The sequence below is a fragment of the Salmo salar genome, chromosome 10 (genome assembly GCF_965601325.2).
Source record: "Salmo salar chromosome 10, fSalSal1, whole genome shotgun sequence".
Taxonomy (NCBI): Eukaryota; Metazoa; Chordata; class Actinopteri; order Salmoniformes; family Salmonidae; genus Salmo; species Salmo salar.
In genome coordinates, this window is record NC_138300.1 from 21,067,501 (window position 1) to 21,178,639 (window position 111,139).

The 111,139-nt window shown below is 43.5% G+C and overlaps 3 protein-coding genes and 1 long non-coding RNA gene across 12 annotated transcripts in view; 3 read left to right on the forward strand and 1 right to left on the reverse strand.

The window, feature by feature from the left end:
- LOC106613731 (uncharacterized) overlaps nucleotides 1-20,483 on the forward strand; it is a 51,815-nt gene extending 31,332 nt beyond the window's left edge. For all 4 annotated transcript variants that reach the window (XR_014378996.1, XR_014378995.1, XR_001330548.3 and 1 more), the window contains 2 exons: nucleotides 2,603-3,965; nucleotides 19,935-20,483. This is a non-coding gene — a long non-coding RNA (uncharacterized LOC106613731). The remainder of the gene's footprint in view (nucleotides 1-2,602; nucleotides 3,966-19,934) is intronic.
- A 16,003-nt stretch (nucleotides 20,484-36,486) lies between these two features.
- LOC106613733 (mitochondrial coenzyme A transporter SLC25A42) lies at nucleotides 36,487-54,081 on the reverse strand. Of its 2 annotated transcripts, none has more exons than XM_014216288.3 (8): nucleotides 53,802-54,081; nucleotides 53,312-53,448; nucleotides 50,995-51,094; nucleotides 50,842-50,867; nucleotides 47,836-48,002; nucleotides 44,509-44,625; nucleotides 39,568-39,719; nucleotides 36,487-39,460 (listed from the first exon to the last, which is right to left on the reverse strand). In XM_014216288.3, the coding sequence occupies exons 2-8, from the start codon at nucleotides 53,390-53,392 to the stop codon at nucleotides 39,135-39,137; spliced, it is 969 nt and encodes a 322-aa protein (XP_014071763.1). In that variant the 5' UTR covers nucleotides 53,393-53,448; nucleotides 53,802-54,081; the 3' UTR covers nucleotides 36,487-39,134. The 2 variants fall into 2 exon arrangements, with proteins under 2 accessions (XP_014071763.1, XP_014071765.1); XM_014216290.3 differs by having other exon boundaries at nucleotides 53,312-53,417; nucleotides 53,802-54,059.
- LOC106613732 (MAU2 chromatid cohesion factor homolog) lies at nucleotides 53,876-62,194 on the forward strand. Of its 2 annotated transcripts, none has more exons than XM_014216286.3 (19): nucleotides 53,876-54,599; nucleotides 54,904-54,921; nucleotides 55,103-55,174; nucleotides 55,293-55,388; nucleotides 55,499-55,593; nucleotides 55,753-55,780; nucleotides 55,950-56,105; nucleotides 56,288-56,434; nucleotides 56,570-56,660; nucleotides 56,781-56,884; nucleotides 57,065-57,142; nucleotides 57,275-57,349; nucleotides 57,460-57,543; nucleotides 57,623-57,672; nucleotides 59,316-59,393; nucleotides 59,508-59,619; nucleotides 60,356-60,446; nucleotides 60,567-60,694; nucleotides 60,852-62,194. In XM_014216286.3, the coding sequence occupies exons 1-19, from the start codon at nucleotides 54,285-54,287 to the stop codon at nucleotides 60,924-60,926; spliced, it is 1,893 nt and encodes a 630-aa protein (XP_014071761.3). In that variant the 5' UTR covers nucleotides 53,876-54,284; the 3' UTR covers nucleotides 60,927-62,194. The 2 variants fall into 2 exon arrangements, with proteins under 2 accessions (XP_014071761.3, XP_014071762.3); XM_014216287.3 differs by having other exon boundaries at nucleotides 53,922-54,599; nucleotides 57,275-57,340.
- A 16,216-nt stretch (nucleotides 62,195-78,410) lies between these two features.
- Nucleotides 78,411-110,292, forward strand: gatad2ab (GATA zinc finger domain containing 2Ab). Of its 4 annotated transcripts, none has more exons than XM_014216292.3 (11): nucleotides 78,411-78,673; nucleotides 103,016-103,328; nucleotides 106,051-106,180; nucleotides 106,310-106,441; nucleotides 106,537-106,611; nucleotides 107,119-107,253; nucleotides 107,854-108,054; nucleotides 108,200-108,467; nucleotides 108,640-109,046; nucleotides 109,201-109,426; nucleotides 109,880-110,292. In XM_014216292.3, the coding sequence occupies exons 2-11, from the start codon at nucleotides 103,024-103,026 to the stop codon at nucleotides 110,017-110,019; spliced, it is 2,019 nt and encodes a 672-aa protein (XP_014071767.1). In that variant the 5' UTR covers nucleotides 78,411-78,673; nucleotides 103,016-103,023; the 3' UTR covers nucleotides 110,020-110,292. The 4 variants fall into 4 exon arrangements, with proteins under 4 accessions (XP_014071767.1, XP_014071771.1, XP_014071769.1 ...); XM_014216296.3 differs by having other exon boundaries at nucleotides 107,878-108,054; XM_014216294.3 differs by having other exon boundaries at nucleotides 107,119-107,238.
- Nucleotides 110,293-111,139: the final 847 nt, after the last annotated feature.

A 111,139-nucleotide genomic window follows, 5' to 3' on the forward strand; every position in this document is an offset into this window, starting at 1 on the left:
AGTCACAGCGCTCTCTCTGCCATGCCCACTGTGCTGCTATCACACTCTCACACACACACACTCTCACACACTCCTGTCACTATCACACCTGTCACTGTCCCTCCTGTCACTATCACCTGTCACTATCACTCCTGTCCACTCCCTTGGTATTGTCTCCGTTCTGGGTTCGTATAGTGGCCGTGGATCGGGGAGGAAACACTGGGTATCTATCGAGCTGGAGGAAAGTAGGTCTCGCGGCAGTTGGCCGTTGGACATCGTCGCCTCAGCCCAGCGTCAAACCACGCGGCAACCGCTGCAGCTACATCTCACGTCTCTCTCTCTCTATCCCCTTCTTTCTCTCACTCCCTCTCTCTCTCTACCCCCTTCTTAGTCTCACTCCCTCTCTCTCGTTCGGTCTCCCTCTACCAAGGCAAGGCGGTGCCAAAATGTGTCTTAACACTATAGCGATATGCAAACCACATGTCAAAGCCCCCTTTCTTAGGAAAAAGCGTCATGCCTTCATCGCTATGTTCCTTCCGTTTCCCCACCCCCTTCTTTCCACGGGTCTTTAGTTCTGCACTTGGCTGCTTCAATAATATTTATAGCATGATTTCTAAACACAAGTCCAATGCCATGGGGCGAAAGCTCCCCTCCGTACCACCCCAATATCCCTGTACCCTTCCCCTTTGCCTCTGCCCTCTCCTTCAGAGCTGACAGATAGACAAACGCCCTGTTCTTTCTTTCTTTGCCTCTCAAGCCTCCCTCCATCCATCCTGCCGGCCCGGCACAATGCGTCCGCTTCATCCCGCGGCCGGGGGAATGCAGCCCTGAACTAACAATATCACCAAGGCTGTCTGAATGCCGGGGAGCCCCATTGTGTCCTGGCAGAGGGGAGTTAACACCCATGTCTGAGCCCAATGAATAGTATTATTGTGTCTGAGACATGCACCTCTCCCCCGGTCTCCCCCTATTCGTACCCCTAACACACCCCCTCTTCTAGTCCCAACAGCCCAGTCCCCTCTAGGTCCCCCTTTCTCTCCCCTCAACGGCCAACTACCAACTTCCAAACGCCCAGCGAGTCTCCAAAAGTGTATTTCTTTATTTTCTCAGTGTGGAATTAAGCCTGTGGACTTTTTGTAAAATATATTTTTTGTGACAGTAGAGGTGGGGTGAGGAGGAGAGAGGAGGCCTGTAGGTTGTGTCGTGGTAGTGGTGTGATGGCGGTATGGGATGGAAGGGGTTCAGTTTGACCATGGTCTTTCACAGTTGAAGGACACAATGGAGCCGAGAGTCCATAAAGAAATGTCCCCTACTGCCATTAACATAATAAGAGGGCGCTGAAACCATTTGAATAATTTTAGACAATACAACAAGCACAAGTGTTTTTTAACAACGTTTAGAATGACACTGGCAAACACCCTCACATTCTTCCACATTCACTATGTGCCAAATAGCTAAGCCCGTGAAGCAGAGTTTTCCTGTCTCTATTGCACAGTCTTTGTTATTTGGGGGGGCAATAGCAAAATACCCCAAACTTGGTGGACCTTTGTGGTTGGGGATATACTGTAGGTTGTTATTGGTAAAGACTGTATTTTGTTGAGGATCATTTTTATGAATTCCACCAGTGCTATGGTGATTTTTATAATAGGCCCAAATGCTATCACTGTCTGCTGTGTGGAGGGGCATCATCAGCCAAATGCTATCACTGGCTGCTGTGTGGAGGGGCATCATCAGCCAAATGCTATCACTGGCTGCTGTGTGGAGGGCATCATCAGCCAAATGCTATCACTGGCTGCTGTGTGGATGGCATCATCAGCCAAATGCTGTCACTGGCTGCTGTGTGGAGGGGCATCATCAGCCAAATGCTGTCACTGGCTGCTGTGTGGAGGGGCATCATCAGCCAAATGCTATCGCTGGCTGCTGTGTGGAGAGGGCATCATCAGCCAAATGCTATCACTGGCTGCTGTGTGGAGGGGCATCATCAGCCAAATGCTGTCACTGACTGCTGTGTGGAGGGGCATCATCAGCCAAATGCTGTCACTGGCTGCTGTGTGGAGGGCATCATCAGCCAAATGCTGTCACTGGCTGCTGTGTGGAGGGGCATCATCAGCCAAATGCTATCACTGGCTGCTGTGTGGAGGGGCATCATCAGCCAAATGCTGTCACTGACTGCTGTGTGGAGGGGCATCATCAGCCAAATGCTGTCACTGGCTGCTGTGTGGAGGGCATCATCAGCCAAATGCTGTCACTGGCTGCTGTGTGGAGGGGCATCATCAGCCAAATCCTGTCACTGGCTGCTGTGTGGAGGGCATCATCAGCCAAATCCTGTCACTGACTGCTGTGTGGAGGGAAATGGGAAATCGTCAGAGTAATAGCTCAGAGTACACTTGGCAGGCAGTTTCTTCCTGCCTGACACACTTAACTCAACATTCTCCCATTTCAGCTTTTCTTTACTCAGGGGGTGATGAAGTTCACATCACAAACTGAGAGGATGCCAAAACACCCCACCCCACCCCCCCACCTCCCTGATCAAAGCACAGGATTGACATCTGTATACTGTGGGCAAAATGCTGCAAGTTAAGCTCAACTCTTTTTCTTTCTCCCTGTCTCTTGTTGTTTGCAGGAGGAGGAGGAGAAACAGAGAGAAAAATAGGAAGAGAAGGAGAGGATAGGAATGATGCCTGTTTGGAAGCAGTGAATGATGAACCAGGGAGCAGGTGAACCCAGCTGTCGATGGCCATGGGCTCTCTGGCTCCTCTCTTCCCGTGGCCCTCTGCGCCGTGCCGGGTTCTCAGGGAGCCGGCTGGGGCCAGCCAGGCAGCGGCAGAGTGGGCAGGCGAGCCGAGGCAAGGGGAGGCGAGGCAGGCTCTCATCCCCGCTAGCAAGATGCTCCTCAGCAAAGCGGAGCAGCAAATCAATATGGAGGAGAGAGGCTAGCAGGGTTCGCCCATCACTGCCCCCGGCCCTAGAGCCCAGGGACCCAGCGCTGCCAGCTCTCGCTCTCCTCCTCCTCTAGTAGCAGGACCAGAACCAGCCACTGTATGGAGCACATCAGTCAGATCCTAACCCTCAACCACCTGCTTTCTCTCTATCTGTGTGTGTGTAAGCATGTCTGTATGTGTGGTTCTGCCGTAGGGGCTTTCGTGGTCCAAGACCACTTGCTAAAGCTTTGCCAGCGAGAAAGAGAGAGAATAAAAAACGGACGTCAAAGGTCTTTTTCTTTTTTTTTCTCTGATTACTCATTCTTACTCATTCCACCTGACTGTTTGAGCGAGAGTTCTTATATTGAATTGAACAGGGCTCTCTCGTCAGTCCCCCTCCAAGCATGTACTGTACAGTCACCATGCTCTCCACATGTGATGAACCAGGATAAAAGGACAATTTGAACTTTTTTCTCTCGTCTGCAGATTCAGAGAAAATCTTTTTCGCCTCCAGTTTTCTTCCTCACCACTCAGGTTACTATCAGAGGAGGTGGCAGAGGTTATTGATCTGTATGGAGAAGGAAGAGGTGCTGGTTTTAATACAGTACCGTTCACTGTCTGATGGTTATATAGTAGTGGCTGATAACCCATTCACTGTACAGCTGAACTATATTCAGGAGTGAACGAGTCCTGAGTGAGAGATGAAAAGGACGGTGAGCAGATAATGCCTGAACAGTGGCCTGAACAGTATCCACTATTTCATGTGACTTTTCTCCTCCATATTTGAATCAATCTCTCCACATAAGAAGCTTTGAAAAGACCTTCTACGCAAGAAACCCTATCTTTAGATACATAGAAATAGAAAACATTTGATTAAATAAGAATGACTGTAAGTGCTGTATGGACACACAAAAAGCTGAATTACATTTATTTCATTGGAGAAGAAAAGGATTGAAAACTGCTGGGCTGGAGAGGACAAAAGGGACAGAGCTTGTTTGGACCTGAAACAGTAACAACTTCACAGAGTGAGATCTACAAACAACACAATGTTGCAGACTTCACTTGGTAAGCAGGCCTCCAGCTTCACTGTTCTATTGTTTGAGCCTTTTACACAGATGTGACATGTCATGTGACAATTGCTGGGTGTATATTCAAATGCTGTGTGAAATGTGTGAGGAATATTCATAATCTTAAACAAATAAAACCGTCATAGACAGGTTACAGTTAAGCAATAATACATGAGAGGCCCACCCCGGACAATTGTGCGCCACCCTATGGGACTCCCAATCACAGCTGGTTGTGGTTCAGCCTGGAATCCAACCAGGGTGTCTGTAGTGATGCCTCTAGCACTGAGATGCAGTGTCTTAGACCGCTGCGCCACTCGGGAGCCCTGTAAAGTATTGACTGCCCTGTACCCAAGTGCTGGTTGAACATTGTAGCATACAAAAGTGGTTGCTATGGAGGGTCTGTCTTCCACCCTTGCTAGCTAGCCAACCACACAGCTAACACAATCACTTCAGAATGAAGCTGGAAAGACAGAAAACTAGCTGCATTTCATTTCGTTTAACCTGTTTTTCTATTGACATTTCTTTGTTTTTATCCATAAAATGATGCTGATTCATGATTTCAACTGGCTGAGAAAAGATGTGGAATACGTTCATTACTATGGGACAGAGTAGATATCTAATTTTAAATATTGCAACAATGTTGCAAATCCTGAGATAATGTCTAGATGCTTTTTACAGTGGAGATCAAGTTTTATAAATTGCATGGCTGGGCAGATGAGACAGTGGATCTGTAAAAGTAGTAGTAGTAGTAGTAGTAGTGTGTTGCTAGGTAACAACGTAAATGATGGCACTTTTTATGAATGCACTGGCCATGTGTATGTTGTTTAGTATATCATGGGCAGGATAGGCTCTAGCAATGGGAATTCCAAACCACCCGTTGTATAATCGGTTTGAGTAATATACAGTATACACAGCAATGTAGCACAGACAATTGTCTTTTATTTTTGCTGCTTACCTTCATCAAACATAATGCCCTAGGGTGTGATAATGCTGTAATTGAATTGTGGAGTAGTTGCGTGGCTTACAGATTAGTATTAAGAGTCCCGTGTCAATCTGCTGGCACAGAGAGACAGGCGCCACGCTGTGTCTCAGCCTGGCAACGCCGTGCCGCGCGCCTACAAAATGGCTGCCGTTGTCTGCCAGCTGTCTGCTCAGCCAAGATGGCGACTGCGGACTGCTTTTAACGCCCGCCATCTGCTTAACGGGTATGCAAATGGCCCTAATTACATTTGCATACGCTTGAGTCTTAACCCCCTCTGACTTGTTCTCCTAAATAACTAACACAGAGTGTTCAGAGAAACAACGCAAGCTGCTGCGTTAATGAAGGCGCTCAGGAGAATTACAAAACAAATGTCGCTGGTTGGTTGAGCCTCCTCTCTTTGTTTCTCTGTCACCCCATCTTCCTTTATGCAAGGCCTTGATAACGTTACTGTTTCTGGTTTTGGTGTGAGTGAAATATGGGGCGGCAGTCGGCATCTGCTCTGTCTGCTTGGTCTGTCTGCTTGGTCTGTCTGCTTGGTCTGTCTGCTTGGTCGGTCTGTCTGCTTGGTCTGTCTGTCTGCTTGGTCTGTCTGTCATGCATGTCTGTCTGTCTGTCTGTCCTGTCTGTCTGTCTGTCTGTCTGTCTGTCTGTCTGTCTGTCTGTCTGTCTGTCTGTCTGTCTGTCTGTCTGCTCATTGTGCCATATGTGACATTGGTGACTGGCTGCCGTTAGGTAGCCTCCTAACATACTGTTAAATCCCCACTGTAAAGGCAATCGAGGAGGGGAGTCCACGCCCGGCCGGCCCATCTCCACCACATGTCTGTCTGTCTGTCTGTCTGTCTGTCTGTCTGTCTGTCTGTCTGTCTGTCTGTCTGTCTGTCTGTCTGTCTGCTTGGTCTGTCTGCTTGGTCTGTCTGTCATGCAGCTGTCTGTCTGTCTGTCTGTCTGTCTGTCTGTCTGTCTGTCTGTCTGTCTGTCTGTCTGTCTGTCTGTCTGTCTGTCTGCTTGGTCTGTCTGCTTGGTCTGTCTGCTTTGTCTGTCTGCTTGGTCGGTCTGTCTGCTTGGTCTGTCTGTCTGCTTGGTCTGTCTGTCATGCATGTCTGTCTGTCTGTCTGTCTGTCTGTCTGTCTGTCTGTCTGTCTGTCTGTCTGTCTGTCTGTCTGTCTGTCTGTCTGTCTGTCTGTCTGTCTGTCTGTCTGCTTGGTCTGTCTGCTTTGTCTGTCTGCTTGGTCGGTCTGTCTGCTTGGTCTGTCTGTCTGCTTGCTCTGTCTGTCATGCTCTGTCTGTCTGTCTGTCTGTCTGTCTGTCTGTCTGTCTGTCTGTCTGTCTGTCTGTCTGTCTGTCTGTCTGTCTGTCTGTCTGTCTGTCTGTCTGTCTGTCTGTCTGTCTGTCTGTCTGCTCATTGTGCCATATGTGACATTGGTGACTGGCTGCCGTTAGGTAGCCTCCTAACATACTGTTAAATCCCCACTGTAAAGGCAATCGAGGAGGGGAGTCCACGCCCGGCCGGCCCATCTCCACCACATAATGGCCTCATTAGCATGCACAGCACTCCCCGCTATAGGGCCTGGTGCGCTGCTGCACCGTGGGACCCAGCAGTGTACGCCCTTCACACAGCGCTCAGCATGCAACACTGTGTTCCCCCGCACAATGCTGCCGCTTCATACTCCTTTTATTATGCCTTGTCAAAGCACTGGGGATCAGGGGTATCAGGAGGGAAACAGCGGGCGGCACGCTAAACGTGGATGAGGCAATATATTTGTGCTTTTTGGTCTTAATGTAGTGTTAGTGGGGATGGATGTACTGTTGCCCTGGTGTTTTACGCTGGACGTTACAATCTCAGCCTTTCACAGACATTTTCACCTGTCAATGCTAATTACTGCACTGAGCCCTCTGTGAATTATCTGTGTCCTGGAAATATGCTATCATCTGCTCTAAAGCCCTTTGAGTGTGTGTGTGTGTGTGTGTGTGTGTGTGTGTGTGTGTGTGTGTGTGTGTGTGTGTGTGTGTGTGTGTGTGTGTGTGTGTGTGTGCGCGCTGAGCAGAGGCGGGAACATAGTACACACCAGCAGCCCCACCATGCATACACACACGCACAGACACAGTGTAGTGTACACACACACACACACACACACCTACCACACACAGGCTCGTCTCCATGGGGGAACCATGACACGGAACTGAAGCCAAAGTAATCAAATCATTTTAACTCTCGCTCTCATAACTCACAGCAATTGAATCACTCCAGAAAACACTGGTTAGCATTCGGCCATTTCACGACCATTTCACGATCAGACCACAATGCAGTGTATGAGAGTGAAATATGTTTGACAATCCAGAGTGAGGGCAGAGAGGATCCATTGTTGTACATAATCATATAGAATAACACTAGATACGGTACACTACTATACTGTATAACTAAGGCAAGCAAGATGGATGATGCAATTCATTGTGTGAAATTCCAGAAAATTCATGTTCATTAATATTTCCTATGTCATTGTGGCGGCACCTTGAAAATGTATAGTGTTGTTTTCCTCTGACGGGTTTTGATGGTTTGTCGCCTAGTTGTCATATTACAGTTAATAAAGGACATAGTACCCATCAAGGGAGAGTGACTTGAGCACTGGCAGTGGATTAAATATAGGCGACACCAGAGGGATAAGAAGCTAGCCTCGCTAGGCTATATGCACGTTTACATATTCAAAGCAGTCTCGTCCCTCTATCTCCCTCTTTATAAGGTCGGTTTAATCAAGCTGCCTGTCTAATCAGCTCAGACTCTGTGAGGAGGAGAGCGCTTCGTGGTTAACTTAGCTTTGCCCAGGCTAGCCTGTTAGCAAGCTGAAACGCTAGCCCGACACCCAGGCTACTGTATCCCATCTCCTTTGTGGGTAAAATGGCAGCCAGGTTAATGGTGTTCTGTGCAGCTGAGACGGCAGGCTATGGGGGTGGGGGTCTAACAGGAGGGGGTAGGATTTGTTTGGGGTGGGTGGTGTCAGGATGGGGGGACAGTAGGTCCTTAAAGAGGGGAGGAAGAGAGAGAATAGTCTGTCTGGGTCAGTGGGTGTGTGCTGGTCCCTCATTTGCATATTGAGAACAGCTGGGGAGCCCATATGTTTTCAGCAGCGCCAGACAAAAATGACATTCAGACATACACGCAAGCCCACCAAACCCCAAGGCATAGACCCCCTCTCAACACACACAGACACACACACACACAAATCAACTGCCATTTGGGATTGCATCTGGACATTCACGCTCTTACTTAAAAACACAAAAACACCCGTACCCCCTACCTCTGCCCCCCAAAAGAGAAAGCTTTTATGGTAATGATGCCCATAGCCATGTGTGTAAGTACACCACTGCAATTATGCATAATTCAGCACAAAGAGAGGAGGGACGGAGGCTGGGTACAGTACATCTTGCTGGAGCTGGTGCAGGCAGTACAAGGAGGAAGGGAGGCTGGGTATAGTACATCTTGCTGGAGCTGGTGCAGACAGTACAAGGAGGAAGGGAGGCTGGGTACAGTACATCTTGCTGGAGCTGGTGCAGGCAGTACAAGGAGGAAGGGAGGCTGGGTACAGTACATCTTGCCAGAGCTGGAGCTGTTACATAGAGGAGGGAGGGAGGATGCAGTTTGTGTGGGTGGGTCGGGGTCGGGGGGGGGGGGGGGGTTCAAGATTTATTAGTCGTATGTACGGGATACACATGGTATACACCGTCCAACAAAATGCTTACTTGCAGGTTCCTTCTCAACAATGCAGTGTGTGTGTGTGTGTGTGTGTGTGTGGTGTGTGTGTGTGTGTGTGTGTGTGTGTGTGTGTGTGTGTGTGTGTGTGTGTGTGTGTGTGTGTGTGTGTGTGTGTGTGCAGACCGTTAGTTTGCAAAGTTGAAGCAGCACACACCTCTATCATTACACATACAGACATATATCCTCACCATCCTTACAGATAGGAGGGCAGACCACACACACACACACACACACACACACACACACACACACACACACACACACACACACACACACACACACACACACACACACACACACACACACACACTCTCTCTCTCTTTCACTTCTTATTTGGCTTTGTCCTCTTCCATGCCCAAGACATGACATGGTAATTCAAACCAAGCTGTAGATGTTTTATTTAATCAAGGTATGAATTGAGTGAGGTGGAATAACACTAGTTTTGTATCTTGGTGCTGTTAATTCCCAGAATAAGCATACATTAAATACAGAATTGTCTACCCATACATTTGATTTCTTTTTTAATAGCTCGAAATAGCGGTGATTGGATGTATTAATTTAAATCAGCATATCAGGCAGAAGAAGTATGAAGACATTTGGATGATTTAAAGCATACTGTCACTTCAAACATAAAACATATACAATATCTATAGGACAAACCGTTCTAGCCACAGAACAAGAGTCATTCTCTTTCTATGCTTCTTGTATGGCTGTTTATAGATTCCTAGTTTTAGTTATTGTGTAGGATATGAACTGTACACCACTTCACTGGTAGGGCTGGTGGTGGTGGTGTTAGTGGGCACATGCTTCATTTGTGTCAATGCAGCCTCGTCTCATGAAGCTTCCCTCACTGTGAGTACCCGCTGCTTTTATATGGTTAGATATTGATTGAATGTGTTCCACCCACAGAAGTAATAGTTGCTGAAAGCATTTATAGCCGTTGTTCAATTCTCCTAGACCTGCTTAGCATTTTTGAAAAAAATTTTTTTACATTGCCCTACTTTCTAATTCAAATGAAAAATAATTCATTTGCATACATTCTGTGTTTAGTTCTTTTCAAACATCAATGACAAAATGCGATAAACAGGATGTTTTTTTTTTCATGCTTTCATCCCAGGCATTTGGAAAGACACATATGTGCTGATTTGCGATAGGTTTTTATTTATTTTATAAAAGCAGAAATAAAAGCATACATTCAATAGGTTGTTACTTGTAGGTTATCAAGGTTATTTTCATTTATTTTATTATCATTATTATTATATTATTAAGAAGCTGCTATGAAATGTAGGATTTACTTCCCTTTTGAGACCTACTGAATATGTTAATTTTTATTACTATATAATTGCCAAATCTAGTTCCGGTGTATGTTTATTCTAAGCCTGTATCCTCATGATAATAATCTGATATTTTGGAGTGTTTTGTGATCATGTACTTGAGGGAGCTATCGTATCATTGAGCTGGCACATTTATTAACCTCAAACAAAATGGCCTGCATTTGTATATGTAGAGACCAGTCCTCAGCCATTAGTGAAGGACTAGGAGCACTTCCGTGAGAACAGTCTCTTAATCAGTATCATTGTAGACATCACTCCTCAGGCATCAGAGAAACTAGTGAACAACTTCCATGAGTTGCTTTAGTAACACAGCACTGCTTCAACGCTCCAGTACGGAGAGCTGGCTGGCTTCTGATTACAGGCAGCAGAGGGAAAACAGGCAGGCATTTATCCAAGTCACTGATTATGTCATTTCAAAGGGCCCAAACACTCAGCCACACAGACAGCTCTGAGGGCAGAATTATGAAGCAGTAGGGAGTGGAATGGGGGGTGGGGGGGTTATGAAAGGGAAATTAAAATGGAGTGCTCTATGTGTGATTAAACTGGTGGCTTGGCTGGCAGAGGCCAAGCTCAAGTACAGGCCTGTGATTTGGACCATAATGAAAATGTGAGGGGCTGAGGCGGTGCTCTGAACCCCGCAACACAACACACACTGATCAGCACCAAACATACACACACCACAATTTAACACACACTGATCAGCACCAAACATACACACACACACAGTTTAACACACACTGATCAGCACCAAACATACACACACCACAATTTAACACACACTGATCAGCACCAAACATACACACACCACAGTTTAACACACACTGATCAGCACCAAACATACACACACACACACACGCACGCACGCACGCACGCACGCACGCACGCACGCACGCACGCACGCACGCACGCACGCACACACACACACACACACACACACACACACACACACACACACACACACACACACACACACACACACACACTGATCAGCACCAAACATACACACACACACTGATCAGCACCAAACATACACACACCACAGCTTAACACACACTGATCAGCACCAAACATACACACACCACAGCTTAACACACACTGATCAGCACCAAACATACAGACACACACTGATCAGCACCAAACATACACACACCACAGCTTAACACACACAGATCAGTACCAAACATACACACACCACAGCTTAACACACACAGATCAGCACAGATACCTTACAGCCCAACACTTTGCTTAACATTTTACTGCAGTGGGCTAAATCAGGGTCACACAGAGTGTTTCTTGGTAGTCTTAAACAAATCTACTTTGAAACTAAAGTATACACCTCACACACATGGTTATGGGCTTAAAAGACAGAAGACACCTGTACCATGTCAGATATAGAGTTGAAATGTGTTCAATGTTGAGTTTTCATCCCAATATTACACTTTCTATACATTACAGAAGACTGAAATATAACAAAACCATTTGACATAGAAACAATGGATTTTTGGCAGGTTTTTTGAAACAATGTTTATTAATGATTCAATTATGAAAAATATGAAGAACATTCCACCCATGAGGCCACTAGGTCATTTCACTGCAGGAAAGGGCTACCTCGAAACACTAGCCAGCATCCGTAGAACACACAAAGCTCAACTCAACAAACAGTATCCACAAACTCTCCTCTCTATACTCGTTGGAAGAAAGGAGGAAGTTGAGAGGAGTGCGTTGTGGAGAAAGAGAATGGGCTGAAACAACTGGTACTTCTGAAAACGTACCGATGGTGGTGTGATGGGAGGGTGGAACGTAAAGCCAAGGGGAAGAATAGTGTGAAAGAAAGGAGACATTTTTTTGCGGGTAAATAGAAAGAACCTGTTTGATGATTTCGCTGAACATATAGAGCCCCTCCACCTCCAAACCATCGGAGGCAGCAGAGATGGCGGTCACCAAGACACTCAGCCTGCTGACGGCCAGTCACAATGCGCCACATCAATATTATATTTGACCATTTAGTCTCGGCGCAACCCCAAACAGGGGGATGGTAACCAAGCGTGGGAACGGGGTGAAAATGGGGATGGTAATCCAGTCAGGCAAATGGCTAGACTGCCCAGCTGCACTGACTTCCATTCAGGAGCAGGTGAAGAAAGACCATAAGGGTCAAGGTCAGAGGAGGGATGTCGTCCGCTGTGCAGACTGGCCTGTTTGGGTGCTGCATCAAATGTGTTTGCTTATTTTATAAGCTGCTACTTATTGCCTCCCGGGGACCCCTCCCCCCAGACCTCCACCTCCCCCAGTCTGGTAGAGACAGAGCATGTCCCTTTTGGCTTGCCGTCTCGGTGTACGTGGCTGGTCCACAATCAAACTAGGGTTGTCTACAGATTAGGATGCGGCTGTTTTAGTCGGTATTACTGCATTAGCACACCCACACTGACGTCGGTTAACATATGAGAATTGAATCTGAAAATAGGAGGTATTGTGAAAATTATTTTCATTCAGTTGACTGGATCTATTTTGGGGACCATTTTTTTGTAATGATCCTTAATGATCACATACTTACTGTATTATGCCATGTTGATAAGACAATCTGCATTTAATATCACTTTGAAATTTGAGAAATTACATTTGAAGCAGTATATCACTCAGAAAGGGTTAAATAATAATTAGCATTTATTAGAAATGTTCAGATACCCTATCATTGCATGATGGTGCATAAGTTGTGCAGCACCGTGCGTCCAGTATCACTACCCTGCAGCAGTATAAACAATTATATCCCTTTAAGAGGAGGGACTTTATCTCATGAGATGTTTGTCAGAGAAAGTGGTTGACGGGGAACTGAAGACACGAGCGCCTAGCCACCCTGTGGTAGATACCATTATTCACACAGGCTTCTGCTTTATTCGCCGGACTGAAAGAGAGCCACTTCTCACCCATCACTTCATCAATAGACCTGTCCCCCTGTCCTTTCCTCTGGAGGAACCGTACCCCCTCCTCTCCTCTCCTCCCCTATCCTTTCCTCCTCTCCCCGGCCCTAATCGTCTCAACTCACGCTGAAATCAAGCTTAGTAACGGCACGTTTGTCAGCCCCTCTCTCTCGTCCCCCCCACCATGCAAAGCTCCCTTTCTCCCGTCATTCTCTCACCTTGGTCTGCCACCCACCCTCCCACTGCTTAAATCCCTATCAGCATGTCAACAAAATGTCTGCTCAGCTGGGGTTGACACACACACAATCTCACACATTGAGCTTCGTCCCTGCTGAACCCTTTCTCTCCCCACTCTCTCGTTCCCCCTCTCTCTCTCAAGTCCTTCTTATCCAGCATGGCAAGTTGTGCTGTATACCAAAACAGAAGATGCAGCCCGTTTGTTGTTTGCATGTTTTCTTGTACGATAAATGCTTAGCAGAACTATTAGTGAATAATATTGCTTTACGTTGATGTTCTGAGGTGAGTTGCTTAAAGTTCAGTGTCCAACTTTCTGATTCTAATAGAGACATATTATCCTTGCCAAGTATATTTCATCCATTCTACAAACATACTTACCCTTTTAATTGCAGGGGAGAAGATGTATAACTTGGAATGAAGTAGATTTGAACATAAAATTATTATATCACAAGAAATGGTTGTTTGACGTCACGATACGTTAGTATTATACTACGAGTCTTTTCCATTTACTCCAGTGGAGGCTGGTGGGAGGAGCTATTGGAGGACGGGCTCATTGTAATAGCTGGAATAGACTCTGTGGAATGGCATGGAAACCACGTTTGACTCCGTTCCTTTTATTCCATTCCAGCCATTACAATGAGCCTGTCCTCCCACCAGCCTCCACTGATTTACTCCTATAGGCCCCTCTTGTATTGGCATTGGTTCAGATCACAAAGATGTATATTCAGTCATATCAGCTAACATGAAGTTGATGCTGCTGCTTCTTGTTGTTATTCTTGAGGTAGCAGCCATTTTTGGCTTGCAAAGCTAGATGGCTGCCTATATTTGCTTATCAATGATGCGAGAGATATAGCAGTTGTGTCTCGTCAGATGTGTGTGCATGTGTGTGTGTATATATATATATATATATATATATATATATATATATATATATATATATATATATACAGTTAGGTGATGGAGAGTGTGTGAATTCTTCAGGGCTTATGCTGTATGCTGATGAAGGTCCGATTGTGTCTGTGGGTACATGTGTGTTCATATTGATGAGTGTTCCTTGTCCAATGTTGTCCCTCAGTATATCTTGCTGCAGAGTGCCCAGCTGGTGTCAGCCTCGCAGGCAGTAAAAGTGTCTTTGTTCAGTCTGTGTCTCTGTGCTATCGTGTGTCTGAGCTGTGCTTGCCTGTGCCCGTCTCCCCCATCTGCCACTGATGTCATTAGCGAAGAGGGAACATGGGCACATTGGGAGCCCGGCTTATTTGACAATCCTCAGCAACTGCCTCCTCTTCCTCACTGCAATATAAAGCCTGCATCCTCAACTCACCTCACCTCACCTTTTTTTCTATTTCAATCATTGTGCTTTTTTGCACGAGGACTTGGATGGTGCGTTCTCAGCAGTGGCCAGCTTCTGCCAACATAGCACAATCTCTATGTAAATGTATTCAGATGAATGTGTTGCCCAAAGACCATCAGCTCGGCTGGCTGCATGGACCAGGCTGAGGCTGGGAGGAAGGTGTTTCCACACTAGGCTAAAGCTGGCTGGGCTTGTGTTAGATTGCTGTTAATGCTAGCAGCTATGAGGTGGACCCCTGCCAAAAAGACATAGAAACCCCTGTTAAACACTATGTTTATATTGGACTGTGATTTGCAAATGGGCCTTTGGTGTAGCAACCCTGTGTCACTCTGCTTTTCCATCAGGCACACAGCAGACTGCTACAGATAAAATCAAGGGGTCCTCACTCGGCGAGCGTAGGGAGACGGGGAGAGGGAGAGGAGGGAGGCGTGAGCATTTACATGTTTGTGGGGGCTCCTCTCTAGAGTGCAGTTTGGTATTCATATTGAGATATTCCTGAGTGCATCAACACATCTCACATACAGTACACATACACTTTCCCTCTCTGCTATGCTTGCTGTTCTCCCCATCATCTCTACCGTTGTGAACTTCACTGTGAGCCAGTTCATTGTTATTCATTTCACTGTTTTCCTGGCTGCCCTGTGAGACTGACTAAGACTCCGTTCAGCAGCCGTATTGTATAGGAGACAGGTCTGTTGTTTCCACTGAAGGATGACACATACTGCAGGTTGATGCTGGTGTTCCTATTATGTCTGCTGTACTGTAGGAGTTCCACAGTCCTGAGAGGACATGAGCCAGTGCTGACTGTATCACAGACAGCCACTGTGACTGCCGCTTGGCAAATGACTTGGGTTTGATAACACAGATACTGTAAACCTCATCCCCATGGTAATCAGAGGATCATTGTTGTATATATTTTTGTTACCTTTATTTTAACAGGGAGTCCCATTGAGACCAAGGTCTCTATCAAAGGAGCCCTGCATACATATAATTGACAAAATACAATATATTCAAAATGAAAATTACAAATATATTCAAGAAAAACAATCACGTGACGTAAGAACCAGTACTATACGACGTGGCTGCTGGGGGATGTGCAATAGGTAGATGCGGGAGAAATGGAAATCCTAAAGTTGTACTATAAGGAAGTCCACTGAGAGTAGTTTGTTTTTGATCGTGGTTAAGAGAATAATCTTAACATATTTTTATACTTTCTTTCTAACTTTCTCGCTTACAACTTTACTTTCTTTTTTCACACTCCTCTTTTGCCTCTTTCCTCTGTCCCCCTCACCCTCCTTCTGACACGTTCTCCCTATGGCTGTGGGGACATGGGCTGAAGTTTGCTTTGCTGAGTCCATAAAGAGGCATTTTAAAAAGCTGTGTTAAGAGAGGAACAATGGTTAAATGAGCCCCCCTCGGTGAGGGGCTGGTTCCCATGGGGACTCAGCATGGTGCTCTATTGGCCCAGCTCTCCCTGGCCCCCATTCACCACTCAGTCATGGTCCCTTATGGCGGAGGGAAAATCACACGATTCATGCGAAGTGTGATCCAATGACATGTATTTTTAATGAGGGCTTACGTCTTTGTTGGGATGGACTGGACGGACACACTACTCCAGGTTTCACCAGGTTTCTGTCAGTCAGGCCAGCCCAAACTCTCTCTCTACCCGTCTCGCTTCACTCTCTTGTTCACTCTCTCTATGTTTCCTCTCTCCTCTCAGGCCCTCTGTGGCCTACCCGGACCAGAGACAAAGCTCCCACAGCCCAGGAGCAGCCTCAGAATAGCCTCAGTGAAAGGCTTTATGCTGCTCCTCTAAACCCACTGCTGGTAGTTACCATGATGATGTCATCAGACAACAGCACTTTCTGCTGCTACAACAGTTTTAACAATGAAAATATTGATATGCATAAAACAAAAATGGTAAGATTTGATCTAAATTGAATTTTGATACTTGAGGGATTGAATACATTTACCGATCAACATTTTGAAATGAGACAACTTACACTACATGATTAAAAGTATGTGGACACCTTCTCGTCGAACATCTCATTCCAAAATCATGGTCATTAATATGGAGTTGGTCCCTCCTTTGCTACTATAACAGCCTCCACTCTTCTGGGAAGGCTTTCCACTAGATGTTGGAACATTTCTGCTGGAACTTGCTTCCATTCAGCCACAAGAGCATTAGTGAGATTGGCACTGATGTTGGGGGATTAGGCCTGGCTCGCAGTCGGTGTTTCAATTCATCCCAAAGGTGTTCGATAGGGTTGCGGTCAGGGTTCTGTGCAGGCCAGTCAAGTTCTTCCACACCGATCTCGACAAATATTTCTGTATGGACCTCGCTTTGTGAATGGGGGCATTGTCATGCTGAAACAGGAAAGGGCCTTACCCAAACTGTTGCCACAAAGTTGGAAGCATAGAATCGTCTAGAACGTCATTGTTTGCTGTAGCGTTAAGATTTCCCTTCACTGGAACTAACCCGAACCATGAAAAACAGCCCCAGGCCATTATTTCTCCTCCACCAAACTCTACAGTTGGCACTATGCATTCGGGCAGGTAGCGTTCTCCTGGCATCTGCCAAACCCAGATTAGTCTGTCGGACTGCCAGGTGCTGAAGCGTGATTCATCACTCCAGAGAACGCATTTCCACTGCTCCAGAGTCCAATGGCGGCGAACTTCACATCACTCCAGCCGATGCTTGGCATTGCACATGGTGTCTAAGGCTTGTGTGCGGCTGCTCGACCATGGAAACCCATTTCATGATGCTCCCGATGAACAGTTATTGTGCTGACGTTGCTTCCATAGGCAGTTTGGAACTTGGTAGTGACTATTGCAGCCGAGGACAGAGGATTTTTACACGTTACACGCTTCAGCACTCGGCCGTCCCGTTCTGTGAGCTTGTGTGACCTACCACTTCGCGGCTGAGCCGTTGTTGCTCCTAGATGTTTCCACTTCACAATAACAGCACTTACATTTGGCTCGGGACAGCTCTAGCAGGGCAGAAATTTGACCAACTGACTCGTTGGAAATGTGGCATCCTATGACGGTGCCACGTTGAAAATATCTGAGCAATTCAGTACAGGCCATTCTACTTACATGTTTGTCTATGGAGATTGCATGGCTGTGTGCTTGATTTTATACACCTGTCAGCAATGGGTATGTCTGAAATATCAGAATTTACTCATTTGAAGGGGTGTCCACATACTTTTGTATTTATAGTGTATACAGTATTGGTGTATTGTAGAGTATATCAGAGTATTTTCCAGTCTCATTTTCAGTTTTGGGGTTTTTTGTTGTAGGGCCGTACATTCTCTTTCAGAGGCATCCCACCATGTATCCCACTTATGTGGACATTTCACATGTCATATGCTGTGTGTACATCTGGAGCAATATGTCATCCCTATCTGTGTGGCATGTCCATGGCTGAGAACAGTCGTTAAACTGTCTGACCACATCACCACACTCAACCATCATCTAGCCCTCGTCCACATTCAACAACCAGGCTCCCACCACAGGCCCAAGGCCAACAGCCCAGCTGCACTCACACACATCCAGCATATGCCACTCTCTCCATCTGCAGAGCCTTTTTTCACTGAGCCGGCTGCCTTTTTCTCAATGCACCCTTCTTCTCACGCGAGCCTCGCAACTAGCTTGTATTCATGGCTGTGGTGGGGATGCAGAATTAGTATGCAACAGAGCAGACAGGCCTTCTGTTCTAATGGGGCAGAGCAGAGCAGCAGTCTACCGGGGGGGGTGAACAATACCTTCCCCCCTCCAGCCCCTCAACCCCGGCCTGTCCCAAACCTTTAATGGGACATCAGACAGACAGGCTGCACTGAGCATGGAGCCCAGCAAGCCCCCCCATCCAGCTCTTCAGCCCTGGCCTGTCCCAAACCTTAATGGAACAACAGATAGACAGGCTGCATTGAGCATGGAGCCGAGCAAGCCCCCCCCCCCCACCCAGAAAATACACCCCCACCCCAACCCCAATAGCTCCATAGACGCACCCTCAGCCTCAGCCACCACCCAGGGCTATTGAGGGGGTCCTAGACACCCTCCACCCCTCAGCCAAACTATGCATAAATTAGGCTGGTGTCTCCGTGCAGTCAGCAGGTTGGGGTGCGCCACACCGGCTGTCTCCCAAGCTGGTCCCTCCAACACCCCCACACTGCCTCTCCTCCCCTGCCCCCCTGTCTCTTCGTTCTCCCTCTCTCCCCTACCCCCACACCCCTGCCTCCCCTGCCACATATTTCCTCCCATGTCACCCCTGCCCCCTATCTCCCCTTTCTCCCCAACCCCAGTGTCTCCTCTATAGCCTCCCCTGTATAATACCCTGATAAATCAGCCAGGCCTTCTGCTCCACCAGACCAGACCAGCTAGGTTATTGTTGATGTCTGTCTGGGATCTAGGATCTCCTGGTTGGGCTTTAATCACCGGCAGAGCCTCTTCTCCTCTCCAGACCCCCACAGATGTTCTGCTAATAAAATGAGGTTTTGTGGTATTAACACCATAGGACTATTTTGGGTTGAGCTCAGCTCAGTTCCCTGTTAGTGCCTTGACCTTTTACTCGTTACGGGGAACTTATTGGCTATTTGGTTATTTTATAAAGATACTCCGACAGGGTCTGGTGAGTTTGTGATATGATGTACTGTATCTGTTTGGTCCTCTGGTCTCTTGTTGTCATTATACAGAAAAATTATTTTTATACTGAAACTAGATATCTGGCAGTATGTTTCAATGGTGTTACATCAGCGTTACATCAGATCATTTATACCAAAGGTTAAGAGCCCATAGAGAACCCCCACATGCAGTCTCATCATAGAGCAGAATGATAATTAGATGACTGTCCCAGACTCAGCATCCTCCCTCCCTCCCTCCTCTGCGTTATGCAGCGTAAGCTATCGTGACATCAGTTTATGACCATGCAGGGACCAATGTCTAAGACGAGTGTGTGTGTGTTTGGGAGCAGGGATTTGGGTCATTGTGTTTGTGTCTGGATCCTATTCCCAGAGGTAATATTGGTCTGGGGGGGTTGGGGTGGCCGTCCCCCTATAGGCTGCAGGCGCTGGGGGTCAGCCGGTGTGCCCAGACAGGCCATACTCTGACCCCTGACTGTCTGCAAGCTCAGGGGTCACCCTCAACGCTGATCCAAACGGCAAATAGACACACAGACACACATCCCCCCCCCAACCGGTAGTAAACAACAACAACACAGCGTGGTTGGGGAGGGGAGGAGACAGAGATACATCACACAAGGCAGCGTTATCTAGGACTAGGCTGACACTGCACGTGTGTACATGATCTAAGGGCAGATGGTTCTTCCTCATCTTTAACCTGTCAGACCTTGTAGATCCTTTCATTGTCCTAATCAGCTTCTTTTGTTGTCTTGTGTCTTCTCAGATGCTGAGGTTCCAATGGAGATGCAGTGGAAGCATCAAGCATCATGTCCCGTGCAGACCAAACCAGACACACAGAGATGTAAAGCCGTCCACTGTTCTTGTAATAAAGGTCAATAGAAATACCCCACCACAGTCAAGAGGATTCAGTTCTCCAATCTACTGATTATCACCAAATGTTTGTGTGGTCAGGTAAGTGGGAGTCTTAACAAGGGAAAGGCACATTTATAAGTGTAAAAAAAGTAATATATTTTTTGGAATAGTTTCATTAGGTCTTAATGAAAGATTTTGAAACCAATTTTAGGGGGATATTGGTTGAGATCCCAAGGGATCCTTTGCCCGTTTCTATTTCAGAGTAAAGCTTTTAAATGTAAAATCTTGATTTGCTCTAGTCTTTGTATGCGTTTGCACTTCAGCTTCATTCCCTAACCTATAATTTTCATATCATTGATCGTAATAACTATTTTTTATGTAAAAAATTAAAGACTGCTACATGTTTCAGTGTCTTGTGGTACAAAATTAAAATAAAGTGAACTTAATTGAAAAAAGAAAAGCTGCCTCAGTAGTTTTATTTTTGTTTTTCCATTTAAATTAATCAAATGAAAGTTTATCAATGACCATACACTGCATATTGTAGGTACCAATGTACGATTCTAATTTGAGCCAGTTTGCTACAGCAAGAAAATAATGCTGCAGCAACAGGAAATTATTATGTGGATTATAATTGAACACAACATTTTTGTAGGGGTTGATACATGTAATGTTAGGTCAAATCAAAGTGGAAACTACAAACTTTAGAAGCAGTGCAGGAAAATACGCATCAACAAAAGAGTGATCAAATTAAGATCCTACATCTGTATACAATATGAACGTGGGTAATTTCACACAGGAGGTCCAACATTTGAAACAGCTATTCAGATCATCTCAGAGTTATCCTGAAGGACCAGAAAGGAGACAGTTAAACCAAGTGGCCTACGTCTTTGGTGCCAATTAGGTCCCTGTGTATGAGAGCAAAGGGGGTGTGGAAGGAAGCTGCTGGAGCTGAAGAAGGAGCTACACACAGGCCTTGTTTTTTAGTGATCACGCCTCCTATTGTTTTCCCACAACAGCCGGTTCATGCGATGCCCCAAAACCCCCAGTGCGCTTCAGTGCTCTGGCTGAAATGGGCTCTCTGTTCCCTGCACTGGGCTGCCCGCCTAGCTCCTGCCTCGCCCTGACTGGTAATGACCTGAAATTAGGGCCAAGCCAGGAGGGGAGGCCCTGGGCCCTGGTCTGAAAGAAAGGAGGAGATTATCCCATTCTGCCCGGCCAGTCAGCAGTGGTGGTATTGACCAGGGCCCACCCAGGGAGGGTCCAGTGAGCCGTGAGATGGCCTGATATACATGCTTATTGAGCTGGACAGATTCCCTCACTCTCACCAGGGATAAACCAAACCGTACAAGACACTTTCTTAAACACTGCTCTGGAGATTATAGGAGTGACCCCCCCCCCCCCCCCCCCCTCTCCCTGGGTGGAAACACACAAACTGGGCAGACCTCACCCTATCCTCTGTCCAGACTGCCACTGGGAGTTTGGCCAGGCTTCTCAATGTCGCTGTCCTGAGAGCCGAAAAGGGGTCATCAGACCAAACATCCTACAGTGGCCTAATGAAAAACACTCGGAAAGTATTCAGACCCCTTGCCTTTTTCCACATTTTTTTACGTTACAGCCTTATTCTAAAATTGATTAAATTCATGTTGTTCCTCGTCAATCTACACACAATACCCCATAATAACAAAGCGAAAACAGGTTTTTAGAATGTTTTGCAAATGTATAAAAAAGAAAAAACAGAAATACCTTATTTACACAAGAATTCAGACCCTTTGCAATGAGACTCGAAATTGAGCTCAGGTCCATCCTGTTTCCATTGATCATCCTGGTTTCTACAACTTGGTAAATTCAATTGATTGGACATGATTTGGAAAGGCACACACCTGTCTATATAAAAGGTCCCACAGTTGACAGTGCATGTCAGAGCAAAAACCAAGCCGTGAGGTAAAAGGAATTGTCCATAGAGCTCTGAGACAGGATTGTGCCGAGGCACAGATCTGGGGAACGGTACCAAAAAATTTCTGAAGGTCCCCAAGAACACAGGGGCCTCCATAATTCTTAAATGGAAGAAGTTTGTAACCATGAAGACTCTTCCTAGAGCTGGCTGCCCGGCCAAACTGAGCAATCGGGGGAGAAGGGCCTTGGTCAGGAAGGTGACCAAGAACCGATGGTCACTCTGACAGAGCTCCAGAGTTCCTCTGTGGAGATGGGAGAACATTCCAGAAGGACATCCATTTCTGCAGCACTCCACAATCAAGCCTTTATGGTAGGGTGGCCAGACGGAAGCCACTCCTCAGTAAAAGGCACATGACAGCCCGCTTGGAGTTTGCCGAAAGGCACCTAAAGGACTCTCAGACCATGAGAAACAAGATTCTCTGGTCTGATGAATCCAAGATTGAACTATTTGTCCTGAATGCCAAGCGTCACGTCTGGCGGAAACCTTTTTTATTTTTTATTTCACCTTTATTTAACAAGGTAGACCAGCTGAGAAAGAGTTCTCATTTACAACTCTGACCTGGCCAAGATAAAGCAAAGCAGTGCGACAAAAACAACACAGTTACACATGGGATAAATAAACGTAGAAAAATCTGTATACAGTGTGTGCAAATGAAGTAAGGAGATAGGGCAATAAATAGGCCAATAGTGGTGAAGTAATTACAATTTAGCAATTAACACTGGAGTGATATGTGTGCAGATGAGGATGTGCAAGTAGAAATAATGTTGTGCAAAAGAGCAGAAAAATAAAACAAATATGGGGATGAGGTAGGTAGTTGGTTGGATGGGCTATTTACAGATGGGCTGTGTACAGCTGCAGCTATCGGTAAGCTGCTCTGACAGCTGACACTTAAAGTTAGTGAGGGAGATATAAGTGTCCAACTTCAGTGATTTTTGCAATTCGTTCCAGTCATTGGCAGCAGAGAATTGGAATGAAAGGAGGCCAAAGTAGGTGTTGGCTTTGGGGATGACCAGTGAAATATACCTGTTGGAGCGCATGCTATGGGTGGGTGTTGCTATGGTGACCAGTGAGCTGAGATAAGGCGGAGCTTTACCTAGCAAAGACTAATAGATGACCTGGAGCCAGTGGGTTTGGCGACGAATATGTAGCGAGGACCAGCCAACGAGAGCATACAGGTTACAGGGGTGGGTAGTATATGAGGCTTTGGTGACAAAATGGATGGCACTGTGATAGACTGCATCCAATTTGCTGAGTAGAGTGTTGGAGGCTACTTTGTAAATGACATCGCCCAAGTCAAGGATCGGTAGGATAGTCAGTTTTACGAGGGTATGTTTGGCAGCATGAGTGAAGGCGGCTTTGTTGCATAATAGGAAGCCGATTCTAGATTTAACTTTGGATTGGAGATGCTTAATGTGAGTCTGTAAGGAGAGTTTACAGTCTAGCCAGACACCTAGGTATTTATAGTTGTCCACATATTCTAAGTCAGAACCGTCCAGAGTAGTGATGCTAGTCGGGCAGACGGATGCGGAAGCGATTGGTTGAAGAGCATGCATTTAGTTTTACTTGCATTTAAGAGGAGTTGGAGGCCACGGAAGGAGTGTTGTATGGCGTTGAAGCTCGTTTGGAGGATTGTTAAAACAGTGTCCAGAGAAGAGCCAGATGTATACAGAATAGTGTCGTCTGCGTAGAGGTGGATCAAAGAATCACCCGCAGCAAGAGCGACATCACTGATATATACAGAGAAAAGAGTCGGCCCAAGAATTGAATCCTATGGCACCCCCATAGAGACTGCCAGAGGTCCGGACAACAGCCCTCTGATTTGACACTCTGAACTATATCTGAGTAGTAGTTAGTGAACCAGGCAAGGCAGTCATTAGAGAAACCAAGGCTCTTCAGTCTGCCAGTAAGAATACGGTGATTGACAGAGTCGAAAGCCTTGGCCAGATCGATGAAGACTGCTGCACAGTACTGTCTTTTATTGATGGCAGTTATGATATCGTTTAGGCACAACCTGGCACAATCCTTACGGTGAAGCATGGTGGTGGCAGCATCAGGGACTGGGAGACTAGTCATGATTGAGGGAAAAATGAATGGAGCAAAGTAGAGAGAGATCCTTGATGAAAACCTGCTCCAGAGCGTTCAGGACCTCAGACTGGGGCGAATGTTCACCTTCCAACAGGACATCAACCCTAAGCACACAGCCAAGACAACACAGGATTGCCTTTGGGACAAGTCTTTGAATGTCTTTGAGTGGCTCAGCCAGAGCCTGGACTTGAACCTGATCTAACATCTCTGGAGAGACCTGGAAATTTCTGTTCAGCGACGATCCTTATCCAACCTGACAGAGCTTGAGAGGATCTGCAGAGAAGAATGGGAGAAACTCCCCAAATACAGGTGTGCCAATTTTGTAGTGTCATACCCAAGAAGCCTCAAGGCTGTAATCGCTGCCAAAGGTGCGTCAACAAAGTACTGAGGAAAGGGTCTGAATACTTATGTAAATGTGATATTTCCGTTTTATAAATTTGTATTCAATTTGCAAACTTTTCTAAAAACCTGTTTTTGCTTTGTCATTATGGGGTATTGTGTGTAGGGGCTCTGCACACAATACTATTAAATCAATTTTAGAATAACGCTGTAACATAACAAAATGTGGAAATAGTCAAGGGGTCTGAATACTTTCCGAATGCACTGTATTGGCATTTACTGTATCACGTCACATGGTGAGGGAATTAAAACTCAACCCTGGGTTAACACTATCCACTGCAGTTCTGAGGTCTCCTGTCAACAGGTTTTATGTCCCATCTAGTGATAAAGTCGATGTTGGCAAACTTTAAGGGGAATCGGTTATTTTAAAATTAAATTCAAGTAAATTCAAGATATTTTGACTATGGTTGTAGAAAACCTATAGGCCTATTTGTTTATTGTAAGAGATGGCAGGTTGCCTACCAGTTAAGAGCATTGGACCAGTAAATGGCTTAAATGTATTTCATATGTTCAGTTATATTCAGATGAATGGTACCTTTCAGTGAAGCCACAGTTACACTAAACACTCCAGAAGTTTTTGCCATGCAAAGTCTGCAAATGACTTATACCACAAAGACCCAATGTTGATGTTTGTCCCTGGATTACAATTGCTGTATGTTTGAGTTAGTTTTTACATTTATTGTGAGTCATATCTCCCTAATGTGGAAAAATCTAAATTCCATAATTCTTTATTTTTTCTATTAATTTCACCTATCTAACACCTGGACCACAAAATGTGCGAACAGACAACCCCTGTGAATGAAATCTCCTCAACCAAATGCTGTTGTATGCTGTTTGAATTAATTTCCCCATTATTTTCCCATTTACTATGGTGTATCATATGTACTGATCCTATAGCCACTCTGCTGACACAAGAATGACTTTCTATGACAACAACCAGTTCCTCCCTGCAGGAAAGTAAAAGTAGAGTCCTATAGACTCTAATCAAAGGGATAGAGGTCGGCCATTGTCCTTTAATTGAGGCACTGTTGGTCAGTTAGTGGTGGTAGTTTATTTGGAGGCAAAGTGTGGTGCCTAACAACCCCAAACATTACTGACACAAAGGACCTTTACAATGACAGAGCAGTAGACAATGCATGCCTATGTCATTCATTACCAGTTAAAGCAAATAAAAGAGTCAAAAGAATAACACAGGGAATTTTATTTAACAATTTCCTTCACATAATTATTTGTAGAAAATTCTATCAATGATTAGATTAAATATTATTGAACATGAATGGCCATTTCTATTTGTTATTGGAATCATGTATGCTATATTCATAGTTTTAAAATGAATCATGTATGCTATATTCAGACAATTGAAGGAATCATGTATGCTACATTCAGAGTATTACATTTTAGTCATTTAGCAGACGCTCTAATCCAGAGCGATGCATACATTTCATACATTTTTTTCCCCATACTGGTCCCCCGTGGGAATCAAACCCACAACCCTGGCATAGCAAACACCATGCTCTACCAACTTTGCCACATGGGACCAGTACGGTATTAAAAGGAATCATGTATGCTATATTCAGAGTATTAAAAGGAATCATGTATGCTATATTCAGACTATTGAAGGAAGGAAAAGGAGGCTAAATGCTCAGGTACAGAAAATTCCTTTAATTTTGACTGACTGAAAAATATACTATTAAATCTTTTCTAAATGTATATTCATGAACTATATGAGTAGGAAATGCATCACATCTAAATGTATGTCATTTAACCTGAACAAATAACACTCCTCAAATACAAATGTTTATATCTCAGAAAAGCAAATTAACAGTTTCCAATGCCACGTTGTTGCTTTAGATATGGGTCATGTCATGTTTCCTGTGTATTTCTGTTTGGATAATAAATGCACATTTTGAGCCTCCATTTTCTTTGTACACCTGCCTCTGATTGGTTGTATTAGCTCACATATGCTCACATGACTGATCCCTGTACATGTAGAATAAAACATGGTTTTTGCAGGATCCCTTTAAAACTGTATGAATATAAATATGGAATAATGAATTAGCCAGAGGAATGAAAGAATAATCAAATTACAAAATTACATTGTGAGGAAACAGATAATTCTCAACTCTCTACTGTAACAATCAATGATTGGCATAATAGCCACAGTGTATTGTGGTTTCACAGATAAAATAACACTGTCATGTTTCTAATTACAGAATAGAGGAGAGGCCCTGGCCTTAAAGAACTAGGGACATTATCCCATTCTGCCTAGCCAGGGCAGTTTTATTTGTTTAGTTTTTAGTGCACTGATAAAATCAAAAGGATTTTTTGGCCATCCCAATAGGAGACCCCTTTTTGGTTCCATGTAAAACCGCCTGTAGAAAGGGTTCTACACAGAACCCAGAAGTGTTTTTCAAATGGTTCTCCTATGGGGACAGCCGAGGAACCCTTTTAGGTTCTAGATAGCAACTTTCTTTCTGGGTGTAGGAAAAGGCACACACTGCTCCTCATGTGAATACGTGCTTACAGAAAAGTGATTTCCTTCTCTGCAAAATGTCCCATGTTTACGACATGGTCAAACGGACTGGCATCTGTACAAACCTTTGTAGTCTTTATCAAAACTGCTATTTAAAAAAAACATATGCCACACAATGGACTCATTATGGATCAAAATGAAGTGCCTCGCACAGTAATTGTATATATATTTATTAACCTCAAGTCTACTAAACATGTTGAGTACACCTTCCTAATATTTAGTTGCACCCCCTATTTTGCCCTCAGAGCAGCCTCAATTCGTCAGGGCACGGACTCTACAAGTTGTCCAAAGCCTTCCACAGGGATGCTGGCCCATTTTGACTCTAATGCTTCCCACAGTTGTGTCAAGTTGGCTGGTGGACCATTCTTGATACACACAGGAAACTGTTGAGCATGAAAATCCCAGCAGGGTTGTAGTTCTTGACACAAACCGGTGCGCCTGGCATCTACTACCATACCCCGTTCAAAGGCACTTACATTTTTGTGTCTTGCTGTTACGTACGCCTCTTGACGGAGGGAACCCAACACCCTGCTACAACTCAACTTCCCGTGGAGTGAAAAAGGTATGTGATCGTAGGTGCGGAGGATAGGACAACAGAGGCAGAGAAAAATACAGTTTACAGGGAATTTATTCTTCCTGAACACGGTAAGGTGGGGAAAAGGGGCTGGACGGAACCAAAGCAAAGAAAGTAAAAGATAGAGTCCCCTCTCCTACCTTACCTGCATACCAACTAATTGCCTAATCTTTTAGCACCTCCTAGCACACTAACCAAAATACAGGGGGTGGTCCACCCAGGTCTTACCTAGTGTGCATAGACAGGGTGGTCCGCCCAGGTCTTACCTAGTGTGCATAGACAGTAAATACTACGGGTTATGTATGCCCGCAGGTCTCTTGCCTAAACACTCCCAAGGTGATTCCCCCTCCCCCGGAAAAAAATAAAACAGAATAATTATTAAATTAAAGTGAACAATTTCAATAATCAAAAACACTAAGTCCTATTGGCATACACATACCTCAGAAATAGCAGCTACAAAATACTTTCAACAAAACTTTCACTGACCAATAACTAACACAGAACATCAAAGAAGCTCTCTCCTCCTGACAAAGGAACACTGGCTTTTATCCAGCTGTAGAAAGTGTTGGTAATTGAAGACAGCTCTTTCCCCTGACGAGAGGGAGGGTTCAGAGCTCCAATCATCGATGGGGACGACCAATCAGCTGCTTGAGGAATCCAGAATTCCATTTCCTGAAATAGACACACACATACAAACCCACAACAACACAGGAACAGGGGAACGTAACACTTGCCAATTCACCCTCTGAATGGCACACATACACAATCCATGTCTCAATTGTCTCAAGGTGTAAAAATCCATCTTTAACCTCCCCTTTATTTACACTGTTTGAAGTGAATTTAACAAGTGATATCAAAAAGGGATAATAGCTTTCACCTGGATTCACCTAGTCAGTCTGTAATGGAAAGTGCCGGGGTTCATAATGTTTTGTAGGGTCAGTAATGTTCATAGTGCTACTGTACAGGCCATAGAGGTAAGGTGTGCAACTCAATGTCAGCTTCAGGGTAAATTGCACTGATGTCAATTGGTGGTCATATGCAAGAAAATCTGTCTATAATATGTCCAGACCAGGACATAGCTTTCCATCGAAATAAGGTCCATGGAAAAAATCCTGTTCCTTCCTATATGTTTTTATAGTCCAAGTTAATTTACCTAATACATTTTATTGCTCATGATTTTGAAAATTCTTACAATCCCAAATCTGATATTGTAAAGTTGTACTGAATACATTTCATTTCCTGTGCTGTTATTTCTATTTTCATGGGGGGTAATTATGTGTACTAGCTACTGTATCTATGGGACTGCTCTGAGTTCAGGGGTCACCTCCCTAACTCTATGGACTTGTTGGCCCAGGCAACTAATGAAAAGAACAAGCTCAGCCCAGAGGCTGCAAGGATGTGCAAGGAGGTGCAAGTGGGGTGCAGGGGAGAGACAAGAGGGGCTCGAGGAGTGTGAAGTGGGGGATGAGGGTGTGTTCAGGAAAGTATGAGAACTTGGAGGCGCAGTTTGTCATGCTAACCATGGTGGAGCTATTGAATGTGGACGCAGGAGCAGAAGGTTCACAGGACCCTGGCTTTTCTCATGCAAAGTCTGTCCGACGCACCGACCATCCCCCTTGGAAAATACATGGCTGTTTAAAATGGGCCCCATCTTAATGCAGTAGGCAGGGCAGAGCCCCACACATTGCTGAGGAGTCCGCCTCTGTCTATACTCTGTGTCCACGGCATGTCAACAGAGACACAGGGATATGTGGGGAAACAATGGTGCACCAACATTTCATAGTAGAGTAGAGTCTGGAGGGGAGAGTGACTGAAAGGAGAGAGGGAGAGAGACTGGAAGGGAAGGGACAGAGACCAGCAGGGAAAGGAGAGCGACTGGGAGGGAAGGGAGAGAGACGGTGAGGGAAGAGACAGAGACTGGCAGGGAAAGGAGAGAGACTGGGAGGGAAGGGAGAGAGACTGGGAGGGAAGGGAGAGAGACTGGGAGGGAAGGGAGAGAGACTGGGAGGGAAGGTAGAGAGACTGGGAGGGAAGGGAGAGAGACTGTGAGGGAAGGGAGAGAGACTGGGAGGGAAGGGAGAGAGACTGGGAGGGAAGGGAGAGAGACTGGGAGGGAAGGGAGAGAGACTGTGAGGGAAGGGAGAGAGACTGGGAGGGAAGGGAGAGGAGGGAAGTGAGGTCAGATGCAAAGCTACTCCATCAACAGCAAATGTACGAGTGGGAATGAATGCATTTCAACTCATTCTGTGTTGAACTTTTCATTCCCTAGCCATGCACCCCAACATCTTTTCTTACCGTTTTCTTCTTCCCCTCCTTTTTGAAAAGGCAGTGGCATAAAGTTAACCTCAACTCCTGCAGTAGCCTAAATGATCTGAACGTCATTCAATTGTTGCATTTTATTGTGATATGATAAAAGCGTTATTTTCTTTCCCAACATTGATTTATTTATCTCATGCACAATACTGAATTAAAAACGGGACGCAATCAGAAATATGGAGGGGAAAAACACTGGTGTTTTCCTCATTACACTGAGTGTTCAAAACCTTCAAAACCTCAATCCTAATATTGATTTGCACCCCTTTTGCCATCAGAACAGCCTCAATTCATCGGCCATAGACTCTACAAGTTGTTGAAAGCGTTCCATAGAGATGCCGGCCCGTTTTGACTCCAATGCTTCCCACAGTTGTGTCAGGTTGACCGGATGTTCTTTGGGTGGTGGACCATTGTTGATACACACCCAGCAGCGTTACAGATCTTGACACACTCAAACCAGTGCGCCTGGCACCTACTATCATACCCCGTTCAAAGGCACTTAAATATTTTGTCTTGCCAATTCACCCTCTGAATGGCACACATACACAATCCATGTCTCAATTGTCTCCAGGCTTAAAAATCCTTTAACCTGTCTCCTCCCCTTCATCTACACTGACTGGAGTGGATTTAACAAGTGACATCAATAAGGGATCACAGCTTTCATCTGGATTCACCTGGTCAGTCTATGTCATGGAAAGAACAGGTGTTCCTAATGTTTTGTACACTCAGTGTAGGTTTTCCATTGATGGAGTGTCATTGAAGTATACGGAGCAGCTACAGTCTCCTCTCTGTTTTCTGTTTTCTCTTCTCATTCGTAAGGCTCTGTGGAGCTGCAACTCATTTGCTCTTAGTCCAGTGGATGTCAGCATTAAACATATATAGTTACATGTTAAATGTCTTCAATGGGGAAAATGTCATTTATATTAAACATTCAAATTCAAAAACGACATTTATTTTCATTAGTATTCACACTCTTACTATGAAAATAGACATACTTCCACTAAGGGCTTCAAGTTTAAGTTGGAATTTGGAATAGGAGCCCTATTGAAGTGTGTGTGTGTGTGTGTGTGTGTGTGTGTGTGTGTGTGTGTGTGTGTGTGTGTGTGTGTGTGTGTGTGTGTGTGTGTGTGTGTGTGTGTGTGTGTGTGTGTGTGTGTGTGTGTGTGTGTGTGTGTGTGTGTGTGTGTTTGTGTTTGCGTATGTGTGCATGTGTGCACGTGTGCGTGACAGAGAGAGATGAGAGAAAAAGGGAGAGAAAGGGAGAGAGAGAGAAATAAAAATGTAGAGAGTGAGTGGGGGTATATAACTAGATTTATGTGTGCTTAGTTCTAGACCACTGAGGGAGTTTCCATTTGTGAGCGTGACCCCTCCCCTGCACTTGGAACAGCAGTATGGAGGCTGTATTTGATTGAGTGAAGCCCGGTGCAGCCTGAACACTCCCTCTAATGGAAGTATTGAGCCCAGCAGCTCCGTAATGCAGTGACCTCAGTGCTTTTACAACGCTGCCAGCCGATAAGTGGCAATATGCTGTATCTTATAGAATTAACAAGACTGAGGTAGGGAGAGTGGGCTGGGGCTGAGGTGGGGGAGGCGACATCTTATAGCACTTGAGAATATCGCCTGTATGAATGAAGGGATTTATCCCACATTCTTGACTGAGACTTTATTGTCTTGTGCATTTTGATGTGATATTTTTTCTCACTGTCCTTCTTGTTGTCTTAGAGGTTTTTCCTGGCTACTTTTACAAGGCTATTTATGTGCCCCATAATGTTTTTCGAGGCGTTTTTAATGCGGTGGAATGTATGAAAGCTACTGTAGTAGTGGCCGTTGCTTTTGAACCTGACAGTGGCTGGCTATCAAAGTGACTGCACAGGATTTTACCGAGCATGCCTTTGCAGTGCCACAGGGTTGTCTGTCTCCACTGATGGGCAGTTATATTCTACCCCTCTACTGAGCCTCTACGCTCTGGGTATAGGCTCAAAGTTAACAATACGCCGTTTCACATTGCTCCGTTTTGCATTGTATCCCTACACGTCTATACCTGGTAATGTAGCATGTGTCAAAATCCGACTGCATTTTCAAGGGAGCGCAGTGGACCCAATGCACCCTCATCCGGAAAGGCACCCACAGCCGTTGTATTACTCTGTGGGAAACTATATTAACCAGACATGTTTCCTCTGTCTTGACACATTCAAATCAGATGCATTTCCAAGCAGCTTTTATTCCTGCATACCTCCCAGTATAACCTTCTCACCTCTCCACACAGCCATGGGATATGAGGGGAGAGAGAACCGGGGTGCGGATGTGTGAACCGTCATTGTTTGCTGCCTGCGTTCCAGGGCTGGATAGCAAATTATTCATGCATGATTTGAATAAATGCAAATTCGTCGGTCTCCTTTCTGGCACAGTTACAGGTACCTATGGCAACCGCGCCTCCACCAAGCATCCCTGTCCCCGCCCCACTCTCACAATCCCAGGCCCCCTCCGTCCATTTTATTGCCTGGTTCTATTGTTTAGATTGTGGCGATACCAGGGTGGCTGCTCACTGTTGGGTGGCAAGGTATCCCAGAATTCAAGGTCAAGGGCAGAAGGAGGGAGGCAGGGAGGCAGAGAGGTAGGAATGCAGAGAGGCAGGGAGGGATAGAGACAGGGTCTTCTCTCCAGCCAAGCGGTCGGTCAGTCAGTCTGTCAGGCGGCAGCAGACACCCAGGCTTACACCCACGGGTGTATATCATTAACTGGAGGGGGGTGAGGTGGCGCCATCACTCCACATTGGCCACAGTATCATCTCAACCATACTTTGAGGATCACAGCACATGCGCAGTCCATTTAGTGGACAGACTGAGGCGATACCACTCCTCTCATCTTTTGAGACCCGTGGCCAAAGCATACTGAAGCAAATGCATTTGCTGAATAAAAGATTCCGAGATAACGCAGAAGGTGAAGGTATACTTTTTTTGGCTGGAATTTGCCTGGTAATTTAAGGGACTACTACAATTGTTGTTTTAAATGTAGTTTTTTGAATCTCTTTCTAAAATGAATTGAGATATCTGCAATGGTTATCTGTGCTTGTGAGGCAGGTATGCCCTTAAGTGCAGCGTCAGTTCAGTTCAGCTCTGACATTGTGACATCTCACAGGTTGACTTATAATTGCTAAGCTTTGGTAAAAAGCTAGAGGGAATAAAAACATTCATATCAAAGAAAGAACTCAAGGTTGAAAGTCTCTATGAAATGATGCATGACTCGGCTGAACTGCAGTTTTTCTGTGTAACTACAAAGACTGGAATGGGTTTGAGCCCAATTACGATGTTCTAAAAAAAAAAATACAATGTATCTTTTGAAGATGTTTAAGATATTTTCAGGATATTTATTCATCAACTGTGGTCCATTGCCATAGTGATATCAAGAGCTTAGGACTAGAAGGTTCTATCTGCAAAAAGATGATTCTCAGACAATTGGCTTTAAAGTACAGAACCCTCATCGTTTTGAAAGGTGTCAGCAATTTTCTTTGTCTTGTGTTCTTTTGAACTTATCAACATGAATTGGGGGTATTTAGAGTACTATAAAGGTAGAGAACATTGAACAGAAAAAGGCTGTGTCAATAACTAAATGTTGCCAAAAATGCTTTATAGAACCTTATAGTCCCAATCTCTCAATATGTAGAATAACTAAACAGTATATATGTTTTTACTGCACTGCAGTTTTGCATTGTAAGTTTACTTTTAATCCATCTATTTGCATAGTTCAAGACGTGGCATATGAGGGTGGGTGAGACACCCAATGGACTGGACCATACTTTTCTCATCAATCATTTTGAAATAAACTTTGACGTAAAAACTGGAAATCAAATGATCCTTCATCGTTAAGACAGTGGATGAATCAAATGCATTATTATTTAAATATAGAAAAAATGTGGGCTACAGAGAGAAACATAATAGCGTAATTTCAGGTCATATGGCATTGTGTTACAAGCACTGGAAAGTTCCAGGAGATGAAGGATGAGTGGGAGTGTGGTTGCGAGACATACGTGATGTGTATTGTTGGGGTAGGAACAGGTGGGTCTGAGCAGGTGTCATGTCACTGATGTTTGCTGAAATGTGTGCGAGTCTGTTTATTGTCTTTTGTTTATGTATGTTTTATTTTGTTAGAAAATGAAATTTTACAACAACAAAAAAGAAAAAAGATTTGCACTGCACACTGGTGGGTGTAGAAACGTGTATAAAGGTCTAATTTCAGTAATAACAATGATCCTACTCAAACCCTACAGTGAGCAATGTGAAGGTCAAATTCAGGGCAGGCAGGCAGGTTGTGATCAGAGGCTGAACTAACTAACTACTGCCATCTAGTGATACTTTACATCAACCTACTGCCTATGGCTCCAATGCCACAATCAAAGGTCAAGTCAACATACAAAGAACAATGGTACTTTCTAATGATTTTTTAATGAAAAACTATAATTACTTTAAGATTATTTTCCATTTGGACAGTCTTATTTCAGGTCAACGAATTATGACTTGACTTCCAGTCTACCAGATAATAACATTTCTCGGTGTTCTGCACATATGGTGAAACCGTTTCAGCCACAGCTTTCAGTTTGCTGAACACTTGGCTCTACCTTGTGGACAAATAGAGATATTGTTTCATGTTACGAAAATACGTTTATTTCATGTACAGTAGTGATTAAATCAAATCAAGTTTTATTAGTCAAATGTGCCGAAAACAACACCTTACAGTGAAATGCTTGCTTACAAGCCCCTAACCAACAATGCAAGATGAATAAGAATAAGAAATAAAAGGAACAAGTAACTAAAAAGCAGCAGTAAAATAACAATAGCGAGATTATATACAGGGGGGTACCGGTACAGAGTCAATGTGCGGGGGCACCGGTTAGTTGTAATTGAGGTAATATGTATATGTAGGTAGATGCATAGATAATAACAGAGAGTAGCAGTGGCGTAAAAGGGGGGGGGGGGGGGAAATGCAAATAGTCTGGGTATCCATTTGATTAGATGTTCAGGAGTCTTATGGCTTGGGGGTAGAAGCTAAGCCTCTTGGACCTAGACTTGGCACTCCGGTACCGCTTGCCGTGCGGTAGCAGAGAGAATATGACTAGGGTGGCTGGAGTCTTTGACCATTTTTAGGGCCTTCCTCTGACACCGCCTGGAATAGAGGTCCTGGATGGCAGGAAGCTTGGCCCCAGGGATGTACTGGGCCGTACGCACTACCCTCTGTAGTGCCTTGCGGTCGGAGTCCGAGCAGTTGCCATACCAGGCAGTGATGCAACCAGTCAGGATGCTCTCGAAGGTGCAGCTGTAGAACCTTTTGAGGATCTGAGGACCCATGCCAAATCTTTTTAGTTTCCTGAGGGGGAATAGGTTTTGTTGTGCCCTCTTCACAACCGTCTTGGTGTGCTTGGACCATGTTAGTTTGTTGGTGATGTGGACACCAAGGAACTTGAAGCTCTCAACCTGCTCCACTACAGCCCCGTCGATGAGAATGGGGGTGTGCTCTGTCCTCCTTTTCCGGTAGTCCACAATCATCTCCTTTGTCTTGATCATGTTGAGGGAAAGGTTGTTGTCCTGGCACCACACGGCCAAGTCTCTGACCTCCTCCCTATAGGCTGTCTCGTTGTTGTCGGTGATCAGGCCTACCACTGTTGTATCATCGGCAAACTTAATGATGGTGTTGGAATCGTGCCTGGCAGTGCAGTCATGAATGAACAGGGAGTACAGGAGGGGACTGAGCACGCACCCCTGAGGGACCCCTGTGTTGAGGATCAGTGTGCCGGATGTGTTGTTACCTACCCTTTCCACCTGGGGGGCGGCCCGTCAGGAAGTCCAGGATCCAGTTGCAGTGTTTAGTCCCAGGGTCCTTAGCTTATTGATTAGCTTTGAGGGCACTATGGTGTTGAACGCTGAGCTGTAGTCAATGAATAGCATTCTCACATAGGTGTTCCTTTTGTCCAGGTGGGAAAGGGCAGTGTGGAATGCAATAGAGATTGCATCATCTGTGGATCTGTTAGGGCAGTATGCAAATTGGAGTGGGTCTAGGGTTTCTGGGATAATGGTGTTGATGTGACACATGACCAGCCTTTCAAAGCACTTCATGGCTACAGACGTGAGCGCTACGGGTTGGTAGTAATTTAGGCAGGTTACCTTAGTGTTCTTGGGCACAGGGACTATGGTGGTCTGCTTGAAACATGTTGGTATTACAGAATCGGACAGGGAGAGGTTGAAAATGTCAGTGAAGACACTTGCCAGTTGGTCAGCGCATGCTCTCAGTACATGTCCTGATAATCTTCCCTTCGTAGTCTGTCCCTTTGTAGTCTGTAATGGTTTGCAAGCCCTGCCACATCCAACGAGTGTCGGAGCCAGTGTTGTCAAGGGCTACAACGAAACTGTACACTGTTGGGGGTACTCGTGGACCAGGGTTGGGAAACACTGCTATAAATGAATCATTCATAAAAAATATTGCAATTAGACGTCAAGTTCAGTAATTAATACAGGATGTGTTTTTAGCATAATTTGTGTTGATCAATTAATTGTTATTTCACATATACACTGATCTCAAGAAGTACGTTTTTTAGTATATTCAAGACATCAATATCAAATCAAACAAATCAAATTTTATTGGTCACATACACATATTTAGCAGATGTTATTGGTCACATACACATATTTAGCAGATTTTATTGGTCACATACACATATTTAGCAGATGTTATTGCGGGTGTAGCAACATTCTTGTGTAAAGTTTCAATAAACATAGAAACAGATTTATGACAAACTGGATTTCCTTCACAATAAGACTACAGATAATAGAAAGACTACCTTAATATTAGAAATATACTGATTATATATTTATTCCTTAGGCTACATGTAGCGGGCAAATATGGATGATGTCCATTAGATTCCAGTTAGACACTACAACTCTATATTTCTAGACACCGGATAGTGAAACTGTGCAGTCCTGCTGAAATGATTACTGACTGTGAAGGAGTAGCCTTCACTGTAAAATGAATGAATGTATTTATGGTGTGTTTATATATCTAGGATCCTAGCTAAATTGTCAATCCATTATCACATGCAAATCCAGTTAATTCATCTTTATTCATCAGCACAACCTTTAACTGTTTGTTTGAACGTTAGAATGAGTGACATGTCCCTTTATTGTCAGCTGACTGCTTGCGAGCCTTGCTAATATGCTGATTGCACACACCTGTGGCCTCCTGCCTGAAACGCTTCAGTTTGTTTAAATGGAGGATGGCATTCAGTGTGTGAGGGACTGCAGGCATGTTGTTAATAAAAATAAACTATTTATGATATCACCATCTCTTTCTCATCAACGTGAGAGGGCATTTGCCAGTTATCACACACTGACGGTCAGGTCCAATGGAGAGAAGAAAAAAAATATATACTAATGCAAATGCTCAGAAACAAAATTTAACAATTAAAAAAAACTTTTTTTAAAAAGAGGGGTAAAAATGATCACTAGTTTTCAAAACTCGCCTTGCGAGGAGAACGTCACAGGGCCTTTTTCTAAAATGTTTTATGAGTTGGAGAACACATTGGGAGGGATCTCAGACTATTCCTCCATACAGAATCCTTCCAGATCCTTGATATCCTTCGTCTGCCCTCTTCAATTTAAACCAGTCCGGAGACTGAGATGGCCATTGCAAAATGTTGATTTTTGTGGTCAATTACTTTGTGGATTTTGATGTGTGCTTGGTGTTATCGTCTTACTGGAAGATCCAGCAAGATCAGCATTCTTGAAGAGGCAAGCAGGTTTTTGGCTAAAATGTCCTTGTACTGGGTAAAGTTCATGCTGCCGTTGACCTTAACAAGAGCCCCAGAACCAGTGGAACCAAATTAGTCCAATAACATCAAAGATCCACCACCATATGGAACAGTGTTTTTTCCCTCTTCATATGCATCATTCTGTGGAAGCCTAGAGCTTTATTTTCGTGTCATCTGACCATAGCAAAGATTCCAAACCAACTGCCAATGCCGTTTAGCAATCTCCATTTGTTAGATGACATGACAATTGAGCTCTTTGGCCACGCACACCAGTTAATTGACCACAAAAATCCACATTTTCCAATGGCCATCAGTCTCCGGACTTGAACCACATGAAAAGCCTGTGGTTTTAATTGAATAGGGTAGCCCATAAGCGCAGATGAAGGATATCAAGGATCTGTAAAGATTCTGGAAATATTCTCCAAGATCCCTCCCAATGTGTTCTCCAATCTCATAAAACATTTTAGAAAAAGGCTCAGTGTCGTTATCCTCGCAAGGAGAGGTATTGAAAACAAGTGTGGCAATAATTTTGACCTATATTTTTTGGAGAACAAATATTTACTTGATAAACAAAATCTCTTTCTCTGAGCAATTGTATTAGTATAAAATATAATTTTATAATTTTTGAGCATATAATATAGCTCAGTACTTGTATTTATTTTATACAGTATTTTTTGCTCATCTTTATCAAGGGTGCCAATAATTTTCCTGACAGTACATTCCATCTTACATTTTAACTGTAAAAAAACAGCAACAAGCTCTTTGGAACAAATCTACATTCCCAACTACCAGCAATCAAGAAACTATCAACAATCAGATTATATTTTCTGGCAGCAAGGCCCACTAGGTGACTCTTCCATGAAACGTTGATGCTAAATGCAAAAGTGAGCAGAGCAGCGGATTACAGCTGCAACAAGCCCTGAAATAATCAAGAAAAAAAGCAGCAATGCATGGTTGAAAATATAAGTCAATCTAAAGTTTAAATCAACGGAAAACGTTGTGAGCATAGTTGATAAAATTCCATACTAAAATGAACCGATCGTAAAGTTCTTCGCCTCTGAATATCTCCAGCCCCATTAAGTGCCCTTACCAGAGATAATACCACAATCTCAAACAAATATCAGGACTGGAAATGTAAAATCATTCACATTCTCATACCTCTCATATTGCAAACTCATGCACACATCTACCCTGTTTGAGGACACTTATTTTAGCCTTAGTACAGACACCCCATCCATCAACAGCAAGAGTGGGGGGGTCTGGCTGTGCGTGCTTAATGTGTGTCAGAGGATGTGCGCTTAAATAAACTGACAGCTTCTGCCTCCACCTGTCTGTCCAGTATCCACCCTCCCCTTTCAATCCCTATCTGACTTGTAGAGGACCCATCTTGTGTCTGTGACCGACGGACGACAACTCTAGTCCCAACAGTGAACCTTTCCTCTGGCTCCCTCTGTTGGCTCAGTGTGTGAAGTATCCCAACTGGTGCATCTTGTGCAGGAAGTTGTGCATGAGGTCAAAGGTGGTGAAGCTGACCCCCACAGCGATAGGCCCTTTGATCCAGTTCATACTGAGGCCCTTGTAGAGTCCACGCACCACACCCTCCTGCACCACGATTGCTTTCATGGTGTTCAGGACGCTGCCGTACTGTTGACCCGTCACCCCTGCCGTCTGCATGCGTCGGCGAACCACGTCCAGCGGGTAAGAGGCCGACTGGCCGATCAGGCCAGCACACGCGCCAAATGCCAGACGCTCGTAGGAGTACGGCTGGGACCGCCTGGTCCTCTCTGGAGAAAGGAATGGGATAAGGAGAGAAAGAGAGATCAAATTAAGCCCTTAATCAAAAAGCTAATCATTAAATTAAGACAATCCAAAAAGAAAAAGGAGGCTGTACCTGCATGCAGTTTCTTGAGGGTCTCATATGTGAAGAAGGTGATTCCTGAGTATGGGATCACTCCCAGGATGGTCGGGCAGAAGCCTCTGTACAGGGTCTTAATGCCCTCCTCCTGTGTAATGCGCACAAACACGTGCATAATGTTGCTGTACCTGTAGGGAAGAAAGATTAGAGTAGGATATTAACCTATATGGATATTAGATAAGGATAAAAACATTACCTATATTACCCTATATACCTGTTAAACTTTGAATAAGTGGGCAAAGGGGGAACCACGTGCAGGCAGTGCTCGAAATTAAAAAAATTCATTGGTAGCACTGGTGCACCCAACTTAAAGTTAGGAGCACCACATAAAATTTTTTGATTGAGATACAGCCTATATTGGGCCTATATGAATTCTAGTTACCTTTTTTGTTTTTACTTTTACACAGGGGAGCCCAATTGAGACCAGGGTCTCATTCACAATAGTGCCCTGAGTACAAACATTTTCACAATCAAGAAAATGAACATTACAAATAAAACAAAAAGGGTACAAAAAAAAACTACAAGGTACAATACTACACTGTCAACAAATAAACCATTACAATCAATCGAAACAACTGCAATCCTCAATGAATTCCTTTAACACCAGAGTCCTAAACTGCCCTAGCGGCAAAAGGGACTGAAGATACAAGGAATTTTGCAGGTTATTCGAACAATGAAGGGCACTAAAACTAAAGGAGGATTGACTTAAATTGGTCAAGTGGGTTTGGTAGCTCATTCTTTAGCAATGAAGTTAGGTAAGTTGGAAGCTTGTGTAGTAGGGCTTTGGAAACAGAAAGGGAGTAATGAATTGATCTGCAGCACTTTAATGGGGACGAGCCAACCTTTTGTTACAGGCTGCAGTGGTGAGTATCAAAACTGTCACCAGTGATAAAACTAATGGTGCTATGGTAGACAGCATCCAAAGGTTTAAGAGTAGTGGCTGTTGCAATCTGGTAAACGGTGTCACCATAATCAGGAACTGACTGTACAATCTGCTTCCTGCTATTTAGGGAGAGGCAAGATCTATTTAAAAAAAAATAAGCCCCCTTTAAATCTTAGCTTTTTAACTAGCTCATCTGTATGTTTTAAAACATTGTGACCTGTCCTCCACAACCACCCGACCTCAACGCAATTGAGATGGTGTGGGATGAGTTGGACCGCAAAGTGAAGGAAAAGCAGCCAACAAGTGCTCAGCATTTGTGGGAACTCCTTCAAGACTGTTGGAAAAGCATTCCAGGTGAAGTTGGTTGAGAGAATGCCAAGAGTGTGCAAAGCTGTCAAAGGCAAAGGGTGGCTACTTCGAAGAATCTAAAATATATTTTGATTTGTTTAACACTTTTTTTGGTTACTACATGTTATATCAATGTTTATGTCTTCACTATTATTCTACAATGTAAAGAAAACCCCTTCAATGATTAGGTGTGTCCAAACTTTTGAAAGGTACTGTATATACACACACAGTATTTATACTCCGGACTCTGACAATGCGCGTCCTAATATTGCTATATTTCTTATTCTTTTACTTTTCAGATGTGTGTATGGTTGTGTATTGTTAGATATTACTGCACTGCTGGAGCTAGGAACACAAGCATTTCAGCCACAATAACATCTGCTAAATATGTGTATGTGAACAATAAAATTAGATTTGAAGTGAATCAGGCCCTATGTTTTATTTTTATTAGTACATCATGGATGTACATCATCATTAGTACATCATAGATGTACAGTTGATGTCGGAAGTTTACATAGGTTGGAGTCATTAAAACTAGTTTTTCAACCACTCCACAAATTTCATGTTAACAAACTATAGTTTTGGCAAGTCAGTTAGGACATGTACTTTGTACATGACAACTCATTTTTCCAACAACTGTTTACAGACAGATTATTTCACTTATAATTCACTGTATCACAATTCCAGTGGGTCAGAAGTTTACATACACTAGGTTGACTGTGCCTTTAAACAGCTTGGAACATTCCAGAAAATTATGTCATGGCTTTAGAAGCTTCTGATAGGCTAATTGACATCATGTGAGTCAATTGGAGGTGTACCTGTGGATGTATTTCAAGGCTTACCTTCAAACTCAGTGCCTCTTTGCTTGACATCATGGGGGAAAAAAATAATCAGCCAAGACCTCAGAAAATAATTGTAGACCTCCACAAGTCTGGTTCATCCAATTTCCAAAAGCCTGAAGGTACCACATTCATCTGTACAAACAATAGTACGCAAGTATAAACACCATGGGACCACGCAGCCATCATACCGCTCAGGAAGGAGATGCGTTCTGTCTCCTAGAGATGAATGTACTTTTGTGCGAAAACTGCAAATCAATCCCAGAACAACAGCAAAGGACCTTGTGAAGATGCTGGAGGAAACAGGTACAAAAGTATCTATATCCACAGTAAAACGAGTCCTATATCGATACCTGAAAGGCCGCTCAGCAACGAAGAAGCCACTGCTCCAAAACCGCCATAAAAAAGCCAGACTACGGTATGCAACTGCACATGGGGACAAAGCTCGTACTTTTTGGAGAAATGTCCTCTGGTCTGATGAAACAAAAATAGAACTGTTTGGCCATAATGACCATTGCTATGTTTAGAGGAAAAAGGGGGAGGCTTGCAAGCCGAAGAACACCAACCCCCTACCGTGAAGCACGGGGGTGGGCAGCATCATGTTGTGGGGGTGCTTTGCTGCAGGAGGGACTGGTGCACTTCACAAAATAGATGGCTCCATGAGGAAGGATATGTGGATATATTGAAGCAAAATCTCAAGACATCAGTCAGGAAGTTAAACCTTGGTCGCAAATGGGTCTTCCAAATGGACAATGACCCCAAGCATACTTCCAAAATTGTGGCAAAATAGCTTAAAAACAACAAAGTCAAGGTATCGGAGTGGCCATCACAAAGCCCTGAGCTCAATCCTATAGAACATTTGTGGGCACAACTGAAAAAGTGTGTGCGAGCAAAGTCTACAAACCTGACTCAGTTACACCAGCTCTGTCAGGAGGAATGGGCCAAAATTCACCCAACTTGTGGGGAGCTTGTGGAAGGCTACCCGAAATGTTTGACCCAAGTTAAACAATTTAAAGGCAATGCTACCAAATACTAATTGAGTGTATGTAAACTTCTGACCCACTGGGAATGTGATGAAAGAAATAAAAGCTGAAATAAATATTTCTCTCTACTATTACTGACATTTCACATTCTTGAAATAAAGTGGTGATCCTAACTGACCTAAAACAGGACATTTTTTGCTAGGATTAAATGTCAGAAATTGTGAAAGTGAGTTTAAAATGTATTTGGCTAAGGAGTAATGTAAACTTCTGAATTCAACTGTACATCATTAGTACATCATAGACATCAAAGGGTTGAAATAAAAATAAAGTATATGAGTCTGTTAATGCATCATTCTCTACAATCTGTTTTGAGGTTATTGGATTTTCAGAGATTATCCTTTCAAACAGGTGGCCAGTTGAGGCAAAATGCTTATTAAAAGCATCACACATTTCTATTTAGTCTAGATTGGGTGCAGAGGCTGTCAAAACCTGCTGGGGAAAGGAGGGGGTGGAGTTTTGTTTCAAAGATTTGACCACTTTCCAGAAATTGGCTAGATTACCACCACTCTCAGATACACAATTCAAGAAGCATGTTGATTTTTTTTTTAAACAGGGATAGACATCTATTTCTCAAATGTCTGAAGGACTGCCAATCAGAAGCAGAATCAGTTCATCTGGCCTTAACCCAAGCTAAATTTTTTTCCTGTAAACCATGGATTGCATCGGTCTTTAAACCTTCGTTTTTGTAAGGCACATGTTAATCTGCAAGAGAGTTAAACAGGGAAATAAAACAATTGTTGTGCCTTTAACTAATATGGAACACCGTTAAACACATTCGTTTATTATAAAAGCTAAAATAAATACCTGTCATTGAAATGACAAAGTCATTTGTGGAATTGTAGGTTTCTACATTGTGTATAAATCACTATTTTCTATTGAGAGTCATTACATTGAAAATTGTACACAGTCTCTTAAAAATGTAAGGTTTGTATTGACGATCATTGATCTCCTGAAGAATCTATCCATTGTCCCTTCTTTCTATGGCCCCAAATGTTTGGACAAAGACAGTACAGTATGAAGATAGGCAGAAACTGCTTCTTCAATATAAAACCCAGATTACACTTGTAGGCAATGTCATGGCGAAGTTGGCTAGCTAATCTCATGGGTAGAAACACGTCATCGGGTCTAACTTTCGTATCGCGCCAAACTGTTCATGTGCAGGCCGTCAAATCAAAGGCACTCCTCAATATAAAGTCATTTCTTGACGAAAATCACTTTCACAAGGTTGGAGTAATAACATGTTTAACTACTTAAGACATTCGCTAGAATCTAGGTTGTGTCTTTAGATTGAGAAAATGCACAACTATGGATGAATTTTTCACTTCTCTCATTGACTTCTCAAAGCCCAAACCCTGGCCTAGTCTGCTTGGTCTGTTACGCAAGTGTTCCCGGAAGTTTCACGATGTTGCGCCTTTGGGTTTAGAAACTCTGTGGTTTTGAGTAGTTTTAGAATGGCCCACGAAATGGTTTATGAATGTAAAATGTGGTCAATGCGATCCGCTATAGAAATATAAAAATGCTGAGGCGGTAATAGTCAGATCTTGGTTGGGTTAGAAGGAAGCTAGCTGTTTTCGCTGTAGTAATGGTGCAACCATGACGCTAACACATCTGCACTCGCTTGTTTCTTTAAGGCACTCGGAAACAACAATTATGGGAGATTTTGTTCATAGTCACACAGTGCTCCCAAAATAAAACTCCTGGTCTCACAGCAAAATATTTGGTCACATTTTTTGTCACACTTTAGAGTCCTGTGTATTTATACATTCAAAGATTGACATTTATGAGTGTTGTTGGAGAGCCCTACATTTGTCTGGGTGTCACTGCCATCCTGGCCCGCACCATGTCCAGGGGGTAGGTGAGCATGGCAGCTGTGGTGCCAGCCAACGACCCTGCCAGGAAACGTGGAAAAGGAGTAAGGGCTCTGAAACAGACAGATCAAATTACATCAGAGTGCAGCTATGGTTTCGACAATGGATATCATTGAATTATTATGATTTTTTTTCACACTAGAGAAAATGGTTTGTTCTGTTCAAGAAAGATCACTGAAGGGTTGCCTTGGAGGCTGATGATAACCACCAGAGTTCAGAATGGTGCTACATTAACAAATCAAATTGTATTAGTCACATGCGCCGAATACAACAGGTGTAGACCTTACAGTGAAATGCTTACTTACAAGCCCCTAACCAACAATGCAGTTTAAAAATTAAGAAATAAAAGGAACAAGTAATTAAGGAGAGCAGCAGTAAAATAACAATAGCGAGACTATATACAGGGGTACCGGTACAGAGTCAATGTGCGGGGGCACCGGTTAGTCGAGGTAATATGAACATATAGGAAGAGTTATTAAAGTGACTATGCATAGACAATAACAGAGAGTAGCAGCGGCGTAAAAGAGGGGTTGGGGGGGGGGCAGTGCAAATAGTCTGGGTAGCCATTTTGATTAGATGTTCAAGAGTCTTATGGCTTGGGGGTAGAGGCTGTTTAGAAACCTCTTGGACCTAGACTTGGCACTCCGGTACCGCTTGCCGTGCGGTAGCAGAGATAACAGTCTATGACTAGGGTAGCTGGAGTTGCTGGCGTTCCTCTGACACCGCCTGGTATAGAGGTCCTGGATGGCAGGACGCTTGGCCCCAGTGATGTACTGGGCTGTACGCACTACCCTCTGTAGTGCTTTGCAGTCTGAGGCCGAGCAGTTGTCATACCAGGCAGTGATGCAGCCAGTCAAGATGCTCTCGATGGTGCAGCTCTAGAACCTTTTGAGGATCTGAGGACCCATGCCAAACCTTTTCAGTCTCCTAAGGGGGAATAGGTTTGTCGTGCCCTCTTCACAACCGTCTTCGGTGTGCTTGGACCATGTTAGTTTGTTGGTGATGTGGACACCAAGGAACTTGAAGCTCTCAACCTGCTCAACTACAGCCCCGTCAATGAGAATGGGGGTGTGCTCTGTCCTCCTTTTCCTGTAGTTGAGGAAAGAGGTTGTTGTCCTGGCACCACACGGCCAGGTCTCTGACCTCCTCCCTATAGGCTGTCTCGTTGTTATCGGTGATCAGGCCTACCACTGTTGTATCATCGGCAAACTTAATGATGGTGTTGGAATCGTGCCTGGCAGTGCAGTCATGAGTGAACAGGGAGTACAGGAGGGGACTGAGCACGCACCCGAGGGACCCCTGTGTTGAGGATCTGTGTGCCGGATGTGTTGTTACCTACCCTTTCCACCTGGGGGCGTTCCGTCAGGAAGTCCAGGATCCAGTTGCAGAGGAAGGTGTTTAGTCCCAGGGTCCTTAGCTTATTGATGAGCTTTGAGGGCACTATGGTGTTGAACGCTGAGCTGTAGTCAATGAATAGCATTCTCACATAGGTGTTCCTTTTGTCCAGGTAGGAAAGGGCAGTGTGGAATACAATAGAGAGGGAGAGGTTGAAAATGTCAGTGAAGACACTTGCCAGTTGGTCAGCGCATGCCCGCAGTACTCGTCCTGGTAATTAATCTGGCCCTGCGGCCTTGTAAATGTTGACCTGTTTAAAGGTCTTACTCACATCGGCTGCGGAGAGCGTTATCACACAGTCGTCCAGAACAGTTGGTGCTCTCATGCATGTTTCAGTGTTATTTGCCTCGAAGCAAGCATAGAAGTAGTTTAGCTCGTCTGGTAGGCTCATGTCACTGGGCAACTCTCGGCTGTGCTTCCCTTTGTAGTCTGTAATGGTTTGCAAGCCCTGCCACATCCAAGGACCGCCAAAGCCGGTGTAGTACAATTCGGTCTTAGTCCTGTATTGATGCTTTGCCTGTTTGATGGTTCGTCGGAGGGCATAGTGGGATTTCTTATACGTTTCCGGGTTAGAGTCACAGCTCTAGCCTTTAGCTCAGTGTGGATGTTGCCTCTAATCCATGGCTTCTGGTTGGGGTATATACGTACAGTCACTGTGGGTGCGACGTCCTCGATGCACTTATTGATGAAGCCAGTGACTGATGTGGTATACTCCTCAATGCCCTCGGAAGAATCCCAGAACATATTCCAGTCTGTGCTAGCAAAACAGTCCTGTAGCTTAGCATTGGCTTCATCCGACCACTTTTTTTTTTGACCGAGTCACTGGTGCTTCCTGATTTAATTTTTGCTTGTAAGCAGGAATCAGGAGGATAGAATTATGGTCAGATTTGCCAAATGGAGTGTGAGGGAGAGCTTTGTACACGTCTCTGTGTGTGGAGTAAAGGTGGTCTAGAGTTGTTTTCCCTCTGGTTGCACATTTAACATGCTGATAGAAATTTGGTAAGACGGATTTAAATTTCCCTCCCAGAGCGCCACCTCTGGATGAGCGTTTTCCTGTTTGGTTATGGCGGAATAGAGCTCATTGAGTGTGGTCTTAGTGCCAGCATTGGTCTGTGATGGTATGTAAACAGCTAAGAAAAATACAGATAAACTCTCTAGGTAGATAGTGTGGTCTACAGCTTATCATGAGATACTCTACCTCAGGCGAGCAAAAATTCAAGACCTCCTTAGATATCGTGCACCAGCTGTTGTTTACAAATATACGTAGTCTGCCCCCCCTTGTACCAGACGCCGCTGTTCTATCCTGCCATACAGTGTATAACCAGACAGCTGTATGTTGATAATGTCGTCGTTCAGCCACGACTCCGTGAAGCATAAGATATTAAAGTTGAATGTCCCGTCGGTAGTTTAATCTTCCTCGTAGGTCATCAATTTTATTTTTCAATGATTGCATGTTAGCTAGAAGAATGGAAGGCAGTGGGGGTTTATTCGATTGCCTACGAATTCTCAGAAGGCAGCCCGACCTCCGTCCTCTTGTTCTCCGTCTTCTCGCAAATGACGGGGATTTGGGCCTGTTCCCGGGAAAGCAGTAGGTCCTTCACGTCGGGCTCGTTAAAGGAAAAAAAAGCTTCTGCCAGTTCGTGGTGGGTAATCGCTGTTCTGATGTCCAGAAGTTATTTGCAGTCATAAGAGACGGTAGCAGCAACATTATGTACAGAATAAGTAAAAAAATAAGTTACAAACAACGCCATTTTTTTTCACAAAAAAACACATTCGGTTAGGAGCATGTAAAACGTGAGCCATCTTCTCCGGTGCCATGATACATATGTGTATTCTCAATTATTTTCACTGAGGGGTACTTTACTCACTTTCCCTGGAAGCCATAGTATCCCCCCAGGATTCTCTTGTACTGGTCGTGGGAGCAGAACTGGATGGCAGCGTAGGGGATGACCCGCACCATGGTGGCAGAGTTGCCCCTCCACAGACTGAGGAAGCCATCTTTCATGTATGTACAGTAGAGGAGTCTGAAGGCTTCCTGGGGGGGGGGGGGGGGGGGCACAGCAACAACAACCTTAACACTAACTCAACAAGACATCCGTGGTCCTGAACCCATTCTTCGAGGGTGTCTCATTGAGAGTGGAATATGCAAAAAAAAAAACTTTTCCAAATCACACATGCATATTAATACCCACTTGTACGTGTGTGAAATAGGAGAAATATAAGCACCTACCAAATTATTTTTACTATTATTAGGGGTCCAAGCCCTGAAAGGGATGGAACCCTATTATAATTGCTAGGATTAATATTACATTTATTTATTTTTTTCCTATTTTTGGAGAGCTATAGCTCTTAAATGGTAACTACAAACTTGGTGGGATGGTGTAAATTGGTGGCCGAATAGTGGCGCTACAAACAACATTTGACTTCAAAAGGTTTTACAATTTTCAACAGCATCTCCTCAGAGACCACTAAACCGATTTCTCCAAAACTTGGTGTAAAACATCTAGAGACCAAGATTTGTAAATGTATTATAAATGAAGTTGATATCTTAAACGTCATGGCCGCTGTGAGCCAATGAAGTTGAGTGCGGTTGGGCCTGACAATTTAAGTCGCTCTTGGAGGGAATGGACTAAGGATGTTAATGGTTAACCATTAAATTGGTTAGCCGCCGAAAATATATATTTGACCATGCTTATCGGTCTATAGGTTAATTTGCATAATTGTGTGGAATTACATTTTCGTTAGTCGTCATGTGTCTTATCACACGCGCAACAGCATACTCAGCCTAGTTTGAGGCGCGGAATGGCCTATCACCTGTCAGAGCAGCTCCTCAAAAAGCTGGTACTGGAGTGAAACATGCTTTTATAAGCCCAGTCATTGCACAAAAGATTATAATTCTAAAGGCAATTGCGTGTTAAAAACTTTTTTGATGGCCACGATTAAAAAAGCGACTATTTTTATTTCTCAATCTCAACTTCTAATTAAAGCGCAACTCCCATTCGCCATTCGTGTGCATAGGCTATAGTCAACGGTAAGCAGAGTCACCCACCACTTTACAATGTGACCTTAAGACAGTATAATTATTTGAAACCTGAACGTTTTACTTTACCTCAAATAATGAGGAATGTCTTACCTTGCTTCAAAGTAGCCTAGCCAAAATCCAACCATAGAAATGTGAAGATAATTATTTTATAAAAGACTTCCTCATGCCATTAACCAGAATTTCTCTCCTGTTCTATTGAGTTTCATATAAACTTCATTTCATTGTCCAGAAGCCAGAGGCACAATCCTAGTCTTATTAGCAACCCATCCTAGTTGCAGCTATCAGATTCCCCCTCTTTCTACAAGTTGCTGAGATTTTTACCTCTGTCACATTAGGTGAGCTGTTTAGAACAGTGGTTTCAGCTCCACTGGCATTAGGTGTGCTATTTAAAACAGTGTTTTCAGCTCCGCTCGCATTAGGTTTAAAACTGTTTTCCCACAAATTGCATTTTAGCAAATGATGTTTTATTAGCTGCTTCATTACAGCAGCTGCATGTTCCATAATAGGCTATTGCCTTTTGACTAAGACGATAGGCTTATTGTTGCATGTTTTCATTAATGAAAAATGTCGGTTCCTTGTATGCATGCATAGTATTTTTTGTTGGTCACGCTATTTTACTGTTTGGAATTGTTTTTACCATTTTTTGACTGATTAATGAGGGTCGGTTAGTCAGCAGGAAAATTGACAGAAATGTGCCTCCCTAATCAAGACGCACAACAAGACTAGACTTTCTGAGACCCTGACCAAGGACCAGTGTATCGAGACCATGACTAGACCAAGACCAGTTTAAATGGGGAAAAACAAGATCAGTAGAGTAAACTTGAGTAGAGTACAATACATTAGACTGGTAATGTTTGGGCCAAATAGGCATCTGTGTTTGGGCTCTTGGAGGGTTGGACATCCCTGCTGGCTAAGCATCTCAATAATCTATACTATTTCCTGAAGTGTGCACTGGTCCACTATTCACATATTGGTCCTCTGTAGCTGAGTTGGTCGAGCATGGCTCTTGCAACGCCAGGATAGTGGATTCAATTCTCGCGACCACTCAAATGTAAAGAAAGTATGCACGCATGACTAAGTTGCTTTGGATAAAAGCAACCTGCTAAATGGCATATATTACATGTTATAAGATTTGTGTAAGTGCAAGAAATGGAGTCAAGACTGGAACCTACAATACATGCATGCTCTTCCATAGTGTTCAAACCTGACTTTTGCCAGGAGGTGAGCATGGCTCAGAGGGTTGTAATACATGCCACCCCATAGCGGCCCAGGTTCAAATCTCACCAATGCGACTTTCAGATAGACATCCCTAGACAGTGAGGAATTGTTGGTGTTGTGCCTGAACCAAATTTGATTATGTAAAATAAGGGCATAATATTTGAGAAAGAGAAAAGGGCTAACACAGGTAATTGCTGCTTGCAGCTAGATTTATTATTATTAACTCAACAAGACAGTCAACACCTTGGGGAGAATCCTAACTTCAAATTGTCACTTAGTCTCCCATTGACGTCAATGGGAGACTATGTGAAAATATGATTTAAGTGGAAGTTAGGATTCACCATTATGGCAGCATGGAGAGAATTTGTGACTGTTCAGCGTTGTAATATTTAATATACAGAACATTACCTTTGAAATAGCAATGTTTTGAGCTTCAGCTTCAGCTTCAGACAGACAGATTAAAAAGTGACACACACCCAAGTGGCCAAATAACATTCCCATCTAGGAGATAACACCATTAAATCCTGCTCTGCCAGCCTCTGCCAATTGGGAAGACATACAGTACATCAAGTACATCTTTATTATTTTAATGTGAGTTATATAATAAACTCACCTTAGCAGAGAATCTTTGTGAAGACACTAAAGTAGGAGAAGAAGGAAAATAAGTATTAAGGCAAAGATACTAACAATTAAATTAGTATATATTTACAAAAGGAACCCCTACTTTATATTCTGAGTGCATGTTCTTCCAGGGAAATGGCCTTACCTTGGAAGATGATCTTGGTTCTGTCCAGAGGAGCTATGACTGTTTTGGCCACAGCTCCTGCCAATGCTCCACATAGCAGGGAGTCCCACACTGTCCATCTCTGCACACACAAAGAAACACTCAGTGTTCCACTTCACACAGGACACAAAAGACAAAGTCACTTTGAAATTATATCAGTCATAAACATACTCCATAACTCACGACTAGCATCACTACTCTGAAAGGTTCTGACTTAGAATATGTGGACAACTACAAATACCTAGGTGTCTGGTTAGACTGTAAACTCTCCTTCCAGACTCACATTAAGCATCTCCAATCCAAAATTAAATCTAGAATCGGCTTCCTATTTCGTAACAAAGCATCCTTCACTCATGCTGCCAAACATACCCTCATAAAACTGACTATCCTACCAATCCTTGACTTCGGCGATGTCATTTACAAAATAGCCTCCAACACTCTACTCAGCAAACTGGATGTAGTCTTTCACAGTGCCATCCGTTTTGTCACCAAAGCCCCATATACCACCCACCACTGCGACCTGTATGCTCTCGTTGACTGACCCTCGCTTCATATTTGTCGCCAAACCCCACTGGCTCCAGGTCATCTATAATCTTTGCTAGGTAAAGCCCCGCCTTATCTCAGCTCACTGGTCACCATAGCAACACCCACCCGTAGCACATGCTCCAGCAGGTATATTTCACTGGTCATCCCCAAAGCCAACACTTCCTTTGGCTGCCTTTCCTTCCAGTTCTCTGCTGCCAATGACTGGAACGAATTGCAAAAATCACTGAAGCTGGAGACTTATATCTCCCTCTCTAACTTTAAGCATCAGCTGTCAGAGCAGCTTACTGATCACTGTATCTGTACACAGCCAATCTGTAAATAGCTCATCCCCATATTGTTATTTATCTTCTTGCTCTTTTGCACCCCAGTATCTCTACTTGCACATCATCATCTGCACATCTATCATTCCAGTGTTAATTGCTAAATTGTAATTATTTCGCCTCTATGGCCTATTTACTGCCTTACCTCACTACTCTTCTACATTTGCACACACTGTATATAGATTTTTTTCTACTGTGTTATTGACTGTACGTTTGTTTATGTGTAACTCTGTGTTGTTGTTTTTGTAGCACTGCTTTGCATTATCTTGGACAGGTCGCAATTGTAAATGACAACTCGTTCTCAACTGGTCTACCTGGTTAAATAAAGGTGAAATAAAATAAATAAACACTACAGCTGTAATGGAGACTATAACATGTCATGATCACTGGCTGCAGATACAGACTAAAGCAGGGCTCTTCAACCGTGTTCCTGGAGAGCTACCGTTCTGTAACCCTAATCTAGGACACCTGGTTCTACTAATTAGAATAGGTTGATAAACTCAACCAAGTTCTTACAACTGGAGTTGGAGTGAAAACCTACAGGAGGGTAGCTCTCCAGGAACAGGGTTGGAGACCCCTGGGCTAAAGGTATCACATATAGGTTTCTCATGCTCTTGGAGTACTGCAAGGGTGTAATTTTAACTATCTTTCAACAGATTTCTAACCCATTTTACAGTAGACTGTAGTAAACCTCTCCTCCATGAGTATACACTTCATATGATCTGCAGAGCAGTAATGTGCCATTATGTCATTGTATCGTGTAGGCTACTTTAGTGTACAGCACTCCAAACATAAACAGCTTTACTTGCCTCTAACTGGAGGTGGAGATAATCTCTTAGCTGGTTCAGAATGTGTTTGTGTGTGTGAGGGTGTGGGTTGTAAAAGTTAATTGGACGGCGGACCCAATAAAATCCCTGATAACTGAATAACTTGCATTACAGCGACTTTTTTTCTTCAGTTAAGAACAAATTCTTATTTACAATGACGGTCTACCCTAACCCGGAGGACGCTGGGCCAACTGTGCGCCGCCCTACGGGACTCCCAATCACGGCCGGTTGTGATACAGCCTGGAATCGAACCAGGGTCTGTAGTGACGCCTCTAGCACTGATATGCAGTGCCTTAGACCGCTGCGCCACTCGACAGCCCCAAATTAGTGATGACTAATGTTGCCAGTGCCATTTGGTACTCCTTAACAATAAAATATGCAATCTAGTCTAGTCCACTTTAACCCCATACCCATGTCCCAGGGTCTCCCATACTACCCAAAGGTTACTTGCTGTTCTGGTAAACATGTTTGGCAGCCTTCAGCTGGCTGGTCTTGGCCTGCATGTTCCTGCTATAAACAGCTCTGTGGTATGTAGGCCTGCCTGGCTGCTGTTAGGCTACTGCATCAGGGAAAACCCATGATGTAGGGGCTGAGGGGGGGGCTCACTTTAGCCTGGCCGGAGGGAGGGAGAGACAACACTGCTGCCTGGGGCTGTGCCATCTGGTGGTCCTGCACTGTATGGGCCATGTGTGCCCTTGACGACGCCCAGGATCTATGACAGTCAGTCAACACCAGACAAAACACTGCATGAGATAGAAACATGATGATAAACAACATATCCTCCCACTGCATGCATAGATGAGCTCTGTGTCACCTTCAATAAATATGCTGTTAAATGTATCAACTTCCCTATTTGCAAAGTAACAGAAAATAATTAACAGCTAACTACATACTGTTTAATTTCCTCTGTAATAAAACAGTACATCACAATTGGTTATGTAAGTCATTCTAGAATATTCCCAACTAAATGTAACATTTTTACTTATTAGGAACACAATATATGATCTACTATTATTATGAGACACTCACCAATCTCTGCAAAATAATCAAAATAAATAATCAAACGTTAAGAGAAAAAGTAAACATTGCTACACACCACTTCAGCACGCACACCACTTGGGCTAAAAATAAAGAAGTGGAAATGAATGCGCAATCGAATTCCTCGCCTTTAATCTTGATTACTGTACGTGTGTTTGTTGCAAATCCGGTCAATCTTGAACAATCTTCAGCAATGTTTCACATTCAGTGTTCAACTCCTCTGTCGTCTTCCGAGATGCGTCGCCACATTTCTCTATCTGTTTGATGTCGTTGGGTCAATATCTGTGGTCAACACATCAGTCAACTTGTCCGTCTATCTCAGCGTTTACGAATTTTTTTCCAAGGTGATTGAAAACGACAGGTGCCACACTGCGACAGGGAAGGTGGTGGCCTATTTTTAGGTGTTGTCTTCCTAAAAATTATTGGAGTTTGCTCGCGCACGAGATTATTGTCTTTCAAGGGTTTATCAGTTTGAGGGCACGTACAATTGTTTTGGACTACAAGTCCCATAGATATTTTCAAACCGAACATTGGACTCCACATGAAATCACGCGAGGGTGACACAGCACTCTTTTTTTTGACACAGCGTTCAGTACTTGTTGTTGTTGTTGTTTTCGGGAAAATGGCGTCCAACGTAGAGGCCCCGGAGTCGTGGTACCTCGCCCTCCTTGGCTTTGCAGAACATTTCCGCACCTCAAGTCCACCCAAAATTCGTCTGTGTGTGCATTGTCTTCAAGCGGTTTTCCAGTTTAAACCTCCGCAAAGGGTGGAGGCCAGAACTCACCTTCAACTCGGCTCGGTGCTCTATCATCATACGAAGAACAGCGAGCTGGCGCGGAGCCACTTGGAGAAAGCGGTGAGGAGGGAGAGTTTAGGAAAGCTCGATGATGGAACCAGAGATGCGTTGATCGAGGCCTTGAATAGTGAAATGGGAACAGTAACAAGTTCGATAACTAACTTTAGAGCCCGGCTTTCTGGTATCAGTCATAGGTATTTGGACTCAGAAGATAATTTGTTAGCATGATAGCCTAGCCGGCAGGCCTGCGCATCTTTCACTCGTTCAATGTGTTAGAAGTTGCTACTATTGTTGCTTGCTTTGACTGCATGCAACATTGTACTGCATTTTGTTTCTAACATCTTCTCTTTTCTATTTTTTCCAGTGGTTAATATCACAACAAGTATCCTTTTCAATGCTATGGTTTCAACCCCAACACTACAGTAACTAGCATTACAATGTCGTGCAATTCTGCAGAACGTTTCTCAGTTCTGTGTTTGCTGTTCCATCTGGTACATTGTGTCTCGATAGTAAAATTCTGTATTAAATGTCAATTAAGTGGTTTCCTTAACAGAATATCTCAGATCCCACAATTTGAAGATGTTAAATTTGAAGCAGCAAGTCTTTTGTCAGAACTCTATTGTCAGCAGATACCGGTAAATAAAGCTAAAATACATTTCCTGCTTTTGCAATGTCTGGAGATCCATTTTGACGAACATGTTTTCATTCAAGTGTAAGGTGGAGTAGTTTTGATTCTGTATTTGTTGTTTTCAGAATCTGGTAGATTCTGCAAAGCCTTTACTGCGAAAGGCAATCCAGATCTCACAGCAAACTCCCTATTGGCACTGTCGCCTGCTGTTTCAACTAGCGGTATGTTGTACTGTAAATACTGACTGAATTGACTTGTCTCTTTTGGATGTTTGATTGTAGGCCTTTACATTGCAGTGCATTGAATGTGTCTTATTTTTTTCCTTTATCAGCAACTGCACACTCTGGAGAAAGACCTTGTGTCTGCCTGTGACCTCCTAGGGGTCGGTGCTGAGTATGCCAGAGTGGTGGGCTCGGAATACACCAGGTATTGTAACCTTGCTGCGCTGAACTATTTACTTTTTTTGTCCCCATTAATAATCTGTAAAAGAAGATACAGTAGATGTTATGTTAAAGATGCCCTCCAGTGAACTTAATGAAAACATTTCTATAACGGTCGGCTGAATATGCAATGTGTGTTTCTCAGGGCACTGTTCCTCCTGAGTAAAGGAATGGTAAGTCTCAAATTCTTTTATGAAAATGCAGAGTTTTGTATCTGTCATTTGCGTTTTACTAAGTATTAACGGATATCTTAAGTATGCAATGCGCTTATAGCACGGGTATAAACAAATATTTTGCACTAGAGAATCCATACCGTAATGTTCTGTTTATCCTGTGTATCAGCTCCTACTGATGGAGAGGAAGCTGGGGGAGGTGCACCCTCTGCTCACGCTGTGCGGGACGATCGTGGAGAACTGGCAGGGAAACCCCATCCAGAAAGAGTCTCTCAGGGTATTTTTCCTGGTGCTGCAGGTCACACACTACCTGGATGCCGGACAGGTAAAGACTCCTGTCAGGCTGGATCAAAACCACCGATGCACTAACTGTGGTCCCCAAGGGCAATAACACCCAAGACTGTAGTCATGCACCCCTGGACAAGATAGCCTATATGCTTTCCCACTCAATTGTAGTGTAGTTGAAACAGCTTCACTGGTATTGACCACCTCCATGTTATGTTGCAGGTGAAGAGTGTGAAGCCCTGTCTTAAGCAGCTGCAGCAGTGCATCCAGACCATCTCTACACTCCATGATGATGAGATCCTGCCCAGTAACCCTGCTGACCTCTTCCACTGGCTGCCCAAGGAACACATGTGTGTTCTCGTCTACCTGGTGAGCCCCATATTTTCCCTTCTCCTCTGATACCTGAGGACTGATCCCCCATAGACACTGGTGCAGATCTGAAAGGATTGGATAGGTAAAAGCAACATGTTACATGGTAATAACCTTGTTCTCTAAATGTTCCAGGTGACCGTCATGCACTCCATGCAAGCAGGGTATTTGGAGAAGGCACAGAAATACACAGACAAAGCACTCATGCAGCTTGAGAAACTAAAAAGTAAGTGATTTGAAGCCCACATGCATCGCCTCTCTTCTGTACTACTGTCAAAATAATCTGTTTAACACCCACTGTTGTCTAAAACGTCTTGTTCCCCCCCCCCCCCCCCCCTTATTTCAGTGCTGGACAGCAGTCCCATCCTTTCAACGTTCCAGGTCATTCTGCTGGAGCACATCATCATGTGTCGGCTAGTCACTGGTCACAAGGCTACTGCATTACAAGAGGTAATGTAGAAGCATCCATGGACCAATCTTATTTCTGTTTTACTCATTCACTCTGAACATAAACACTGTGCAAAGTAACAGTGGAATGTTTAAAAGTTCAATCAAAGTAGCTACTGGAATATATGATGGGCAATTTCATGCCCATTGACAGTTGAGATGATGACTCTCTCCATATCCCAGATCTCCCAGGTCTGCCAACTGTGCCAACAGTCCCCCAGGTTATTCACCAATCACGCTGCCCAACTCCACACTCTACTAGTAAGTATTTGAAACCTTCACCCAGAATACATACCCTCAATTCACTATCTTGAATAACATTTTACCACCCACTTCTCTAACTGGAACTCTAAAACTCCCACTTTTAACTTTATGTGCTGTTCCATTTTTCAGGGCCTGTATTGTATATCTGTCAACTGTATGGACAACGCAGAGGCACAGTTCACCGCCGCTTTGCGGGTAAGTGACGTAAGTCGTAACGCTAAGCTTATTATACGGGTTCTCTCTGCATGTGTTCAATATGTATTACATTGTCACGTTTTGGATACTTAGTTAATCCGTGGGTGTTTCCTTTCCAGCTAACCACACACCAGGAGCTGTGGGCGTTCATTGTGACAAACCTGGCCAGCGTCTACATCAGGGAAGGAAACAGACACCAGGAGGTTAGTAGACACACACACACTATTCAATTTTACTGAAAATAAAGTATTGTCAACTGTATTAACCTTGTTTCTTTTAAAGCTCTACAGTCTCCTTGAGAGGATAAACCCTGATCACAACTTTCCTGTGAGGTGTGTAAACACGTATTGCGTAACACAGATTTTAGTGGTTGTTCTATTTTGCTTTGTAATCCAAACACATTCTCAGAGCCAAATACCTTGTTTTTTTTAAGGCTAAGAATGCAGCCCGTTGCTGAGATGGTGTACAGTGGAGGAAAAAAGTATTTGATCCCCTGCTGATTTTGTACGTTTGCCCACTTACAAAGAAATTATCAGTCTATAATTTTAATAGTAGGTTTATATGAACAGTGAGAGACAGAATAACAACAACAAAAAATCCAGAAAAACGCATGTCAAAAATGTTATAAATTGATTTGCATTTTAATGAGGGAAATAAGTATTTGACCCCTGCAAAACATTACTTAGTACTTGGTGGCAAAACCCTTGTTGGCAATCACAGAGGTCAGACGTTTCTTGTAGTCGGCCACCAGGTTTGCACACATCTCAGGAGGGATTTTGTCCCACTCTTTGTAGATCTTCTCCAAGTCATTAAGGTTTCGAGGTTGACATTTGGCAACTCGAACCTTCAGCTCCCTCCACAGATTTTCTATGGGATTAAGGTCTGGAGACTGGCTAGGCCACTCCAGGACCTTAATGTGCTTCTTCTTGAGCCACTCCTTTGTTGCCTTGGCCGTGTGTTTTGGGTCATTGTCATGCTGGAATACCCATCCACGACCCATATTCAATGCCCTGGCTGAGGGAAGGAGGTTCTCACCCAAGATTTGACGGTACATGGCCCCGTCCATCGTCCCTTTGATGCGGTGAAGTTGTCCTGTCCCCTTAGCAGCAAAACACCCCCAAAGCATAATGTTTCCACCTCCATGTTTGACGGTGGAGATGGTCTTCTTGGGGTCATAGGCAGCATTCCTCCTCCTCCAAACACGGCGAGTTGAGTTGATGTCAAAGTCCATTTTGGTCTCATCTGACCACAACACTTTCACCAGTTGTCCTCTGAGTCATTCAGATGTTCATTGGCAAACTTCAGACGGGCATGTATATGTATTCTTGAGCAGGGGGACCTTGCGGGCGCTGCAGGATGTCAGTCCTTCACGGCGTAGTGTGTTACCAATTGTTTTCTTGGTGACTATGGTCCCAGCTGCCTTGAGATCATTGACAAGATCCTCCCGTGTAGTTCTGGGCTGATTCCTCACCGTTCTCATGATCATTGCAACTCCACGAGGTGAGATCTTGCATGGAGCCCCAGGCCGAGGGATATTGACAGTTCTTTTGTGTTTCTTCCATTTGCGAATAATCGCACCAACTGTTGTCACCTTCTCACCAAGCTGCTTGGCGATGGTCTTGTAGCCCATTCCAGCCTTGTGTAGGTCTACAATCTTGTCCCTGACATCCTTGGAGAGCTCTTTGGTCTTAGCCATGGTGGAGAGTTTGGAATCTGATTGATTGCTTCTGTGGACAGGTGTCTTTTACACAGGTAACAAGCTGAGATTAGGAGCACTCCCTTTAAGAGTGTTTTTCTGGATATTTTTGTTGTTATTCTGTCTCTCACTGTTCAAATAAACCTACCATTAAAATTATAGACTGATCCTTTCTTTGTCAGTGGGCAAACGTACAAAATCAGCAGGGGATCAAATACTTTTTTCCCCCAGTGTATTTGACTACAAGCTGACGGACTTGTTTGTTTGGTTGTGTTGCAGCTCTCACTGTCTTCGCGCTGCAGCTTTCTACATCCGAGGACTCCTGTCCTTCTTCCAAGGACGCTACAACGAGGCCAAGTGAGTCTCCCCCACCTCCTCTTTTACTGAGTTGCTGAGAAGTATACCATAGGTCCTCAAATTTTCAGTGGGAATTGGAAAATAAATCATTTCATAATGATATTCTTATTACAGACGGTTCCTTAGAGAAACTCTGAAGATGTCCAATGCGGAGGACCTGAATAGACTGACTGCCTGCTCACTGGTTCTGCTAGGCCATATATTCTATGTACTGGGAAACCACAGGGTAAGATCACTCCACAATGGTCAGAAATGGATATTTTGCGAGGAACATCTACCCTGACCCTTTTCAAATATTATGTATGCGTCCATAGCTTACTGTATAGTGTACATTTTATTCAACGTGTGCGGAAAAAAGTATTTGTGTGTGTGTACAGTTGAAGTCGGAAGTTTACATACACTTAGGTTGGAGTCATTAAAACTCGTTTTTCAACCACTCCACAAATTTCTTGTTAACAAACTATAGTTTTGGCAAGTCGGTTAGGACAGCTACTTTGTGGATGTAATTTTTCCAACAATTGTTTACAGACAGATTATTTCACTTATAATTCACTGTATCACAATTCCAGTGGTTCAGAAGTCTAGGTTGACTGTGCCTTTAAACAACTTGGAAAATTCCAGAAAATGACATCATGGCTTTTGAAGCTTCTGATAGGCTAATTGACACCATTTGAGTCAATTGGAGGTGTACCTATGGATGTATTTCAAGGCCTACCTTCAAACTCAGTGCCTGTGATGAAAGAAATAAAAGCTGAACTAAATCATTCTCTCTACTATCATTCTGACATTTCACATTCTTAAAATAAAGTGGTGATCCTAACTGACCTACGACAGGGAATTTTTACTATGATTAAATGTCAGGAATTGTGAAAAACTGAGTTTAAATGTATTTGACTAAGGTGTATGTGAACTTCTGACTTAAACTGTAGCTTGCGTAACAATATGTTTTTGTTTTTCTCTAGGAAAGCAACAACATGGTGGTTCCAGCGATGCAGCTGGCCAGCAAGATCCCTGACATGTCTGTCCAGCTGTGGTCTTCTGCCCTTTTAAAAGGTGCGTCCCTACCTGTGCATTTCTTTTGTCTTTGGATTTGAGCTTCAATGCTCCCTACTAAGCTTAAAGTATTTGATGTTGGTTTCCTTGACCACATTTTTTTTGTCTTTGTCCCTGTAGATCTGAACAAGGCCCTGGGAAACACCATAGATGCCCATGAAGCAGCTCAGATGCACCAGAACTTCTCCCAGCAGCTTCTCCAGGACCACATCGCTGCCTGCAGCCTCCCCGAACACAACCTAATCAGCGTACATATCAATTTATCTTTAACTTTTTATCTTTAATTATTACTGGCGTCAAAGTTGTGTATTGTAAATAGATAATATAGGTTGTTTAGCTGTGTTTCTGTTGTCTGTCTGGCTTAGATGGGTACTTAACAGTACTAATCTCTGTTCCCTGTGACAGTGGACGGACGGCCCGCCACCTGGGCAGTTTCAAGCCCAGAACGGCCCGACAACCAGCCTGGCCAGCCTGCTATGAACACATGGCTCCATCATACACATGCATACGAGAGAGCAAGTGCAAACTGACAACACACAAGGGCTACCATTCTTCTAGCCTCAAAGATGTCTATAATTGAACTATCGTTTCTTTACGTCTTTTGAAAATTAGAGGGGTACTGGGAAAACATAGTAGCAGTTATACGATTAATTTATTAATGTTGATATTTTTGTAACTTTAGCAAAATATTTTACCGCTTTTCTTTGTATGAATGCCATTTTTCCTATGCATGGAAGTTACTGAAGTTGATTAACTCTACAACTGTTGCTAATCATTTGCTGAGGATTTTCACAGCTAGTCATTGTTTTGTAGCACCACATCCACGTGAATTAGTGTAGGTACACTTGGCATTACTTCTCATGTATTGAACCAGCAACATGTTTTGTTTCATGTTAAGTTTGGACTTGAATGTTAAATTGTTAGTGTTGAGATAAAGGGTTTGAATATTTCGAAAGAGTGCAAGAGAGAATAGTGAAAGAGTCAGAATGTTCATTAAGTGCAGTTACTTAATGGACCAGAAGGTGTCCCTTTTGAGCTGTGATTTGATAAACCTGCTTTGAGAGAGGAATATTTTTTGTAACATTTGACATGTCAAAGGTTTGCAACTTTCCAGAATTCTTGAAGCATCCCAGGATTCCGACAGAGTCGTTTGGGTTTCCTGAAGTGTGTGTGTGTGTGTGTGTGTGTGTGTGTGTGTGTGTGTGTGTGTGTGTGTGTGTGTGTGTGTGTGTGTGTGTGTGTAAGGCCTTTGTGTTGATCCAGAGGAGGTAGAAGAGGGGATCATTTTGAAGATGCATCACAAACATAACTATTATTGGCTATACATATGAATTCTAGTTCATTTATTGAGTTCCATAGATCATGAAGTTGGATATTTTTTTAACATACAAGAAACTTTTGGATAAAGAAAGTCAATGTATTACTTTTTGTTATGTTATAATTTGTCTTTATAGTTCTAGTTAAAGGTTTTCTTTACAATACATTGTATACATAGGCCACATGGGAAACCTTTATTGTACAGTGACATTTTATAAAGTAAATGTAGTCAAGTGTGTAATGTATTTTAACTACCAGTATCACATGTAGAAATCCAACTCAATGCTTGATATTTAAGTCAATCTATATGGACACGTCAGAAGCTTGAGTATTTGCCATATTCTATCCAATGCCTATGTTTTTATTGCTTATATTGTTTTTCAATATTTTTGGGGACAAAGTCTGAATAAATGTGGTATTTGCAACCATCATTTTGTGTTGTTTCAAATAAAAGAAAAATGCATTTGTCACGTGCCGAATACAACGGGTGTAGTAGACCTTACAGTGAAATGCTTACTTACAAACCCTTAACCAACAATGCAGTTTTAAGAAAAATAACTAAAAAAAAAGAAAAGTTTCAAATATTTAAAGAGCAGCAGTAAAATAACAATAGCGAAGCTATATACAGGATGTATCGGTACAGAGTTTGTCGATGTAATTGAGGTAATATCTACATGTAGGTAGAGTTATTAAAGTGACTATGTATAGATAATAACAGAGTAGCAGCAGCGTAGAGGATGGGGGCAGTGCAAATAGTCTGGGTAGCTATTTGATTAGATGTTCAGGAGTCTTATGGCTTGGGGTTAGACGCTGTTTAGAAGCCTCTTGGACCTAGACTTGGCGCTCCGGTATCGCTTGCCGTGCGGTAGCAGAGAGAACATTCTATGACAATTTGTAGGGCCTTTCTCTGACACCGCCTGGTACAGAGGTTCTGGGTGGCAGGAAGCTTGGCCCCAGTGATGTATTGGGCCGTACACACTACCCTCTGTTTGAGAATGTTTGTCCGTGGCTGATTTTATAATCTTCAATTTATCATGACTTTTCCCACGAACATGTAGTGAAATGCATGCATATGATTTCATACCATGAAAAATATTTATGAAAGACATGTCAACATGAGTCATAGGTGAGTGCAATTCACCCCCTGAATTAATTAATTGTAAATTATTGACCCCAATGCCCTGTAAAACAACACATTTCACTGCACCTACTGTATGCGACAATAAAAACATATTTAACTTCATGCATAATGGTCAGTTGGGCTGTGTGTGCAGTGCACCAAGACTAAAGTCAAATGGGAGCAATTAAATAGAACGATTAAATAGGCCTAAGAAATTTACAGAAAAACTGATGCTTCTTTTGCACCATTTGAAATTTGCACCGTTTGTGGCCAAGACCTTTCAAGTTTCAAGTCTCAAGTTTTAATGTCACATGCAAAAGTACAGTGAAATGCCTTTCTTGTAAGCTCTAAACCCGACAATGCAGTAATCAATAGCAATCTAATACTACAAATATCATAAGATAGAACAAAAACACACAAGAAATAGAAATAATAAGAACACAAGAAAGTAAGTAAGTAAGCAAGCTATATACAAGGTCAGTCAGTTCCAGTACCTTATTTACAATGTGCAGTCTACTGGAGTTCAGGCTACTGTGCAGGCTACTGGAGTGATACATTTTTTACAACAGTTTATTTTAGTAAATACTTTCTTAACAATTTTTTTCTTAAACTGCATTTTTGGTTAAGGGCTTGTAAGTAAGCATTTCACTGTAAGGTGTTGTACTCGGCGCATGTGACGAACAACATTTGATTTGATTTGATGTATATGGGTAAGGACTAGGCCATAACCGACTGAGGAGGAAGTAATTCAGTAATTATCTGTACAATTAACAGTATTCATTATTAAAGTATGATATGAATTCAATGCACCTTAAAACAGTCCAGTAACAGGTTTGCAATGTAGTAGGTGTTTAGTAGGACAGAGAAATATTGTTTCAGTGATACACCCATTCTGTATTATAACTTAGATTTATACTTTAATTAATTTCCAGATGTGCAACAGGACTTTAGCTCCAGTGATGAAGACATTTTATTTTCTGCTATTTCTGTTGGTATTTGTGTGTATCCTTTGAAAATAACACATGTATCTCCTTGTGCAATTGAAGCCATTTCAGAAGATGATATGTATGCTTTGGATGATTTGCCACCATTCCATGTAAAGTGTTCCTAAGATTTCAGAGTATTCAAATATGCAACTCTGAGCTGTCTATTGATGTTCTGTATTATGCCATGTTTGTGTTTTTTGTGTGGAGCCCAGCAAGAGTAGCTGCTCCTTCAGCATCAGCTAATGGGGATCTAATAAAATACTAAAATACTAATACTATCATCTCAACAGTTATTTTCTACCATTAAAAAAGATGTACTGTGTCTGTACAAATAGGTCTATCTTGAAATCAATGCTCCTTCATTGCAGAGCCATGTCAGGCCAGAGAATCAAAGGAGGTGGTGGCGGACCATCCTACCTCTCAAATCAAATCACATTTTATTTGTCACATGCTTCCTAAACAACAGGTGTAGAGCAACAGTGAAATGCTTACTTAAGGGCCCTTCCCAACACTGCAGAGACAAAGAAAATAGAGAAATAATAGAAAAGTAAAGCACCTCATAATAAAAGTACTAATAAATACACAATGAGTAATGATAACTTGGTTATATACGGGGGTACCATTACCGAGTTGATGTGCAGGGGTACAAGGTCATTGTGGTAGATATGTACAGTACATATAACTAGGAATAATAATAAATAGTAGCAGCCTATGTGACTTCAAAAAAGTTAGTGCAAAAAGGGTCAATGCAGATAGTCTGGGTAGCTATTTGGTTAACTATTTAACTAACTATGTAGCAGTCTTATGGCTTGGTGGTGGAAGCACTTCAGGTTCCTGTTGGTTCCAGACTTGGTGCATCGGTACCGTTTGCTGTGCGGTAGCAGAGAGAACAGTCTATGATTTGGATGGCTGGAGTAGGGCCTTCCTCTGACATCGCCTGTTATAGAGGTCCTGGATGGCTGGGAGCTTGACCCAAGTAATGTACTGGGCCGTATGCACTACCCTCTGTAGTGCCTTGCAGTCGGATGCCAAGCAGTTGCCATACCAAGCGGTGATGCTGCCAGTCAAGATGCTCTTAATGGTGCAGCTGTAGAACTTTCTAAGGGCCCATGCAAAATCTTTTCAACCTCCTGAGGGGGAAGAGGCATTGTCGGGCACTCTTCACGACTGTGTTGGTATGTGTGTGGACGATGATAAATCCTTAGTGATGTGGACAGTGAGGAGCTTGAAGCTCTCAACCCGCTCCACTACAGCCCCGTCAATGTGAATGGGGGCTTGTTCTGCCCTCCATTTCCTGTAGTCCACGATCAGCTCCTTTGTCTTGCTGACGTAGAAGGAGAGAGGTTGTTGTCCTGGCAACACACTGCCAGGTCTCTGACCTGCTCCCTATAGGCTGTCTCATCATCGTCAGTGATCAGGTCTACCACCGTCATGTCATTGGCAAACTTAATGACAGTGTTGGAGTTGTGCATGGCCATACAGTCATCTGTGGATCTGTTGGGGCAGGGTGTCTGGGATGATGGTGTTGATGTGAGCCATGACCAGTCTTTCAAAGCATGGCTAGGGATGTGAGTTCTACTAGGTGATAGTAATTTAGGGAGGTTACCTTGGTGTTCTTGGACACAGGAACTGTGGTGGTCTGCTTGAAACGTAGGTATTACGGACTGTGTCAGGGAGAGGTTGAAAATGCCAGTGAAGACACTTGCCAGCTGGTCAGCGCATGCTCTGAGTACGCTTCCTGGTATTCCGTTTTACCCTGTGGCCTGGTGAATGTTGACCTGTTTAAAGGTCTTACTCACATCGGCTAAGGAGAGCGTGATCACAAAGTCATCCGGAACAGCTGGTGCTCTCATGCATGGTTCAGTGTGGCTTGCCTCTTAGCGAGCATAGTAGACATTTTGCTTGTCTGGTAGGCTTCCTTCACTGGGCAGGTCGCGACTGGGTTTCCTTTTGTAATCCATGATAGTTTGCAAGCCCTGCCACATCCAATGAGCATCAAAGCCGGTGTAGTAGGATTCGATCTTAGTCCTGTATTGACACTTTGCCTGTTTGATGGTTCGTCGGAGGGTGTAGCCGGATTTCTTATCAGTGTCCGGATTAGTGTCCTGCTCCTTGAATGCGGCAGCTCTAGCCTTTAGCTCAGCATGGATGTTGCCTGTAATCCATGGCCTCTGGTTGGGATATATACATAAGGTCACTGTGGGGATGACGTCGTCGATGCATTTATTAATGAAGCCGGTGACTGATGTGATAAACTCCTCAATGAATCCCTGAACAGTCCTGTAACTTAGTATCCACTTCATCGGACCACTTCCATATTGAGTGCATCACTGGTACTTCCAGACTGAGTTTTTGCTTGTAAACAGGAATAAGGAGGATAGAGTTATGGCCAGATTTGCCAAATGGAGGGCGAGGGAGAGCTTTGTATGCGTTTCTGTGTGTGGAGTAAAGGTGGTCTAGAGTTTCTTTGCCACAGGTGACATGCTGGTAGAAATGAGGTAAAACGATTACAGTTTCACTGCATTAAAATCACTGGCCACTAGGAGCGCCGCCTCAGAATGTTTGCTTATGGACCGCCCCATGTTTTCTTATTGCCCTATACAGCTCGCTGAGTGCGGTATTAATGCCAGCATCGGTTTGTGGTGGTAAATAGACAGCTACAAAAAATATAGATGAAAACTCTCTTGGTAAATAATATTGTCTACAACTTATCATGACGTATTGTAACTCAGGTGAGCAGAACCTCAAGACTTCCTTAATATTAGAGATTAAGTACCAGGTGTTTTTAACAAAGAGACACACACCTCCCCCTTGAGTTTACCCGATGCTTCCGTTCTGTCTGGCCTATGCATAAAAAAACAGCTTGATGCATATTATCCATGTCCTTGTTCAGCCACAACTCAGAGAAACATAGGATATTACAGTTCTTCAGGTTCCGTTAGGATAGGATAGTCTTGAACGGCGCTCATCCAGTTTGTTCTCCAGTGACACGTTCGCCAAGAGAATGGAGGGTAGAGGCGGTTTATGCACTCACCAATTTATTTTCGTCAGGGTGCCCGCACGTTGGCCTCTCTTACGCCACCTTTTTCTTTTCCAAGTCTTGTGATTAGGGCCTGGTCCAGGGTGAGCAGTATGTCCTAAGCCTGCGACTCCACTTCATCCAAATCAAGGTTAGTGATCGCTGTTCTGATATCCAGAAGTTATTTTCGGTCATAGGAAACGATGGCAGAAACCTTATTTTCAAAAAAGTTACAATCAGCACAAAAAAAACACACAAAATAGCAGAATTGGTCAGGAGCCCTTTAAAAGGCTACTATCCATTGCAGCAACACTCCTGTTCCCTCCTGTCCAAGTGCTGGGGACAAGGCTACTGTCCTGTGCTCATAGCCAGGAAGTACAGGAGATAAATGGTGAGGGAGGTGAAAACTCCTCTAAGAGTGTCAAGACATCCCTCAATAAATCGGTGAGGTTTCAATCAAATATATTTATAAAGCCGTTTTAATATCAGCAGACGTCACAAAGTGCTTATACAGAAACCCAGCCTAAAACCCCCAAAAGAACAAGTAAAGCAGATGTAAAAGCACAGGGGCTAGGAAAAACTACCTAGAAAGGCAGGAACTAAGGAAGAAAAGAGGAACCAGGCTCTGAGGGTTGGCCAGTCCTCTTCTGGCTGTGCCGGGTGGACATTATAAGAGTACATGGCCATTAAAGCCAGATCGTTCTTCAAGATGTTCAAACGTTCATAGATGACCGTCAGGGTCAAATAATAATCACAGTGGTTGTAGAGGGTGTAACAGGTCAGTACCTCAGGAGTAAATGTCGGTTGGTTTTTCATAGCCGAGCATTCAGAGATTGAGACAGCAGGTGCGTTAGAGAGGGAGAGAGAGGGAGGGAGAGGGAGAGAGAGGGTCGAAAACAGCAGGTCCGGGACAAGGTAGCACGTCTGGTGAACAGTTTAGGGTTGGTTCAATAGCAAAAGGGCAAAGCAGCAGAAACTGGATCAGCAGCACGACCAGGTAGACTAGGGACGGGGCCTGGAGTCGTCAGGCCAGGTAGTCTTGAGGCATGGTCCTAGGGCTCAGGTCCTCTGAGAGAGAAGAGAGAATTAGAGGGAGCATACTTAAGTTCACACAGTAGACAAGATAAGATTTACACCAAATTGGACAGACTGACTCTATCCCCCCGGCACATAGACTATTGCAGCATAGATACTGGAGACTGAGACAGGGGTTGGTCAGGGACACTGTGGCACCGTCCTACGATAGCCCCGGACAAAGCACAGCCCCCACACCGCTAGAAGGATATCAACAGACAACCAACTTACTACCCTGAGACAAGGTGGAGTATAGCTCAAGAAGATCTCCCCCAGCTGGAAGGTTTGGAGGCCATTTTCATGAATGTGTTGAGAAATACAGGATAAAAAATCTTGAGTGTCTCCATTGATTATACGTCCTGGCAGTTCTGTGCAGCCTCAGGACGACTGAGTTTTGGAGAAATACGCATATTCAAGGAGGAGTCCGTAAAGATGCTGCTCTGAAAATGGACCAATATTCTCATACTAGATTCCTCTGTTTCATGTGATGCTGCTGCCCCAGCCCTGTGATGAAAAGAGGAGAGAGGAGTCTGACTCTTCTGTTGTTGAAGGGATCCAGGAACATCCACCATCCTCAGCATCCTCGTGTCACAATGCTGTTGGCAATGCTGCTTCCTTTGCCGAAACCCAGAGAGCAGTGGAGGAACCATCCAAGGCAGGTGATAAGTCCAACCTCAATAAACTGGTAAGATTATATCTACTTCACATATACTCACAGTGGGTGGGTAAATATGTATTTAATTTGACCTAAAGGTAATATAAGGAACCTCTGTTTCATGTGATGTTGCTGCATTAGGACTGGTGAGAAGAAGACAGAGAAGTCTGCCTCAATTGTTGAAGAGGTGCAGGAGAAGTCTGCCTCTATTGTGGAGGAGGTGCAGGAGAAGTCTGTCTCTATAATTGAAGTCCAGGAGAAATATACCGCCTTCTTTGACTCACTCAGCCACAGTGTGGAGAACATGTCCACTAAGGGAGGCGACAAGAACCCTGGTTTCTTCTATCCCTCAGAACACCGGTAAGAATCACCCTGCTGTTCTTAGTGTGAGTAAAGAGGCTCTTAGAATGGCCACATACATGTATGAGATACCTGCCCCAGGATGAGATACAGTTAGAGCAGTCTGCCTCCTCTATCACCAAGGAGGCCCACAAGCAGTCTGCCTGTATCATTGAGGAGGCGAAGGAGCAGTTTTCCACCATTGCTGACCAGATCCAAAAGCAACCTGCCTCCTCAGCATCATCCTTTCACAATAGTGATGGCAAGGCTACCTCTTCTGTCCAAAGCCAGAAAGCAGAGGGAAGTGACAAGTCTTCCCTCAATAAACAGGTAACATTTAACCTCTAGGGGACCCCCTTCCCGTTCTCATCCCGGTAACGGGATTGCTTGACAAGATAGCAAAAATATAATAATTTCAATTTCTCAAACAATCAACTATTTTACACCATTTGAAAGATAAACATCTCCTTAATCCAACCACGTTGTCCGATTTCAAAAAGGCTTTACGGCGAAAGCATAAAGTTAGATTATGTTAGGAGAGTACATAGACAAAAAATTACACACAGCCATTTTCAATGCAAGGACAGGCGTCACCAAAAGCAGAAAACCAGCTAACATTATGCACTAACCTTTGACAATCTTCATCAGATGACACTCCTAAGACATTATGTTAGACAATACATGCATTTTTTGTTCTATCAAGTTCATATTTATATCTAAAAACAGCATTTTACATCGGCGCGTGATGTTCAGAAAATTTATTTCCCCCAAAACTACCGGTGAATCATCACTACAATTTACAAAAATACTCGTCATAAACGTTGATAAAATATTAAACTGTTATTCAAAGAATTATAGATTAACATCTCCTGAATGCAACCGCATTGACAGATTTCAAAATAACTTTACTGGGAAAGCACACTTTGCAATAATCTGAGTACTGTGCTCAGAAAAATACACTACGCAATACAGATAGCCGCCATTTTGGAGTCATCTAAATGCATAAATAGCATTAGAAATATTTACTTACCTTTAATAATCTTCATCAGAAGGCACATCCAGGAATCCCAGGTCCACAGCAAATGTTGTTTTGTTCGATAAAGTTCATAATGTAACGACCCTGGCTTTATAAGCGCGGAAATCGACTCTGCCGCTTGAGCATGCTTTTGCGGCACAGTCGATAGTGCGCCGGACTTCGGGCTTGAAGGTCGAGGGTTCGAAACCTGCTCCCTGCCGTTTCATTACATTGGTGTCAGAAGTGATCGGACCTTGTATCCACGACAGTGCATGTGCTTGGCCGGTGAGCGCGTTCCTGTAAGACGTAGAGTCGCAAGCTAGCGCGAGGATGCGCTCTTTGAAAGGAGGGAGTAGTGTGACGACCCTGGGTTTATAAGCGCGGAAATCGACTCTGCCGCTTGAGCATGCTTTTGCGGCACAGTCGATAGCGCGCCGGACTTCGGGCTTGAAGGTCGAGGGTTCGAAACCTGCTCCCTGCCGTTTCATTACAATAATTTATGTCCAAATAACTCCTTGTTGTTCGCGCATTCAGTTCAGCTACTCCAAATGTAGGAAGCGCGCGGACAATGTCACGATGAAAAGTAAAAGAAAATCTATTTACGTTTGTTCAAACGTAAAACGTTGTATAGCATCAATCTTTAGGGCCTTTAGAACATGAAGATTCAGTAATATTTCAACCGGACGGTTCCTGTGTCTTGAAAAACATTTTGGAACAGAGGATACTCCCTCATGAACGCGCACCAATGAACTGATATCCTTCCCGGGGTCACCAACTTCCCTGCCTTCTCATTCGGTCTCTGTTCATCATAGACGCCTCAAACAACTTTCTAAAGACTGTTGACATCTAGTGGAAGCCTTGGGAAGTGCAAAATGAATCCTTAGTCACTGTGTGTTCCATTGGCAATGACTTGAAAACAGTACAGCCACAAGATTTTAATTTCCTGCTTGTATTTTTCTTCAGGTTTTTGCCTGCCATATGAGTTCTATTATACTTACAGACACCATTCAAACAGTTTTAGAAACTTCAGAGTGTTTTCTATCCAAATCTTTTAATAATATGCATATTCTAGTTTCTGGGCCAGAGTAGTAACCTGTTCAAATTGGGTACGTTTTTCATCCGGCCGTGAAAATACTGCCCCCTAGCCCAGACAGGTTCTACTACACTGGGTGGACAAACATTATTTAAATGTGGCCCGTACAAATATTAGATGTTTCATGTGATGTTGCTGCCTCAGCAGTCTGATGAGGAGTCTCTTCAGAGTATTTCTATGGACATCCAGGAGCAGCCAGTAAAGAGTAAAGATCCAACAAGACAGGCCCCAGATGCCACATTAACGCTAAATACCTTTGTTTCATGTGATGTTGCTGCATCAGGAATCTAATAAGAAGTCTGTCCCTGTTGTTGAGGCCCAGAAGCAGTCTGCCTCCTCTAGGAGCAATCGTCCTCTTCCACCTTCTCTGACTTCTTTGCCTCAGCCAGGTACAGTGTGAAGAACAGGCCCATGACAAGGCCCCCCATTCCCTTCCATCCCTCAGGACACAGGTGAGAATTATTTTTATATGATTGTTTTAATGTGAGTAAAGATGCTCTAAGAGTGGCCACATACTGATACAAAAATATCTATGTTTCATCTGGTGCTGCTTCCCCAGGATTAAATGCAGAAAAAGGAATCTACCTCTATCATTAAGGAGACACGTGAGAAGTCTGCCGCATCTATTGCTAACGAGGTCCAGGAACAGCCTGCCCCCTCCACATACTCTGCCTTTACCAGCAAAAACAAAGTAGGCTGAGGAAGGGAACAAGTCATCTACGTCCCTTGCACATCCATCCCATGGGGAGGATTCCGAGATGGCTGCACTGAGGGAGGCTCTGAAGAAAAGGGGGGCAGCTAGCTGTTCTACAGGCGTCACTGGACAAGGAGCATTGTACAAGCATGAAGCTCTGGCTGAGAACCAAGAAAATAGCTTCAGACCTCAAGATGGAGCAGAGCAAGACCAAGAAGCAAGAGACTGAGAAGCTGGAGCTGAGCGCAGGAACAGAGTAATCTCTTGCCTTCTCTTATGCTGAAGGCTGACCAACTGGCCTCTGAACTGGCAGAGGAACACGGCAGGAGCCAGAAAGTTAGACGTCGAGGCTGCCCTCTATGAGCAGCAAGAACCACTGAAAGAGTGTGCCCATCTGAGGCAGGCCATGGTGATAGAGCTACTACATCTGCAGATAAAGCTCAAAGTGAATAGTTAAAAGAGAGAGACGAGAGAGAGCCGAGAGAGAGAGATCTTTGAAAAGCGAGATCAGAGCTCCCAAGTGCAGGACCTGAGGGTTCAAGTGAAGGCCTTCCTGGAGGTCAATGCAGAAATTAGCCTGAGCGCTGTCAGAACGACCTCTAATCTATCAGAGGAAAGATCAGGACACAGAAGCTCCAGGCTGACCTTGAGGCTTACCTCGAGGATGCCCTCTCCAAGTATTAGATTGTGCTGGAGGAGCGTCAAGAGACCAAAGCGGTCTGCAGTGACTTGGAGGAGGCTGTGGCCTCAGAGATGGTCAAGGCTGAGAAATCCCATTCATTTTGCAAAAGAGCAATCAAGAACAGAGTGACCTAACTTCCAGCCTGCAGACCGAGAGCAGTCGCTGCCACCGCCTATTAGTGGAAGGTGAAGCCATGGTCAAGGAGCTGAAGTCAGCCTTGGACACAGTGAAAGTCCACAGTGCTCAGCTGAGTGAGAGGCTGCAGACAGAAAGCTCAGCATGTGAGGCTCAGAAGTCGCAGCACCAAGCCCTGATGTTGCAGCACCAAGCCCTGATGGTGCAGCACCAAGCCCTGATGTCACTGCACCAAGCCCTGATGTCACTGCACCAAGCCCTGATGTTGCAGCAACAAACCGTCAGCACCAACCACTGGAAGTTAATCACCAGGCGCTGGAGGGGGAGCTTCAGGAGCTCCTCTCGGATCATCACAACCTCCTCGCTGAATACCAGGAGTTAATGTCTGAACATAAAACCATGGTCTCTGAACATGAAACCCTCCTAGCACAGCCTGCAGTCTAAGCTCCAGGACGTTGGGTTAGACTACCAGGGCCTCCAGACCAAGCTCCATACTCTGACAAGTGAGTACCGAGTCATATAGACAAAGAACAAGGCCTTAAAGTCGCCTTGAAGTGCAAGAGTCTCTACTCTGACCACCATTTTCTGATCTTGGTACGCAAGGTTGTCATCTCACAGCAGCAGCCACTCCGGTCAGAGCTTCAGGAGCTGCACCATAAGTTGCAGTGGCAGCAGCACTGCAGAGTAGCTGCAGCCCTCTCTGAGGACTAGCATAACATGGACAAAGTGCTGCAGATGATGCATGACCAGCTGACAGCTGACAGAATGCTGGGTTAAATGCAGAACAGTGACATTTGTTTACAAGGACACTATGGGAGGATTCGGGGAGACAGGAGACTTTGCCAAACATTATTATTGTCCCACTAAGGAAGAGGAGGAAAGGCATGCCAGAAAAAGGGCAGAGGCATCTTTGTTTCAGGGTACACTGTGGCTGCTGGACCACAGAGAGAAGAACAAAGAAATAGGCAGCCAAAGAGATATGAACACTCGCAATAACGGTTCCAAAGACACTGGGCCAAAGAAACTAGAACTGTCTGGCCTCAGTGAGGAATGGGAGGAAAGAAATGTCAGGATGAAGGCCAAGTTGTCCTTGTGCAAGTCTACAACTATGTGGCTGCTGGAACACAAAGATAAGAACTAAGAGAGAATAGCCAAACAGATATGACAACCCTCAATAATTGATTTTAATTTAAGGATTGTTATTAGGTTGTGGTAAACAGCTTGGTTTACTTTGTACAAATGTTATTTTCCTTATGCACTGAAATTACTAATACAATTATACAGTTGCTGCTACTAGTCAACTCCTGAGGATTTTCTCAAATAGGCATCATTTTGTAGCACAACATTCTTTTGAATTCAGTAGTACGGTTTGCATTTCAAGTGCAGTTATTTATTGGACCAGCAGGTGCCCCTTTTGAGCTGTGTTTTGATAAACCTGCTTTGAGACAGCAAACTTCTGTAACATTTGGCCCCTGTCATAAATACCCATGTTCCTTTTTGAATATACAGTACCAGTCAAAGGTTTGGACACACCTACTCATTCAAGTGTGTTTCTTCATTTTTACAATTTTCTACATTGTATAATAATGGTGAAGACATCAAAACTATGAAATAACACATATGGAATCTGTCACACCCTGATCTGTTTCACCTGTCTTTGTGATTGTCTCCACCCCCCTAAAGGTGTCGCCCATCTTCCCCATTATCCCCTGTGTATTTACACCTGTGTTCTCTGTCTGTTGCCAGTTGATCTTGTTTGTCTAGTCAACCAGCGGTTTTGTATCAGCGCCTGCTTTTCCCAGTCTCTCTTTTTCTCGCCCGCCTGGTTTTGACCCTTGCCTGTCCTGACTCTGAGCCCGGCTGCCGGATCACTCTGCCTGACCCTGCCTGCGGACCTGTACCTCTGCTCCACCTCTGGATTATTGACCTCTGCCTACCCTGCCTGCCGTCCGTTGCCCCACCGCTGGTTTACTGACCCCTGCCTGCCATGACCTGTCTATTGCCTTCCCCTGTTGGATTATTAAACCATTGTTAATTCTACGTTGTCTGCATCTGGGTCTTACCTTCATACCTGATATAATCATGTTGTAACCAAAAGTGTTAAACAAAATATATTCTATATTTGAGATTCTTCAAAGTAGCCACCCTTTGCTTTGATTACAGCTTTGCACACTCTTGGCATTCTCTCAACCAGCTTCACCTGGAATGCTTTTCCAACAGTCTTGAAAGAGTTCCCACATGTGCTGAGCACTTGTTGGTTGCTTTTCCTTCACTCTGCGATCCAAACCATCTCAATTGGGTTGAGGTCGATAATTATGGAGGCCAGGTCATCTGATGCAGCACTCCATTACTCTCCTTCTTGGTCAAATAGCCCTTACACATCCTGGAGGTGTGTTTTGGGTCATTGTCCTGTTGAAAAACAAATGCTAGTCCCACTAAGCGCAAACCAGATGGGGTGGCGTATCGCTGCAGAATGCTGTGGTAGCCATGCTGGTTAAGTGTGCCTTGAACTCTAAATAAATCAGACAGTGTCACCAGCAAAGCCCGCCTACACCATCACACCTCCTCCTCCATACTTCATGGTGGGAACCACACATACGGAGTTCATCCGTTGACCTACTCTGCATCTCACAAAGACACGGCAGTTGGAACCAAAAATCTCAAATTTGGACTCATCAGACCAAAGGACAGATTTCCACCGGTCTAATGTCCATTGCTCATGTTTCTTGGCCCAAGCAAGTCTCTTCCTCTTATTGATGTTCTTTAGTAGTGGTTTCTTTGCAGGAATTCAACCATGAAGGCCTGATTCACACAGTCTCCTCTGAATAGTTGATGATGAGATGTGTCTGTTAATTGAACTCTATTAAGCATTTATTTGAGCTGCAATCTGAGGAATCTAAACTTACCCTCTGCAGCAGAGGTAACTCTGAGTCTTCCTTTCCTGTAGCGGTCATCATAGCACTTGAAGTTTTTTGCGACTGCACTTTTCCGGATTGACTGACCTTCATGTCTTAAAGTAATGATGGACTGTCATTTCTCTTTGCATATTTGAGCTGTGATATGGACTTGGTCTTTTACCAAATAGGGCCAAGTTCTGTATACCACCCCTACCTTGTCACAACACAACAAATTGGCTGAAACGCATTAAGAAGGAAGGAAATTCCACAAATTAACTTTTAACAAGGCACACCTGTTAATTTAAAAGCATTCCAGGTGACTACCTCATGAAGCTGGTTGAGATAATGCCAAGAGTGTGGAAAGCTGTCATCAAGGCAAATGGTGGCTACTAAAATATATTTTAAAACAAATGTAGTTACTACATGATTCCATATGTGTTATTTCATAGTTTTGATGTCTTCACTATTTTTCTAATTCTACAATGTAGAAAATAGTAAAATAAAGAAAAACCTTTGAATGAGTAGGTGTGTCCAAACTTTTTACCGGTACTGTAGATCCCAAACTATTTTTGAAATTGCCACAGTTCAGGAAGGTGTACCATGTGGTAATCTAAAAATATATGGACACAAAGCTTGAGTACTCTATGCATGTGTTTTTTTGATTACACAGTTTTTATTTATTTTTATTTTTATAAAAGTCTGAACAAACACGATTGTTTACAACCAAAGTGTTTGGAAATGTTTGTCAGGAAGTGTACTTAGATGTTTATTATAACTGAGTTCTATATTGAACACTAAATTGAGATCATCATGACTTTTCCCACTACCATGTTGTGATAAACTACATGCTTTACATTTGTAAGGCCTACATGCACATTACAATACATGATCCCATACAGAAAAGACACCTTGCTTTTTGTGGGTCTAATGTGAGATTCAAAGTTGAGTTAGTTTGGGTAGAGTATCATTCAGGCACAGGATAGAGGAGGGTACCTTTCTAAACTACCCTTTCCCTTTGACTTGACGGATGAGTCTGATTTGTAGTCCTTGTGAGGTGTTCCTTATCCAGGGGAATGCTGAAGCCCTCCTGATGGTGAATTACTGCAGGGATAAATACTGACCTCAGGGTCAGTGTTACAGTAATGGTCACATGACTATCTTTTTGACTAGCCCGCCATGCAGTTGTTATGGCTGTCTTTCCTCTGATATGATTTGCACACTCAACAAGTTTACAACAATTGCTGGACACCCAACAAACTACAATCATTTTACACCAATCAGCCTCTCGGTTTTGTATGTCATTTTAGAAAGTAATATGTTGTTGGATTTTGGCTATGTTCATAAGTGCTGTTGGGGCAGTGATGCTTGTTAGGTGATAAGTGTCAGCATAAATAGTTCTGAAAGAAGTTGCTTCCTGCCAAATAGTGAGTACTGTTGATCATGACAGGGAGTGGTACTTCCTGCTTTGAGACTGTACTTTAGAAGGGATTAAGTTAATAGTGCCTTGTTGTTTACAGCCAGTGTCACACATGGTCCATATATTTCCTTTGTACTGGTTTGAAGCAATGGATTCAATCAATTTTCCTTTTCTCTAAAGGCCAGATTTCTGACACTTGACATATCGCTTGACATTTGGCCCCAAATAGAAAGGATTGAGCAGAGTGCACTGGTACTGTATAATTGCTCCTGTTTCTTGAGGGTGTTTTCCCCCACTGCTCCATCCAGGAAAGGGAATGTCATCAACTCATTCAGAAGAGGATGCCAGCTTTATGCCACAGGTGTTCTTTTGAACTACTCTTGAGTTCACACAAAAAACGAGTTATTGAGAATGCAGTGGCTAGACAAGGGCATTGCTTTTGGTGCCCTCAGCTATTTATAGTTGGATGTATGCTTTGTTTTTGGTCCAGGCATAACATAGACTTTTGGTCAATGTATCCAATTTCATGTTTTAATTTATAACTGATTGTTATGAGGACACCAAGGTGTGAAGACACTTCAATCAGCCTTATTCAGGGTTTCCCCTCGGGTCCTGGGGCCCCCCATAGGTACCCGTTTTGGGTTTTGCCCTAGCACTACACAGCAGATTCAAATAATCAAAGCTTGATGATGACTTGGCTATTTGAATCAGCTGTGTTGCTAGTGCAAAAAACAAAATGTGCACCCAGGAGGGGGGCCCGAGGACCAAGTTTGGGAAAGCCTGGCCTAGTTGATCAGTATAAGTTTTGGTTCACTTCAGATTGGAATTAGGTTCACAGCATGACTCTGTCACAGGGAAGTATTGGGACCACTGCAGTGGGATTGTGATATTGATAAGGTTCAATTATAGTGATATTCAGGGGTTGAGCCCACAATCTAGCCCACAATCTGACACAATCTGATATAAATTCTCACTTATATTACTTGCATCCCATTCCCAGTCTATCTCTCAATAAGTCTGCACTGAGATACTGTTCCAAGATCTGCATACCCCCAAGGACATGATCTGGAGAATTATTGGTATTGGTCAGGACTCATTGAAAGAGAGTGGAGACATCACATGGCACATTCATATGTCTGGTATGTCCCACATTGCTATGCACCAGTATTTAGTTTGTTTGTTGTATTGACTTTCAAGCTGCTCATTAATGTTTTGTGGAGATTTCAAACTAAAGCACTGACTTGTCATGTGCCATGAAGACAATAAGAAATATTTACAGATCAATAACCGTTTTCAATGACTATCTATTGGCCTATGCTTTTACATTTTTTTCTCATAGTTACGGCTTATATATATATATATATATATATATATATATATATATATATATATATATTTTCTCAGACAATAATTTAATTGTTTTATGACAAAACAGCAGTGTGGTGTAGACTGAGATGGAAACTATAGTATTCAAAACTAGATGGGGGGCTAAGCATTGCAATGACGAGACAGAGGATGCAACTGAAAACGGTGGACTTTTTACATGTATGATATGATCAGTGGTCCTAATGTATGCTGACTCGGTTGTCCCTTGTGTGACCACATGATAGTGAAGTGACGCCTTGTTCCATGTGTGAGAGCAGCTCATTATTTGGCAACCGGTCAGAGTGGCAGCGGGCAGGGCTGAAGAGGGGATCCCCGGGATTTATTCTTTTTGTACATCGAATTACGGGTGTAAATTGTCTGTCAAAACAAGTGAAAAGCAAAAGGGACACCTCTTCTCCGTAAGTTAAAATATAATTTCAGTTGATGGGTAAAAGTAATATTGATTTTTGAATTTAATTAAGTCGACAACTTGAAGTTTTTTTTTCTAGTCGTTAGCTATCATAGCTACCTAGCTAGCTGGCTTACTGCTGAGTGAGTGCTAGGTAATGGTTTGTGTGTGCCTCGCTAGCTGTAATTAGCTAGCCACACACACCTACCTAGCGACTGCCAAGAACACACCGCCTCAAAAGTCAAAGAATGCATGTAAACTTGTACCGGTTGATGTTTAAAAAGTCGGAGACAAGTATTTTCTTTACAACATCCATTCAAGCAGTCTAAAAACTAACATTTTAGTTTCGACTCTCACACATCGATTGTTTGTGACCGAATCCGGAGTGTCTGTCTCTGTCTGCAAGTGTCCGAGGCCGGGAGTTCGTTAGCTAGCCAGCCAGGAGAGTGGATTTGGTGTCCGAATTTGGTCAATCCCTATAGTCATTGGGCCAGTCTCACCACTTGCTTGTTTAACATACGAATTATTCTACATTGTAATAAGAAATTGAACCCATACGATCTCAGGACGTTTTCAATGTTCATCACCGTATGAATCTAATGGCAGTTATGCTAACTCGATAGCTTGCTAGCCCACGACCTGGCTTTATGTTACTACGTTAGCTAGTCAGTTGGACTGTGGGAGACAGGTTGTTGTTACTGAGCGACAAAAAAAGTTTTGGGTTTTTACTTTCACTAAATAACAAATTACATTAAATAATTGTATATGTTAGTTGCAGCACATTTAAGAAGCCGGCATTCTCTCATAATTGCTTTGAGTGGTTTTTATTTTGATGGGAAATTGGAGGCGTACGTAATGGTGGAAGATGGTAGTGTCCCTTGGTGTGAGACCCCACGCGACTGCCATAATCAAAAAGACCCCATTTGCCATTTTACCTAAATAGTTGTTTGGACTTTATTTCCTTTCTGCAATAAAGTTCTGCGCAAGGCAAGCTATTTGCTCAAGTCCTGAGACAAGACTAATTGCCTGGTAGTTGTTCTAATGGCAGACTTTTTCAAACCTCTCATTGATGACCACAGAACTGGCACACCTGATTCAACTTGTCAACTAATCATCAGGCCCTTGACTAATTGAATCATCTATGCTGGTTCAGGGCTACACACCAACATGTCCAAGGTGCATAAAGATGGAGGAATTCAGATATATCATTGTTTTAGCACTACCACAGAGTTGTTAAACTACTGTGTGCAACATGGTTCAATATGCAAATAAATTACTTTATTGAAGTCTTGGAATTAGAATTGGGATCAAGTTAACTGCTAATGCAGATACAAAAAAAGAGTAATGGCGAACACTGTATAATACGGCAAATTTAGCGAATGAGGCATTTGTGGTAAATACATGGGGGCCGTCATCTTTATTCTTGTCCGCCATTGTGAAATGTCTGGGTGTCCCAGAGGAGAGGTTTGAAAAGGCTGGTCTAAGGTATTTATATATGTCATGCCAATGTATTACATTGCACTCCATGGCCTTGTGGACATTTTTGAAAGTGCTCTTTTTCCAGATGTAATTGCCTCTGTGGGGGTCAATAGCCTCCAGATTAGGTACCATAGCAGTGCACATTCCCCCTCCTGCCAAGCGGCCTCCATAGAGACTGGGCACCCTTGGCCAGTGGTGGGAGACATGTCACTTTGCATCTTGTGACGGGCCATAGAGCTGCCCGAGAAGCGGTGTCCCTTGTGAAAAACCCTTTAAAGAATGATGCGATCAGACAAGCATGACTCGGCTGACTTGACATCCACGGGTGCTGCATCAGGGTAGAACTTTAGAGCTAACTACTAGACTAGACCACATTGGGAAAGAAAAGTTTCAATGAGTAAAGGTTAGATTTGGACTCACTCTTAGTTTTGTTTTCTACCCCTCCATCTACACAGTCCTCAGCTTTTCGAACTCCTGGATTTAAGATAAGCTTTTCAAAACGGAATTTAGGTATTGTGGATCAGTAGCCAATTTCTTTACAGCCATCATTAGAGAAATGAAGCTGCATTGAACTTGATTAGAGGACTGGATTGCACTTCAGACCGCTACCAATGCCTCAAATGGGTGATGACTTTCACTTTCATTACAAGTCAGTGTGTCTGTCTGCCAGAATTCAGTGTTACCACAAAGTAACAGAATTTCTGTTTCAGTGTGACTGTGAATTGTTTTGTGGTGACTTTCTGAAGGGACTTTGTCTCATTGCTGTCAGTTGAGCCACCAGATTGGCTTACATTTTCCCATGAGATTGATGAGCTATGGACACCATCGACCTTGTTCTGTCATTTAACCTCCTTGGGTCTGGGAGTGGGGGGCTGGTATGGGCCTAGTATGTTCATCCATTGTTGAGAAATGTTACAGAATGCATGGGATAGAAACATTTTGTGTTTAGTGCTAAATTAGCATCCATTTCAGCACCACAGTTGACAGAGAGCAGAGAGCAAGCTGGATGTCTGATTTCACAGCGAGATGTCAGCCGCTCTTCATCTGATGAATGAAAGGAGATTCTCAGATAGAAAAGTGTCTCTGTGTGATAATAAAATGTTCAGCTCTGCATCGGTCTCTTGTAATGCTCCTCAATTTATAGTTCATTTAGAAGCCTACTGCACTCTATGGAGGGGTGAATATTGTTTCCATCCATTCACATGTCTGGCTGATGTATTGTCATAGCACAACAGGGAACCTTCAAGGACTGCAGTGAGCGTTGGAACAGAGTGATTGTTGAACAGATCAGGCTGTGGTCATCTTGAGCGATGAGGTTATAAGGGACAGAGAGATGAATATGGAATGGCAGCCGGTCAGATGAGATGGCTCGCTAGCGGGCTGGTGTCCTCTCTCTGTTGATATTGCTGGCCAGGGAATTGTATGGCGTCGCAGAGTGGTAAACAGGAAACGCAGGAAGGCGACACGTGACCCGAGTAAACCAGTCAGAGGCTTCAGTTTCCCTGAGACCAGCTTCCTGACACTATAGGGAGGTAGAGTGGAGGATGGGTTCAGATTAATTGTGCTATTACTCGGCTATACAGGGCCAGTGCAGGCATTCAAATGAGGATGTGTAGTACAAGGTAGTGCCAGCCTAAAGATACGCATGCTCATATTATCTTCAGAAGACACTTCATTAGCAAATTTTGTGTGCATGTCACGACTTGAGCTCCAGGGAGTGGAGCAAATGCCAAAATGTCCCTATGATATCTCACATGTGGCGCTGTTCAATAATTGATAAAATATGAATTTTTCATATCTGTTACATAATTTTCCAGAGGGGAACATGTCAGGTTGTCTCTTTTCGGATCCGTCCTGTGGTGGTATTTTTGTGTACATTTCTAGGGCATGTCTTAGTGACATCTTCAGTGTGTTAGGAGTACAGATCCTGTCCATCCACATGTTTTCCTTTGTACTAAGAGTATAGCGTACCACAGTATGAGTCATAATACCCATAAAACCTAGCGGTTAAACAAGGAAATGGTTCTAATCTTTTCCCACCATTCATTTTTCCCATAGGGGATTTTAGAAACACTTGTTTCGTGTAGGCTTACCCTGGCGTGAAGTTTTGATAACTGTGTAAATCTCTCTAGGACAAGGTGACTTATCAATTACTGTACCTCCATTCCACCTCGCAAAGTTTGCATTTCCTTCTCATTTAACTTCTCAAATTATTGCCATACTGGACTTTGCTGCTGTCGCTTGCTGTTTTTCCAAGTTAAGGATATTGAGATGAGCGAGATGCAACACTCCCCCTGCAACTTGCAACAACAAAGACGAAATATCGGTTCTGCCTCTATGACAACGGGCAGTTTCATCTCTCTATTAGCATTTGACGTTTGGTCCAGCAAATGTGCCACGTGCATAAAAATACACATTTTATATAAGGAATTGGCAATTCATTGTCATTCTGAGAAATAAGCATCTTATCCAGTTAGGCCACTTGATTTCAACATCTAAACAAAGTGAACAGGCTAACAGTTGGAGATGGACAGGAGGGTGGAGTAAAATGTTCTACCTTGTTATCAAGCAAATATATCCACTAAATATAAAGATTAGGTGGCTACTCACTGGCATGTGGGTTTGTGCTTGAGAGATTGTTTGAGACCTGTGTTAATGTTCTATAATGCCTCTACCAGAAGTTGGTCATTATAAGGGCATGAGTATTGTGCATGGTTCTGGTTACATTTGTAACCTAAAGGGCATTTTCATAGACATATTTATTGTAACAAAGCAGGTTAAACAATTCTGATAAAAATAATTAAATTATTAGTGGGTCTTATGGTTGTGGAAGGCTTATTTAGCCTAGGTATAATTTTACAAGCCCTGATTTTATTTGATTATTCCTGACAGTTTGAATTTGTATTTTTTATTTCACCTTTATTTAACCAGGTAGGCTAGTTGAGAACAAGTTCACATTTACAACAATTTATTGAGTTGTAAAATGCAGTGTATTGACCTTTAGTTGTGCAACAAAGTTTATTTAGAGAAAACACGATATTGTATGTGTGTGAGTGAATCGGCCATAAATTAGAAAGAAATAGAGATGTTTTTTTTTTTTTGCCATATCGCCAGCCCTAGTTGGACTTCATGTTGACTCAACTGTGTGTGTGTGTCAAGTTGACCATTTCCTCATGTCAGGACCAGAACAGCTCTAGCACTTGAAAAATGCTGTGTTTGTGCTGGATTCCACCCTCATCTGGTAATCCAGAACAGATTAGGACTTTGGTGATCAGGTGAGTATAAATGAGCCTTAGTATCAGGAAGAAGTGAGTACTCTGCTTCTAGTGCGTCTCAACAGTATATTCCTCTCCTCGACGACTCTGCACTGATTTGACAGGTGAAAGCAACAGGACAGATTTCTACCAAGAAATTGCTTTCACTTGACCTATTATTTCAGATCAGGGAGGTTAGGAGAGAAAAGTAGTTTATTGAAATGCCCCCTTTGGCTGTTGATGACTGAGTAGTATACTTAGTGGAGGCCATCATCTCCAACATGGCTGCTCACTCATAGCCCGGAGGTCAACAGGCAGCTAGCTCAATTCAAGCATGGTTCCTCATTGTGTTGCCTTATTGTGAATTCACAAATGAGAGGCTCCTGTCTTTCAACATGGAGCTGTAAAGCTGGTCAGACATCAGACCAGGGGGTTGGTGCTGGTATTCCATAGGAGATTCGCCACCTGTTAACCAGGTAGGTAGGCCATAGGGGCTATTCAACAATTATGAAGTGTCTTGTCTACCGTGTTCTATATATTTTATTGAGTTGTGACTTTTTATGGGAACCACATTACTTTCCTGTCTGCCAACAGTTATCCTTGTGTCCTATTTTCACATGAATAATGCGTTGAGTTGTTTTTGCGACATCATACATATCGTCAAACTCCTGAAAACTGTTTCAAAATATGATCTCACATACTTCTCAGGAATGCCTCGAAATCATTTTTCGACTGGGTATATTAAGAGTCGTGGATGAAGACGCTATGGCATTGCTACATTATTCCAGTTATTCTCCTAACAATAGCTCCCACTGTCTCTTTTAACTGGCCAGCGCTGACATGGCAACTCTGGAACTCAGTGCGGCAGCCACACGAATACAGCATCAAGGCACTCATCCAGGAGGGGTACCAAGCATCCAGATGCCCTGCTGCCTGCCTGTGTCGCAAGCATGCCAGCTAGATGTTTGCTGAGCTGACGTCACACTAGTAGAGGTGCTGACTGCGTGTCATCTAGCACACCTATAGTGTGTTTGACCGTCACAGCTTCAGAGGGTGTTTAATTAAACATGGCTGCCTGCGTCAACGCTCAGGAGTGGGCTTCCAGGTAGGTAGTAGAACTGTAGGTCAGATACTGGCTTTGTTGGTAGCTGTTGATGTGGCACAAAAGGAGTGTATTGACTTTTGTTTGTTGGGATCCCCTCTATCTGTTCAGTGCTGTGGGAGAGAACTCTGCAATTGTCTGCTCAGATTTGGATGTTTTTCTATGGCCACAAGTCCCCCCCCCCCCCCCCCCCCCACAGGCCATTTCCAACAAAAGTAATCTGGTATGACTCTGTAGGGAATTTCTATGTCGGTATGGCTGTCTAGCTTTTGGGGATTTGTGATGAGCGTTTTGAAGCAATTTCGCTGAAATGGGAGATCACTTGTAGAATAGTCAGTGCAGACAGATCACGTAGCCCCTTTCACCAGGAACACGTGTGGTTTGACGGTTAAACTCATTATTGGGAAGTTCATCCCTAGCAGCCTTGTTAAGTTAACATTTTTATGCGATGTGGCAATATACATTACCCTTGTTGGGGATTCCTTCAAGGTTTGATGTGAGATCAATGTTACTAAATAACTTGTTTGTCAGACTTAACAAATACGTGGAACTTTTGTAGAGTTCCCCTATGGAGTGATTTGAATTCCATGATTTAGAATTTGTATTTGGATATTGAATTTGAATAAAATATTTGTTGTAATGCACAAATTGAATCATTTGAATTCATAAATTGAATGAATTGAATGGACATTGCATTGTTTTTAAATTAAATGTAATATTCAATATTGATATATTCAGTTTCAATATTGTAGATATTGCATTCATTGTCTGTGTATCAAGTTTACAAAATATAATTTCAAGTTGATCAAAATGTAATATATTCAACTTCCCCGACGGTTTCGGTTATCTAAATTCAGATTCAAAACCAGAGACAACATTCTAGTACTTTGCCAGCCAGGAAAGGTAGAGGAGAAAAGAGAGAATCAAACGCTCTCTGTGGTAAATGGAAGCTTCTGGCTATTTCTGAAGCCAATTTTGCCTGTTGAATTTATTTTCTTCTGACGAATTTGCCTCTAGCGTTTGAACCGTTTTGGCTATAAGCTGTTATGACCCTATTCCTGAAAGCTAAGACACTGGAGCATGGACATGCCTTCTAGAGGTCGACCGATTAATCGGAATGGCAGATTAATTAGGGCCGATTTCAAGTTTTCATAACAATCTGTATTTTTTACAAAATGTTTTTAATAAAATGTATTTATTTTAATAAAAATAAATAAATAAAAATCTCATTTTTTTATTTATTTTTTATTTTAATTTTTAAAATAAATATTTATTTATTTTTTTTTTAAATTAAAATAAAATAATTTAATTTTATTTTATTATTTTTATATATAATATATTTTTTTATAAATATTTTCTAACTAGGCAAGTCAGTTAAGAACACGTTCTTATTTTCAAGGACGGCCTAGGAACGGTGGGTTAACTGCCTTGTTCAGGGGCAGAACGACAGATTTGTACCTTGTCAGCTTGGGGATTCAATCTTGCAACCTTACGGTTAACTAGTCCAACGCTCTAACCACCTGCTTTACATTGCACTCCACGAGGAGCCTGCATGTTACGCGAATAAAGTAAGAAGCCAAGGTAAGTTGCTAGCTAGCATTAAACTTATCTTATAAAAAAAAATCAATCAATCATAATCACTAGTTAACTACACATGGTTGATGATATTACTAGTTTATCTAGCCTGTCCTGCGTTGCATATATTTGATGCGGTGCGCATTCGCGATAAAGGACTGTCGTTGCTCCAACTTGTACCTAACCATAAAGATCAATGTCTTTCTTAAAATCAATACCCAAGTATATATTTTTAAACCTGCATATTTAGTTAATATTGCCTGCTAACATGAATTTCTTTTAACTAGGGAAAATGTGTCACCTCACAGGGTATATGCAGCAGTTTGGGCCGCCTGGCTCGTTGCGAACTGTGTGAATACTATTTCTTCCTAACAAAGACAGCCAACTTCGCCAAACGGGATGATTTAACAAAAGTGCATTTGCGAAAAAAGCACAATCGTTGCACGACTGTACCTAACAATAAACATCAATGCCTTTCTTAAAATCAATACACAGAAGTATATATTTTTAAACCTGCATATTTAGCTAAAAGAAATCCAGGTTAGCAGGCAATATTAACCAGGTGAAATTGTGTCACTTCTCTTCCGTTCATTGCACGCAGAGTCAGGGTATATGCAACAGTTTGGGCCGCCTGGCTCGTTGCGAACTAATTTGCCCGAATTTTACGTAATTATGACATAACATTGAAGGTTGTGCAATGTAACAGGAATATTTAGACTTATGGATGCCACCCGTTAGATTAAATACGGAACGGTTCCGTATTTCACTGAAAGAATAAACGTGATAGTTTACGGATTCGACCATATTAATGACCTAATGTTCGTGTTTCTGTGTGTTATTATAATTAAGTCTATGATTTGATAGAGCAGTCTGACTGAGCGATGGTAGGCACCAGCAGGCTCGTAAGCATTCATTCAAAACAGCACTTTCGTGCGTTTTGCCAGCAGCCCTTCGCAATGCATTGCGCTGTTTATGACTTCAAGCCTATCAACTCCCAAGATGAGGCTGGTGTAACCGATGTGAAATGGCTAGCTAGTTAGCCGGGTGCGCGCTAATAGCGTTTCAAACGTCACTCGCTCTGAGACTTGGAGTAGTTGTTTCCCTTGCTCTACATGGGTAACGCTGCTTCGAGGGTGGCTGTTGTCGATATGTTCCTGGTTTGAGCCCAGGTAGGAGCGAGGAGAGGGACGGAAGCTATACTGTTACACTGGCAATACTAAAATGCCTATAAGAACATCCAATAGTCAAAGGCATATGAAATACAAATCGTATAGAGAGAAAGAGTCCTATAATAACTACAACCTAAAACTTCTTACCTGGGAATATTGAAGACTCATGTTAAAAGGAATCACCAACTTTCTTAGTTCCTTGCTCAGAACATGAGAACATTAAACATTAGCTTTCTTACATGGCACATAATGCACTTTTACTTTCTTGTCCAACACTTTGTTTTTGCATTATTTAAACCAAATTGAACATGTTTCATTATTTATTTGAGGCTAAATTGATTTTATTGATGTATTAAGTTAAAATAAGGGTTCATTCAGTATTGTAATTGTCATTATTACAAAACAATGAATCAGCCGATTAATCGGTATCGGCTTTTTTTTGGGTCCTCCAATAATCGGCATCGGCGTTGAAAAATCATAATCTTTCGACCTCTAATGCCTTCTGCTGCCCTCTGATGATCACAGGCTGTGACGGACACGTAAGAAGGGAGTGTCACAAAGAAACACAATTTGGCCACAATAAGATTATAGTTGAATAGCCCTGTCATAGCCCTTCTAAGGATAGCCGTTCCAATTCATATTTAATCTTGCTCTTGTAACTGACTGGGTTCGAATCAGGTCTCTTGCATGTCACAAGACTGTGTTAGCCCACTTAGCTAAAGCCTATAAGGATAAGTACATGAACTTCCTGAAAAGGACGACACACTGCTTGCTTGACGGGTACTGCTTCCCCCTGATTCAGCTCATTCGGAGACTCGAACTTAGGACACACGTTGGACACACTGCCTCAAACACACGTGACCACCCTCCTAAAGCATTCCTACCCATCGTAGTATTAAAAATGTCCGCCTTCAATTGCGACAGGGGCAAGCAACACTTCAGGCTGAGGAGTGAGTTCCACAGATCCCCATCTGCTACACTAATACAAGCCTTCAAGATCCAGCAATGTTACTCATCAAAATAGTGTGGGTTTGGTAATCTGTGCTTATGTGATAAGCAACCTTGCCTGAGACGTGTTCGTTTCAAGTCTCCAGCAAGGGTAGTCATTACATTTACATTTACGTCATTTAGCAGACGCTCTTATCCAGAGCGACTTACAAATTGGTGCATTCACCTTATGATATCCAGTGGAACAACCACTTTTCAATAGTACATCTATTGGGGGTTAGAAGGATTACGTAATCCTATCCCAGGTATTCCTTAAAGAGGTGGGGTTTCAGGTGTCTCCGGAAGGTGGTGATTGACTCCGCTGTCCTGGCGTCGTGAGGGAGCTTGTTCCACCATTGGGGTGCCATTATAATGGTAACGTGACTGACTGTGTTAGCCTGCTGAGCTAAAGCCCAGGCATTGGTCCTGTGACTTGGATGGGTCTCTTCATGGAGGAGGTCAAAGGGGGGTGAAATGTCTCTTCATGGAGGAGGTCAAAGGGGGGTGAAGTGTAACATCGGTGGTTTGGTGACCATGCTTGTGTGATGAGTAACTTTTCTGAGATCCTTCTGCCACAGAAAGTGGTGGTGTTTTGCAGTAGGCCTGGTTTCGAGCACAGTCAGTTATATTTGTGCCGTGATCTCTGAGTATGAGGTCAAAGGCGGGTGAAATGTAAACGAGGTGGTTCGACGAACCACACTCTTTTTGAAGAGTAACCTAGCTGGAGGCTTGTTATCCCACTTATCTAAAGCCCACAGGAAGCTAACACAGTCTTGTGACATGCAGTAGACCTTGTTCGAACCAAGTCAGTCACAAGAGCAAGATTAAATAGGGAGTGGAAAGCTATCCTTAGAAGAGCCTAGACGGGGCTATTCAATTATATTCTTATGAGAGCCAAATTGTGGTATTTGTTACTCTCAGTTCTAACATATCCTGTTCGGCCTATGAGCATCATAGAGGGGAAGCCCAAACGGATCAAATCTAATTTTACTTGTCCCATGCGCTGAATACAACAGGTGTAAAACGTAACGTGAAATGCTTACAAGCTCTTAACCAACAATGCAGTTCAAGAAAGTTAAGAAAATTTACTAAATAAAGTAAAAACAAACACAATAAATGTACATAACTAATAACAAGGCTATATAAAATAAAGGTGAAAAAAAAATTGAATAACGAGGCTATATACAGGCGGTACCGAGTCAATGTGTGGGGGTACAGGTTAGTCGAGGTAATTTGTAAAGTGACTATGCATAGATAATAAACAGCGAGTAGCAGCAGTGTAAAAACAAAGGAGGGAGCAGGGGGGGTTTCAATGTAAATAGTCTGGGTGGCCATTTGATTAGTTGTTCAGCAGTCTTATGGCTTGGGGGTAGAACCTGTTAAGGAGCCTTTTTGTCCTAGACTTGGCGCTCCGGTACCGCTTCTGGTGCGGTAGCAGAGAGAACAGTCTATGACTTGGGTGACTGGAGTCTTTAACAAGTTTTTGGGCCTTCCTCTGACACAGTCTAGTATATAGGTCCTGGATGTCAGGAAGCTTGGCCCCAGTGATGTACTGGGCCGTTCACACTACCCTCTGTAGTGCCTTGCGGTTGGAGGCCGAGCATTTGGCGGGTGTCCCTGATGAATCCCTGATGTTGATAGATTGTGTACTGTATGATTTAAAGGAATACTTCGGGATTTTAGCAATGAGGCCCTTTTTATCTACTTCCCCGAGTCAGATGAACTCATGGAGACCATTTAAGTCTCTGCATCCAGTAGGAAGGAAGTTCGTGGCAAAATCCCATAGTATCTCTTTAAGGAAATTTGCATCAGGATTCACAAACACCTTATAACAGTAGAGATTTAAAGGGATATTTTATGCAGACATATTTTGATTATTTTGTTCATTAGTTTACATGTCCGCAAGTTTAGAAGATGTATCACTTTCAATACAAAGCAAATAGTGTGGTGATGTGTTTTTCATTATATGATTGGGATAAAATATCCCTTTTAAGAAGGGTATTTTTCCATATACTAGGGTAGAAATAATTTCTAGGCTACGGATAGCCTGTGCCGAAGAATAACGTTCAAATATTGTTACCAGCATATTGCCTCAAGTAGGCTATGTGCTTGCCCGCAGGGGTGGGCAACTCCAGTCCTTGAGGGCCTGATTTGGTTTCACACTTTTTCTCCATCCCTAGCAAACACAACTGATTTAATCAAATTGTGTTCTAAACTGAAGATCATGATTAGGTGATTATTGGAGTCGGGGCTGGGGCAAAACTGTGACACCAATCAGACCCCAGAGGACTGGAATTGCCCACCCCTGTGACGGGGAAGTTCTTCTAAATGTAGTTAGTCATTGTGTACTCTGAGTCAGCACAGACCTATAATGCAACCCTTCACTTTGAGTTCTGGAGAAATCAGGGTTCTGTAGTTGGCCTATTGAGCAGGGTAAACTCAACTTCAACAGAGCTGCCATTCAAATTCATTACTTCAAGCTAAAACGAGTCTAGTCTAGCTGATCAGTTTATCCACTGGCTGTATCATCATGAAGACCACATGGTTAATGGAATCAAAGGTACAGCGGCTGGTATTTCATACTAATTATGATCTATGAACTAATCTGCTCTTAATGTCCCAATGCATGCTGCGGCTAGATCGGCCTGCATCGTGACTGCAAACACTAATGTAAAGTAGTCCTCTTCCTCTCAGAAACGGGGATTGTGTGTGTGTGTATGCGCACATATGTTTGACTGGTGGCAGTGTGCTTGGTGTTTGTGATTGAGTCTTTTCCGTACGTGCACATTCCTTTGTGCTCACGTGTAGGGGGCTGGCTGCACCTCTTAGGCTTTGCGCGTGCCGTCGGTCGTCGTCCGGTTGCTAAGGGGAATCCAGGTGGAGCCTCACTCTGGTAGATGCAGGGTTAAAGGCCTCCATTTTGTTAGGTAACACCCTAATGGCCTGATCTGTCATTTGCGTTAAAATGGCAGGGCTTAACCCTTGGTGTTCAGGACCGAACCAGTAGGGGCACCCTCCCTGCCTCCATGCTGCTACAACCAATGGGAGACGGAGAATGAGGACGCTGAAGAGGAAAAGTGTTTATCAGTGTACAGTAGATCTATGGCCAGCCGCTCTACCCTCCCCCACCACCCAGTCAGCTGGCTCCCTGTCTTTCACTCTTCTTTCTATGCTCTCTCTCTCCCTCTCTCTCTGTTTAGTCTCCATGTACTCAGCTTGGTGGAACCAGATTAAGCAATGTGTTTTTTGTCACAATCAGATATTCCAAAGAAAATGCAGTGGGTTGCAGTTTTACTTTCTTTCTAAATTCATATTAGGAGTTGACGTCATTCTTAACCTAAAACACGATCTGTAGTGCTTAAATGAATAATTAAACAAATGTATTGTGCGTTATTCATATCTAGGACGATATGCCGATTTTAAAATGTGTATCACAGGGAACAGATGGACACTAATTGCATAGGAAGGAGATTTAATAGCTTTGTGTGCAGCCCATTTATTGGGCAATATTATGTTGTCTCCCTCTCACTGGACCCAATAGAGCCCGTTTTAAAAGCGTCAGTGTGCTGTTAATGTTCTAGCTCGCTAAATCCAATCCCTAGGGAAGGTAATTTACATATCAGATAGAAGAGGTTAGCTAGCAGCCTGAGGAAATGGAGCATTTTGATTGATCCTATACCCCTGAAGGACTTCATATGAAAATAGAATGTGCTCACAGGAGAGTCATACCAGGTTCTCCATATTGTTCTAGCCAACTGTGTTATCGATCCATTGTTTATAGCTGAAAATGGAATGGGCCTAAACTAATTCAATCTGATTCAAAAGTGGTAAATGAGCATGCTTTCTGTTTTTCTAAAACAATAAATGTATTACTATATAACTGGCCAAGAAACACGAGGGCAAAGTCACACTTTAGTAGCCTTGTCAATTCGACCAACTTCTACATGTGGCCTTTGGATTAAAAACCAAATAGTTTGTGTGACCACCCGCCAAAGTGGCTGGTGAAATACATTAAAATCAAATTGTATTAGTCACATGCGCCGAATACAACAGACCTTGCAGTGAAATGTTTACTTACAAGCCCCTAACCGACAGTGCAGTTTAAAAAAAATACGAATAAGAGATAAAAGTAACAAGTAATTAAAGAGGAGCAGTAAAAAATAACAATATATACAGGGGGGTGATGGTACAGAGTCAATGTGCGGGGGCACCGGTTAGTTGAGGTAGTATGTATAGAGTTTAATTAAAGTGACTATGCATAGATGACAACAGAGAGTGGCGGGGGGGTGGTGGCGGCGGCAATGTGAATAGTCTCGGTAGCCATTTGACTAGATGTTCTGGAGTCTTATGGCTTGTGGGTAGAATCTGTTTAGAAGCCTCTTGGACCTAGACTTGGCGCTCCAGTACCGCTTGCCGTGTAGTAGCAGAGAGAACCGTCTATGACTAGGTGGCTGGAGTCTTTGACAATTTTCAGGGCCTTCCTCTGACACCGCCTGGTATATACCCTCTGTAGTGCCTTGCGGTTGGAGGCCAAGAATTTGGAGGGTGTAATTTTCCAACCCTGTTGATAATGGGTAGAGTGCAATGTATGAGCACACGTCATTTAGAAACCTGAGGTGATGGTTTGCCTTTAGAATGTGTAGATAACGTTGTACATTACAAAGCCAGTTATCGAGACCAATTAAAGCATTTGTTTTCTGATACTTACTATGTTACCATCACCTTTGCAAACTGATAACACTTTATATCGTGTGATGTGCTGAGAGCATTTTGTATTATTCTGTACATAAATCTGAGACACTCCATTTAGTATGATATGGTAAGTATTAATTTATGGATGTCCATCACCCATTTCATATTTGTTTTAAGAATTACAATTTATTATGTTACGAATTTGCATTATGTACAGTATGTTATGAATTTTCTTACCGTATGATATCCTGTTTAGGATAGGGGGCAGTATTGACACGGCTGGATAAAAAACATACCCGATTTAATCTGGTTACCACTCCTACCCAGTAACTAGAATATGCATATACTTATTACATATGGATAGAAAACACCCTAAATTTTCTAAAACTGTTTGAATGGTGTCTGTGAGTATAACAGAACTCAAATGGCAGGTCAAAACCTGAGAGATTCCTTTACAGGAAGTGGCCTGTCTGACCATTTCTTGAACTTCTTTTCCATCTCTATCATTTACTAAGGATCTCTGCTCTAACGTGACACTTCCCACGTCGTCCATAGGCGCTCAGAGCCCGGGAAAAAACAGAATGTCGTCATTCCAGCCCCAGGCTGAAACACATTATCGCCTTTCTCAAGTGGCCGATCAAGGGACACTGGGCTTATGCGCGTGACCCCGACCGCCCCCGCCTTTGGGATTTTTTTCCTCTGTTTGCCGAAAAGGAGATTCCCTGTCGGAATATTATCGCTTTTCTACGAGAAAATTGTCGTAAAAATTGATTTTAAACAGCGGTTGACATGCTTCGAAGTACGGTAATGGAATACTTAGAATTTTATTGTCACGAATTGCGCCATGCGCGCGACACTTCTTTACTATTTCGGATAGTGTCTGGAACGCACGAACAAAACGCCGCTATTCGGATATAACGATGGATTATTTTGGACCAAACCAACATTTGTTATTGAAGTAGCAGTCCTGGGTGTGCATTCTGACGAAGACAACAAAAGGTAATCAAACTTTTATAATAGTAAATATGATTATGGTGAGTGCTAAACTTGCCGGGTGTCTAAATAGCGAGCCCGTGATGCCTGGGCTATGTACTTAGAATATTGCAAAATGTGCTTTCACCAAAAAGCTATTTTAAAATCGGACATATCGAGTGCATAGAGGAGGTCTGTATCTATAATTCTTAAAATAATTGTTATGCTTTTTGTGAACGTTTATCGTGAGTAATTTAGTAAAATGTTAGCGAATTCCCCGGAAGTTTGCGGGGGGTATGCTAGTTCTGAACGTCACATGCTAATGTAAAAAGCTGGTTTTTGATATAAATATGAACTTGATTGAACAAAACATGCATGTATTGTATAACATAATGTCCTAGGGTTGTCATCTGATGAAGATCATCAAAGGTGAGTGCTGCATTTAGCTGTCTTCTGGGTTTTGGTGACATTATATGCTGGCTTGAAAAATGGGTGTCTGATTATTTCTGGCTTGGTACTCTGCTGACATAATCTAATGTTTTGCTTTCGTTGTAAAGCCTTTTTGAAATCGGACAGTGTGGTTAGATTAACGAGAGTCTTGTCTTTAAATGGCTGTAAAATAGTCATATGTTTGAGAAATTGAAGTAATAGGATTTTTAAGGTTTTGAAAATCGCGCCACAGGCTGGCAGTGGCTGTTACGTAGGTGGGACGAATTCGTCCCGCCTAGCCTTTAGAGGATATATTACAAATTGTAGCTAGGTGGCTAACGTTAGCTAGCTCACTAGCATTAGCTAGTCTAGGGGTTAGGTGAAGGGTTAGGGGAAGGGTTAGCTAACATGCAAAGTAGTAAGTAGTTAAAGTTGCTAATTAGCTAAAATGCTGAAGTTATCCGTGATGAGATTCCAACTTGCAAACCTTTGGGTTGCTAGAAGTTTGCGTTATACGCCGACCCATCCACCCTGACCAACCACCTTCCTTTTTTGCCTTAAGTAACCATCTTCCTTATGTAACCATACGAAACATAACCTAGCATACTAAATGGAGTGTCTCGAATTTACATATAGAATAATACAAAATACTCTGAGACCAGGTTGTCACACTCCACCCGCACTTTAGGCAAACAAACTTTTGAGATGTCACACATGGTGTTTTGCTTGCTTGAAATGCATAGCCTACTTCAGTCGGACCTGTTGATTCCTTTAACAGTACAGGTGTTGATCGACAGTTTGGGGTTATTTGTGAGATGAAATTGTCTTCCAAATTCCACTGTATTTTACTGACTCACACTGGAGTTGCCAGATAATGCCTAATGACACTATCATTGATTCTAGATCCATACTTTGGCCCTCTGCCCACAGCAAGAATGATCTCCACTCTATTTCAAACTAAACATGTTTTTCAGTGTTTTTTTGTACTGGCCATTTTCAAGTAATGAAAGAAATCCTGAACTCGTATTTTCCTGTCTTTTCATGATGAAATGCTTTTGTTTTCTTGAATGGAGGTCACTGACTGAAAGCAAGGCTCAATTCTCACAGCCCAGTCTCCTGATTGACACCCTATAGTGAGAGGGAGAAAGAAATGTCATCAATCTGTCCTTGTATGGGCTCTAAGCGCTCTCTTCATTCCACTCCTTCCTGGTACCTTCCTGCCATCACCTGCTTCCAAAGCGCTCTCTCAGCCCCGTGTCAGTGCAGATGACTGGTTGAAGTACTGTTGCCATGTTATTCCCCAATCAATCCCTCTGGTGTTACTTTCAATGGCAGTGAATGGATAAACTCTCACTTTCCTACTTGGCCTTTTAGTATATACGTTTTAGCTGTACTCTACTGCTTATTGCTCTGTCTGATTTATTTTCATGTCATCCCAGAGGTTGTCTAATGCAACATCCTGATTTTTCTCACATAATCCAGGTTTCCATTCAACCGTTTTTATGCAAATAAATTACATGTCAAGACAGACCTAATGGAAACAGCAAATTTGGCGTTCCTAATGTCGTCAAAACAAAATACGCTAGAGGTGGGATAAATATGCTAAGGTGGGATATTTTTATCTGTAAAATTAACTATGCTAGAAATTGCTGTGGAAATGCCTTTATTTGCTAATATTGATATAATAACCATCTTGAAGTAAACTTGGAATCGCGTGATCTGTTGTGTGGTCCTCCCACTACGACTATGGAAAGCATGCAGTTTATTAGGCTACAGATAAAATAAATGATAGTGCACGGTGATGAGCTTGATGCTCCTATCCAATAAACATTGAGTCTTATTCTGGTGACATGGTGATTGATGCTTGGCTGACGTTTGACAAATAAAATTAATCTCGCTCTTTTGTCCATAATAATCTCATCATGTAGGTAGCCTACCCGCACTGTATCTGCAAGCTGTTGGCTAGAGTGCACGTGCCAAGACCAGAGTGTGCACATTTTGCTATATAACGGCAGACATTTTTGTGACAACCATCAGAGTTGAAAAATGCGATGGGAATGCATTTGAACTTTAATTCAGTAAATGGGAACTTAACGGCAAGTTATTTTTATGTGCACTACGTTACCACGCACAGCCTTTAGTCAATTTGATGGAAAAACATCTGTGATGGGAAAATGCACATATTGTTTAATGCAGATTTTTGAATATTTGCATGAAAATCTGTCGCCAATTGGATGGAAACCTAGCTATAGATAGACATTGCTTGGTGAATAGCAAATGCGCTTCAACAGGGTGGTAGGTAGAAGTGTGACGTGACATTTGAGGACGGGCACATAAGTCTCTCAAATGTTGCGTCTTCATGATGCCATCCATCTACTATGAGACGAGTCATGCATGCCTGAGCTACACACAAGAATAGCTCCCTTAGAGATGACTCTACTGGATGTCATCAGCAGGGAGGGATTTGCAGAGGCCTTCTGGCTCCTATGATTCACATGTAGACCTACGTCAAGAGCAGGTAATACTACACTGCTGTGCCACTCAGGCCCTGTGGCCATTTTGGGCCCTGCTGGCCCTGGCTGCATTCAGGGAGGAAGTTCAGCGACTACCAGTTCCCTCCAGTGTCACTAAATGTGTTTGTGAATGTGTGAGCTCAGGGCATGATGGTAAAGAGCTGTGTGCTCTGTGGTTTATGCATGCTCCACCCCCTTCAGATAGATGCCCTTTGTGCTCATGGATGGGTAGAAACGGGGCACATCTGTCCTTGTTATGTCGCAGTGCTCAGTCCCTCTTAGCGCAACAGTGTTTCCACCCCACCATTTTATAGGCAGTGTCCCTCTTGCCTCCACCTCTCGTGCCCTCCACCCCCATCTCCGTTGGTTCTGTTATCGTTGCTTGAGCTACCTAAATCTGGCCTCCGTTTGTTTTAGTTGAAAATGCCCTGCCTTCCTGGAAAATAGGCAGATTTTAGTGAAACACTGAGCAGATGTGGGGGATATTATGAATCACTATAGCTCTGTGGCAATGCAAGGGCTGAGTGGGCGAAAAATGCTGAGCTGACCAGTTTCAGCAGCCTGGCCAACTGGTTCCTCTTAGGGCTGGGCGATATGGTCTAAAAATAATCTATTTATTTTAGATTTTTTTCAAACTTATGGCGATTCACAATATATATCAATGTATTATATTGTTTCTAAATAAGCTTTGTTGTACAATTTACAGGTAAAATACGCTGCATTTCAAACAGTCAGCAATAATCTAATGAAATCAGGACCTGTGAAATTATACATCGGCTAAATGGTAAAGTAGTTTAATCTGCTTTTTCTTTGTAATAATCACTGGTCTGGCTTTCAAGTCTATGAACATACCCTTGTTAGAAATGTTGCCAGAACCATGCATCTCGTAGCAGGCATTAGCTGTAGAAAATGAACACAGCTAGGTCTCATAAACGATCTGTCATGCATAATTCCACGTGCTAGTGAGTAGCCAGATAATCTTTCATATTTAAAGTCTAGCCAACTTGGATCTATTTGCTAGTTAACACAGTAGAACAGTTGAATTGTTATGTACACACCCTTCTGTCCATCCAACTGTTTGAACAGCATGCTAGCCTGTCCACTTTGTTCAGATAGGCCACTTGATTTCAACATCTTATTTCTCAGAATGAGAACGAGTTGCCAATTCCTTATATAATATTTTTTTATGATCATTGCACATAAAACACAGACTAGACAGCTAGTATAGGTCTGTGGCTAAACTGCTGCATTCATTTTCCAGAATCAATGTTCATTGATAGTCTGTTTTTAGGGGTCTGCTCTTCATGTAGTTTGAGGAGTTGAGACATAAAGACTATAGTTAGAAAGGTTCAGTTGTCCTCCATTACAGTGAAATGATGTATCAATGTGTTTCGGTGTCCATGTTCGAGGTCGACCGATTTAATCGGAATGGCTGATTTTAATTAGGGACGATTTCAAGTTTTCATAACAATCAGTAATTGCCATTTTTGGACACCAATTATGGCCGATTACATTGCACTCCACAAGGAGACTGTGTGGCAGGCTGACTACCTGTTACACGAGTGCAGCAAGGAGCCAAGGTAAGACGCTAGCTAGCATTAAACTTATCTTATAAAAAAACAATCTTAACATAATCACTAGTTAACTACACATGGTTGATATTACTAGTTTATCTAGTCGCTCTGGATAAGAGCGTCTGCTAAATGACTAAAATGTAAATGTAAAATCTAGCTTGTCCTGCGTTGCATATAATTGATGCGGTGCCTGTTAGTTTATCATCGAATCACAGCCTACTTTGCCAAACAGGTGATGATTTAACAAGCACATTCGTGAAAAAAGCACTCGTTGCGCCAATGTTTACCTAACCATAAACATCAATGCCTTTCTTAAAATCAAAACAAAAGTATATCTTTTTAAACCTGCATATTTAGTTAATATTGCCTGCTAACATGAATTTCTTTTAACTAGGGTAATTGTGTCACTTCTCTTGCGTTCTGTGCAAGCAGAGTCAGGGTATATGTAGCAGTTTGGGCTGCCTGGCTCGTTGCGAACTGTGTGAAGACCATTTCTTCCTAACAAAGACCGTAATTAATTTGCCAGAATTGTACATAATTATGACATAACATTGAAGGTTGTGCAATGTAACAGCAATATTTAGACTTAGGGATGGCACCCGTTAGATAGAATACGGAACGGTTTCGTATTTCACTGAAAGAATAAATGTTTTGTTTTCGAAATGATAGTTTCCGGATTTTACCATATTAATGACCTAACATGCTGAACAGACAGGACACGTCATGTACGCGAGCGTTGCAAAATACATTTAGAAATCCATGTTATTCAATTATTGCACCCACACTGCTTGCATGCGCCAACGATCGTCTGCGTTGCCAAGGGCTAAAATTGAAGTCATTCCTATTTCTGACGCAGATCGCGCTGCAAGTCCTGTCTCTCCCATCTCCTCATTGGTTTATAGAAGCAGGTACCCACGTGCCATCTCCTCATTGGTTATACCCACGTAGGTGATTGAAAGACGAACTGTTGTGCCGGTTGTCGTGGGAATATTATGAAAGTGTAGGGTGCCAATCACCATATAAGTTCAAAGATGAAAAAACCTGGAAGGAGGAGAGATGACTAGAAACGATTCGGTTGACCGTTTTATGTGTGGATTAATTGTCGGAGTAGAGGACCTTGTGCATTTCAGGTAAAATAACAACTCAATGTTTATATCCCAGGACAAATTAGCTAGCAACAGCGAACTAGCTAAATAGGACAAATTAGCTATCAAGTGCAAGCTAACTAGCTAAATTGCCACAAATGTTTAATGCTTTTCGACCTGTCCCCAAATTGTCATTGGTTTAGAGTTTGTTTTGATATTTTAACCTGCGTGTTGTGATTGCTTTTGGTGTAGGGTGACAAAATACATTTATGCACGATGGCACACGATGACGCACTCGCGCACCGGTTTGGGTTCCGTGTAAGGCTCGTAGCTCTGTGTGTTATTATATTATAATTAAGTCTATGATTTGATAGAGCAGTCTGACTGAGCGGTGGTAGGCAGCAGCAGGCTCGTAAGCATTCATTCAAACAGCACTTTCCTGCTTCAAGCATTGCTTCAAGCATTGTGCTGTTTATGACTTCAAGCCTATCAACTCCCGAGATTAGGCTGGCAATACTATAGTGCCTATACGAACATCCAATAGTCAAAGGTATATGAAATACAAATGGTATACAGAGAAATAGTCCTATTACTACAACCTAAAACTTCTTACCTGGGAATATTGAAGACTCATGTTAAAAGGAACCACCAGCTTTCATATGTTCCCATGTTCTGAGCAAGGAATTTAAACGTTTGCTTTTTTAAATGGCAAATATTGCACTTTTGCTTTCTTCTCCAACACTTTGTTTTTGCATTATTTAAACCAAATTGAACATGTTTCATTATTTATTTGAGACTACATTTATTTTATTGATGTATTATATTAAGTTAAAGTAAGTGTTCATTCAGTATTGTTGTAATTGTCATTATTTTATATATATATATATATATAAAAAAAATAATCTCGGCCGATTAATCGGTATCAGCTTTTTTTGGGGGGGCCCTTCAATAATCGGTATCGGCGTTGAAAAATCATAATCGGTCGACCTCTAGTTCATATGACCGATTTCTATTTGACCAAACCTCAAATGCAAATAGCGAGTTGAAACCACTTGTCAGAGAGAAAGAAGTGATCTTTCATCTTTGTTGTTCTGAGTAGCAGGGGAGGAGCTTGTGTGTATGTGTAGCGGGGGGGGGGGGGGGCTTGGTGTGTGTGTGTGTGAATGGGAAGGTGCAGTCACAGCAGAAAGAGTGAAGGAGATGAGAACAATCAGAGCTACATTCTTGCGATACAGGCATTTGGAATATCTTGCTAAAACATTCATTAGATGTATTGCCCAGCTGTACTACTTCTCATGTTTGAGAGTTTTGGGGTGTTGGAGATACTCCTGCAGAATTTGAATCTTGTTTGAGGCTGTTTACGTAGTCTAAGCATCAGTGCTAGGAGTGGCTGGTATTGGTCTCCTGGGGTGAAATGTGTGTGTGTTCAGCTACCAATGACTCACTAAAACTCAAGTCCAAGCATCTGTTTTTTTTCTTTCTTATGTGTGCTTTAAGTCCAGTGGGAATTGAACTGAGTCCCAACCAATATTGGAGAATTTCAGACTCAACTCACTTACAGGTCCAATAAACTGGCAATCAAGTATTGTGTTTTTTTTTTGTCACAAGTGAGTTTGTCAATGTGAACTGCATACACTTGACAAGCCCTAGATTAATTTATGGGCCTTGTGAGCGTCATCGATTTTAGTTTACAGTCATCAAAGCAATTTACTCGACATGTTTATCCTTAATCCTTAACCTTGACTGGTGAATGTGTTTTTGTGCTTGTGTCAAGATGACATTACAACAGCCCTTTTGCAGAAAGTAGCCTGAGTGACTGAGGGTTTAGGCTGGCCTTGTACACACTCCAAGGTACGCAAGTGTGAAAATCAGTTCCTTGCTTGACAGGCCGACCCGAGGTGTGGTTCACCCATTGAGCTGTTTTGATGTGAGCCGTAGCAAAGATGTTTTCATGCGTACAAAGTTTGTAAAGCCCTGATTCTAATGTGCCAGCACATTTTATAGGGCACAGTTTATGACACTAATTGAACATGGCCAACGTTATGGTTTCCAGATGTGAAAGGGTAAACGAGTACTGGTGGATGTTTTATTCTTCAGCATATTGTGTCACCAACTGAATTTTAATTAATTAATTACTTAATTAATTAATTAAATTAGATCATACTGAAGTCTAGGCTTTCGAATCTCTTAATAGTCTCCTTTCGTTTCTCCGAATGAATCTATTGATTCAGTGTGTGTGTCATTGACAGTCAATGTTTTAAGCAATTAGACCTAAATAAAGTTGACATGTTATGGACATGTATCACTTCACTATTGATAGTGATTGGTTCAGTGTTATAGATTGATTGCCATTTTGCGTCCTTCAGTTGTCTCTGTAAATATTTCAGTGGTGTCTGTGATGCTGTCCGCCTCCTGTTCTCTGGCAGACATTTGTGTTTTGGAATGCAGGCGACAGCATCTCTGCCCCCCCCCCCAAAAAAAAAATCTCCCAGTGGCAGGAGGCTGTGGCCTCTCGGGCTGCCAGTCGGTCTCTCTGGGTTAAAACCTGCTCCCTCCAGCCTCTTCTCAACCCTCAGACTGGTTTAAACCGGTTCTCATGGAAAGGCTTTGTGTCTCCCATGGAATCTTGGGAAGGGTAATGTGGAGCTCTGCTCTGGTGATGTCACAGTGGATGAGAAAGACCTTGAGTCAGCCTTCTTTATCTGATGGTAGAACTGTGTACACTCAAGTAGCCTATACAGTGGCTGCCCCAATGATTGTTTACAACCTCTATAAGGGGAGAGATGAGGCAATTATATTTACTTAAGGGGAGACTGCAGACTAGAAGTGCTGGAGTCAGCAGGCTTGAAAGGAGATAAGAGTAGGCCTAATGGTCTTCCAACCCCCCCCCCCTTCCCTGTACTTCAACTCTAGTCCAGGACACACACACACACTCTGTCAAGTACACACTGAACTCTGATTCTTGTTTCAGTTCATAAGCTGTGCATCTGTGAGATGTTCATGTCTGTGTGAGTGTATGCTTTAGCCATGGTGTAGTGCCATAGTTGTGGGTCAGGCTGATGTTCAAGCTGAGCGTGTCTCCCTCCCGCTCCATCCTCTGCTATTACTTTAATGATGGGGGATTTGGGTCAGCATCTGGGGAGCTGGCACTGAGGCAGGCCTGTGCTGCAGTCAGGTCAGTCAGACAGAGAGCCCCCCTCTCCAGCACAGCTGGAGGAATTACTGACCGGCCCGCTACCACACGTCCACACTGATATGGTGCCCCAGTGAGCATTTAGGCCTAGATTTATGCAGTTTTCATTGGTCAAGTGCCTCACTGTTGAATTGGTCCAGTGTTTGTTTATTTTTCCCCGACAGTGGTGTTTGCATTGCATGACCACTCATTATTATCAGCCAGTGTTCAACTTCCATCTCATCTTGGGGTGGTGCGATGCTACTTAAGCCTGCCCGCCGCTGACACAGACCTGTGTGTTTGTTTATCCTTATCTTTAACCCCCCTATCTCTCGTTCTGTGTCCCCAGGTAGAGCGATGTCGGAGGAGGCGGTGCGTCAGACGCGCAGCCAGAAGCGGGCCCTGGAGAGGGACGTGGTGGCCCCTGGCAGCCCCGGGGGGGAGCTGGACATTAAGAAGGTGAAGCTGGAGAACTGTGAACAGCCACCTGCAGCAGACGGCCCTATAGCTCTAGTGGCTGTGGGGGGAGGAGATGTGGTGAAGACGGAGCAGGCAGCCAAGGTGGCCAGCATGAGCATCCTGAAGACCGACGAGGTCAAGGCTACCATCAAAGTGGAGGTGCAGACCGGGGACGGGCCTGTCGACATGAGCACGTCCAAGAGGTGAGAAGAACACTGATTACGCACACGGTCTAAGCCTACACTCTTTCTGGCTGTACATTTTGAACAAGGCCTAACTGGACTGTGGTACCCTCAGATGCTGTCTATTTTTGTTAATAATAATATTACCATCACTCTCTGGATTTAGTTTTAGAACATTGCTCTAAAATGTTATTTTTCCCATCTGGCCTTTGGTGCATGTTTACAATATGATGGGTTGTCTCCGAGTCTGCACATGGTGCATTTTGGTGACTAGGAAATGTAGTGCTTTGTTATGACTGGAAAGGGACATATTCTTGGAAAGCAAGTTCAAAATACCATTTAAAAGTGGAACATTGTAAATCCAAAAAGGCAAATATGGGGTGATGTTGATAATGCCCTGAATTGATTATCCAGCTGTTAAGTTTTTGGTTAATTTTTGAAAGTTGTATGTCTCTACTGAGGCAGTATGCGAGAGAGGCCATGTCCAGATCTTCAGATATGGTTGGGTTAAAATGAGTTATGAGGGTATGCATGGATGGTCATGTGCTGTTGTTGATGGTGGGGGGGTTGGTTGTTTATGGAAAAAAGTTGTACTCTTTGACAAGTTGAAGCCTAGGCTGTTACAGTGTATGTGTTGCAACGACTGTGTGTAGGTGTGTTTGAACTGCTGTCTGCGTTAGCTAGCGAGTGGGCTTCTCACACAGGAAGTGCATGTCTGTGCTCCCTCTGTTCCGGGTGGCCTGCCCCCATTTTGAGAAGTCTGAGGCTCTGGCTGACGGGCTCCATTTTCTCCAGCACCTGAACTCTGCCTCACTTCACACAAAATGAAGGCTATGTGTCACAAACTGGTTCCAGCCGGTCGTTGCCATGGTTTCCACTTTGGAAGGAGCAGTTGGGGAAAGGAGGGGCCGTTGTTGAGTGGGTGTGTCACATGACCAAATGCCTGATGTCATGATGTGATCTCTTCACTTGGTAGTCATTAATATACACTGGAGGTGAGAGCAGTAGTACGCAAGGAAGATAGCCGCCAAGGAAGGGCTTTGCAGTTATGTATCGTAGAAGTTCACCCTCATGTCACCTTTGCCCTTTTCTTCACCCTAAGCCTGTGCTGCTACTGTTTCCATGTTTTTTTTGTAGAACTTTGTGTTTGCAGATCAAGATCAAAATCTAGCATTTTGATCAAACTTTCAGAAACTGGGTGCCGAGTAATAGAATATGCATTGCTTTCCAATGTCATTGAATTAGAAAGATCTAAAAACACTTATTTTGGCCGGATAGACCTTTTTATAGGCTAAAGCAATCGGTTGATGACATTTGTCTATGTCCAGTTTCATTACTAGTGGTTTGTACTTGTAGGAATACCTACCTCCCATGAGGTTACTCTTTCAGAGGAAGTGTGAGTCAACACTGCTGAGTATTCCAGAGAAGTAAAGTTAGTAGCTTGTAGAAACGGAAGCCGTGGCCACTGGATCTTATGTAACCACGTACTTGGCTGTTGTTTATGCTTGTCTAATCAGCTTTCAGGGTGGAGATGATCACCTCGTCATGTGTGTGTGTGTGTGTGTGTGTGTGTGTGTGTGTGTGTGTGTGTGTGTATAACGACCCTCGCTTTGCCCATTGCCTGGGCTAGGAGTTTCTCCTGGTTAGGTTGTGTGTGTGTGGTCCTATCCATTGGTTTACTTTTTGCCCTACTTAGTCCATTGCTTTACAAGCCCTCTGTATCATCAGCTGTGGATGGTGTGACTGTAAACCATAGCTACTGTATCTCTCTCGGCCTGCCCTCTAAACAACGAGGCCTCAGCCCTGTTACCACCGCAGGGCCCTGGGATGTTTTGCACCAGCCAGGATGACTGTCCTTGTTGATATGCCTGTGTCCTACCCTCTGCATCGTAGCCCAAGACACACAGTCAGGGTGTATACAATAGGCTGTCCTAGCCATGTTCCCCTCCCCCACCCCTCTCACTCCCCTCCAGTGTCTCCTGCGGGCCTCTGCTCTGCAACTCTGGTGTCAGCAGCTGGGAGGGGTGGGGCTGCAGACATAGCTACTGTCCGTACAAAGCGTCACCTATCCACCTCCCAGCCTCACTCCCCCACTGGGTACGAGCGGGACGCCTGCTGTGTAAGGGCCAGCAAGCGATCTCCTCCATCGGCCTTTCACTCCCCCTCTCCGTCACAGGCTCCACGCTGTATACTGCTGCTCCTCTTTGTCCTCCTCAAGCTGGAGGAAACAACAGCTAGCTACAGCAACAGAGGGAGCTATGAGGCCAGATCTAATCACACAGCCGGCCTAAGCCTGCAACTTGTAGCTCGGGCCTAGAAGCTCACGTATTTTGGCTCCGTTTTGAATGCATTTTCTCCTCTTATATTCCAGTTGTAAGGAGTTGGAGTCTGCTTGTTATTCAGACAGGGCTCTGAACAGAGCTCCCACTCCACCATGACGGCTCTATTTATCTCAGATCAACTTGGGTGTCCCACCACTGCTGCTCACTCATAGACCACTGAAATGTTAGAATTCACCGCCCTCTACTGGACACATCTTGCTACTGTGTATCTTTTTGCATACACGCCCAAGTGGCTCTCATTTGCTAGGTGATTAGTGTTGTATGATCACACTCAAATGAATTTCCAAATTGTGTGAGGAGAGGGATTGTCACTCAAGGGGGGTTTTGCTCTCCATATTTACATTTTGCCTAGTAGAGTTTAGTTTGTAAAGTAAATTGTTTGTTTCTCTCTATTCTCCCAGTGATTTAAAGAAAGAGAGGCAGCCCCTGTCACCAAACAATGAGGTCATAGTGCTGTCAGACAACGAGCCGTCCAGCCCCGTCATGAACGGCCTGAACCACTTCAGGAAGACAGACACTGACCTGCTCATGGTATGACCACACACACACACAGCGACTCCTCTCCTTTGTACTATTCACAATGTTTCTTTATCTACCATGGATGCAAATAAATTCTAATGTAGTTGTGTGTATGACCCACTGCTGTCTTCCCTTGTGTAGAAGAGCAGGCCAGATGAGAGGGAGTGCATCATCAAACAGTTGATGGAGGAGCTGAGACTACAGGAGGCCAAGCTGGTGCTGCTGAAGAAACTACGACAGAGCCAGACACAGAAGGAGAGCACTGTACAGAAGGTATCTAAACAAATCACACACACACACACACACACCACACACTGTTTGCGCTAAACCCCTAGATTGCTGAATAGTCTGGTCTCTCTCTCTTCCAGCCAACCTCTGGCTCTGTAGCCACTCCTCCACCTCTGGTCAGAGGCAGCATGACATCAGGCAAAGGAGTGCTACAGGTACAGGCAGCTACTGCTCACCACCACTACACAATGCAATCATACAGATGTGCATTGCTGCTGTTGTGTACAACACATTCACGCTCCTTATAATAGTATACCAGTGCATCCATTCAGCCACTAAGCACATTCACGCTCTCTGTACTAGCTTGTTGTCAGTGTGTCATCTGTTCAACCATGCTGTGCTGTCTGAGGTAATCACATGCAGTTAGCGGTGACACACTACAGCTGATGTGAAATGGCTCTGTTTAACATTTACTTTATGTGACTTGACAGATCGATTGTAAATATGACATGACAGGGACTGGCCACTTGCCAGCAAATGTCAACACTGATCATGTGATATCAGCACGTGATGCTTTCATGGGCAAATCTCGTTGCCATTAAATCATGATTTAGCCAAAGGTCTGAGTTACACGTGTGGATCTTGAGTTGGGAATCGTCCCTCATCGTATGGGTTCATCATGTGGTTGTGTTGCGTGTAAACCCTGTTGTTTTTGTGTCCAGGTGTCATCAGTCCGTAGCTCAGGCACAGTGATCCCTCCTCCATTGGTCCGGGGTGGGCAGCATGTCCCGTCCAAGCAGAACTCCCAGGCCACCATGCCACCCCTGGTCAGAGGGGCGCAGGTAACTTATACTCTGGTACTTACCTTTTTTAAACATACTTTTGTTGTTGTCTGTTGAGTATGCCCCTTTGGTACTTGTGCAATGTGAGTTATTAATAAGGCAGGTAGCCTAGTGGTTAGAGCGTTGGGCCAGTAACCGAAAGGTTGCTAGATTGAATCCCCCGAGCTGACAAGGTAAAAATCTGTCGTTCTGCCCCTGAACAAAGCAGTTAACACACTGTTCCCCGGTAGGCCGTCATTGTAAATAAGTATTTGTTCTTAACTGACTTGCCTAGTTAAAGGTTAAATACATTAAAAAAATGAAGAAATACGAATTCTAACATTCTTTGTATGATCAGTGTGTATTTTCATACATTTCTATGCTGCTTTCTAAACAAATTCCTTGGATGTGAACTCTGCAACCAATAGACCAAATGCATAACACGCACGCTTGTCAGTCTTTTCCAGTAAATTCATTTTACAATGATATTTTGCATATCTTCTCTCAATCTCTCTCTCCATGCCTTCTCCTGCCTCTGTCCCTCTCCCTGTGTGTGTGACTCCCTTCTCCCTTATGTCCATGCTGTACCCTATCTTCCGGTGTGTGTGTGTGTGTGTGTGTGTGTGACGTTGTCAGCCCATCGCGGTATCTCCCCAGCAGATCGCGTCCCTGCGGCAGCAGCAGCAGCAGCACTCTGGGTCGGGCCCACCTCCCCTGCTGCTGGCCCCCAGAGCCTCGGTCCCCAACGTCCAGGTGCAGGGCCAGAGGATCATCCAGCAGGGCCTCATCAGGGTAGCCAACGTCCCAAACACCAACGTCCTGGTCAACATACCACAGGTCAGACCACTATCATCCAGGACAGTCAGAAACACAGGTCACTAAACGTACTGGCCAGCATCTTACATTAAGACCCCTTCGACTTCCAACAGCATTACTTCTCCATCGCTTTTCATCTTGACTAATATGTGTCTCTGTTCCACAGGGCTCTCAGAAGGGCTCCTCCGTCACGTCCCAGGCCGGGATGGGCAGCAGTGTGTCCACGGTCCAGGCCAACGAGTCCCCGGCTGCTCGCCAGGCAGCTGCCAAGCTGGCTCTGCGTAAGCAGCTGGAGAAGACCCTGCTGGATATCCCTCCTCCCAAACCTCCTGCCCCTGAATTCAACTTCCTGCCGTCAGCAGCCAACAACGAGTTCATCTACCTGGTGGGCCTGGAGGAGGTGGTGCAGAACCTGCTGGACACACTGGGACGGGGTGAGTTTATACTTTCATTCAGAAATATTGATTCCTTGCATCAGCAGTTTTATATGCTTTAATGGTAGTAGTAGTAGCTAATCTCTTTTCATTCTACCTCCCTTGCTCTATTTGAAAGCTGCTGGCATAAGGTACGTAATACTGGCATATCACTTTTCTGTGTTTCTCTCAGGCAAGCAGCAGGGTCAGTCTGTTGCCCCAGAGACCCCCGTCCCCAAGGAGCCACACACCTGCGCCCAGTGCAAGACTGACTTCACGTCGCGCTGGCGCTCGGAGAAGAGCGGCCCCGTCCTGTGCGACCACTGCATGTCGTCCAACCTGAAGAAGGCCCTGAAGGCAGAGCACACCAACCGGCTGAAGGCGGCCTTCGTCAAGGCCCTGCAGCAGGAGCAGGAGATAGAGCAGCGCATCCTCCATCAGGCCGCCTCCCCCGTCTCCAAAACACCCTCTTCCTCTGGGATGAAGAGCGAGCACCAGCAGCACGTGCTGGTGTCACAGCAGTACAAGCAGGCCAGAGCCCAACTTCAGCAGCAGCATAGAGGCACGCCTGTGGCCCGCCACCACTCCTCCATCAAGCAGGTCAGCACTGGGACGCAACACTACACACAACTAACTTGTACGAAAGGGGAAGTTTGTCTGTACATTTTGATACCTTAAAAAACCGGTGGCATCCTTTTTAATTATATTAACACATTTGTTAATTACTAAACTTAATGTTTTCTCCCTCTCTCAGAGCCCTGGTCAACTGTCCCGTAGTGTGCAGCAGGCGGTGGGGTCTCGCAGTGTCAGTCACTCGTTCCCCACATCCTCTCAGCAGCTGCAGAACGCTGTGACGGCGGCCGCGCTGGCCAGCAGGCCAGGTAAGCATGCCATGCGCCCGGCGCAGGGGACAAAGGGCAGCAGCAGTAACCCCTCGGCCAACCCCAACGCCTGGAGGAAGCAGACCACCGGGAACTCAGGTAGATGAACCTCTACAGGACAGAGACAAGACCCTGTCCTCACCTGCACACGTGCTTCTCTTTCTCTTCTCTCTCTCCCTTGCGACCTAAAATACATTCTAGTGTCACAAAAGGTTGTGGAAGGTGCATTACTACTTCAATGGGGTGACTGTATGCTTGCGTAGTTAAATAAATAAATACAAATGGGGTGACTGTTAGTCTGAGATGTAGATAGGCTTTAGCTAGCTGACCCTTTCTCTCTCTTTGCCTTCTCGTTTTTTTTCCCTGGTTGTGGATCAAACTCATTTGTGTTTTTAAAATGCAGAATCCATTCATTCCAATAAAAAAAATGTGTGTCCTTGATTTTTGCTGTACTGGCTGCAGACAGGCTAAAGGATGGTAGAGGGTGTTTGAGATGTTTTGTGTCCCTGGTTCCAGTCCTCTGTACTCACTGCTGTGGTTGTCTCCTTCTAGGTTTGACCATGGCCTATGTGAACCCCAGCCTGTCTGTCAACAAGACCACCACCTCAGCCAACCTGGAGCGCCAGAGAGAGTACCTCCTGGACATGATCCCCTCCCGCTCCATCTCCCAGACAGCCAACACATGGAAATAGCACCACCCCTCTATCAACCCTTATTAATCTGAATAATAGTCACTCATTATCAATTTAACAAAGGACTCCTCTCGGGAAAACAATATCACATAATCTACCATCGACCAATGAAATAAAAACTAAAACGCACCTCTCCTTATGTTCTCTCCCTCCGCCATCTATCTTCCTTTGAGTCTTCAGTTCTAGTATGGAGCACTGGTGTTGTACTGGGAGACTACAGGGCTATGAGATGCTACATCCAAAAGGGTGGCATGGACTTAATCAATCTCAAACATTTCTGGTGCCCCCTTTCTTTCCTGGTCAGTTTTGATCTTCTCACATTCGCACCGAGAGGGAGGGATGTCCCAGTCCAGCTGTGTCTGTGGCTCTGATTGGCTATCCAGGTGACGCGACAGTCAACATTGTCCACTGTGAATGATGCGACTTACTTAATCTCCCCCCCTTCTACCTGGGAGAGCCAGGACCGGGTCTCTCTGGCCTCAGTGGAAGCCTGGCAGGGCTGGTGGCACAAGACTGCAGACAGACAGATGTCATGGCAGGGACTGTGGGTGATGCCTCGATCACACCGACAGCTTTTTTGCATTTTGTTACACCAGAAGTACATTCATTTCCAATGGAACGCTGCATTTGCCTTGCAGCGTTGCAGAGGCAGTTGCAGTGCGTTCTGTGTGGTGCATACGTTGGATTTAACTTATGCATCAAACTGTATACATAGACAGCTTGACAGAAATGGTAGGAGGTGAATGTTGAATTTTTGTTGCACACATCCAGATGATACTGCGTACTAATTTGCGCAATGACACTATCGGTGTGATCAAGGTGTGAGCCTAGAGGACCATCCAAGGAATACTAAAATAGCTTCAGCTTTGCAAAAATAAAGACTTTTGGAAGAAGAACAAAATCTATCCACAGACTAGACTGCCTTGTCTTTGAATTGACTGTGTGCAGAACAGAGGAGCAGCCCGGAGTGTGTCTGGTTATTTTGTATGGCTGAATGTTAGAATATTTTTTTTGTAAGTCAAAGGATTCTGCTCCCTTCTATTTTGGAACTGGACTTTTTCGTGGAGGTCTGTTTGTTTGAAAGGTAACGTTACTGTTGAGGTGGTTTTACATCTGTTGG

What these genes read in the sequence shown, in the direction of transcription:
- LOC106613733 (XM_014216288.3), bottom strand. Translation starts at nt 53,392, where the DNA reads ATGGCCCATACAGTGCAGGACCACCAGATGGCACAGCCCCAGGCAGCA. An exon ending in AACCAAGATCATCTTCCAAG is followed by an intron (nt 50,868 to 50,994) that starts GTAAGGCCATTT and finishes CTCCTACTTTAG; the next exon opens with TGTCTTCACAAAGATTCTCT. An exon ending in GCAGTGACACCCAGACAAAT is followed by an intron (nt 39,720 to 44,508) that starts GTAGGGCTCTCC and finishes TCTTCCCTACAG; the next exon opens with GTACAGCAACATTATGCACG.
- gatad2ab (XM_014216292.3), top strand. Translation starts at nt 103,024, where the DNA reads ATGTCGGAGGAGGCGGTGCGTCAGACGCGCAGCCAGAAGCGGGCCCTG. An exon ending in CAGACACTGACCTGCTCATG is followed by an intron (nt 106,181 to 106,309) that starts GTATGACCACAC and finishes TCCCTTGTGTAG; the next exon opens with AAGAGCAGGCCAGATGAGAG. An exon ending in GCAGACCACCGGGAACTCAG is followed by an intron (nt 109,427 to 109,879) that starts GTAGATGAACCT and finishes GTCTCCTTCTAG; the next exon opens with GTTTGACCATGGCCTATGTG.
- LOC106613732 (XM_014216286.3), top strand. Translation starts at nt 54,285, where the DNA reads ATGAAATCACGCGAGGGTGACACAGCACTCTTTTTTTTGACACAGCGT. An exon ending in GATCACAACTTTCCTGTGAG is followed by an intron (nt 57,673 to 59,315) that starts GTGTGTAAACAC and finishes GTTGTGTTGCAG; the next exon opens with CTCTCACTGTCTTCGCGCTG. An exon ending in GGACGCTACAACGAGGCCAA is followed by an intron (nt 59,394 to 59,507) that starts GTGAGTCTCCCC and finishes TTCTTATTACAG; the next exon opens with ACGGTTCCTTAGAGAAACTC.